Consider the following 140,879-nt stretch of genomic DNA (forward strand, 5'->3'; position numbering starts at 1 on the left):
TTACTGCCTTTTATGTCGAAAGGTTGGGATCGTCCGAGGACCGCTGCTGCTTTGGTTTCCCTTTAGCCGCAGGTGCCCCGACCGAACCTTTCCCCTCAACCTGGGCACAGCCCAGGGGGTTGAGATTTGCCCGAAGGCGGTTTGCCCGGAGGTGGTTTGCCCGAAGGTGGTTTGCCCGGAGGTTGTTTGCTGTCTGTGGACAGATGTTTACCCATGGGCAAAACTTTAGCCTCAACACGGATTGGAGCCTGGGGTCAGGAGTGCTGACAGAAGAGGTCTGCTTCGGCTCGCCCGTTAAAGAGTGGGTCCCAGTTAGATTGTAAGTGGAGTAAGTGGAGAATCTTAGTCTAGACTCAGGTTCTCCATCGATGAGCTCAGGGTTGCCCTCGGGTTTGGATCGTCACGATCGAGGTTTAATTGTATTTTTTTAAAAGGTTTTTGTTTTCTTCTTCTCATAATAGGCTGCCATGGCCTCAGTTTTATCGGGGAAAGTAAGTCGATCTCAACAGGGCCTCTTTTTGCGAGGCAAGGCTAGTTGGGGTACCCTGATACCCGTTCTTCTCATCAACGCAACAGAAGTGTTCGATATCTTGTGCGCGTTCGTTACGGCTCCTGGCAAATCGATCCAAATCTCTCTCGCCATCCCGAATGTCCAGTTTATCGTACAGATTTTTCTAATGTCCGCTAGGGTGACAGCGACCGCTTTCTTTGCTTCCCGGTTGGCCTTCTTAATAATTTGCCAATTGGCCAGTGCTTTATCGTCGAGCAATTTGTGGTAAAGGCGTTTCTTTTCATGGACCTTCATTTCATCATCGTCATTCCAAAGCCAAGTATTTCGGTTGGTGTACCGCTTACCTGGCTTGGTGACCCCGAGAGTTGCAAAGGCCGCTTTATGAATCGTTTCTTTCATTTGGTTCCACGATTCTTCTACATTCGTGATGGATGGTAATCGCGTAAGTGAGGTCATTTCTTGTTTCTCCGCAAGAAATCGCCTCCATTTAAAGCGAAGCGGGTCAGTGCGTTCCTCACGTTGTTTTATCGGTGGCTTAATTCGTAGGAAGGCAATCAACGACTGATGCTGAGGTGCGATGGTCTCATAGGGAATGGCTTTGGACTGTGGTAAAATGTTGGCGTCTTATGAGAATATAGTCGATTTGCGTTTTACTGTTCCCACTATAAAATGTAGAAAGATGAGACAATCGTTTGATGAACCATGTGTTCATAAGTACAAGGTCATGGGTGTCCGCAAAATCGATTATACGCTCGCCACCATCATTGCGCGCTCCAAACCCCTTTCCCCCATGGCACCTGGTACCGTCTGCCTTTTCATGACCATTAAGGTCGCCGGCAATAATAATATAGTCGTCAGCAGGCACGTGACAAGTCTTATCATCGAGAAGTTACCAGAAGGCATCTTTCTCGGCATCAGGTCGACATGTCTGTGGTGCGTATGCGGTGAAGAAGTGAATAGTGCGATCAGCTGATATAATGGTGAGCTTCATCAGCCGATCATCAAATCGTTCGACTTCTTTAATGGCATCACGGAGATGGCAATGCCAACATCATATTGAGTGTGTCGGTTACCAAAATAGAGAAGTTTATAGCCATTTTTACCCCGTTCGCGTTCAATGTCGCATCTTTTGGCACCAGACCATCGGGTTTCTTGCAGAGCGCAGATGTCAATGCACCTTTTCCGAAGAGCTCTTGCGAGTCCCTTAGTCTTTCCAGTTAGGGTGCCTACAATTAGCGTGCAGACACGTATTTGTTTTGTTTTTTTTTTTTGTTCGGACTAACTTGCTCACGTCCTGACGCCGTCCATACATCAAGAACCCTTGCCCATTTCTCGACAGGACCGGGGCCCGTCCAGCCGCGTCGACTGACGTGGACGCCCTAGCATTTGTCCGAGGCTTGTGACTCAATCCGATCATCATGTTTGTAACGACATTCTATGCATTTTCTTGGTCGACCTGTCGTGGAACCTGTCACCAAGAGAGATCAGGTAGGATTTAGCATAGTGGAATAACTCCAACTATACTCTATTTATCTCTTTCCCTGATCTCAGCATTTTATTTTTATTTTACTGAGGATAGTACAGAGTACGTTGCCGCAAACCCTCCTCCTTTACCTGGGCTTGGGACCAGCATACTATGTTAATAGCATGGCGGAATTGAGATTGAGACAGCGAATGAAGTGTTGTTAACCCGCTCCACATGCCTCTAAATGCCTGGGACTTTATTTTTCATTCCTTGTTAAGCTTTGTCCATAAAGATGAGGACCTTATAAGGATAGTCTAGCGACATCACTATAAAGGTCTGCTTATTCAATTTGGTCTGCAAACCAATCTGACGTTGTTAATAGTTTCGGAGTTCGCTACCATATTTACCAAATTACTGTCTGGTAGTCGCAGTGAGCGTAATTGTCAGTCACTTCCTAAGACAGACCATTCCCCAGTGCAATGGTGGTAAAGGCCAGGTCCACAACTAAACCAGACCTTCCTTTCCAGGTGTTCTCATCGCCTGCGTTAGCTACTATCGTCTCCAGCAACACAAACGCTTCTAATAAACTGTGCTCTATGATATTTGTTGCTCTACCTACCAAAACGGGTATGACCTTTAGACTTCACTTCCTTAAGTTTAGAACCAGGGTGTCAAACATTTATTCATTTAATTTAACTTAATAACTCCAATTACTTATTGTCCTCAGGAGGACTTGCTTAAAACTACTTATAGTGGAGAAGTTAAAAGGACCAAGCTTTTGTGCGTTGTAGGAATCGGAGAATGGAAGTAGACTTCAAGCTCTGCAAAGGGCACGTTGAAAATGTCTGCGTTACGTGTGTTATAAGACGCAGGACGGCAGGTGATGTCGTTAGCGGCGGAGCAGTCCACCAGACCCAAGAAAAGTTTAAAAATTGCGCATAGAAGCAGATAGGATCTATGCTGTTGTAGGAATGGAGGGTTCAGAGAACAGAGGCGAGATGGGTAGTCCTTATACTCTTCACAAGGGAAGGGTCTACATAAGGGAAGCTTTTCTGAAAGAAGAAGGAACGGGTGAATTTACGTTGTACATTTTCAAGGGGCAAGACAATCACAGTTACTGGGAGGTGACCAGATCGCAGAGCAGTACTCGAGGGTATTCTTCACGAGGAAATTGAAGAGAGCTATGGAGTCAAAACCAGAGGAGGAGCGAAGCCTGACAATTGATGACTTGAGGCAATAGGAGTCAATGCGGAACTTATTGTCGAAAGTGGCTCCGAGGTCTTGAATGGAATTTAAGCAAGATAAGGAATATCCGTTGAAAGAGTAGGAGAAAGAAGTGGGTGAGGATTTTAGGAAGTAGCACATAGAGTGACACTTTCTGACGTTTAGCTAGATTGAAGGGAAACACAGTCCATAGGCGATATTATAGCGGAAGACAGCTTAAGATCGTCGGCATAGAGCAAACAAGGACAAGTAAGCAGGAGGGGAAGGTCGTTGATAAAAAATAAAAATAACAAAGGGCTCAGAATAGATCCCTGTGGAACACCAGAGTAGGGGAAAAGGAGCGGAAAGTGCAAAAGAGACGCAGCAGGATCGGTTGAAAAGGTAAGATGCAAGCCATAAAACAAGTGGTATGGGAACGGTTAGAGACGAGAGTTTGGATAGAAGTATATTGTGATTTACAGTGTCAAAGGCTTTAGCGAAATCAGTGTAAATGGTATGTACTTCTTGCGGTGAATTTAGACATTTGGCGACAAATTTGGTAAAGTCAATCAGGTTGAGGGCAGTGGGCCTACGCTTAACAAAGTTGTGTTGCTTTTTCCCTATGTTGTGGCCAAAGTGAGCGGACAACCAATCGCTAACATATCTTTCCAGGATTTTGGGACAGAGACTTTGGAAATGGGACGGTAATTCTCGGCAAGCGTACGATGGCCACTTTTGTGTACGGCGATGATGAGAGCTTCTTTCCACAAGTCAGGAAAATTATTCTCTTCGAGGCTTTTGTTGAAAATAAGGGATAGGGAAAGAGAAATGGACTTACCAGTTTTGAGCAAAAAGAAGTTTGGAAGACCATCGTAGCCACGTCCGACATTGGCATCAAGTTTGCCAATGAGCTACTCGATAAAGTGGGGGGTGAGAAAGGGAATGGTAGGCGATGCGGGGCAGGCTACATCCACAATCGGAGGGGATTCAGAGGAAGGAGGGGGAACATAGACTGAGGAAAAGTAGCGGCAGAGTAAATTACAAAATAATTGGGGGGAGTTAGCTGAGAATCCATAGAATTTAATGGACGGAGGGGATAACTGGGCAGTGCAGCGGGAGTTACAAATGTGGGACCAGAAAGGTTTGAGGTTTCCGCGCTTTAGTGAATCTTCAACACTGGTCAAATATTCATTCCTGGACTTACGTATTAGGGATTTGACCGAAGAACGTAGAGACTTGAAAAAATCTAAGGCAGCATAGGTTCTAGAAGACAGAAACTTCTTTCTTACAGTATGTTTTTGACGTAGTTTTTTTGTGAATCAGGGGGGGTAAGAGCGTAAGCACTTAGGAGAGGAGAGGACGTAATAAGGAAGAAGATCGGATATAATTGTATAGAAGGGTTTGAGTGCTTGGTCACACGTAAATGAAGAGAGGAGGGGAACCCAGTTAATTGCCACCAGGGCAGGTTTCAGACCTAGGAAGTTCGGCCTACGAAAGTTCAACTTGGTAGGCTTGCGAGCGACAGGAGAGTCGAGTCGGGATATCTGAGCATTGAATTCGGGAGCAGGAAGGGTGGGTGGAGTTATTAGGGAGGGAGATGAGGTCAGTATTAATGAGCCAGGAGAGCATGGGAAGATTAAAATCACCACAGAGGGTGAAAGGAAGTGAGGGAAACAAAACGATTAGGACCTCTGATAACCTGTCGAAGAAATCCTCGTACAAAGAAGACGGGATGAGGCAGGGAAAATATACACACGATATGATAAAGGGGCATACGTTTGGCGAAATGACTCGTATGGTGACAGAATCGGATGTGGAGGAGGAGGAGGAAAAGATGACTTCGGCACGGAAAGGGGACTTAACAGCTATTAGGACACGACCGCCGCTTGTCTTGCCAAACGCAGCGTAATCTCTGTCACAGAGTAACCTTCGATGAGCTCGGAATCTAAGATGCTCATATTCAGCCAGGTTAGACCCCTTACATTTGGATAAAAGAGTGTAAGGTAGTCGGAATCATTTAAGTTCGGCGAGGTAGGCGAGCGGGCCGGAAATTTTCACGAAGCTTAGTCCTGTGATAAGGCTTGATGGAGACCCCCTGGATTGGACGATAGCATCGAAGTCGTGTAGATATGTCACTTTGAAGGAAGCTGTTACTCGATCAGGAGACCCACCCGTCGTCAGCTTCACACATGAGAGAAGTGACAAAGTTGAGTTTGTTTCTGATGTCGGCCACGATTTCGACGGACATGGTGCAGTACGATATGTAAATATAGGGAAAAGTACGATACGCATACATGTGTAAAGTGCGTTTAATAAGTATAACTTCACTATAAAATTAATCATTTTTAAGATAAAATTTAGATCGTACTAAGTGTGCTCTAAATAAAATATCAAAAACGATATTAAAGATGTTTCATAAGTATAACCTCAGTATTAAAAATTGGGGCCCCATCGGACAACATGAGGTTGGAAGCGCCTGCGGTTCAGCGGTGGCGGGCATTGAGGATGCACAGGAGGAAACGTGTGGTGGTGCTAATGCAGCGACAGTAGGACAAACGTCAGAAGGGCGTAGCGCAGCCAATGCTGAGTAGGGAGCATCTCCCTCGAATGGAGGACGATTTTTGAAATCGCTGGCGGACGTCGTCGGGCTGATACAATCTTTTATAGACGCTGTGACAAATAGAGTCAGAGAATTAGTCGACCAGAGCGACTTAGGTATGGCGACGGTATTGTTGGCCGCAGTCGCCGGCAGGATATAAGCAGAGCCAGTCAGCGTCTCAGGAGCTGAGGCTACGCTGGTGCTCGATGAAGCAGCAGCTTGAGGGAGCAGAGTTGACGGTGATTTTGAAACAGTATGTTGAATCGAGTCTAAAGTCCCGGTGTGTTGATGCAGCATTTGAATTGCATCAGGTAGCGTGGTACCGCAGCAGGCGTTACAACGATAAGCAACGTGTTGGTAAGGTTGTCAAACATTTGTCGAAGTCTGGCAGTTAAGTTTGATGGGAGTAGCAACTCTACCAGTAGCTAGTTCGTTTATTTAGTTAAGTGATGAAAGCCACAGCTCCAAGCACTCAGGCCTATTGTTGAGCCCGCTGTACTATCCCTGGAAAACCTTTCCTCAATAGCCTCCCGCCTGCTGTGTTCACAGGCTTTTGCCAGTGTGAGAACTTTCTCCAGAGGCAGGGAATGCGCGAATTCTTCGTTGAAGAAAACCTTACCAAGGTTTCATCCTTCCCAGGTTTTATGCTCCATCGTAGGTACCAATCCACGCTTTGACCTGGGACCTAAACTACCCTTTGACCACCGGGATGCACACTCATTTTATGACATTTCTCCTCTAATGTAGACCCCAGAAATCATAAATTGTCCTCAAAAATAAAACCCTCAATATTGGTAAATCTTTTATTCAAAACCATCAAACCAAACCTAACCCTTAATCAAATCCTATAAATTCTAACATTATCACTTATCATCATTCAAATGCCTCAAATAGAATCCCTTATAGGTAACAGCGTCACCTTTCTCAATTTTCTCCCTTAACTTACAGCACTTTGGCGAATCTGTTTGAAGATTCTTCGGACACGCTCTCACATATTCACGCCACAAACACTGACTGATTTTCAATGAACTTGGATTACATATCTTCCCACTTGTCAAACCTCGTTCAGCAAGATGATGCTCAACTTCCTTCCTGGTATCCTCAATACACTTTCCCGCAATTTCGTCAGTAACTTGCAGCTTCCATTCAGAGTCCTTTGCCTTCATTTTCAAGTAAGCCAGGAAGATATCAGGCTTGATATTCCCAGAGTCATCGAGGAGTCCGAATTTTTTGCCAACACATTCAGCAATGCAGGTTACATCCTTTTTGAGCTCTTCTAGTTTTTCACAAGTGAATGGGTCGAATTTGAAGTAGATATCGGCTGGAATGGGAAATATTTTTTTAAGACAATTATTTTGATTAGTTCTAAGTCAATGCTCACAATCATTTCCATGGAGCTCAGCTAGACATTCCTTTCTGACACCCCTAATTATCTCCAATTGATTAAGGTCGACTTTATCATTACAACAGTAAAATCCGCGATCTCTTCTCTTTTCTTTGCACTCTGCACTTGGTAGAGGATCTACTCGGATAGCTGCAGTATCCGCGGTTCGAACTTCTCGGTGAAGGACTGAATTATCATCATCATCAGTGAGATCAAGTAGATCCCTAAAAATTACCTCATCTTCGGGAATAAAAGGTATTTATTAGATACTTATCTTGTTGAGAAAGTTAGAAATACTCACTAAATGCCGAATCCTTAAAGTCATAAGCGGTACTTATTGCTGCACAAAGTGATGCTATTCCAACTGCTATTAATATCTTAGCCATTTCCCTATAGTTCGACACTGCAGCCTCAAATCGATAAAATCTACTGAACAATCTTTGCGCGGTGAACGTATCTTTTATACCTCAAAGAAAGATAAAGATTGTTCTTCTTGCTTACTCACCAAGCCAACTACTTTTCTGAGCATTCTATGTAAATGCAAATCAAATAAATAATCTAGGTGCCAATAGGTAACTCTCGACGACGAAAAGATAGAAGATGGATAGAAGTAACGACTGGAGCTATATGTAAATATAGGGAAGAGTGCGATACACATATATAAAGTGCGTTTAATAAGTATAATCTCACCATCAAATTAGTCATTTTTATGATGAAATTTATATCATACTTCCAAGTGTGCCCTAAATAAAATTGAGAAAAAAATGATTAGTATAACCTCAGTATTAAAAATTCAACCTTTTATTAATAAAAGATAACCACTAAACAATAAATCAACAATTGTAATAATAGTTAAGCTCCTATGATTATTATCACCTTCTTTAAGCAAGTCAAAGTCACGGTTAGCTAACTTATTTATATTTTCAGCTACAGACCATAAGGGGGTTATCTCCAAAATTTTTGTTATTCAAAAATCTCCCTTTATCTGTTAGATCCCTAGTTAAAGGTTCATCCATCACTATCCCTAATTAAGGGTTTATTCAACCGCCCACTCCTCGATTTTCTGAGAAGTTTGCACTCTCCATCCACTCTTCTACGCCATGTGGCTCTATACTAACCTACACGTCATCCATCATGAGAAAGTGGGTTCCACTAAATGGCATAATGGTGTTGACAAAAGGAGATAATCTCATTGCAGGCTTTCGTATGTAGGTAGGTAGTCAGTTACATGACTACACCAGATATGTCTATTCAGACGGATTGTTCCCAAGACGTTCGGAGCGACGTGCAGACTCCCCCTTTAAAAAGGTCTTTCCGAGGTATCTTCTTCAGTTAAACCGTGTTCAAGGCAGCAAACTTTATCTTTACGTAAGTTACCCAAATGTGGCCAAGTAGAAAATCTTGCTTAAGATGGCACCTGAAATACGCCAACTCAAAATACCTGTTTCTGTAATTTCACTCGTGCAGCACTGGCTATTCATTGCAAATACGTACCCTCATACCTGGTCATGCAAGCGTAGTATTGAAGATAGATTGATAGAACAGTTCTGCCTAACGCCGTGGAAGACCACCTCAAGGTGGAACAGTATATTTAACGAAAAGGACGCTTGGCGATTAATTTGGGAACTTCAAATACTACCCTTTCCGCGGTATACCCTGATATACCGACTTTGTTAAGGTGGGCGCTCATTTCTAAACTTTCTCGTGAGATCAAAATATTGAATTCATGGAAACGGTTGACCCCAAGCGAGGAGTCAAAAATTATTGAAATAGGCGTACGGAGTATCATCCTTAGCACCGCCCATACCTGAAACATCTAAAGTGAAAGATGCTCCAAACAATCAAATTTCAGCGCCGGCGGATTCCAGACAATGTTTGACACTTTCCAAGTGGAGAAATGCGGCCATTGAGAATGGTGAACCTAGTACCGCCATGCACCTGGAACCTCAGACTGCTGATATGATCTAGCAAGACAGACGAAAATGTCGTTAGCCGCAAAGTAGCTATCAGTCGCCGCTCTGTGGAGCCCAATTAGTGCTGTGGTTTGCCGTTTTGATGCCACAAACTCCTAAGACTATCATTCCTATGGTAAGAGCAGGAGGGCGAAATCTAACCTGCTCTCCCACCCTGCAGCTAGAACGAATAGTTTACCTAGTGTCCATTGCCTAGCTCTAGGTTGATCTAAGCAATCGCAAAGGAAGTGCGGAGGGTTTCTCGATCTTCTCTGCAACTGCGGCAATGCGAATTTTAGGTTATACAGATTCTCGCAGCTTGATGCCCCATAGACCAATGCTGTAATCTTGTATGCATTTGCACGCGTCTGACACAAGAGCTTTTTTTATAGGAGGACCAAATCCTTCTTGGCTTGGCACAAGTGATGAACCTTCGCAATCTGAGGTTCGCGGCTGCTAAGTAATGCGAGTAGATTCCATCCTTAACAATCACCAGCAGGATACCGACCGCACCCACTAAAGGATTGCAAAGAACAAAGCTCCGCCTGGCCAATCTGCCAACTTGCTCATTTCCCTCTATGTTCCTATGATCACGAACCCAAGTGATGGTGACCTTGAGCCTGCCGCCCAGACTGGTCAGCATGCTTTCACACTTTCTCGCCCTGGACTACATCAGCGATAGATACAAGGCCTTAATTGCCGCTTGGCAGAAGGCTAGACTGACCACGTTGGTCGGTAGCCGTAAAGCCCAAGTTCCAAAAACCAAAAATCTCTAGGTTTTGAACGGGGTCCTGCGAATCATTACGAAAATCCCATTCAAATTCTTCGCCAGATTGCGAAGAGCGTAGAGGCATGGATCGCTGCCGAACGAAAGGATTCCGCCGAGGCCAAACGCATACTAAAATCACAATCATCGAATAATTGCAACCAATCGAAATACGGCATCAGAAGAAAGAGATGCGAAACTTGCAGGGAAAATGATGACAAACCAATGACGCCCCGATGCGTCTCAAGGCCTTTTAATGCGCTGGTTGAGAGCCAACTGGAAATAGGTTTGTTGGATGAAAAATACGTCGACGAAATACTAAAATGAGGAGACTGGAGTAACATACCGCTGCGACACTCGGAGTAGTAACCCAATTGCTAGATCGCACGTCCAAAAGACTAATCTCCTGGAAGATCATCTTCAAAATAGTCTGCAAAAACCTATTCGCGTAAAATTTTCTGACGAGTGTGTATTCATGATCAGTGACACCTAGAATGATATGTAGTTGAAACTGATTTACATTTACGGTGACCAACCTCGAGGATTCAGCTAATATTAATGAAACTGTGCCCATTCAATGTCAATGCCAACAGAATATCCCTTCCGGAGATTGGGCATTCAAGGAAAAAGAGTCCCAGTAAAATAATCTAGCTTTGCTCATTCATATTAACGGGAAGTGCCCCTGTCTTTATCGAAACCAGCTCTTCGGAAGACGGTGCAGATTAACCGTTACTACTCGGGATATACTTCAACAAATTTCCTGGTCTTTCTTGGAACTCCAGACAGGTTTTGCGCCGAGGTCTACCAATTCCATATCCCTAAAAGCTGCCTGGCGTCCTGACCTACGCCATCGCTCCATCTCAGGCAGGGTCTGCCTCGTCTTCTTTTTCTACCATAGATATTGCCCTTCTAGGCTTTCCAGGTTGGATCATCCTCATCCATACGGATTTAGTGACCCGCCCACCGCAACCTGTTGAGCCGGATTTGGTACGATCATAGTTTTTTTCGCTATGTAGGCTACGGAATCGTACATTCTCACGCAGGGAACCAACAATTTTTCGGAGGATTCTTCTCTCGAACTCGGCTAAGAGGTAACATCTGGCTCGCGAAATATCGATACATGCAATTAAATACATTAAGGTTATCCGTAACGCGGAGCTTCAGAGCTTGAAGGCAAACTCTAAATATAAATTCAAGGAGTTTCCTATTTTCGGCTCAAACTCTTACTTAATCTGCAAGACTTCAAATAAGGGATCCAGGTCACTCATTTCGGCCGATTTTCACAGGGAAGTATTCCGCGCGACTCATGATCTTGCGCACCCAGGCATCAGGACGACGAACCGGTTAGTCACTGAAAAATATTTCTGGCCATCCATAAACAAGGACGTAAACTCTTGGGTCAGACAGTGCATCGCGTGCAAGAAGTGCAACAAGCACGTGCGAAAGGAAGTAGGTGTATTCCCTCGGACAACCAAACGTTTTCACACCATGCATCTCAACCTCATCGGTCCTTTGCGAGATTCACACGGATTCAACTATTGCCTCGCAATCATCGACAGGTTTACGCGGAGGCTTAAAGCAATACCTCTGTCTCAGATTACGGCACAATCATGTGGCGAAGCTCTCTGTCGAGAGTGCATTCCGCCCTTGGGGTGTACCAGCCGTAATCATCACGAACCAGGAAATACAGTTTGAGTCTACTCTTTTCTTAGAATTAGGCAAGCTCCTTGGCTTCAAACGGCGCAGGACTACTGCATACCATCTACAGTCCAATGGGATGCTGGAACATTGGTACCGGACACTACAGGTCGCCTTAATGGCTCGCGATGATCCGTTGTGGGCGCTGTGCTCCTCAGCGTTCGCACAGTTCAAGGAGAGGAATTCGGAGCCAACTCCACGGAGATGATGTACGGAGAGAATCTGTGCCTCCCCGCCGATCCTGAAGTGGACATCAGAGTAGGGTTAAGCGACTCCGGCCTGCTGCGTTTCCGAACCTGCGGCCGAACCCACTGTTCCGACACACGACAACGTAGGTCGAAACGCCCAGGAACCTCGAAACGCGCTCACAGATCCTCATTTGGGTGGACGCTCCTCGGAGGCCGCCGCAATTACCATACGGGGGCCCTTAGAGTCCTGGAGCGAGGTGAGCGCTCTTTGAAACTGGATGTTCGAGGCGTTCCTTGTCAAGAATCTAAACTTCCGCTTCAAGAAAGTGCCAAGTAACCACATTGGCTGGATCACGTGGTTGGGTTGGTCAACTCAACCCCCGCGTTTTCAGTTAGGGACGGAGTGATGTGGCGGCATATCGTAGGCACAAACCACGAGCACATCGACTTGTGAAATCTATATATAGACTATAGGCTACGGAATCGTCCACCTCTTGTGCGATTCTTCTTTCGAACGCGGCTAAGAGTTTGCAAATTTTTTGGCCAAGAACTAGCAAGATCGTTGTCTTGAAAAGTAAAAGCTTTGAGCCTATAGTGAGACGTTTCGAGCGGAACAGTTTTTGTAACCTGAAATGGACCAAACCAAACCATGCACGTATTTCATCGTCGTAGCTGATTACGGTTATGATTTTCAACCCTAGATAGGTGTCAAAATTGTAGTCTCCTATTTTTATTCTTCTGATGTTATTCGTTGGTTGGTTTATGCCTTCATTAATGTGCAGCCCAAGATCTCGTGCCTATTGCCGCCTGCTCCATATGGATGAAGGCAGTTTGTACTTCACGGGTCATTCTTCCCATGAGTTCGATATCATCAGCAAAGGCCAGTAGTTGGGTGGACTTAAAGAGGTGCATTTACCTCAGTATCACGTATCACTTTTCCCAGGGCCAGGTTAAAAAGGGTGCCCGATAGAGGGTCCTCTTGTCTTAGACCGTTGTTGATGTCGAATTATCTCGAAAGGAATCCCGCTGCTTTTATATGGTCTGGCACATTGATTAGGGTCAATCTCTATCAGTTTCCCCGGGATACCGAATTCTGTCATGGCGGTGTACAGTTTCACCCTGGCTATGCTATCATAGGCGACCCTGAAGCCAACTGATAGTCATTTTCCAACAGTTTTTCCATCGCTTGTCGCACAGAAAAATTTGATATGTTGCTGATTTGCCGTATGGGCCAATTGTGTTCTGGGAGTTTGGGGCTCTCTGATTTAGCAAGATAACGGAGAATGTCTTATACATGGTTAGTTAGTGTTTCCTGTTCCTTAGTGGAGTATAAGGAATTAACACAGTCAGATTTTGCTTCAGTTTCACTATCATCACACTTAACGCTGTGCAAGTGTTAAGTTCACAGCAGCGAAACAAACACAAGACGAACGCAGACATCCATGACGACTGGGCTTCGAACCCAGAGCGACTAGATTGAAAGGCTGACGTTCTACCCATTCAACCATCGCGCCGTCGTACTCTGCAATGTGATCCCCCTGTAATTGCTGCACTAGGTGAGATCTTTGATGGTCATAAGTTGATGAACCGCTTAGTGTAGTTGGCCGCCTCCATATTGAACCAATTCGAATGTAATTCCATCGGCTCCTGGCAACTTATGATTTCTAAGCCGAGGAATTTCACGGCTTCTTTCTTCCATGCCTCAGCTGATGAGACCTCCAACTAGCCGATATCCTTAGTGTTGATCAATTGATCGGAATACTCAACCCATCGCTCCAATATGCCCATACGGTCGGAAATTAGATTTCCCTCTTTGTCCCGACAGGATGAGCGAGATGTATATGACTTCATCCCGCTAACTTGTTATTGGTAAAACTTCCGCGCCTAGTGTGGTTGCTCCCTGTACTTTTCGAGCTGACAGACCTGTTAGTTCTCCCAGGCTTCCTTACAGGTACAGACTAATATATTAGTACTGGTATTACTATGTTAACCATTATTCATATTCATTCATGGTTCTCAACTTAAGTTCTAACTAACTAACTATTAGCACTATTAGTGAAAATGATATGATATCTCCAATCTCCTAGGAGAATATGTATCTTATTTTTCCCCTATTATAAACTCGAATTTCGCTACCCTTTTTACATATTGTCATGTGTTTAACAATCAGAATTTTACCATACAAACGGCACCTAGTACTTCCATTTACACAGTAATCACTTTTGTGATTATACCTTCAGTACCACTGCAAAACCATCTTACCAGTCATCATGTGGGAATACTTGCATTACTACCAATTATCATGTACGTGTCACTCAGGTTCGTCAGTCTATTTCCATTAAGTATGTGAAAAAAACTACCGTTATATGTATGTAAATAAAAGATAGATGTGTATAGGAAGGTTTTTCACCCAAGCAAATGTAAACTATGTCATAATAATTAGGAGAAAATATCTAAGTTCGGATCAGTTATACGTACTCGAATATGAGTAAAAGTACGAAAATTGGACAAAGCGTTGTTTATTTATACTTCATGAATATTAATGAAATTACATCGCTAATGTGTATCTAAATTGCAATTTTACAACATTTATTATATTTTCCTCGATTAATTATTAATTTAAATAGAAAAAATTAGGCTCAAGATATGGAAAATTGCAAGAAAATATCTTCAACTAAACACTGTCAAGTTTCATCCAATGATGGTTCGATATATAGCTGAAAATCATTCTCAATTCTCATATTTTTATCGATGACCAGAAATTTTGTATCTCCATCTTCATACGTAGGCCATTCACCCAAACTTTCACTTTTAGGTACTCCATCTGTAGCAAAATTGGTCCAAAAATCAACCATTTGCTTTGCAACCTGTAAATCATCCTTCGACGTTAATGGTCCTTTCGAAAACAGGAACATATTATCATCCAGAAGTGTTACATCCCTAAGAGGATTCCCTGATTTCCTATCAAGATAATGCTTCGTACTACGATATCTGAAAATGTAAACATATCGTTTGCTGGGGCTACTTAGATCAATGCCGGATTTAAGATTCTTTCGCATCTTTTTGTCTTCGAACTGTTTGGGAGAAATGTTAGTAAGAATTAAGATGGAATAAAGTAAAATTTAATATATTTAGGAAAAATCTATACCGAAATTCGATCCAGCAGGGAGTGCTTGTATTCTTCCCCTTGAAGATCGAAGCCACCGATAGGGTACAAATGATTTCTGGAGAAAATTGATAGCTGACCAGGAAAAAAAGCTAAAAATAAAAATATGTTGTATAATTTAACATTAATTTAAAATTATCAATTTATATTTAATACTAGAATATTTCAGCAACAAATATTTTAAATTAGTATTGAATACAACCCGCTCCGCCCAATCTGGTAAACTTTAGAGCGATTTTCCCACACTTCACGGTTTCAAAATTGCTGATGGCTGTAGTTTAAAATCTATTGCACCGACCCTTTTGAAATTTGGTATACACTTTTCTTATATAATTCACGAGGCAACGCTATTGTGTTTCCTGCAGGGGGAAGCTTTATCCAAACTACAATTTTTAAATTTCAATGTAAATATATATTTTGGGAGCAATTTACCCCCTTCATCAATACAAAGCTACTTCATCATTTGTACTGATGAAGGGGGTAAATTGTTCCCGAAATATATATTTACATTGAAAACTAAAAATTGTAGTTTGGAGGAAGTCACCCCGTGTCTATCAATTTTAGGCTAGCCTACAAATAACAGACAAAAATCTAATCTACTAGGAGGATGCCGTCTACTCCCTTGCTGGGGTATCAGGCAGAATCTTGTCGCTTTCCGCCGTGGGGTAGGACCCCGAGGAATGAGTTCTGCAAAGCAAATGTGCTCTGTCCTCATCATTCCCTGTAAATGTCCCATCTTCCTTCTTCAGACAGAAGATATTGCACTGTCTACACTAGCTTTGTATTGCCTGGTTGCTTCTGTGATTTGATCGAACCCTTCACAGAATTTCCAGAAACTATTCCGTTTTGCTTCCCTGATCGCTATGCGCAGACAGTGCATTTTTATACCTCGACCAGTCCCCAGTTTGTTTTGCCCAGTTGAAGAATTCTCGTATCCTTGTTCTCATTTTGGCCAGGTCCTTTTCCACCAGGGTACATCCCTTTATGGCTTAATTGTCTTAGCCGAACAGCTGGCCGTATATGCATCAATGAAGACTTTCTTGAGGTCTTCCAACACTGTTTCTAGTTCCACTTCGCTCATTCGTTCTCCTGGGATTCCTTATTTCCCTTTTCAATGCAGAGTTGCCGTCAACGTCGAATCTGATCATTTTGTGATCTGACATAGAGGGCTTATACAACACTCTCCAATTTCCTCTCCTCAACTCCTTGTTCGGGAATGTGATAGGGAAAGCATGGTCTTGGCGATCGTAATGATAATGGTGAGAGGTTTGTAGATTTCTGCAACTTCCATCGTCCCATCATTGGTAGCACATTGTTCGAGCACAGAGTCTGTCATAAAGTTCAACTGGGTTTCCATTAGCCGACACCGTACGATCAACTTGACCAAATTTACCACATCGAGATCAGCAGTAGATTCAGGAGTTGTCTCCTAGATTTACGTAACAAGAGAGGCAATTGATGAGCATTTGTCTGTCATCAAAAATACCTTTTTTCGGCTTCTGCGCAGGTTGTTAACCACATGCCGAAGGGCGGTCATAAGATCTGGCTGACTGCATGCTGCGGAATCGTGGAAGCGGAAAAATGAACTTAAGGAATTGAAGGCTCTTTTGACCGCTGCAAGTGACGACGGGAGTGACGTGCTCGAACTCTGATAGTGAAGTTCAGCGTAGTGTGCCAAAGAAGGGAATTTGCTATTGCACTGGTTGGGGAAGCAGAAAATGCCGCATAGGGCAATAATTTCAGGAATAGATTTGGCATCACGAAAGAACTTGTATGTCGCCAACCGTTCGATGATCCTGTGAAAGACGTTAACGGCCGATCATCCACGATGATGAGCAACACTTCACCAATTAACATTAATCGTATCACATCCGGTGAAGTTTCTTCTCTGTTCCTCCAATCAGAAGAGAAATCAGTTCGGCATCAATGTGCTCAAACGTAGTTAAGCGCCGCTGGGGTTGACCTTCTCCCCGTAGAGTTATTTATCGCTTCACCTGCAGTTACTGCTACTTTCACATGTACGGAAACCTGATCGTTAAGATTGCATGGAATATGTTTGAATATGACAATTGGCGGGACATCTGAGTGTTCCCTGCCGTTACAAAGATAATAGTTAAAAAATCATGGAACGCATTAAAGAACATCTTGAAGCTTCATCGATAGAAAGAAAACTGGTTTCCTCTCCGGATCCTCCTGATTTGACCATATCAACACCCTATCCCGTTATTTTGGAATAGTGCGTGAATCTTCGTTTGACTTGCTCTTCATCGATTTTGAAAAAAGCCTTCAATACACTGCAGGGGTAGTATTTCGGGGAACTTTGAAGTCCGATGTGGAATACGCAAGGGTTGCATCTTACCTTCGGTTTTATTACTTCGTTTAATCGATGACGCGCTTCATGCTGCCTTGTTCGGAGAACATGGAGCAATTTAATGGGCGATGACATCCAACCTCAAACACCTTGACTGCGCTGATGACATTTGTTTGCTCTACCATCGGGTCATGGACCTTGACCAAATAACTCTGCATTTGAAGAGAGAGGCAAGTACAGTTGGACTGAAGATAAACACAAACAAAACTAAGGTTCTCCGTCCGACGGATCATCGCACTCTTCTTAACTGCCTTAATAGGCAGAGCATCGAAGGCGTTGATCAATTTGTATATCTTGGAATCGTGGTTTCTGCCGACGGTGACACCGAACTCTATGATGACCGACCCATTGGCAATGCTAGATCCGCTTTCGCTGCCTTGTCTAAAATTTAGAACTGCTGTTATCTCAACCCCAAGATCAAGTTAAGACTGTTGTGTGCTAGTATTTAGCAGCGCAGAAGCTACATGGCAGTAGCAGAAGAAAAAAGTGAACTGTTACTTAAATGCTCAAAGTTTTCGTCAGCACTTGTCTGCGTCGCATCATCGAAGTACGCCTGATACTATTACAAACGAAGAACTTGGTTGGTCCATTGTGATCAGAAGGCAGAAGTAGCAGTAGATTAGTTGCGCATTAAGGACGGGCGACAATTGCATTGCGGTCTATGCCATGCAAAGAAATCCATCCAAGGACCTCAGGAAATCGTAGTAGAGAGCTGAAGCGTATTTCAGATAACGGCGAACAATGGTGAGTAGGCATGGTTGGCGCGCTATATCTAACAAGGGGTAAATTCCAACTATATATATAAGATCAACAGCGAATCAATTCAAACGTATATTGTCATGCAATCGATTCGCTCTTCCTTCTTTCCTTATATCTCTCCCAGATGAGGAAGTGTTTGCTAAAAACCTATAATAAAAGAGACGGATGAAAATAGAATTAGGGACACCCCACAGGATGGGATATACAAAGTCAGGGATAAAACAGGGTTAGGGTTGGAAAATGGAGACTGGGAGCATTTTGAGGTATAGGAGACTACTCTTTCTTAGAGATCGAAGAGGCGGTTTTGAAATTGTAAAGAAGTTGGGGAAACAAATGAATACGAAAAGGGTTGTCTTCGACATGATAAGAGGGTGGGGTATGTATGGCACTGGGTTAAGAAGTTATCGGCATGGCAGGCAAGAACAGCGTCAATATGAGGAGGTTGGCAGGAACCATACATGATATGGTTTTAAATATCTCTGGAATGGTTGTAAATATTAGAGCACTGGCGGAGAGTTTGCCGTTCTCTCGGACGGAACGTTCCAATTTGGTATAATCAACTGCTTCCAACTGAACGGATTAATTTTCTAGTATGTTAAAGGGGTTGACACGTAGGAAAGACGGAAGTTCATTGTCGCCTCTAGGTAGTCAACTTCTATCAGAGTCGAAACGAAACTAAACTGAATTTTCAGGGAAAGGACCATCCTGGTTTTCGCCGTCATCTTCGCGTTGCCGTAGGGCAGAATTGTTTCACATTTATGGAAATTCAGAGGAGCTTGACAAGGGGAATGCTTTTGGGGGGAAAGTAAAGGCTCAAGTCATCCGCATATTGTAGGACTTTAATGAGAGTGGGGTTAGGGGTTGATGATGAACAAGGATAATTGGGTAGCTAAAATGGCTGAACCTTAGGGAATGCCTGTTGGCTGTTAAGGCCGATCGAAGATCTTGGCGGACGAAGATAGACTTGTAATCAGAGTTTTGGATGGAATTTTGTCAGAAACTACCGCTTTCCTGTTTTTAGACATGGCATTTGATGCAGTAGCAATGTTCGGTATAACGAAATGGATGAGCGGAATATTTATACAAGTATTTTGGAGGATAGGTGAAGAAAATTTGTGTGGGTTGGAAGAGATAAGAGATAGAAGGATGGGAGCGAATTGAGGGGAGGGAGAATTATTTCACCAGCCTCGGTTTAAAAGCTTTGGTCGTGAATAAGCAAAGTAAAATAGCGGTTTTCTAGAATGATCGTCTTTTCGGACGAGCAGATGATTTGAGGTAAAATCGTAGTTTGCCAAGATTCGAAAAGATGTTCCAATTCTCCTGAACGTATCTGGGTTCAGCTCGATGTTGGACTAGTCGGTATGCAGACTTAAAACTCGTTGACAGTTTAGTATTTCATGTATGAAATGATAAGGATTAGTATGGCGAAAAACAGCAATGTTACCGCTGGTGATGAAGTAATTTATATAAGAATGCTAATATCCTTTATTGGAGGAGAAGAGAGCTGAGCTAAAGTGGGACAATTTGAAGGCTGCGGGAACGTTTACTAAAAGCTGGTGGAACTTTTCTCCATTCTGATTTGACCGTGTTGGCGTTGAGATCTCCACCCATTATTAGGTAATAGACTTTACCGTGGGTATTGAAGGATTGGTTGGGACAGTAAGTGGCGGTTGCGAATGTCGAAGATAATTGAGCTTCAAATGAAATGAGGGTGACTTCGGGTGATTTGAAACTGTTAGCGAGAGGCAAATATTGTAAGACAGGATTTGCTCGGCGATAAATATGGCTAGATCACCTGTGGAGCGAAAATTGGATACTGGGTGGCCAGTAAGGGAAAAGTTGAAGTTGGGAAAGCTAGATTTGTGCTTATAATACAACCTGGTATCGCACAGAAGCACTATATGAGGCTTGTGTTTGTCAAAAATCAATACGAACTCGGGCCTAAGTGTTTTCGATTTTCTTCAAGCGAACTATTATATGTGTAATGAGATATGAGTTGGGCGATGATCCAAGAGGCTATCATAAGTGACCGGAGAGGTCCAGGAGGGGAGACCTACCCCAAAAACTGCAAAAGGGGGCGAATTTGACCATGAAGATCCCCTGTAAAATATCGATGAACAGAGTATCATTTAATCAAACTCAAGCAAAAATGAATCGTGAGAATTCAATCTTCCTCGTTTTGAATACCAAAACAAAGTGGCTATGAATTATTGAGGATGAAACGGTACAGTATTTAGCCGGCTACTTCTGTGTTGCATCAAAGATTTATCTCACCCGTCACTTCACCCCAACGAAGAGGAAAGAGAGCTTAATTTTATTTCTTATAGAATCAACATATAGCAAAGGCCCGTAGATCCAGAGACTTCTAGAAGGCAATCACCTACGAGATGCTAATTGCCAATGCCAAAAACCAGAAACGACTAGCTCTTGAGGTATACTATTAAGGATAGAATAGGAAACTGTACTCTACAAGGTGGGAAGAGGGATTGAGGCAAACGAAGCTGTGAGCCGGAATAGACTATCTTATATTGATTCAGGTAATCGGAACCTACTAAATATTGGACCCCATGTTGGGCGTCATTTGTAATGACAAAATGAAATAGGCGATGGTCAGGCGACCACCCTAAATATATGGTAAGGTACGACCTTCGAAGTTCCCTCCTTGCCTTGGCATCCTCAAGCCATTCTATCGGAGGGAACTTCGAAGGTATCTGGCATATCTGGCAGCGTCATTTTAGCGATTGTTGTGAACCAATGTTTGGTTGTAGGGATCAAACATTTTAAATTTATAGACTCATATCTCCCGAGTGGCAACAATAAATGTTTGGATTTTGGATTAGAAAAAAATTCCATATTTTGATGAAACGGAAAAATTGCCTTTTCATTAGGTACAACACTATTGTTTTTATTTATAGATATCGATATTTCGGGAGCCAGTTGCTCCCTTCCTCAGTGCTTGCAATGCGGGGAAAGGGAGGAACTACCTCGCGAAAAGTTCAACACTACAAACCTTCCATATTTTGGTTAAATCTACAGTGAATTTTCGATAAATTATTGAAATATAAGACTTACCATCCAATATATAAGTAGCAGGATTCTCAACAATTCCAATAATCATCGGATGTGATCGAATACGACCTCGTCTTTTTGATTCATATGGCATGTAAGGAATAATTCCTCCGATTCCACCTACTGTTAACAATCCAACGTTCCCATTGTGATTTTTCTGGAATCCTTCATTGTTCCTTATTTTGCATTTGTAACTATATTTCTTATTAAACAATTACCAAATACTCCCAAAACAGGAAGTTTAAATCAGCAATGCTGGCTCCTAAAATGCAATCTGAAAGTTTCTTTGCATTAAGGATATTCGGACAACCAAGCATTATACCAATTTGCGTCGAGATTGCTGCCGTTGAAAAACTGAAGATATTCTCAGTGAATACCGATCCTGATTGACATATGATTTTATGGAATAAGCCATCCTGTTTTGAATTGATAAAAAATGATAATGTTTCTTACCTATGCCAATTAAATATTATTTTTAACATTTCTAAAAGGATAAATTCTAATGGAGAGTGGTACATTACCGCTTCTGGAATCATGGTGAGCAATTGGATAATCCCAGCAACTTTATATTGCCCAAATAAGGTTACCGAATTAGGATTCCCACCAAACAACGAAATATACTTTCTAATCCACCTCAGAACTGTCAATATATCGTGTATCGCACCATTTCCTGGAATACTAGGTGTATTAGCGTTAAGGAACCCAAAAACTCCTACACGATATTGAATTGACACAAGCACTATGTCACGTTCCATAAAGAAACCTGGGTCGGCTTCCTCGTTAGATCCATGAAGTAAATCAAATCCCGTAATGTAGACCATTACAGGTAGATTTCCTTGGAGCTGAAATGGAATTTGATAATAATAATCGCATTTAGAACTATTCGGTAAGGATTCTTCGTGGATTATCAAAATTGTTCACTTACTTTTGGAGTATGAACTGCCAAATATAAACAATCTAATATGGTTTCATCTATGGTGTTTTGTGTAGTCCCAAAGGAGGTATTCACACATGATTTTCGATATTCTGTTGCGTCATATGGTTCAGCATCGAATTTGGTAATAATGGGAGTTGGCTGTGTGAATAATTTTGTGTGCAACCATTAAGATTGGATATAATAAAAGGAACGTCTTTAATAAAAAACACAATAAAACAGATTAATTGTAAAACCCAAGTACCTAACGACTATAGTCAAAGAGTATGCGGCCAGAAAGCTGTCAACCCAAGAGGAAGGAAGTAGGTGCCCATTGACCAGAAAAAAGTGTTCTACACGAACCATCATCTGCCAAACCTGGTCAATATTCCCGTTGGTGGAGCTATGCAAATCTGGGAGTATATAAACTTGTGCATCTTCACACTTACCCTAAATCTATAATATCGAGTAGGTGGTTCCGCATATCTTATATCCCTAAAACTATAAAACTCCATTTGTGTCCATGCACTTTCTTCAATTAAACATTTGGCGCTCCCCAAACTGCCAAGAGGGTGAACAAATGTTTTCTTCTCGTGCACAACATGGTTCTTATGGCTGAATACTTTCGCAATAAAAAAGATTGATAACAATAAATTACACTTCATCTGGATTCAAAGAATTTATTTATTTATTTATTTAATTTAATGCAAAGATCAACTAAGCTCTTTAGAAGATGATAAGAAACTGGTGCGATAAGATTCGTACAAGAGCTTCTTGTCTTTGATGAATCCAACTTGTTATTTGCTGCTGAAGAAATGTTTTTTAAAACGAAATAACGAGCATTGAAAAGAATGAGAGGAGAGAATTGTTTACAACATCTGGAAACATTGACTTACAGAGTATTCGACCATATACGCGTACAATAATTATAAAATTTAACTCTTGGGTATCAAGGGTCAGTAGTCAAATAAAGTCAGTTGCCACTACTCGAAGCTCCATTACTCATGATGCAGCAAAGCAAAATAATGCACAACCCAGAGTAGGGATCCTTTGATAGTTCACTCACCCACCTAATTCTCAACACTCGATCGGGCGTTGTAGGACCGGCATAGCCTCGGGATCGGGGAGTGAAAGTAGATGTCCAGCTCCGCGAAGGGTTCTTCAAAAATGTCCGCACTACGCACTGTGACAGGCGGTGGAGAAAATAATACCAGAATTAGTAGAACAGTCCATCAGGCAATTACAGAGTTTAAAAAGGGTACATATATCAAGGAAGATACGGCGTTGCTGCACGAAAAGGAGATTGAGGGTGCAGAGCTGCGACAGATGCGGATGAATTTTCCTTGTACAACTTCAAAAGCACGACAGTCACAGATGCAGAAGCGGGACTAGACCACACAGCAATATTCAAGGATGTTTCTGGCAAGTGACTTGGAGATTTTTAAAGAGGGCTGAATTGAGGTAAAGTCGGAGGAGGAACGTAGGATAAAACCAGACATTTTGGAAGCTCGATTGATGATGACAACCAAGATTTTCATTGAACCCCAGTCACTCATGTCTTGAAAGGAGGTCAGTAGTAAAAGGGGTTGACCATTAAGAGAGTAGAGAAAGGATGTTGGAGGGGAGGAGGGGGAGGGGATTAGGCGAATAGCACATCCAGTAGCATTTTCTGACATTCAGTGTTAGTTTCTTGGCCGAACACCAACGGACCAGAGTATTATGGTTTGACTGCAAGAGAACACAGTCCAGTGGAGGCGAAACAGAGGCAAATAATTTAAGGCCAACTGCGTAAAACAAACACGGACAGGTGAGGATGGAGGCGAGGTCGTTGATAAAAAAAACAGTTGAGAAGAGAGAGTTTGGAGAGGTGAATATTATGGTCAACGGTATCAAAAGCTTTGGATAAATTAGTATAAACGGCATGTGGCTCCTGTCATAAATTGAAGCTCTGAGGAACGAAGTTGGTGAAGACCAGAATGTTTGAAGTAGTAGATCTATGTTTCACGAAACCATGCTGCTCTTAGACAATGAGGTGACCAAAGCACGTGGTCAGCCAGTCGTTAATTATACAATATTATGCGTAAATAACACTCCGGACCTACTTCGCACATTTGACATCGGTTATCAAGCAGTCTAGTTAAATGTTCGCCCAACTATTATACAATTTTGGTGTTCCATATTATTATTATGTTTTCTTGTTATGCACAAAATCAGCAGATCTGGTGTGATAGATTTTTTGAAGTGCCCTTCGCGAAGCTCGCAATCTATTACCCCGATCCCGAGGTTATGCCGGTTCAACAACGCCCTGCAACTTGGGTCCTTTGACTCTGTCTCCTTCCTTAGCTTTAAGCGTAAGATAGGTCATTTACTTGCTCCTCCCTCTGAAGACAATATGTAACAAGGAATTTGCAATTCTGTATATTGTCTTAATTAAATAAATAAATAGATATGTGGGTATGATGATCCTCAAGTTCTTTTCGATTAACTTTGAACAATCCCATAAGCGTAAACATCCTAGATTTTTCCACTTCTAGTAAGCTCGCCAGTATAATTCCCTCAACTCTTATTCCTCCTTCCTCAGCGTGTTAACCGTGGAACCCTTTTCAATTTCACAGAAGGGTACTGATCCATAGGGCGGTGTTCCTGCTCCCTTCTTTGCGAGCCCATTTGTTACTTCATTGGTCCATGCCCCCGTATTACCCACAACTCAAAGTATACAGATCTTATTACGCAAACCCAACATATTCGATTTATCAAGTTTGTTCACCTGGTTGGATCTAACGACCTCAACGTCAATCTGACTTCTGAAATTGCAATACGAGGTAGCGTTATGTTGGTACACATGTCCCCTACTTATGCTGAAAAGTTCGGCCATTTTAAATCTTCAGTTCATTTTTAACAGCCATTTTGTTTGGACATGTTCTTCGATTTTTATCTATGTTGCGCAATTAGCTCTTAGCAATCCATCTGATGTCCGGATGGTTCAAGTGGTTAAAGCGCTGGGCTTGCGTAGCGGAAGGTCGCGGTTCAAATCACACTGGCGACAGAGGGAAATGTTATCGTGACTAAATGTCGGACACCTGTCGACTCAGCTGTGAATGATTACCTGAGTCAACTGAGGACTCTCGGAAGGGCGCAATGCTGATATTGCCTTCTACAGTGTACTGTAGTGTACCGTTACCGTCTTGAATGAAGTGCTCTAACACACTTCAAGGCCCTGATCCAATATGGATTGTTGCGCCAACCATTATTATTATTATTATCTACTGATCGATTTTGAAACGACCCCCCGAATTTTGACAGTGTTTTTTTTGCTCCGATTGGTGATAAGGACCGCCTCCATCTTATCTTCTGCCAAATCCAGTCTCACCATTAGGAGTCATGCTTTGATGGCATGAATGGTTTCACTTTTATACAATTCCACGTCCTGAGAGTGTTTCGCAACTACTACCACTGATAGGTTGTCTGTGAAACTAATCAATGTGACCTCCTCTGGCACGCGAAGACCAGCCACTCCGTCATACATTATGTTCCACAGCAGGGTCCCCGGTACAGAACCTTGGGGGATATCTGCTCTCACAAAGTATTCCTTCGGCTCGTCATCCGCCTCGTACCAAAGAAGTCTCTCCGAGAGGTAACTCTCAGTTATTCGCGCTAAGAGGCACCCACTTTAGTAAGCATACCCTTAATCTAAAACCCCAGTTAGCTGAGTTAAATACATTCCTGACATCCAGCATCACCACCGCATAACACTTACCAGCGGCCTTCCGAGGCCGGTCCAGTACCGTCGCTACTGCATCGAGAGTGGACCGCACTCTGCAAAACGCATACTGCCACTCTGATAGACCACGCGCTAGCTCGACGAAGGGAGCAGCTTGTTATATGTCACCCTCTCCATCATCTTCCCCATAGCGTCTAAAAGACAAATAGGGCGGTATAAATAGGGGGCGCCGGGTGGTTTTGGGGTTTCGGTAACAGAGCTAACCTCTGCTTTTGTCACTAGGCGAAAAATACTCTTTCCGCAATGCATGATTCAAATGTTCTTACGAACCATGCGAGCTTGGTTTTAGCAACCAACTTCAGGGCTTATCCTCAATTTTTCCACAAATCTCTTGTAGTTCCTCCTCGATCATCCTGGAGATAGTGAAGACGTCCTGTTGTACCGTTGGTTGAGGTCCACTTTCTTCCTATTGGGGAAAAAGGATTGCGGTTATGTTGAACAAGAATCGCGGGCACATCACTTGGGGTGATTTTTGTCCACGAATCTTGTTCATTACAACTTTATACACAGTGCCCCACGGGTTCGTATTTGCCTCAACGCCCAACTGCTTATAGCAATTCCGCTTACTTTCCAGTCTAACCTTATTGAGGCTACTTCGAAGATCGCGGTATTCTTTCTCCGAAGATACTCTGAACAGAGCGATTTCTTGGTTCCACCAGTAGTTTGGTTTCCTACTGTGGTGAAACTTCCATCACGACATTGTAGAATCGCATGCTTCAGTTACCCGCTGACATAGCTGGCTCACTTTTCCCAGCGCGCACCGTCCCCTTTGGGTCATGACCTCTTTCTAAAGCCGCCAGGAAAGTTTCTTTCACAAAAGCTTCAGTGAACCATCTAGCTATCCTGATTTTTCCGCTTCTGATGCTCACTCGGCCGTTGCCTCCCCCGCTCCTGATGTTGAGAAAGGTGGCCGGGTGGTCATTGTGGGTGTGGTGTTCACCTGCCAGACCGTCCCTCTCGCCAACGAGACACCGAGGTAAGTCAAATCGACGATTGAGCTTAGCCCTCTGCATCGGAAGATGAGAATGCATCCAGCATTGGCTAGTACGATGTCCAGCTGCGCGAAGATTTCAACCAAGATTTGGCCCCTGGTGTTCGTCACTTGACTTTTCCAGTCTAAGACACACGCGTTGAAATCGCCGGGTGCACAGATAACAGCTGTAGATACGGACGCCGTTGACTTTTGCATGTATAAAACCGACTCTCGAGAATGCCATTGTTTCTTAAATGGCTTGCACTCCGCATGCCCATATCGCCGCGTTTCCAGATGAGTCTTTCACACACGTAGCACTACCGTAATTCCGGTAAAGTTCACATATTACCACCTTCTTCATTCTCTTTATCGCGCTTTCTTCTATTGCACTAAGGTTGAATTGTTCCCTTAGCGTAGCACAGATATACTCTCGTGATGTGACTTCATCTAGGTTTTTACAATCGATTACTATTTGTTGCTTGCTTTCGAGCTTTTACTTCACCTAGTACCTCCTCCTCGTGGTCGCGAAAACTATCCGCTGCCTTCTCGCAGGATTTGTTTAGCTCCAACATTAGATCTCCCTTCTGCGTACGCCTAATACGACTCACACCGCCGCCCAGGTCTGTCAATTCTGGATCGGCTTTGAGTTTCCGAAGAATATTGGCGTAAGACATATCTCCTTTCTTGGAAATAAAGATTATTTCCGGACGATTTTTTTTTTTTCCTCCTGTCGCGTCTTTGCCACCATTTGTGCCATTGTTCGGGCTTACGACTGTTCCCTTTTCGTCAAAGTTGGGGCCGTAGTCGAAGAACTACCCGGAACTGTTTCCGGCGCAATCTTCTCCGGTGACGAGGCCTTCTTCTTCTTCTTCTTGGCCACATGCTGAGCACCAAGGGGTTCACTAATTCCATCTCTATTCTGTTTACCTGCGTTTTGACTTACCTTATGTTGAGGAAGCGTCGCCTGCGTCTCCCGCGTGACTTTGCCACATGACGCTGGGACGTTTTTCTCCTCCACCGCCCTAATATAGGACAATTTAATGCCGCTTATCAGAGTCCTGATATTTTGGTGGATATTTTGCCTCGCCTTGATGAACTCACAGATTTCATTTATGCGTTCCCGCAATGAAACAAACGGTGTTGCAGTTTGTTGCCTTCCACGCTCGTGTATTACAACATCGATAGTTATGTCAGACCAGGAACTATGCATGTTCCTTTCCGAGCCCCACGACGAATCTGTGGTGACCTCTAAAGTTTTGAGCTTTTAGGAAAAGGATCCGATGTAAATCTAATTTTCACTCCACTACGATCTTTTGTAGAATTAAATGCCAAAGTAGCCAAGTCTCTCACTTCTGAGGCACTGCGGTCTTTGGATATCAACAACCGAGGGCAAGCTTGCCCACTCCCAAATACCGCCGATGCTGGATTTCCGAAGCCCTGCACCGTAGAGAAAACTTCCTTTCTCGTTCTCCAAATTTGGTTTGATTTCTGAATGTCCTTTCTGTAGCCAATTTCTATCCACGGATTGGAGTTTGCTTCCCACCTACCCGGCCTACGCATAGGCGTGCACGCACATCTCCTGATGCATGCATGATGTATACCGCGAACGCATCCAACGAGCGTCCTTATCCGCATGAAGGGACCCGCCTAATTGGAGATTTGGCAACTCCACACAGGTCTGAGGGTGAAGAAGACCTTCTAAGCCTGTTAGAGACCTTTGGCAAGAAAATAGGGTCCCCGCCCGAGAAAGGTTCTCTGGATATCGTGTGCACGTGCTACCGGGGTTTTAAGGTCCTGCCCAGGAGATTATCCCAATATACTCCTGCACTTCCTCCTTCTAGACCGCCACATTCAAAACGCCGTAGCATGCAGTGACAGCCCTACGTCCAAAGCAACATCCTAGATGAAGTACCGCGGAAACCCTGGGCATCCTCCACGAACTACCCTATACTAAGAACAACTCTCGAACCCGTTTTTGGAAACACAAAGGGAGTCGCCTAATTTGATCCCATTTCCTTTTAGTTTGTTTAACCATTTCTATAAATAATCCTTCTCCAAACTATTTCCAGATCAATTTCCATTTTAATGGAATAACCTCATAAAGTTTCTATTTTTCCAACATCGCAAATGTTTCCACTCACGTTCTCTATTTCCCATTCGATAATCATTTTTGGATTTTCCGCGCAATTGAGTAGGTTCTAAACAAATTACTCATTTGTATGTACATAAGCCCGAAATTAACTCGCGGCGTTCACTGTGTTTCCGCATGAATATGTACATATATAGGCACATCGGTATTATAAAATTCCAGGCTTCATTCCACTGCATACAAACTTACTGAACCTTGCTAAACGTTTGGGGAAAACTAACATTCCAAATGAAAAACGATATCCACTCCATTTACTTCCGGAGGTGCTCCATCCAACCAAATATAGAATCCGCCTATCATTAATATTAATTAGAATCTATTGAAATAGAATTAGGACACCTCGCAGCTGGAGTTGCTGCCAGGACGATCCTCACAACTGTCGTCTACACGAAAAATGTCCTTTGGTTATTTTACTAACCGGCCGACAGCGGATTGCTTCGTCAACCATCCGCATGTTAGGCATCCCATTCGATCTGTACTTTATATTTCAAATATCCTTTTTGGTTCATTGAATCCTTCCGGTTCGCTGAATGTTAGTTGAGCTCTTTGTTTTTACCATCGATTAGCCAAGTGTGTGTGCTTCTAAAAACCGGCGAATAGAGGAATAACAGTGAGTATTTCGCGCTTTTTCCGAATGGAGAAAGGCAAAAAATTAGAGCCAGGATGACTACGCTACGAGGGCTTCCCAGCTCTCTGCGTTTGCTGGCATGAATTTAGCCCAAAGGGATAAAGAAATAAATGCACGAATGGAGAGTATGCATATTCGTATGATGGAAGCACACATAAAATGGTAATTGGACATTGTCGGTTGGACCAACGAAGAGAGTCGGGATAAGTATGAGGATATGAAAGAGAGGACGCTCGTTGAATTAGGAAGATACACTATAGTAGGTTCCTAAAGGATTATGATGCAAAATTAAAATAAGGACATTATTGTCACTAGGTCATTATCCCGAATCTGTCTGCATCTGAGCGAGGACCAAAACTATTGAGAATAGCTAGGCTCTATCTCCACTGCCCTTAGGGCAACTCTGACAGGAGACAATAAAGGACGCATACGAATTAATCCGATGAATGACAAGTCATGGGCCCCAAAAATCAATTAGATGCTGAGATACACTTCCCTAAATAGAATTTATGCTTTGTCGAACAAATTGGAAGACTACTTCAATCCCTCACTATACGCAGGACCTACAAGCTTCCTCCCAAAAGTCATCTCTGCTCATCCATGGACTAAATTAATTGTTGGTCCATTGCGATTAGAGTTTAATTGCTCAAGTTTTCTACTAGGGGAAATTTACTATCCAAAGTCAACCGCCAACATTGCTATCGGCATTTTCGTCCTCCAGCCAGGACTGCGTGTCTGTATCATTTAGCGAATGCGTTTTTCAATTCCTGAATGTGGAAGCATTGCCATTCTCACTTGGACTGCGGTCTGACCGGCTTTTTCTATATATGCATGTGTGGTTTTTGACAAAGGACATCACATAGCCGGGTCTTTAGCTTAATCTGCTTTTGAATCCTTTTGACTGAACACATTCCAAATAATTAGACGGGATCGGTTGATGTTAAGTGACTGTGGAATGAAGTTCAATTGGGTCTACTTTACTTTTGTGCAATAGAGTTAATGAGAGGGAGTTCAAAGGATTCAGTAATGGCAGTACAGGGATATGGACGTTTGAAGATTTGGAATTAACTTCATACATGGACTGCGTTTCAAGTGAAGGTATGAGTTGAACTAATTTATTCATTTTAGAAGCAAATCAACCATAATTTGAACTCAAAAATAAGCATGTCCTTAGTACGGAACTCACGGCAAGTATTATCCCCTCCTCCTAGCAAAATAAATGGAAAAATTGTAATAGGGGAAAATAAATCTGTTCGATAGTGAGTATCAGTAGTTCGCGGCTAGCAGAATTGGTCTTCCCATTTGCTTGGTCCTTTAGCATTTTAGACAATTTACTTTACCATAATACTGACATTTCACGACGCCTTGTGGTATCATCACTTCTTCTCGAACACCACCTCGTCATGTAGTAGTTTACTGCCACACTAAGGGTGTCTAAATCTCCTACTGCGGCCATTCCGCGACACCGCTGCCTAAACCGAGCTGGAAGTGGGAGAGGAAGGGTGGGCAAAAGAAGCTCCAGCCACTTAAAAGGGATACTACAGTCTGAATCTTCCCTGTTAGAACTCTCTCCTTCATCCTTACCAGGAGAAGCGGAAAAAAGAGAAAATGGTGACGCTACTAGTCTCAAGCCGATGTATGAAAATGGAGCCAAGCGGCCCGGGTACCGCGAACCTAGGAAGGCTGCCAGCTGATAGCAGAGAAAACCACTGCGAAAGAAAGTCAAGCCCCTTGGGAATGAGCACTTGGATTAACTACACCACCAAGCGCGGTAATCGGAAAGAAATCGGACACAAAGAAGTGGCATCTTCGAGACGACGCACGGAAAAGCTGTTTTTAGTAGGCAGCGGGGTGCTCTACCATTCCATCGATTGTGGAAAGAAGACGTAGTAGGCATCTTCGAGAATTCCAGAAGTCTCGATAATTCAGGGGACAGAGCGGACTCCAACTGAGACACCTGGTTTGTGGTGATAGTCAGTAGTGTCCTACATAGACTAATCCCCCTGATTAGAATGCGGTATCGATTCCGGTCATCTAGTGAATCTGTCCTCAATCGTGCGAAAGTGCTGAATCCCTCGGCAGAGAGTATGTTTAATGAACTCGATATGCAAGTGATCGAACCTGGGCCGCCTCCCCGTTCGAACGAGGTATCCCCCATCGCAATCCCACAATTTTCCATTTTTCCCAATTTTGACGACCCGGGGGCCGTTCAAATTTTCAATTTTTCTCGAATTCAGCCAAGTCTCCCGACCGCCGATTGTCTGCAATATTTTGCGATCCCAGCACCGTAGCGTGAAAATTCTTGCATTTCGTGAATCTGGGGCGCCTCCCCGTTCGAACGAGGTATCTCCCCTCGCAATCCCACAATTTTCCATTTTTGCCAATTTTTACGACCCGGGGGCAAGTTTTCAATTTTTACGACCCGGGGGTCGTGCAAGTTTTCAATTTTCATCGATTTCGGCCAGGTCTTCCGACCGCTGATTTTCCGCGATATTTCGCGATCCCGCCATCGTAGCGTGACAATTCTTTCATTTCGTGAATGTGGGCTGCCTCCCCGTTCGAACGAAGTCTCTCCCGTCGCAATCCCACAATTCTGCATTTTGCCCAATTTTTACGACCCGGGGGTCGTGCAAATTTTCAATTTTTGTCGATTTCGCCAAGTCTCCCGACCGCTGATTTTCCGCGGTATTTCGCGATCCCGGCATCGTAGCGTGAAAATTCTTGCATTTCCTGAATCTGGGCCGCGTCCCCGTTCGAACGAGGTATCGCCCACAGAAATCCGCCGATTTTGCATTTTTGCGAATTTTTACGACCCAGGGGTCGTGGAAATTTTCAATTTTCTTCGATTTCGGCCAGGCCTTCTGAGCGTCGATTTTCCTCGATATCTCGCGTTCCCGGCATCGCAGAGTGGAAATTCTTGCATTTCCTGAATCTGGGCCGCGTCCCCGTTCGAACGAGGTATCGCCCATAGAAATCCGCCGATTTTGCATTTTTGCGAATTTTTACGACCTGGGGGTCGTGGAAATTTTCAATTTTCTTCGATTTCGGCCAGGCCTTCTGAGCGTCGATTTTCCTCGATATCTCGCGTTGCCGGCATCGCACAGTGGAAATTCTTGCATATCCTGAATCTGGGCCGCGTCCCCTTTCGAACGAGGTATCGCCCACAGAAATCCGCCGATTTTGCATTTTTGCGAATTTTTACGACCCGGGGGTCGTGGAAATTTTCAATTTTCTTCGATTTCGGCCAGGCCTTCTGAGCGTAGATTTTCCTCGATATCTCGCGTTGCCGGCATCGCAGAGTGGAAATTCTTGCATTTCCTGAATCTGGGCCGCGTCCCCGTTCGAACGAGATATCGCCCACAGAAATCCGCCGATTTTGCATTTTTGCGAATTTTTACGACCCGGGGGTCGTGGAAATTTTCAATTTTCTTCGATTTCGGCCAGGCCTTCTGAGCGTCGATTTTCCTCGATATCTCGCGTTGCCGGCATCCCAGAGTGGAAATTCTTGCATTTCCTGAATCTGGGCCGCGTCCCCGTTCGAACGAGGTATCGCCCATAGAAATCCGCCGATTTTGCATTTTTGCGAATTTTTACGACCCGGGGGTCGTGGAAATTTTCAATTTTCTTCGATTTCGGCCAGGCCTTCTGAGCGTCGATTTTCCTCGATATCTCGCGTTGCCGGCATCCCAGAGTGGAAATTCTTGCATTTCCTGAATCTGGGCCGCGTCCCCGTTCGAACGAGGTATCGCCCACAGAAATCCGCCGATTTTGCATTTTTGCGAATTTTTACGACCCGGGGGTCGTGGAAATTTTCAATTTTCTTCGATTTTGGCCAGGCCTTCTGAGCGTCGATTTTCCTCGATATCTCGCGTTGCCGGCATCCCAGAGTGGAAATTCTTGCATTTCCTGAATCTGGGCCGCGTCCCCCGTTCGAACGAGGTATCGCCCATAGAAATCCGCCGATTTTGCATTTTTGCGAATTTTTACGACCCGGGGGTCGTGCAAATTTTCAATTTTTGTCGATTTCGCCAAGTCTCCCGACCGCTGATTTTCCGCGGTATTTCGCGATCCCGGCATCGTAGCGTGAAAATTCTTGCATTTCCTGAATCTGGGCCGCGTCCCCGTTCGAACGAGGTATCGCCCACAGAAATCCGCCGATTTTGCATTTTTGCGAATTTTTACGACCCGGGGGTCGTGGAAATTTTCAATTTTCTTCGATTTCGGCCAGGCCTTCTGAGCGTCGATTTTCCTCGATATCTCGCGTTGCCGGCATCGCACAGTGGAAATTCTTGCATATCCTGAATCTGGGCCGCGTCCCCTTTCGAACGAGGTATCGCCCACAGAAATCCGCCGATTTTGCATTTTTGCGAATTTTTACGACCTGGGGGTCGTGGAAATTTTCAATTTTCTTCGATTTCGGCCAGGCCTTCTGAGCGTAGATTTTCCTCGATATCTCGCGTTGCCGGCATCCCAGAGTGGAAATTCTTGCATTTCCTGAATCTGGGCCGCGTCCCCGTTCGAACGAGATATCGCCCACAGAAATCCGCCGATTTTGCATTTTTGCGAATTTTTACGACCCGGGGGTCGTGGAAATTTTCAATTTTCTTCGATTTCGGCCAGGCCTTCTGAGCGTCGATTTTCCTCGATATCTCGCGTTGCCGGCATCGCACAGTGGAAATTGTTGCATATCCTGAATCTGGGCCGCGTCCCCTTTCGAACGAGGTATCGCCCACAGAAATCCGCCGATTTTGCATTTTTGCGAATTTTTACGACCCGGGGGTCGTGGAAATTTTCAATTTTCTTCGATTTCGGCCAGGCCTTCTGAGCGTCGATTTTCCTCGATATCTCGCGTTGCCGGCATCGCACAGTGGAAATTCTTGCATATCCTGAATCTGGGCCGCGTCCCCTTTCGAACGAGGTATCGCCCACAGAAATCCGCCGATTTTGCATTTTTGCGAATTTTTACGACCCGGGGGTCGTGGAAATTTTCAATTTTCTTCGATTTCGGCCAGGCCTTCTGAGCGTAGATTTTCCTCGATATCTCGCGTTGCCGGTATCCCAGAGTGGAAATTCTTGCATTTCCTGAATCTGGGCCGCGTCCCCGTTCGAACGAGGTATCGCCCACAGAAATCCGCCGATTTTGCATTTTTGCGAATTTTTACGACCCGGGGGTCGTGGAAATTTTCAATTTTCTTCGATTTTGGCCAGGCCTTCTGAGCGTCGATTTTCCTCGATATCTCGCGTTGCCGGCATCGCACAGTGGAAATTGTTGCATTTCCTGAATCTGGGCCGCGTCCCCGTTCGAACGAGGTATCGCCCATAGAAATCCGCCGATTTTGCATTTTTGCGAATTTTTACGACCCGGGGGTCGTGGAAATTTTCAATTTTCTTCGATTTCGGCCAGGCCTTCTGAGCGTCGATTTTCCTCGATATCTCGCGTTCCCGGCATCCCAGAGTGGAAATTCTTGCATTTCCTGAATCTGGGCCGCGTCCCCGTTCGAACGAGGTATCGCCCATAGAAATGCGCCGATTTTGCATTTTTGCGAATTTTTACGACCCGGGGGTCGTGGAAATTTTCAATTTTCTTCGATTTCGGCCAGGCCTTCTGAGCGTCGATTTTCCTCGATATCTCGCGTTGCCGGCATCGCACAGTGGAAATTCTTGCATATCCTGAATCTGGGCCGCGTCCCCTTTCGAACGAGGTATCGCCCACAGAAATTCGCCGCCGATTTTGCATTTTTGCGAATTTTTACGACCCGGGGGTCATGGAAATTTTCAATTTTCTTCGATTTCGGCCAGGCCTTCTGAGCGTCGATTTTCCTCGATATCTCCCGTTGCCGGCACCGCAGAGTGGAAATTCTTGCATTTCCTGAATCTGGGCCGCCTCCCCATTCGAACGAGGTATCTCCCGTCGCAATCCCGCAATTTTGCATTTTCGTCCATTTTGACGACCCGGGGGTCATGCAAATCTTCAATTTTCTTCTATCTTGGTCAGGTCTTCCTTTCCGAAGCCTAGGAAAGATGACTATCCAAACCAAGAAGAAGAACTTTATTCAGATAAGGTTAAGAACATCCTCGATGAAATATCTGGAGAGATTGATTAAGGACCTCATTCCCAAGAAGCCACTAATGAGTCCAGTCAGTCTGCTCTTCATTCTTGGCTTGCAAAAATTGGGGACGCAATATTGAAAACTGATGACGGGATGAAGTATTCAAGGGCATGAAAGGGTTCTTTGACTGGGCGACTTCCCAAAAACTATGTGATGTCGTCAAAGAACAGGGTGTCTATTCGACGCCCTTTCAATGACGGACGAAGAGCATTTGGGAAATCAAACAGGTACCTTCCTATACTTCAACGCACGGCATGCACTTCTGGCATTTTTAACAAGTTAGTTAGTTAGTTTAGTTAACTGGGGGGAGCCGCAGCTCCGAGCACTCAGGCCATTATTGGGCGCATTGTACTATCCCCGTAAGTTGCCTATTCAATGGCTTCCCGCCTACGGTGTTCACAGGCTTTAGCGAATCTTAGAACATTCTCCAGAGGCAGAGAGTGTGCAGATTCTTCATTGAAGAAAACCTTGCCAAGGTTTCTTCGTCTGAGATTTGAGGATGCCGGGCAGCTGCATAAAAAGTGTAGGGCTGTCTCCTCCTTCTCCTCACATTGGCTGCACACAGCCGAAACCACTACCCCAATTTTTTCCATATGGTAGTTTAAGGGGCAGTGTCCCGTCAAAAGCCCTACTAGGGTTTTCATGTCCCACTTCTTAAGGGACAACAAAAATGCCACTCTAGTGGCCCTAGGCTTCTTCACAAGGATTTTAGCCTGCCGGTAAGAGTCCAAATTTCTCCACTCGGTTGTGTGAATCCTTGCAATTTCACCCTTCAGAGTAGACTTGACAGTAGATGGTCGGATTCCAAGAGCTGGTTCTGGCCCCAGCATTGTGGATCCAGACCCTCGGCGAGCCAGTCTGTTAGCCTCCTCATTAGTGTCCTCATTTAGTGCTGATAATGCCGCCCGACTGTCGGAACAGATTCGAATGGTGCGACCCCTCCATTTTTGTCGCAGACATTCTTCTGCTGCCAATGAAATGGCATATATCTCCGCCTGGAATATGGTCATCATTTTTCCGAGGGGTCGGGCCAGTTCTATAATCCGATTCTCCGAGAACACCCCTGCACACGGTCCATCCTCCGTGAATGACCCGTCGGTGAAGATTATTAGGTCTGTAATCTGAAAAGACTCATGGCCACTTGTCGACCATTCTTCTCTTTCGGCGATTACGACAGTGTATATCTTTTCAAAGACGAATTTGGAAACCATATGATCGGTCGGCATCAGGGCTACCGGATGTTTTTCAAGGAATTTCCAGATAGACGCATGCCCGTTGGATTGGCCGCCTTTCCACGCCCCAATGGTATCGAGCCTATATGCGTCGTTGGCCGCTTTCCGTTTCACCTCCAAGTGAATGGGGGGTAAATTTAGGATAGCCTCAAGTGCCGTAGTCGGCGTAGTACTCATTGCTCCAGTAATAATTAGGCAACCTCTGAATCTGCGTTAGCAGCTTCCTGCTGTTAGCAAAGTTTAGTCTTGACCACCAGATGATGCATGCATACATCAAAATGGGTTTTATTATGGATGTATACATCCAGTATATCCGTTTAGGTGAAAGTCCCCAGGTCTTACCTATCGCATTCCTACAGCACCAGAGCAATCTGCAGGATTTCTGATATTGTTCCTGGATGTGATGCTTCCACGTTAACTTGGAGTCCTACTCCTAAGTACTTGACGGTTTGTGCCAGCTGGATTTCCGCCCCTGCTAAGGTGGGGAGCGTATAGCTGCCCCACCTGACGTTCCTAGTGAACATAACTAGTCCAGTCTTCCTAGCGTTCACCGTGAGTCCATTGCGGAGGCACCAGCTGTGGATTACATGCAGAGTTGCATTCAAGCGGTCACATACTGTTTCCGCAAACTTTCCGGTAATTATTACGGCTAGGTCGTCCGCAAATGCTTGCGCAAAAACTTTTTTTGTCCTCCAGGAGCCACAGCAGGGTATCCATCACCAAGAGCCATAACAGTGGAGAGAGAACCCCTCCCTGTGGGCAACTCCTGAGGCATCCTGCTTCAATAGACTTCTGACCGACCGATATGTGCATTTTTCTTCACTCTAGCATGTGAAGGATCCAACTGATTAGCAGCGGTTCGATTCCATGCTGTCTTGCCGCATCACAAATTGCCGTGAATGAGGCATAATTGAAGGCACCTTCGATGTCCATGAATGCGCCTAAGGCGTATTCTTTTTCCGACATCGCCTTTTCAATTTTTGCCATAAGTTCATGGAGTGCTGTCTCCGTGGATTTGCCTTTCTGGTAGGCGTGTTGCCTATGGTGAAGTGGCCATTTAGGAATGTGTGTATCCCTTATAAACCGATCTACTAGTCATTCTAGTCCTTTTAGCAGAAAGGACGTTAGGCTGATCGGTCGAAAGCTTTTTGCGTCTATGTAGGTGGGTTTTCCTGGTTTGGGAATGAACAACACCTTCACATCCCGCCATTTAATTGGAATATAAGCGTGTGCTAGGCATGCACGATATATATTTCGAATGTGTAGACCCAGGGCATCCATTCCTTCTTTTACTTGTATCTATGGAACGAGTCAAATGCCCATTTCACTCGCTCCAGTGATACTACTTTGCATGCCAGATGCCAGTCTCTCGGTTGAGGGCTGTATGCACCTGTTGGCCCCGAGATTAGATTTTGGATGCTGCCTGGGAAGTGTACTTCAAGCAAATGATTTGCCGTTTCTTCATCGCTTTCTTCCACTCTCCGATCAGAGCCGCGATGTCAGGAGATGCCACCGTGATGTCGATGACCTCTCGCCTGACCACCTTGAAGAAAGTGGGTTCATTACCCACATTTAGGATCTGCAAATCGGTTCCTACTAGATACTCCAGTAGTCTCGATCCTCTTGCATTGATGTTCGAACTTCCCCAGCATATGTGGTGAGCGTTGACATCACATCCTGCTATCACCCCCATGCCTCTACTTTTGGCATATTGGATAGATCTGATGAATGTTCCACTGGGAACGTCTTCTGCGTCGTAGGGGAAATATGCAGAGCACCATAGTATCTCTTTATCTCCCTGTTGACTTTTTATGGTTAACTTAAGCGATATAGTGTCGCCATCACATAAGTCGTTAACCAGGTTAGCCTGGAAGTCTTTGGGGACTACCATGCAGGTGCGGGGTCGATCGCTTCCATTGGCATACAATAGGTCAGCATGTTGGAAGTTCAGGCCCCTGACTGCCCCACCAACAACCCGCTGTTCTTGTATGAGGTATATAAATGTCTTGCAGGTATTGATCCGACGACTGATAAGTGCAGTCGCCGCTTTACAATGCTGCAAATTTACTTGGGAAATGTGGCACCTCATCTACGTTTCAGATGTTGATGCCGAGGGCTGCATGTCCCCTTCAATGATTTTAGGAGCCGACACTTGTAACGTGACGGTCCCCAGCCCATAGTAGAGCCGGCAACCCGATTTTTTCCGAACCTTCTTAACATCAGGTTCGGGAACGCCGATAGTGAGAAAAGTTCCCGGCCTATCGGCTCTCTCTCCTGTGTTGTAAGGTTGTTCTGTACACCAAGTTGTTCCAGAACCCCAACACCATTTCGCTCTTCTTCTGGAAGCCAGAGAAAGCACTTTTTGATCGATGAAAGCTCAGAGACCCTTTTCAAGGTTAGTCGCGCACCCTCCCACACATCGTTAAGGGAGGAGCAGTACTGCCTGAGCCACTCGTTCGTGTCTTCGTCGGCAAAGTACAGCCGTGACATTTTACGGTATACACCTACCGACTCAAAGCAAAGTTTAATGCCTTGCGCGGACGTAGTCCTTACAGCTAGGAGGAGTTTCCTTCTAAGCTGTTCGCACTGCTCAGTATCGTAGCCGGATGGATTAGAGTCGTCATACAGGACCCATCCATCGGCTTCGATAGCCTCGCCTGCAAATGAAGGCCTAGCCGTTGCCGGCCGAGCCCTCTTTGCTGCCTTTTGTGTCGAAGAGTTAGAATCGTCCGAGGACCGCTGCCGCTTCGGTTTCCCCTTAGCCGCAGGTGCCCCGAACGCTCCTTTCCCCTCAACCTTGGCACAGCTCTTTGGTTGTGCGTTGCCTGGAGGCGGTTTGCCCGAAGGGGGTTTGCCTGAAGGCGGTTTGCCCGGAGGTTGTTTACCCGAAGGCGGTTTACCCGAAGGCAGTTTGCTGTCCGTGGACCGGTGCTTACCCATTGGCAAGACTTTAGCCTCAGCAGGTGGCGCCGATTGGAGCCTGATGTCAGGAGTACTGACAGAAGGGGCCTGCTTCGGCTCGTCCGTTAAGGACTGGTTCCTTATTGAATTGGTTCCCACTTGAATAAGTGGGGAATCTGAGTCTAGACTCAGGTTCTCCATCGATGAGCTCAGGGTTGCCCCTTCACTCGGGGTTAGATCGTCACAATCGAAGTTTAACTGTCTCTGCTTAATAGGTTTATGTTTTTGTTTTTTTGTCTTTTCATAGTTGGCTGCCATGGCCTCAATTTTTCCGGGGAAAGTAATTCGATCTCGGCAGAACCCCTTTTTGCCGAGACAAAGCTAGTTGAAACTGGGGGTCGCCTGGTACCCAGAGTTCACCGTTTACGGCCACATTTTAACCCCTGTGACCATTGACTCGGCACGGTAGTCACACCTTGGCTTGGGGTTTTGATTACCGCTTGGCTTCAGGTGTCACCTCCCGTTTCCTGGAGGATCTTCCTTACTGAGCTCCCTCACCATGACAAGGTAGGTAATCGTCGAGGGACAAGTAATTCCAATGGTACTCCCTCAGAGACATCCTGTTTTCAATAGGGTTTTGCCCAGATAAATAGTAGGGCCGACGAGATACACGTAGCTAAGAGGACAACTCATTCCTTATAGGAAATGCATTAAAGATTTACTTCGCTCCAGTTAAGACGTATCCCTGTGAAATCCGAAGAATGTCAATATGAAAAGTGGGTCACCGTATCTCCAGATGAAACTTCCGGTTCATCGCCAGCGCAGCTCAACACTCTTTTTTCGAGGAAACGAATACGAAACAAATATTTAAGATGTCTCATAAAGATTTCACATTTTTTTAACATAAATCAAAATGACGTGCCCCAAGAGCCCCCGACGACTACCTCCCTCCACATTTTTCTCTGCAAGTTGGACGATCTGCTTATTCGTCCGTTTAATTGTCGGTGGAAAAAACAACACGCGAGAGTCCTTGGTACACCTTTTCAAACATCCGAAAAATGCTTAACTTTCTGAATAATTTATTAATGAAAAGGGAATTCAGCCTGGCGGATCTCTCATTGTCAACCGACCGTATTCGTATCTAGTAGAAATGAATCATTTATGGCATTTGCGTTTTTTTTTTCGTCCTTGCCGGCAAAGGCAATGAATATACGAATTGAAGACCAGATACAGGCTCGTTGGATTTTAGCTTCATTCTCTGTATAATGGCGGGTTTCATGGCTCATTTTAAATTCCAGCCTACAATTTTGTTAATATAAGTTGGATTGGAACGGGAAGGGACATGAGATAAACAAAAATCCAATTAAAATCGCACATGATACAATCACAAAAGGATTTTTATTGTTGTCGTCGTTATATTTTGGTGTTTTTAAATATTTTTCATATTTAAATAAAGTGATTGGAATTCTGGTCCAAAGAGAAAATGAGAGCCAGTTTATACGGAGAAAGATTGTGGAAAAAAAGGAAGTTGTAAAAAACAATTTCTGAAATTACCTTTTTAAGTGGGGTTAAATTGGCAGGACCTCATTTTCAGGAGTAGTTCCAATGAAGAATGGCAGTGAAGGCGAATAAAATGAAAGCAGCAAGTTATCCCATATTTAAATCAAAACCAGTTACAACACATATCCATAATCTACTCAGATACAAAACTGTACATACTGTCCCGGAAAATAACATATTGTCCTTTCTGGCTCCAATGGCAGTTTGAACATTAATCTATCCCGAAAACGGTCCTACCCAATATCAGTTTTGAATTATGAACCCACAAGAATAAAATATTGGCGACGGTAAAATATAGATGATAGGTTCGATCATTTAGTTCAATTACAACATAATAAATTGTTCGATAAATTAAAATTCGGCAATATTTTTCCTTTTTCCTCTTCGGAAATAGATTCAGATCGCTTGCAACTGTTTTTATAAAATTGATTAATTGAACTGTTGGTTGGTTGGTTGGGGCTAAAAAAAAATGGAAAAAGTCCTTTCCGAACAAGTTGATTATTAAATTGATTTTAAATAAATTATTTGTTGATTATTTTTATAAGGAAAGATGAGTAATCAGCCTAGGGACCATATCTGTTATCCGAGGACACAGAGGGCACTAGACGATCTTTTTTCTTTCAACTAATCTTAAGATTTTTTTCTCGAAAGTAAACTTTCTAAATCAGTTAATCCTCAGATGAAAAATGATTTATATTTCACTTTAGTTGGTGCTGTTGCTGTCACCATGGACAACATGACGGACATCTAAGGCGACGTGTTGATGGTCGCAGCTTGGAGAAATCAGCTTAGTATAAGCGAAATTACATGCAACTTCACTGTATATAGTGAAACCCACCGATGTTGATTTTTGTGTAGATGATCAGTTAAAAATGCCTAAGGAAAGAAACGGGTCTCTCCAGTACGATTAACTCAGTTAAAAAAATTATAATTTTGAAAACGAGAAAAATGCGTCAATCGGAAAAACTTTTTCAAATTGAATCGTTTGCATTCGAATTCCAGCGGATTCAATACACGCCCACAAAAAAAGTAACAATTGTTCTAAATACAACAGAAAAGTAGGAGCATTTTTTCGATCGCAAAAAGGGAAAATTTGATTCAAAATGTCCGATTTTTTTTTTTTTGGAGTAAGGTAGATGAATTCGTTTACGCACAAAGTGTTCTATTCCCGCATTGGTACGCCGTCATGCTAGCAACTAAATACATTCCCGTCAGCAAAGAACTAGTCTGGAACCATTTGACAGTCCTTCCACTCTGCCAGCTTGGGGTGCCTTCAAGTCAAGGAATTTCTTTCACCAACGGGAAGAGAGACGAGGAAACAAGTTGTTAGTTCAGGGAACCCCTTGCTATCCCCCTCCATCACAAGTCTAGCTCAATCTTCTCCCCAACAACTGACAACGTTGTCTGGAGAGAGTTCCTCTGATCTGCATAAAGTTGCTGACGAAACCCACCCAACAATTCACAATAGAAGAAGGTATATTGGCTCCTACAAGGTGCTGTAATCCTGTAGTGTACCGTTACGATCTTGCATGAAGTGCTACAACACATTCCTCCATTTATGACCGCCTCGAAGGTGCTGGCGAAGTGGTTGGGTCTAGTTTTCAGTGCCAGCTTCAGAGCTCGGTTAATGATACCATTCAAATGTGGGGCCTTATGGTCACCGATCCTATCATATGTTTCCCGTAGTTCCTCCTCGGTAACTGTAGGTATCAGGCACTCGTTGACCTGAGACATCGTTTGTCTTTCGCTGTCTTGTTGGTGAGAAAAGAGAGTGATAACAATTTGTTTCAGGAGTCACGGACAGGTCGCCTGGGATGATCTTCACAGCCTTTTCATTACCCCCCTGTAGGCCCCACCTCAAGGGTTTATATCGGCATGTTTGCACAACCGTTTCAAACAGTTCCTTTTACTTTTGCCAATCGCCTCCTTTAGGCCTGCATCTTTCACCTGGAAGGCTTGTTCTGCACAAGTCTATAGAACTGCTTGGCCCGTTTGATCCTTGACCCAAATGCCAACACCATGATTTCGATGTGGCTCACTAATTATGACCACATCGATATTTTTCCGTCGGACAGATCCTGCGCCGAATTGCAGTGGTTGAGGGTGATTTGTAACAACCACATTTGCGACTTGTGATGCGTGCTCCCCTGTATTCCGGGCACCTGCTGCTGCTTGCAATGTACCACCCCCCCTTGGCATAATAAGTAATTTGGGTCTGCTCCACAGTCCTTGCTGATATGGCCCTCCGCTCCGCATTTCCTGCATTGCTTCGACCATGCCTTCGCGATATGACCGAAACAAGAAAATACACCAACGATTATTATTATTAAGACTGAAACTATGAGCATTCATCCATCCACTTACCCGTTGCACGCATATGCAAAGTCTGCTTTGCGTCATTTCAACATTGCGTCCGGCAAAAAGTGCGGCAACGTCGTCTATAAAACCGACCAGGCGCGACTCTTCTGGTATGTCGAATCTGAGCAGATCATCGTAGGAAGCATTCCAGCCTTAGGATGGATCCCTATGCTACTCCTGACGTAATCTTCATCCTCCTCCGGCCCTCTAGTGTCAGATAGTGTCAGTATCCCCAAGAGGTAGCTCAGCACGTGGAATGAGTTTTCTAAAGTGCCTAGCATCTCTCTCCATTTTACGGAGTTATTGGCGTTTCTTACATCAAGCGTTGTGACGAGCTCGGAGGCTGTGTAACTCGGCTCGATAAACCGCATCAGAACAGCATGCACTGTGGGTCCCTCTGCTCTGAACTCGAACTGGCTTGGGTATAAGCAGCAGGGATCGCTTCAGCAAGTCTACTCCTGATGAGCTTCCCGAGCACTTTCCCGGCCGGTTCAACTCAGGATTTTCTTTTCCTTTACTGATTAGTGTAAACCTCATCACCCTTGAGTGAGTAAACCTCATCACCCTTGTTAGTGTAAACCTCATCACCCTTGACGTACAGTTAAAAATTTAGCATAATCTTTGATTTATCGAACTCATCGAACACAGTTCATATGAGTTCACTTTATGTGATCATGACGTCATACACGCCCTAGATCGCGATACGTTCATGTGAACCAAATTTGGACCTTCTTTAACTTTGTTAATAATAGTTGTATTTTATTTCAAGCTTGCCAAAGTTGTATATTACGCTATTACTTATGATGGTACCAAATTGTGTATTTCTACGAAGAACTTAAGGGGGGTTTTCGGGTAAATTTCTAAAATATGATGCTATTGCTATTGTTAACTTTATTTAAGCAGATATCGCAATGGGATGTATTTTGAGATTTTAGATAGATTTTAGATTTTATATAGGTACACCACTGCGATCGTTCTCCAAATTTTCGGTTGGGTATGTTTTGAGAATGAGACCTTTTATACTTTGAGCCCTCACTCTCTCTCTTGCTTCATCCAATGTCAGTTTCGAAAAGTACTAATCACGCCCTTTCATATGATACTCCAAATGACCCCATATCCATCCATATGTACTGGAAACCTTTCCTTAAACCCAACATAAAATGGCACCTCCTACTTACAAAGGTTTCACACACTACAAATTTTGTGACAGGAATCTTAGTTATTTCCAAATAAATTGAGTGTGACAGACAGACAGACTCTGAGAACCAGTTCGGATTTCGAAAGAAAAGATCTACGGCCAATGCGGTTAGCCTAGTAGCTAACATAGCTAAAGCGGCTTTCGAAAAGGACAAATGATGTGCAGTAATAACACTTGACATGAAGAATACCTTCAATTCCGCAAGATGGAGCAAAATACTAGAGACCCTAATTATATTCTTAGAGCGAAGTGCCTGGTGCCAATTAATGACGACTTTCTAATTGATAGGCTTCTGCGTTGCCATTCAGATAAATGGCCCAAAGCGTACCGAACAACATGTGGAGTTCCACAAGGGTCCGTCCTAGGACCACTCTTACGGATGATTATGTATAACAGAGTGCTGGTGTTAGATCGTCCTATCGGCGCGGTCAACATCGGTTTTGCGGACGATATTGGGCTGGCGGTTGTTGCACGCCACCTAGAATAAGTCAAGATTTACGCCAATGAAACAGTTTACAACAATATGGCTGGAGAATTAAGGGCTATCGGAAACCAAAGGCGGAAATAATATTTATCAATAAGTACAAGAAGAGTTGGGACACAGATAATACATTCCCAGCCTGCGCTCTAGTATTTGGTCGTAATGATTTGCCAGAGGCTAAATTTCAAATTACATATGGAGGGTACAGCAGCTTGTGTATATAAGACAGGAAATATTGCTGGCGAGAATACTGCCAAATATAGGTGGCCCCAAGCCGTCGGCTCCTTGTTTTAAGTGTGGTCAGGTCGATCCTAATATATGAAACCATAGGGAACATTCCAATCTTAGGAAGGGTCCCTGTGCTAGTCCCGACGTGTTCCCTGCTTGTTGTAAGAACCGACTAAAAGGGATAGAAATTTGTGGGCTAGCAACCTGCAAATTTTGAAACTTTATTGCTACCGGCTCGTCAAAAACGTCTCGGATAGGGATTGGCCTCACGGCAACGACCTTTGGCTATTAAAAATTACCAAGATTGGTTGCTGGAATGTGGGCACCCTTCTCGATAACGATAGCGAGGCATGCTACCACTTAGCTTTTGTACTCTGGAAAGAAAAGTGGTAACAGACGCGAATCTAGTGTCTGGTTGCTTCTGACGGCTTCCGCAAAGCGCGCTCTATTGACCTGGGAGCCGGTTTCAAACAGACTTCTGACTGCAAGATTTCGGTCCAGATTAAGGAGCATCGCATTTGTACAATCCTATGCACCAACGACTTGCGATATAGTGGAATGGGATGCCTTCTATGAGCAATTAAACGCAGTTCAGAGGAGGCTTCCTGAAACTGATATTGTTTATGAGTGATCTGAATGCCAAGGTGATATCTGACCACATCTTGCTCGGACGTGTGGTGGAGAAACACGGCCTTGGCGACTGCAACGGTAATGATACGAGGTTCGTGAATTTTTGCAACTTGAACCGCTTTGTCATTGGTAGCACATTGTTCGAGCCCAGAACCTGCCATAATGTCAGTTAGGTTCCAACTGACTGACGCCGTACGAGGAATCAAATGAACCACTTCGCGATCAGCAATAAATTTAGGAGATGCCTATTGGAAAAGGATCACAACCTTACATAGGCTTGCGCGTTCCACCCGCCTCTTCTCGCACGGTTGAAGAGGAGCTACAAACCCCTAAGTTCAACATTGACCGCTTGAATGACCCAGTTTTCACTCGACAGTGGGAGAACTATCTTGCTGATCAAACGACAAATATACTGAGTAACCCGCCTGAGAATATCAATGAGCATTCGGCCGCCATCTAAAATGCTCTTTTCTCGGGTGCTATACAGGTCATCGCCACGTCCCGAAGGAGCGTCATAAGATCCGACTGACTGCGGAATCGTGGAAGCAGATTGATCTTCGGAAGGGTTTAAAGGCTCTATTGATCGCTGCGAGTGATAGCGGGCATGACGCATTCGAACCTCGATGCTGAGTGAAATCCTGAGAAGTTCAGCGTCATCATAGCTCTTAACCTTACCATGTCCTCTTCTGGCTGAAATGGCTAGTCATCCTAATATGCGAATCCGGATCGTCCTCCAAACAGAAGAGAAATAATTTCGGGCATCGATGCAGTTAAAGGAAATAAAGCCGCTGGGCTTGAAGGTCTCCATGCAGAGATATTTATCGCTGCACCTGCAGTTACTGCAGATCTGCTGCTTCCACTCGTACGGAAATCTTGGATATCCAAGACCTTTACCAGAGAGTGGAAAAAGGGGGTGACCGTCAAGACCTGAGAGAAGGGAACCCCAGTTGAGTATGACAATTGGAAGGGTATCTGCGTGCTTCCTGCCGTCGCAAAGATAATAACTAAAATAATCCTGGAACGAATCAAAGAACATATCGAAAGCTTGATCGACAGAGAGCAAGCTGATTTCTGCTCCGGATACTCCTGCATTGACTAGATTAACACCCTGTGAATTATTTTGGAACTGTGCGCGGGATTTAGATCTTCGCTCCGTATGGGGGTTCGCACTGGTGAAGGGACTACAGAGTGAATTTTACCTGCTAGTAACTTCCCGTACACCTTCCAAGGAACAGGCAGAAGAAAGGAAGCCAGGGACGTGAACGGAACTGACTTGATGCCAGTTCGAGTGATCGAATCTATGCAAACCAGTCAAGGTGCTAAGTGGAAAACAGACAGAGAGCTCTACGGGATGGGATGAGATTTTTCATGGATGAGGACATGGGAACTGCGGTACCTCCAAGTGCGGCTTTTCTCAGAGAAATCAAACACGAGGGAATCGAATCTCTGGCGGTACAGGGTGAGGGGGAAACCCCGTCATACGCGAACTGCGGCATATGCTTCTAACTGTTTTCCATAACACAAGACTGACAAAGCTGCAGGATTTCTCCTACATCTTTCTGGTGCAACAGCCGTGGGTTCGATTTAACAGAATCTGTGGCATTGGATCAGTAAAGGGAACTAGGATCTTCTTCGATGAAAGATCCTTAAGACCGATAGCTTGCGTCCTGATGTCAAGGTGGTTAGAGGCAGCCATGCTGAGACAGTTGACTCCGCGTATTTACCCTATGATTCGTAGGGTGCGCCCCTATGTTCGTAGGACCGAGAAGAAGCGAAGTAATTGACCTGTACCTGTACCTCAAAAGTTTTAGAGTTGATTACACACTGGCGAGTGCTAGACGAGGTCTCACTGTCAGATCACCGATACCTAGAATTCAATCTGACTATTGCGGGCGAACAGTCTCCAGTACAAAGGCGGAACCCTAGGAAAACGGATTGGGCAAATTTCAATGAACTTCTTGGTAATAAAGTACAATTCCCTAGGCTACTAAGGACTCCTTTGGGGTTGGAAGATAAATTGAAAACTCTGAACTGCACACTTTTAGAGTGCTATGAAGAGGTCCTATTTTCCGACGCCAAGGCGGTAAAACGGTTCCTTGATGGAACCGGGAACTACAAAAACTCAGGAAATCAACCAAGCGACTTCTGAACCGTGCTTGCAAAAGTAATAAGAACGAAGATTATTTAAATTTCAGGAACTCACAGCGTGAATATAAGAGGCTCGTTAGGTGTTCGAAACGACGCCCCTTTAGAGCGTACTGTGTGGAACTGGAAGGCGAAAGACAGGCTTCAAGGCTGTGCAGAGTCCTTAAAAGGGATGAGTCGGCCAAGTCGGACTCTCTTAGAAAACCCGACGGTACTTTCACGAGCTCCAGACTGGATTCAGTACAGACCCTCCTGCAAGTACACCACCCGGGAGAACGCGGCAGAGAAGCGGTAGGGGGAGAGTTGATGGTTCTTGAAACCCCTTCAACACGCAAGTGCTGCAAGGGCAACTGAAACACTGTAAAAGCGGTTGCTACCCATGAAAAGGTGAGAGCTGCCAAACTGTCCTTTGTACATTCCAAAGCACCTGGCATGGATGGCATCTATCCGGCAATGCTAAAGGGGGGTATGGAGCACTTAGAGCAAGCTCTAAGAAATATTTTTCGAGGATGTTTTGCTCTGGGCTACGTGCCTTCCTCTTGGCAAAAGGTTAAGGTAGTCTTCATACCGAAACCCGGGAAAGATGACTATTCTAAAGAACTTCAGGCAAATCAGCTTGACTTCATTCTTGCTGAAAGGTTTGGAGAGACTGGTGGAGCGTCACATTCGTGGAAATGCACTTAGGTCGCACCCACTTAGTGAAAACCAACATGCTTACCAGCGTGGAAAGTCCTGTGGGTCTGCTCTTCAGTCTTTGGTTACAAAGATAGAGGGTGAATGGTGAGTACGCGATGGGGGTGTTCGTGGACATTGAAGGGGCTTTTGACTGTGCGTCTTTTCAAAAACTTTGTGATGTCACCAGAGCGGATTGTGCTGATGATGCTTTTATTAAGTGGATCCATGCTATGCTAACGCAGATATTGCTCTGCGCGGAGGTGGGTGTCGATCGCCATCTGACTGCAGAAGCAACGAAAGGCTGCCCCCAAGGAGGTGTGCTTTCGCCACTTCATTGGGGTATGCTGATCGACTCACTACTATGCGAACTGCAAAATTTGCCAATACACGCTCAAGCTTATACTGATGACATAGCTGTGCTTGTTGTTGATCGGGATCTTGGAACGGTGTGTAGAAATATACAACGTGCCGTTGATTTGATAGACAGTTGGTGCCTCAGACATGGTCTTTCAGTTAATCCGAATAAAACCACAATGGTATTATTCACAAAAAGGAGGAAACTGGATGAAGTTTGCTTCCCTGAGATGAGGGGTACTATCCTTCAACTCTCCGAAGAAGTGAAATATCTGGGAGTCACTCTAGATAACAAACTTCTTTGGAACAAACATGTAGAGGTAAAGATGAAACGAGCTCTCACAGCTTATTGGCTGTGCAGATGGACTTTTGCCTAGACATGAGGACTCAGGCCTCATGTTGTAATGTGGATATATGTTACTATCATTAGGCCGATTTTCGCTTATGCATCCGTAGTGTGGTGGGTCAAAGTGAAACAGAAGAGTTTTCGCTGTAAACTAGCCACACTGCGAAGAACTATATGTCTGGGTATCACCGGTGGCATGAGCACCACATCCGGCGCAGCGCTGAATGCATTACTCAATTTGCAGCCCTTAGATTTGTTTATTCAGAGCAGCTCATAGCCCAATTTGATTAGATCTATTGGAAAACAATGGACGTGGGGGCACAGAACATTGGAAGAGTCATTGGGAGAACTGGATCTAGTTTTCGCAATGCCTTCCGATTCTCGTGTCCCCATCCATCTGTTTGGTAGAAGATATGAAGTGACCCGGAAGCGTAGAGAGAACTGGGAAGTCCCAGAAGAATGCGTGGCGGGCTATACGGAAGCCTTCTACACGGATGGCTCAAAAACAGAACAGGATTAGGGGGCCGGAGTCTAGCTCTCGAATGAAAACGAGAAGTGGGCTTCTCTTTTGGGACAATATGCAACGGTTTTTCAAGCCGAAGTTTATGCGATCCTAAGGGTGGCAACCTGGGTGACTGACGAGCGGTTGATTGGCAGGCGAGTCGCAATCTGCAGTGATAGCCAAGCTGCATTGAAGGCGTTGAGTAGTCCTTCGATCACCTCGAAAATCGTTCAGAAATGTAGGAACCGTTTGAACTCTATTTCTAGATTCAATACAGTGGAACTACTCTGGATACCTGGTCACTGTGGCGTAGAGGGAAATGAAATCTCGGATGCTTTAGCGAAAGAAGGGTCAATCTACCCTTATGCCGGGACCAGAACCAGCAATTGGAGTATCAATAGCGTTGGCTAAGTCTGTCTTCAAAAACTGGCAACAAGCTTCCGACAATGACAGGTGACAAAGCCTAAATGCTGCTCGACACACCAAACTTTTCCTGCCAGAATCGAACATACGTACCGCAAAGTTTATCCTGTCGAAAAGCAGGTGAACTTGCAGGAGTATTGTGGGCATTCTGACAGGCCATAATTCACTAGCTGGGCATATGTTCAGAATAGGAATTACTCAAGATGATACGTGTCCCTCCTGTAATGAAGAAGCGGAATCCACGGAGCATTTCCTATGTCAATGCCCCGCCTGTCCGAGGCTCCTGTTGTGGCTTCGTAACAAGTTGTTTTCCGTGTAGGGTTGTCAGCACTACCCAACCCCCAACCTGGAGGACCAGCTGGTACAATTTGTCCCGTTTTTAGGCGCGGGAGGCTCGCCTTCATCCTTCTCCGTCTGCAACTTTTCGTCAAGAAAGAGCTCCCAGCAGTCACCACGTGGAGGTGGAGATAGGGTTTGGTAGTAGAGCTGTTGGTGTTGGTTCAGCAGGCATTTCCCAGGTTTTATGTTCCATCGTGGGTACCAATCCACGTTTCGCCCTGGGACCTATACTACCCTTTGACCACTGCCTTCATCCAGATCGAGCAGGCGGCGCGAGATTTTGGGCTGCACATCAATGAAGGCAAGACAAAATATATGGTGGCAACGTCAGTACCGAACACGAATCAACCAACAACATCAAACCGCACTGGTCAAACACAAACACGAAGAAGAATAAGGATTGGAGAATACAACTTTGAGACCGTTGAAAATTTCTCCTATCTTGGGTCGAAAATCACAACCGATAACAACTACGATGAAGAAATCCGCGCACGGTTGTTGTCAGCCAACAGAGCCTATTTCAGCTTACAAAGACTGTTCCGCTCGAAACGTCTCACCATAGTGTCAAACCTCTTACTGTACAAGACTATGATCTTGCCAGTCCTCATGTATTCCTCGGAAACTTCGGTTCTTAGCAAGAAAAATTGCGTACTCTTGGCCGCGTTCGAGAGAAGAATCCTCGGAAAAATTTCTGGCCCCCTACATGAGGATGGACGATTCCGTAGCCTACACAATGATGAAATCTATGAGCGATACCATGACCGTCCGGTTGTGGATAAAATCCGACTCAATAGGTTCCGGTGGGCGGTTCACCTAATCCATATGGATGAAGATGATCCTGCCCGAAAAGTCTATAACGGTAATATTTATGGTAAAAAAAAAAGACAGGGCAGACCCTGCCTGAGATTGAACGATGGCGTAGGCCAGGACGTCAGACAGCTTTTAGGGATATCAAATTAGTGGACCTCGACGCAAAGCCGGGATGTCTGGAGTTCCTTCCGGTTGTTGCGCCGTTGATGATGATGCTTCCCAGCGGATACTAAATTGTCCCTCTGAGATTTAGCCATCCTTGGAAGCTCTTTCTTCCCACCTTCGTGTCCTTCCCCTGCCCCCCCCCCCCCTCCTCCCGGCCCACCGGTCCTAATCCCCGCAGGACGCGCGAATGCAAGCCCCATTGCAGAATACAATAAAGCGATGCCCACCACAGATCTATGGTCTTACGCCTCTTGCACACATAACCACTGAAAGAGGAGCCTGGTGTCTCAAGTGTGAGGAGTCACCGAGGTTTACAGTTTGTCCCCATTTTCCGGCGAAGATTCTGCTTCCCTGCGTCCGATTTCTTTGAACATTACCCCACCTGGTGATGCAGCCACGTTCATGTTCTCATTCCCAAGGAACTTCACCTTCTTGCACAGTACCTTCCTCTACTGCCGGCTATGAGCCTTACCAAGTTTACGGTGTCGGGGCCGCTTGGCTCTATTTTCACCAGTATCCCTTTCTTCCGTTCTTCCCCATAAGGGTGAAAGAGAAGGTTTTAACAGGCAGGATTCAGCCTTCTGAACGGATGAAGTTCCCTTCTCTCGAGCCTTCCTGAATTTGGTGAAACCTTCAAAAAACGGCCCCACTGGATTGCTCAAGATCTCGGGTGGATACGAAGTCAATGACTTCTTACCGCTTGAAGAGTTAAAATCCTTCGCTTCCATGCTCATAGTTTTAAATATCCTTATTGTACAATAATAGTAAACTTTCGCACCACGGCAAGGATGTGTCCGAAGGGGAGTTCCTAAACCGTACTCAGCTTTTCACCCCAAAGAAAGCCTAAATGTCTATCAACCATCTCTGCCGCAGTTATCCTTACTTGTTCCCTTTAACTGGGTTCAGTATCATATCTGCGAGAATATTGTAAATATGACATGAAGCATGAAGCATTATATTTTCCGCAGGATAAACTTCAAATAACATTTATGAAACTGAAATTTTTAAATGCATAGAAAGGTCCAAAGTAAAAAAAGGTAATGCAACATGAATGCTGAAAAGTTCAACCACAGAATTCACTGAATCCAATAATGCTCGGCTCTATGGTGGTAGCTTACAAGCATGATGAAAGCTTGGTCCAAAATGAGAAGAAAATTGTTTTTTTTTTCTTTTTCTCGCGGAAAAAGACCATCTAATGCGAATTTTAATTGGATTTTAAATGAATGAAAAATTGTTCGTATCTACTTTTTTAGGGGTGGAAAACTTTCATTTTTCACTCATTAGATTTGAGTTTTTTCAAATTGTGCAAAAAGGGTGTGACTAGCTTTTTCTATAATTAGTTAAAGTTAGTTTGTTTATTTACGTATCTTGTAGATAATGAATGGAACCCTCATCCCCCCAGCAAGGATAAAAGTTTGACCATGTTCTGGACGCTCTAAAAATTGAAGTCTCACTATCACCCCTTGAATGTTGGAATCTAGTCCTTCGTCCCCATCGTGGACTTCGCAGAATTTTCGAAAAATTAAAACCACATCTCCTCTATGCGAATGGATATTTTTTTCTCTGAAAATTTTCGCGATAATTCAATTAAAACTTTTCACTTTCACCATTTAGGGGGAAATTTCTGTATGGGTAAATGCATGAATGCATATTTTGAAACCTCCTCAAGTTGGAAATTATTATGTTAACTCCAGATCTAACTTTACGTCCATGTCAGTTTGCGGAGTTAACATAAAATTTTCCAATTAAATTTATTAATTTTTGAAACTAAACAATGAAAAACCGTTGTCGTAGCCAAGGCACTACCGAATTGCTTACTTTGGAAAATTTGCGAAAATAACCCATATTGCGATTAGACAATTCACTTGACTGCTGTCCATTTGTATTCAGAGTAGGTAACGAGGACTGGGCATGGAAATTCAAATCCCCAGGGAAATGAATTCTGTCCAATTTCAACACAGAACAACAAAGACAACTAGACAAAGACGTGAAAATTTATCGTTACCACCAACAACAGTATCGCCCGTCCCCGTCCAAGCTCCGACATTTCTATCCTCGCATCCAATACATTAACAGCACTCAACCAACAGCAAAATATCCTACTGTGCCAGTTAGTCCTTAACCAGACTGGCACTGCTCCCCAGCGCCCAGTTTCAATTGAAAATTAAATTTTTCCGGGGGTTTTTCATCCAGCTAAGCTACGAGCACACCAACGCCACCCTGCAATCATTGCTGAGCGGCTCGACTACCCCCACTACAATTTCCATCGAGGACGCTACAACTCCCTGCCGTGTTTCAGTCGAGTCCTTGATTTCGAGGTCTTTTCAAAATGTGATAAATTTCAAGATGTATGATTAAAACTTTTATCAGTTAATTAAAATGTCGATCCGGAGGTAATTTATATCCTGAATTCCGATGGCTGATCGAGTCCAGAATGGCAAACGGAAATAAATTTTCGTATTAGGGAGGGGAAATGGAGCGGGGGGCGGGAAACAAGGACTTGTTGTAGTTTGTATTTCGTTCTGGTGACGGTCGGGTTGGGTGGAATCTATTTATGGCAATATTTGTATGCGTTACAATGCATTACGATCAGGAAAGGAGTCTGATTTGTAATAAGAGCTTATTTATGCCAGGGGATTCGGTTAAGTTGCTCGATGGAGTTCCAATGAGGATTTCAATTACTACTAGCAAGCAGGATGCACTATGTGCTGCACCATAGTAGTTCGAGCTCAATTCGATAAGGACTAAAGTTTACTAAGGAAGATTTAGGTTAAATTCGTAATATGTTATCTTCAGTCTATGCAGTCAATAGATTTATAGATTTGCTACTTTCCCTATCCAATAAATTTGATATAGCGTATTTTCAGGATGTAACGTGCCATGTCGTGTCAACTGACTGACTTTGAAGAAGTTATCCTTTGATTCGGAAGCACATAGAGAGTGAACTAATGACTATACTATGTGTCCATTCATCTCAATAGATTACTGCCCGCGAAGAAGCTAGTCCAAATTCATATTTAGACCAGATCTACCAATACTTCCAGTGAAAGGTGACCCTCAACCCTAAGTTACCAAAAAATAGGGTTTCGGGTAAAAGAGAGAATAACAAGAACGAAAGTGGTAGATACCAAGGACCTGTTGCTTAAAATTGATGTACTGTCCAAAGCTTAGTTAGTTTAGTTTAGTAGAGGGAACCGCTGCTCCAAGCACTCAGACCTTTGCTAGGCCTATTGTACTATCCCCATAGATCGCCTATTCATCGGCCTTTCGCCGACAGCGTTCACAGGTTTTGCCGAATCTGAGGACATTCTCCAGAGACAGGGAATGCTAAGACTTTTCATCGAAAAAACCTTACCAAGGCACTAGGCTGCATGCAAAGTGTAGGGCTCTCTCCTCGCATTGGCTGCATATGGCCCACCACTCAGATTTTTGCATTTGGTAGTTTAAAATGCAGTATCCTGTTAAAAGTCCTACTAGGCTTTTCATGTCCAATTTCTTAAAGGACATAAAAAATCCCACTCTAGCGGCCCCGGGTTCCTTCACAAAGATTTTCGCCTGCGGCAGAAGTCAAATTTCTCTATTCGGCTGCATGAATCCTTGCAATTTGCCCCTTTAGAGTAGGTTTGACAGTGGATGACCGGACGCCAAAAGCTGGTTCTGGGCCCACCATTATGGATTCAGATCCTTGACGACCCAGTCTATCAGCTTCATCATTGCCAGCGATGTTTGAGTGCCCTTCAACCCACATCAGGAATGTTCTAACTTTTAGTGCCACGGTTGGCATACTACTCATTGCTCCAGTAAACTCCACTTAGCTAACTAAGGCTCTGAATCTGCGTCAGCAGCTTCCTGCTGTTAGCAAAGTTTAGTCTCAGCCACCACACCATGCACGCATACATCAAAATGGGTTTTTTTACGGATCTATACATCTAATGAAACCGTTTTGGTGAAAGTTCCCAGATCTTACCTCTCCCAGTCCTACAACACCAAAGCCTGAAGATCCGAGCCAGCTGAATTCTGCCTCCCTGCTTCCATAACAACAGTCACGCTCTTAAGAGTTTGTGGCATCAAAACGGGGCACCAAAGCGTTAATTGGGCTCCTCGGAGCGGCCACTGATACTTACCTACCTACCTGGATATGGTGCCTCTACGTTAACTTCGAGTCGAAATGCACCCCTAAATATTTGACTCTTTGTACCAGCTGGATTACCGTCCCTTCTAAGGTAGGTAGCGTGAAGCTGCCCCCGCTGATGTTCCTTGTAAACGCAACTTATCCATTCTTCCTAGCATTCATCGTAAGTCCATTATGGAGGCACCAACTGCGGATTACATGCAGTGTTGCATTCACTCGGTCACATAATGTCCAATAATTGACGACAATTGTTACGGCTAGATCGTCTGCAAATGCTTATGCGAAGATCTTTTCCTCTTCCGGGAGCCATAGCAGAGTGTCATTACCAAGAGCCATAACAAAGAAGAAAGAACCCTTCCCTGTGGGCACCTCCTATGACACCCTGCCTCAATGAACTTCTGTCCGACCAATGTGTGGATCTTCCTCCACTTTAGCTCGAGAAGGATCCAACTGATTAACAATGGATCGATTCCATGATGTCTTACCGGTCTTCGGTGTCCATGAACGCGCCTAAGGCGGATTCTTTATCCGACATTGCCTTCTCAATTTTTGCCACCTTAAACCTTAGAGCTCCGTTGAGGAGCACCCTTGTCGTTCTCCTCTGTTTTGCCAAATTCGAGTTCCACCATGGAGCTTTACCCTTATTTGGCATCATGGTAGTTGATTTGATGGGCCTCCCAGGAGTCGTTACTCGCGCTCAGTTCTGTTTTGTATGTCGTCCAATCCGTAAAGATGCCCATTACGAAATTAACGCGCCTGTGATCCGAGAGCGTGATATCGTTTGCGGCTCTCCACTATCCGACAAGAGCCGCAATATCCGGGGATGCCACTGTGATGTCGATGACCTCTTGACTGACCACGTTGAAGAAAGTGGATTCATTACCCAAATTGAGGATCTGCAATTCGGTTCCTACCAAATACTTCAGTAATCTCGATCCTGTCGCGTTGAAACTTCCCCAGCATATATGGTGGGCATCATCCTCACATCCTGCTATTATTCCAATGCCTTTACTTTTGGCATATTGGTTAGCTCCAATGAATGTTCCACTAGGAACTTCATATACGTCATAAGAGAAATAATGAGAACACCATAGAATCTCCTAGAATCCATTGCATGGCGTAGCCCCAATGCAATTGCCACCCCTCCTCAATGTGTGACCAATCTGCCACTGCCACTTCTGCCTCCTGATCACAGTGTCTGCAAGTGCCAGGCGGCGACCAACTTCGTCGTTTGTAATAGTGCCCTAGTATTAGAACGCTGTATTCTGATTACATGACGCAGACAGGTGTTGACGACAGTTTGGAGTTTTCGAGTAACAGTGCTACTCCCATAAAGCAACACAGAAAGAACACTAGCACAGCAAGCTCAACTTGATCTTAGTGTTGAGGTAACTGCAATGAAAGATTTTAGACATCATGCATGCATCAGGCATGTTGTTAATGCATCGGGCAACATCCAGTTCAGTGCCACTGTCGACAGAAATCACGCTTCCTAGATATACAGATCGGTGCCTTTGATCCGAGATCAGTAAAGCGTAGGTCGGACCTCAGGGAGCTGGGGTTTGGACTTTGTCCCCGAAGGTATACCCATTTCCGACTATTGCGGCCCGCTCCCTTGCACACGATGCGCTGATAAAAAGCGAATAAAGAAAATATACATGAGGAAATAGTGGAATGGGAAATGAGTTTGCTATGTTTGTACGTGCTGGCAAGGCGCGAGCACAAACCTCATCAGAAGTAGACTCGCTGAAGCGGTACGTGCTGCCGGTGACATATACCCATGGATAACATCTTATGAGACGTGTCCGAGGCCTGTGCACCCGATAAACGGCAATTTCAATGACTGCCCAATGTCAAATCAGTATTCCAAGGCGGGTTACTCAGTATGTTTGCCGCCCGATCAGTAAGATACCTCTCCACTGTGAACACTGTGGATCATACAAGCGGCCGATGTTAAAGTTGGGGGGTAGCAGCAAGAAGTGCTAGAAGTGGATATGACACACAAGCTTACGTTCGACCATCAGTTGGTGATACCCTTCGAGGCCGATGTCAGCACCTTCCGGGGCAACTAGCAAGGAGAGAAATCAGAAAATAAAAAAATTTTAGTCCTAAGGGTGCAAAATTCCACTATCCTTTTAGGTTCCTAAAATTATTCTTGATATGAAAGCGTACTTTTAATACTTTTGCCTAGAGACATGATGTAATTAGTTCTTTATGGATGCAAGGGGTTATATTATGCAGGTTTTTCCTGAAATTATTTCATGTGATGTAACGAGCCTCCATCCTAAATCGGCGTTGTTGGTGTGATGGTAAATGGATTTACCATTGATATTTGCGGTTCAGGGGAAGGTATAAAAGAACTATAGGGGAGAGGTTCTGGGTTCAAACAATAATGACATCGTAATCTAATCGGAGCGCAGCCATTTATTGGGCAGGCAAATCAGGTAGCTTCCGAAGATGGCTGAACTAGAAGAACTAGAACTCGAAACAGAACTCTCTAACAAGAGAGAGGGAGGAACGATCAATTTTAAACTAGCTAGGACCGCAAATTATTTAATTCATCTCTCAAGGGGTTCTGCGGAAGGAAGATCGCTCCATTTGGATTGATGTCGCGCTGGATCTCTACACTGAGCAATTATTCGTTTGTCATCTTTCTATTTACGCCTCTGGGAAGAGAGACTACTTCCTCATTCGAGTGGACACCACAGTAATCGCTCTGAATTTTCCTAAGTGCAATATTGTAGTGCCCTGCGGACGGTCACTCTCCTTAAAAAGTCATGATGTCATAAGGTAAAAGGAAGCTAGAGAGGGAAAAATGCTGGTCCTTTTTCTCTAACACCGTTGAAAACAACGCTGGAAGGAGAGGAGCCAAAAAACCTTCCTTTTAGCATCGCTAAAAACCCAAAGCTACGGCACCCCAAAAGGGACTGTATTCTTTCAAGATACTCATCGCCCTGATTTTCAAAAGGGTTTATAATAATATGAAAATAGTCTCTTTTTAAGAGCGGATGACTGCCGCAATCCCCCCCCCCTCCTCCATCATACCCTTTACCCCCTTACTTCTCCCCTTCGTGGGCGGCAAATCAAACTCCAGTGTGAAGACTGCAATTTTTCAACGGGGTTGGAGAGGGACAATCACCTGCTTCTCTCTTCGTACTGTTTTTACTCCCCCGAGGATATAATTCAAAATTAAATTCTTTCGTTATGATATCAAAATAGTCCTCTCTTTGAGGTCAAATTCCCCAATTTCCCCCTTCCTCCAACATATCCTCTTACCACCGGGAGAATAGTTGAAAATTCAAACTTTACTATGGTGATAGAAAAAAAACGCTGACGTGAGTATGAATCAAAACAAAGGACGACACCATCGATTTACACCTTAACTGGCCTAAATCCAAACAAATATTTTATTTGAGGGGATGAGATATCCCCACAATTTAGTATGCGGGCGTGAGTACTCGCTGGGATTGACTTGAGGACTACTTGACTACTTGAGCTCCGCGGTAACTGATGCAACTATACTGGTTTTACAGAGTGCAGGCTTAGCATTAATACCACTGGATGCGGGACCTACCTTAAACTTTTACCGCAACTAAGGGGTATAAAGTGCACAGGGGGGCAATTAAGAGGCTTCGTGACCGAAGCCAGTTGAAATGAGTCCCATGCGGTTTGAGGTCTGATCGCCCTACTAACCTCAGTGCATTCAGCTACAGCAACACGACCAACAAGTCACTGTAAATATAACGTTTCCCGATATCACCACTTGAAAATTATCCTTTGGACAATTGATGTCGACTCAATCGACAGTTGCTGGTGTCTGCCTCCTCGCCACCTCTGAGCAATTATTTTGGGCAGATGCCCACTTTTTAATATTTTGTGTGAAACAAAACCTTATTAAAATCGGTTCAATGTCTGTCTGTCCGTCTGTCAATCTGTCACATCCGATTTACTCCGTTACTAAACCGATTGTCACGAAATTTGGTGAGAACATGTGGTTTGTGTGCCCCTTGTTGTGTTTAGTTTGAAGGGGGACTTTTTTCACAGAATATGATCGTGTGGGGCATCAAATGAAAGGGCTCAAATGGTACTTTGCGAAACTGGTCTCTTTTCCGACATTGGGTAAAACATAGGGGAGATAGGGCCCAAAATGTGTGCCCCAAAAAGTGAAACCGCTCGCGTTTTCAGAATTTATTCAACCGGAAGACCCCCTTAAATTCATGCTAGAATACAGAATTTGACAGCAGCATAGGCGATAATATAGGACATAATTCTGGAAAGATTGAAGGTAATCCAACTATTATTAACAAAGTTTCGCATTTCAGGTAAATTTATTCCACCCTAAGACGTGCATGACGTGTGTGAACTTATATGAACGGCGGGGTCCATGGGGACATTTTAGTTTCCTTTTGTGGCCTTTTTTAGTTATGATATTTGCATATCAGTGGCAATTACTCGAGAGAGGCACGTGCGGGTAGTAACCAATATATTAGTCATGTGTGAACCTGGTTACCGGCGGTTTTTATTTTACGTACGTGCTTCTAGTTAATGTTTCTTCATTTAGGATGAAAACCGTATTTATGGCGTTGATATAGATGCAGATATCTGTATCTTAAAGTTTAGTAAAATATTGTGGAAAATTTTGTATTCTTAGCTACAAATTTATGTACGAATGGAAAACATGCATAGTGATAAGATAAACACAAAACCTAAGGCGCCGAGCCTCCAGTTTCCCGACTTGTTGAATTTAGAAGAGAGCTGTCGGTTTTGTCGCAATGCAGAGGCAACTCAGATGCTCTTTCTCCTCTGCCCTACCGAGCCGGAATTAAAGGTGTCATCCCGTGTGTCGGATCCGGGGAATCGATTTTTTTAACATCAATTGTATCTAGTTATACTGTAGAATATATAGGTAAAGTAATTTTTTGATATTCGGAGTCGTTCGGAAATTACAATGTTAAACAGGTAAAATGTCACATGCCAGGTTTATGTTGATCGCCGTAATAAAGCGCGTATTTATCGGTCCCAATGACGTTCGAATGGCTTCGCTAAAATCAGAAAAATTGAAGACAAGGATTTACTTGTGTTTCTTCAAGAAGCCTAAGGTTTATGGACTAGGTATAGCAGATTAACGGTCAGTTAAGATTTTATGGTTAAAAATCACATTCTACTTTTTAAACGCGTTTTTCTCGAAACTGCATGTTGAAAATCTGCTGCCACCATAGCCCAAAATCTACCCAACGAAATTCCTTGAAATTTTCAAGACTTATTGAGAACATATTTCTACGGAGCGCAAACTAGAATAATTGCGATTCATTCAGTAGTTTTTTTTTTATTATTTATTAAAGAAGCCTTGAAAAAACACCAAAGTTCACAAAAAAAAGTTTAAAATGGCACAGAAAATGTACGTTTTAATATTTTTTAATAATCCTAATTTGCAGACTGTGGTTATGTCTGCACGTCAAAATGCCGTTTACATTTTTTCTTTAAGATGATCACAGCGGCCTCTAGCGTGGCAGCAGCAAAACACCTTTTTTGGAGATGAGTGTATAAGTTGCTCTGTATTTCAATAATGAACTATGCTATCGGGCTGGAAATTACTACGCATGCTCAAGGTATTATTAAATATATGGCGAAAAATTCGCATTTGTACCTTTATTCAGTTCTTCACAAAAAAAAATTCTTAAAAAAAAACGAAAAAAATGGGTCACACAGGATGACCCCCTAGAAGCCAACACAGATCCTCAAACAAAATATTTATCATGCCTTATGACAGTTAAGGCCCGAATAGATGGCATCGTCACTGTACCAGCTTCCAGTTATGTGTCTAAAAAACCTCCCCAAGGTCCGGAGCATTGTTAGCACAGAAACATTGAAGCCTGTATTGACAGAAAACTTTAGTGCAGCTGTAGAAATGCTGACGATCCTACATCGTCATTTTTCGCCACTTTTCCTATTTTTGTAATATCCCTCATGTTTGACGATAGTCAACCGGAATATTCATGCTGAGAATGGGCTACATCATAAGGAATTCAGACTCAACTCTTTCTATCAGTATACTTTTAAATTGGTAGCGCCTCTGGTCGAGCCGGAGATGACACAGAACGATTTTTTCGAAAGTTCTTAATGGACTCGAAAAAGTGGCCTTCTGAACTTTTTTTGTTCCATCCAGATAGTAAGAGGTATACATCAAACCCAGCTATGACATTCCAAAAAAGTCGCTCGATATATTGGACGACTTCGGTGTCGCTTTTGATTGAGGAGCCTTAATCACAGAACCCACCGTGGGTACCTTAGATGAACAGCGGTCACCTCTTACCGTTGGCATGAATGAATGTACTGATGAAATGTGTTTTCAATATAGAACATCGGCGCTCCCTTCGATTTGCCAAGAAATTTATCTTTTCTCGATAAACTAGTGGAAACAAATTCAAGAACGCAAAACTTTTTTGATGGATCAGTTATGACAATTTTTCAAGTCATCAGGCAAATGAGGACACAAAAAATTACCAAGAGAAAAAGTACCCACCAATTTGTGTTCAAAAAGTTCAAACTAAAGAATAAAAACACAAGCACTGTGAGTAGAAATTATATTTATTAATAATAATTATAATAAGTTCATAAATATAACATAAAATTGACCGCCATGACCGTTCCTAAAGAACAACACCATTGCATCTGTCTTAATACGCTCTCACTTTAATTTGCCTACACATATCTAATGTGATCGAGCAATATCTGAGAAAAAGGTTAATATGTCGTGAATTGTAAACTCTAATGTAATCATCGCTCCTGCGTAACACTTCTGTATCCTCTCCTCTAAAAAGTTATACTGCGCTATGAATTCCTCCTGCATCGCGTGCCAAACAACTTGCAGCAGATTCTCCTCCTCGCAAAGATGTTTTTCGACCTTTTTGTATAAATTCTCTAAACCTTTCTTGACTTCTCGTGCTGGATATTGATTAATAACCTTGCGAAGCTCCTGTTTTGAATATGCCATCTGATAGCTAATCTCAGTCTCCTTAACACCTTGTGAGACTTTTTGTTGAACTCCCTCGAAGAACAACTGAAATAAATGACGATCAAATGAGGGAGGATGACTAGACGGACTGAAATCTACTTACGTTGAGTTTCTCCAGTGGGCGACCGAAATATTTTATGACATACGCCTTGAGAGCATCATTATACCGGACCTTGGCTTCTTTTTTCAAAGGTTCCAACGCTGGAACTTTGATCTGAGCCAACAACGAGTACATATGATGGTAATTTTCCATCTTGATAACCTGACTTGGCGTCTTCTGGTGTTCTCCGGAATGAATTGGAATATATTCGAATATTGTATTCACCAGTTGAATGTACCACTTGTCAATATCTGTCCTTCGGTCAGATTTCTTGAAGATTTCCTCGGCGGTCATGGCGAACTCTTCGAAATTTTCAACGTACGGCAAAATACCACATTTTGAACGCTTAGGCACTTTAGAGTCTCGTATAGATTGCAACTGTTGTTGCATAAAACGATCGAAACTGCGTTTCACGTGCACCAGAGCTGATGCGAAGGTCATACTGAGGAATGAATGGGTATCTTGAGCTGACATAACGTGCTGGGTCAGACGTACTAGGACATAAAGTGAATAACTGAAACGATTTTGAAGTTATTATTAAATGTACTCAGAGAGTTCTACGCCTAAATTACAAACTGTCGAGTTTCTCGAAACTCTGTATGAAGCTATTCAGCTCAGGTTCCAGGCAACCAAAAAGAGCCATCATCATTTTTCGGACTTCTTCGTTGATTTGACGATCAATCCTCTTTTGTGGAAAGGTTACTGCAAACAGACCAACAGTTATTATCCCTATAAATTTAATTGCTTAAAATCTACTCACTGTTATCCGCTTCCGTCCTATCTTGCTCTTTCTCCAGAGCATCTAATGTAGTTTGTGTGTTCTTCGTAGTTGGGCTCAACACATCAAGTTGGAAGAATTGAATACAAAACGTTTGCTCCGCTAGCGCAACCGGTTCAAGCTCGGCCAGAACCTTCTCTAGAATAGCATCAAACTTCTCACGCTCTGATGGTTCAACCCCATGACTCCACAGCTCTTTATTCACTCCTAACATGCCGTAAGGAACGTTAGCACTTTGTTTTGCTTTCGCTCCTGACGTATTCAGATCCTCTCGCGAACCTCGGAATTTCGATGTAATCATAATCCGCGCCTATCAGATTACCAAATGAGATCAATGCAGGTCAATCTTAAAGGACTAAATTTCCAACGTACTTGACTGAAAAAGTTCCTAATATCCCGTTCATAAATTTTATTAAGGGAACTGGTATAGACTTTTGCAAGTCCGTCATATGTTTTTCGATCCATTGCCTTTGTCCAATGCATTAGTTCCGTGTAGCCCGCTAGCTCTTTGTGTACAGCCGAATGCTTTTGGAGGGTCAAGTCCACAGTCGGCGGAACGTTTTCAGCCATATCATTGCCTAGAGGGAAATTTATGAGCCATCATATTGTCATATTACGCTAACAAAGCTCTTATTATCCTATGACGCTATAAGCGTTAGCCTACCTAAATGAATGAATAAGTTATTCATATAACGACTTATCGTCAATGAGAATTTCGCCTTCCACTTCTCGAAACGTTTGCGTTGATCTTGAACCGCCGTGAGACGCAACAAGGGAGGATCTATATCTGCGTTCATGGCATTTTGTAGACTTTTACCTGCAGCAATTGCAGCCTCACGACCAGCTTGAGTTTTTAAATCGGGTTCCGACAGTGCTACTTGATGCGCATAAGGAAGGTCCAATTGGGTCTGAATGAAAGACCAACAGTTAACACTACTAACTTATCTCAAAGGCGATCACTGCAATACTTACTATAACTTTATTCAATTCATTCATTAGTTTGATGTTGTTGTTATTTACAATTTCAATCATCTGATTTTTGCCTCCCATTTTTTCCATTGTTTCTCGAACGTGACCTAAGATTTCGTCGTATGAATCGAGACGAGTTTCGAATTTTTCTGCTTCGTTGATGGCCTTCTCGATTTGGTCCATCAGTGATTTTACTTGTTGTTCAGAGGTAAGAACGCTTTGAATATTGGCCTAAATTGGAATACAAACTTCTGATAATCTTAAATTGTTGGAAATTATTCGACAAAATAGTTAAAAGAGGCTAGAATTTCAGGGACAGCCAAGAAGATCACACAAATAGAATGTGGATGAGTTTTCAGAAAAAAGGAGAATTAACAGGAAAATCCTGAGCGAGAAGATCGTAATGAATCGTGAGAAATCGCGTTATATATCAAAACCTAATAATTAATAAGATAAATGGGGAAGATCACTGATTATATACCATCGGGGTACTATGACCAGTAATAATCTAGAATCAGTGTACGGGCCAGATACCAGTAAACGGATTAATTAGAAGGTGGAAGCGCCAGTGGATAGATCACACACTAAGAAAAAACGCAGTGTTATGCATACTGTCATCCTCTATCGTTCCGAGTTCTGACTGGCTACAAAGATAATGAACGACGCCTCGTGGTAATGGGGAGGAAGATGTTCCGTTGAGTCAGTGGCGTAGCAGGCTATGATCATGTCCGAAATAAGGACATTCGCGATCGATGTGAAGTTACCACCACCATGGAGGTATTTCGAAAGACGCGTATTCGATGGTATGGGATGGACCCGTCTGGTTTCTTATTAACCTTGATGGGGCGGACCATGAAAGTCCAAATGTTTTTCATCGGATTACAATCAGATAAAGGGAAAGTCCACGCGAAAAGCTAAATACGCTGCCCTTGAATTTGTGGCGCAGCAGGGTATATAATAAATTTCGAATGTTGTTAATGCGAACGGATAGATGACGCCGCCGGCGCTCTCCGTGGCATATTCGAACTAGCCACAAGAGGGGAAAACCAGCTTTGAAAATTCCGTTGGTTGGTTGCAAACGGGTCTTTAAAAAAATCGATTGTTGCACTAATAAAAAGGAAATCAAGCATTCCCACCAGTTATTCCGCAACAAGCAGTAGGCGTTTTCGCAGCAACGGCCCCGGACTCGGAATTTCATTTAAAGAAAATCCCCAGCCGTTGCAACGTTAGCGGCGTTTATCGATGAACCAGCACAGGTTCAGCTCGAGACATGAGAAGTTGCATTGCATGCTTGCATTGTTTCGTTACCGACAGTAATAGCGGACTCTCATAGTTTGTTTGAACGGAGAAATACCATAGGAACAGGTGAACTTCCAGGCGCGTATTTGAAGTGATCTCGAACGGCACATTGCCCGCATTGCCTGCAAATTCTCTGAAAACAAGGAAAGGATTGCAGTTTATTCCCAAAATCTCGGTCTCCAGTCCGGTGTGCGTAGCACATTCATCTCGATTCATTGTTGTCGCTTTCTCACCCGAAAACGAGTCTTGCGTTTCGCTGCGTCGGAAATTGTGTGAAAACATTTCGTTCAGTCATCACATCGCGAGCTAATAGGCCCAGTGTGCACAGGTAGAGTGGGCCAGAGCAACCAAGACTTGGGCGACAACCAACATCCTCGCAGAGCCAGTTTTGGGCTATTTTCTTTGTGTGCCGCTTGTTGCGAAGACGGCGTATGGTGGCTAATCCGTGCCACAGAGGGACCCAGAACACAGCGCTAATTTCGTGGACGCGGGTAGTTATATTCCACCGAGGACGTCCCCTATCAGCACCCAGGCAGAACCGTGCTGCCGAATTCGCATTCGAGGTGCAGCCCAGCAGACGGAGCCTGAGTGCGAGAGCTCCACCGTTCTCGACCTGCAGTCACACAGCAGACGTATGAAATAGGTCCTCAGTGCAGCGCAGTCTACATGGCGTGCTGTTAGGAAAACAGCAGCAGTTCGTTTACCAGCCGCTAAGAAGCGAAAGCAGGGAGCCGGAGCCGGCGACAAAGAAAAATTTTTTTTTGTGACAATATTAAATTTTATGAACATAATTATCCAAATTAATAATAATTGTTCAAACGCCGCAGATGACGGCATCGATACTCTTTGTAAGAATTCATCGTTGGATTTCCGCACTTTTGCCGAATTTTTCTGGGTGCGTCGGTGGTGTTTTTTTTTTCCTGTCGTAGGGGGATTTGTGGGTGCGGTCTGCCGTAGTCAAAGTAGGGCCTTTTAGAATTCGGTACAGCCGCGTCTTCGACAAAACTCGGGTCGTAAACTTAGCTTGTGAGGTCGATTGACAATAAAGACGCGTCAGGCCTATCAGACCCTCAGGTGACCGCCCTCGCTGTGCGCGTCCCTCCCTTTTGGCGACCCTATCCGGAGCTGTGGTTTGTCCATCTGGAGGCGCAATTCCAGGTGTCCGGGATCACGGCGGACGCGACAAAATTTCTTTGGAGGCGCTGGCAGCTGCGGCCGATAAAGTGCATGCGTCCAACTATAGCGGCGATCGGGTAGTAGGTCATCAGGACAACCTACGGACCGAAGCATTTGTTGTTACCATCGCAGATTCGGCGAAAAAGCTATCAGATGTACGCTCCCATGAAAATTCGTGCCTACCTCAAAAAACTAGATCCGCGGGGGGTCCTGGCGACGGCCACCCAGAACACAGCGTTACGTCGCCTAACAATTTATGACCCTCTCAGCAGGCGTAGTTATCTCGTAGATACTGGTGCGGAGGTTTCGGTTCTTCCCGTACCCCAGCACCATCGACTATTCCCTCAACCCTTGAAACTAGCGGCGCCAAATTCCTCTCGAATCAACACACATCAACAACAGGCAAGTGGACGTGAGTCTTGGCTTGCGTAGGACATTTCCGTGGCGATTCATCCTGGCGGATGTCAGCTTCCCCATTTTAGGCGCAGACTTCTTGTCACTTGCAGAACAAGCCCCTTATAAATCCCACGACCATTCTTAATTCGTTGGGCCAAATTGCATCTCACCCAAATAACAATCTTTCCGTACTTTTAGAGGACATTACTGACTCTCGCATTAACTCTCACATTAACAACACTGGTTCACCTATCTTCTCGAAGGTGCGTCCTTTACCACCCCAGAAGCTGGCTATTGCGCGGAAAGAATTTGAGCAACTTGTTCAACAGGGTATCTGCAGACCTTCCAACAGCTGTTGGTCTTCCCCAAGACAAATGGCGAATGGCGACCCTGTGGGGATTATAGAAGGCTAAATGCACAGACTGTTCCAGACCGATAACCAATTCCGCTCATCCACGACTTTGCGCATCATCTCGCAAACTGTCGCATTCGCCTTGGAGTTAACCCTATCACCGAAGACTCGGAAAAGGGACCCCGGCCATACATTCCGGCCACCTTTCGCAAGGAAGTGTTCTACGCGGTTCAAGACTTAGCGCATCCAGGCATCAGGACAACAAATCGGCTAGTCACCGAAAAATATTTCTGGCCCTGTAAAGTCGCCAGGTATGTAAGGAAAGAAGTGGGCTCATTCCCCCGTACTACCAAGCGGTTCCACACAACACACCTCGACATAGTAAGGCCTTTGCGAGACTCGCACGGGTATAGGTATTGCCTCTCAATCATCGACAGTAAGGACATTACGGTGCAATCTTGTACCGAAGCCCTCTGTTGAGGGTGGATCCCTTGCTTTGGCGTCCCTGCAGTGCAGTGGCTAACCAGGGAATGCAATTTGAGTCCACCCTTTCCTCAGAGTGAGACAAACTCCTGGGATTCAAACGCCAGCGGGCTACTGCATACCACCCGCAATCCAATGGGATGCTAGAGCGTTGGCACCGGACGCTGAAAGCCGCCATTATGGAACGCGACGATCCGTCCTGGACTCAAGTCTTCCCTCTCGTCTTACTCGGCCTACGAGCAACCCGCTGCAAGGAATTTGCTGCCAGCCTCGCGGAGCTGGTATACGAGAACACAAGACTCCCAAGTGATCCGGTCTTCCACAAGAGATCGGGTGTCACAGAGTCGGGATTGCTGCGTCTGCTTAGGGATAATCTTCGATGCATCGAAGCCACACCTCCCACCCGACACTCGTCCGCACCTGTCTGTGCGCCCAAGGAACTGGACACGTGCACGCACGTCCTGGTCAGGACAGTAGCCGTCCGGAAGCCGCACGCACGTCCTGGTCAGAACAGATGCCGTCCGGAAGCCGCTGCAGCCTCCATATGAAGGCCCGTACCGTGTTCTCGAGCTCGAGATCGGAGGACACAAAAAGGCGATCTCCTTATCCAGGCTGAAACCCGTGTATGCCCCAAAACAACGTCACGTTCGCTTTGCGGTATGATGGAGAACACAGTTCCGGGTTCTCTCGCTAAAACCTCCTAGGTTTCATCTGGGGATGGAGTGATGTGGCGCAGCAGGTTGATACGAGCGGATGGATGCCGCTCTCCGCGGCTTTTCCAGAACTCAAGAGTGGAGAGCCAGCGGTGAGGGAGTTCGCATCTCTCTTCTGCTCCAACCGCCGGGGTGATCACACGCGCTCTTACTTAATGAAATTTAAAAGCGAATTTGCAAAAAACGCAGTCTGCTCTGCGTCATGAATCAAGACAGTTTTTTCTCATTTTTGTGAAATAAAAAAGATATTGTTTTTCCAACGCATTTAGAATTCTTTTGGTGTAGAAATAATCCGAAAAGTGATTTGGATTAACTTGAAGAAACCCATGGCTCTTGAACTAGAAATTTACAAGGACAGTCCAGCAACTTTGGCATGCTGCAAGTTGATTTGACTAACTCTTATGTTTGTAGCCATAAGTGCAGTCAATATGAAAACCGCCGCTAACTGAAAAGTCTGCTGCGTTCAGTGTGGATCTCACCGGGGTTACCAGCTTGTCCTCACCTTCCACCGAAAGTCCCGCTTTCTTGCGTCCGATTTCTTTAGATATCGCCACACTTGGTGGTGTAGCTACGTCCATGTCGTCATTCCCGAGAAACTTCGCCTTCTTTGCCTGCACTGTTTATTTTTCAGTCTGAATCTCACTGTAGAGGTTGCTAACCCTTTCAAAGACCCCAGAAAGATTGACTTGAGGAAGTTTGGTAAACTTACCAGGGCCAAACTCTCATTGGCAACAACTAAAGTCAAATTTTAAAGTTCTGGAAAAGACATTCCAAATCGTCTTTAGCGTCCCGCGCCCGATGAAATGCACAAAAGGACATTGCCATCGTAGCGAAACAAAGGCGTATTCAACCTTAGCAAGCTAAGCAGAGGGGCATTCAACATCTGCCACAATCGTAAACAGTCATACAAGGGCTGCTTGAAGAGGTATGTGTGGGCTATCAGGACTGCCAGAAAGTGGCGCCAGCTTGATTACTATCAGAGCAACGAAAGTATCAGCGATTTTGCAAGACTTAGTAAGATTCGACTCAACAAACGTAACTCATTTTCTCTACAAAAACGAAGGTTTTCTGGACGAAAAACCATGAAGCAATCATGGCACTGTAAGTCAGGACGCACTTCCCCGGTAGCCAGGAGACTGGGATTTATAGTCCCGCTTGGAAATTATGCAACACCGGTCGTTGGAATCGTCGGGAACATAATCAGCTGGACTATAAGAAGCTTCTCCGTATACAAACTTCGGCTTTTGCGAATCTAAGGAAATCTCACAGAGGTTGAGAACAGAATATTCCTGAAAACACTTCCATGACATTTTCGTCTGAAATATTGGTAGTTTTATCTCTTCTTTATGACGACTAGAAACCAGCAGAAATCTTACAGGGATTTGTAGTTACACAGCAGTCCCACAAAGAATCACTAAATTCGTGAACTCGAAGCGGTATAAATCGAAGAATACACCCATGGACAAGTGCAACTATCAAAAATATTAGTCTTTTCACCCTTAAATCGTGCCTTAAGGCGGTGATCCCTCGATCCAATTAGGTGGGGCTTCAATATGATAATAATTTTAGTTTTTATACAATTTTTGAAAGCACGTTCTCAAAAATATTTTCTCTCTAAATACTCACCCCGTCCAACTCGTGCAATTTTTTCCCCAACTTATCGATGAACAACTCCGCATCCTTAATTGCAAAGTCGCACTCAGATACCAACGAAGTCAGGTCCGAGATTTCTTTATCCGTAAGAGCTTGCGTGTCTTCATAGTCGTTGTCATCATCCGAATTCTCGGCAGCCTGTTCCGCTATCTTCCCGACCGTCTTCTCAGGCGATTTATCCTGCAGCCAGGCATTCGGGATGGACCTAAACTCGATTTTCTGCCCCTTCAGATGCTTCTGCACTTGCTTGTGCAGAACCACAAGGAAGTTCTGCCTTTCGTGCAAACTTATCGCGTACCATTTGTAGAGCTTATCGAGCATCACGTCGAACTCATGCGTCTCGGAACTCTCACTTTTCCCATCGACGAACTTCAGCTCATCCAGTGCCCAGTTCCGCTTCCTTTTGTACTCTCCATCGCGTTCGTATTGCTTCAGTTGGGATATTGAAATGACACTGTGCGGCCCAGGGGTGGACGCAATGCATAGATAGCTGGGTTTTTTCTTCTTCAGAGTTTTAGTGACGGTGCAGACGGACAGGACTTTCTCGTCGTTGTTGTTGAAGTGCTCCTTCTGCAGGATGTGCTTGATGTTCGCTAGAGCCCCAATTGTCAGCATTCTGGCGACGGAAAACAACCACCCACCGCAACCTTGACAAGACGAATCAAAACAACAACTTCTACCTGTCTCGGGGGAACGTCACTTTCCGCCCTCAAAAATCTGATTCACAGCAGCGAGGTTTGTATATGCGTTGGACACTACCTGAAATATGGAATAATTAGTATTTCTGTATTTCCCTGAACACAAATTTACAAGGATTATTTACCAGAAAATCACTTCAATATCATCCTTCCCAGAAAATGGACATCCCAGACGAGTTGATATCTGAAGGGAAGCTCATCAGCTGACTCACTGTCACTGGGACGTCATTTCGACGTATTTTGCCGCCAATGTTTACGTTCGATAAGCAATTGCGGCGTGTGGGTAAACCGAATGGTCGGTCACGGAATTTTTTTCCATTTTTAGCATAGATATCCATTGATTGCCAGATAAACAATTTCAGCTCGGAATTTGCGTTACGGGGCGTTAAGATAATAAAACCTTAGTGCGATAGAAATGTTGCAATTTGCCAGTTGTCTGTATGAAAAAATGTCGTCCTGCAAGAACAGAGAAGTGCTCAATGTATAGCTGTAGATTGTTGGCTCCGCTGATGAGTTGCTGAAGGTGATAACAAATTCTGTAAGTGGTTTCCTGTAGGCAACTATATATTAGCCCCTAAGGCACGAACTACGAGTATTAAAAAAAATTCTCTGGGAAAGGAGTGAGTTTCCATTTGGGTCACCTTCGGAAAGGAAGCAGATGCATGTGGTTACCGTGGGTATAAACAACATTGATAGGGTTTCAAGACCTTCCTTGGTCTCAACTTAACTTTATGATGGCCATAGAACCTCCACCAACTCCACAGACTATGGTGGGTATAAAGATTATCTATCTTCTCCGTTGCAATAAAGGATACACCGGATTCACGGTATCTGCGATATTTTCATTGAGTCTACAAGAAATTCTACTCTTGATATAAGCCTTAAAAAGAAAGAAGCGAATCTTGAACACCCAAAGTATAGCAGGTCTATAAAAGCTTATACTTTACCAAGTTATTGATACCTAGGTGTTTTCCGTTGGTCACTTAGAACTTGGTAAATCGTGCCCACCCTGGGTGTCTATTGTTTTTTCCTTGCTATGTTCCTTAATGGGGTTGATTCGTCTGGATCGTGGTCGTAGCTTGGTCCAAGAAAAAACAGTTTTGAGTAAAATCATCGTTATTTTAGCCCGTCATCAATGTTATTGGAAGGGCTTTTCCTGTAATATCTAAACGTTGAGATCGATCATACCAGTCTTAAATGTCAATTTTTTCTGACGTGGTTATAGCGAATTTCCCTACTTATTTAACATAGATTGGTCTCCATAATCAGGAAAGGGCATTCGTTGCCTTTGGGAGGTGCATAGCACTCAGAACCGTAGAATTCAACAATAAGAACGATGCTGCTCTAGACCGTATCGATCCCAACATCATCGGTCATCAGTCACTAGGTTTACAAAAAGAATAAAGGTAAGTGACGAAAGCCTTCTCTGAGCACATAAGGAGTCGTTGGTAGAAGGGAAATCCCTCTAATCAACCCCGAAAACTTACGGTCACCCCTTTTAAATTAGGACCACCTTTTTTGGGGTAAGGTTGGTGAATGCTTTTACGCACAGAATATTGGACTCCCGGCTCGACAAATCGTCGGACTACCAACTAAACTAAAGATGAGACGAGCTCTCACAGCTTATGGGCTGTGCAGACGAACCTTTGCCTCGACATGGGGACTCAGGCCTCATCTGGTAATGTGGATATATGTTGCCATCATTAGGCCGATGTTCGTACCGTTTATCACATTAATTCAGCCTTCAAATCAGGGAATTCCTTTCACCAACGGGAGGGAAGAGGAGGAAGGCAACTGTCAGTTCATGGAACCCCTTGCCGTCCGACTCCTCCACCGGTCGAGCTCTATCTTCTTAGCAACGAGAAGGATCCGAACTTAATGGGCAATACCTGTCAGCACTCCACAGCATCTCCTCGACAATGTTGTCTGGAGAGAGATCCCCTATGTTTGAATAGAGCTGCTGATGAATCCCATCCCACCTTCCACAAGAAAAAAAAGTGTGATGGGCGTCATCCACAACTCCATTGCTTGCTAGACGTATGATATTGATCTACTTCAGAATGTTTTTTGTGCACTTTTCCAGCAGTGCCAAGCATACAAAATGGGCGGTACTAAGACGGCAACTTGGGGTCGTTTATCCCTTTGCTGATCAGCGCAGTTTGTATACCTCTGCTGGAATATCATCGAGTCGTGACGCCTTCTTGCTTTTCATAGAGAGGACTGCCTGTTCCAGCTCTTTTATAGAGAAAAGTGGACAGTCCTCTGCGCTCTCCGCGGCAACGCCATCATCCCATACGGGGTGCGCAGGGAATAGTGTCCGTACAATGCGGTTCATCTGCCCGGCTTTAAGTGAACAGGATTTCCGCAGAGCCCCGATTTTTCGGGTTACCAGTTTGTAACCAAGCCCCGACTTGTCCCCATTCACCTCGTCGACCAGATCCTGCCAGCAACGAGTTTTGCTCTTGTTTATTGCGCTGCGGAGTCTTCTTTTGGCTGTTTTGTACTCCGTCATTATGGTACATGCCTCCTTCGTCGTCGCTTAGACGTTTTGTTAAGCGGCGGAGCCTGTGATACTCTTTCCGGAGCTCTGCGATTTCTACCGACCACCAATCCATAGGTTTCCGCAGGCCATCAGGTTCATAACTGAATTTACGATAGTGTCGGCTGCAACGCCACCGCTCCCAAGGAGTACCCTCCAGCGCTGCGTCACCTGTTCCAAGAGTTTCGACAAACCGCCGGGTGTTCACTTTCGCAACGTTCCATGCACAGAAAGAGCGCCCGGGTGGCGCACACCTAGAGTTTATGTCCACAACTTCGAAGACAATGTATTGATGGTCGCTTGGCGAGAAGTCTTCCAGAAGTCGCCACCCGTTCACCAACGACACCAGTGATTCCGACGCGAAGGTTACGTCTGGAATGCTTCCCTCGCAGCCTGGGCGCCGGAACGTTGGGGTGAATCCGATGTTTAGAACTACTGTTCTCGTTGTTTACCTCTGAAGTCTGTGTGAGGCGTGATCCATGCAAGTGCCCTGGCATTGAAGTCACCCCCGACCAGGATCCGCCCATCTCTGCCTAAGATAGCGTCATCCAAAGCATCAATCCTGCGTCCAAAATCCGGCATCGTCCCATTCGGCGTAAGATAAACACTGAAAAACTTTATCCCTGAACACCGAATCCATACAAAGCCGTCCCGTCCGCCCTGGGTTCCGAAACCATATGGCATTGGCACCTGATATGCCAGGGTACCATGAAACAGTGTCCTTGTTTTGGTACTGCTCACTGATTTGTACTAAATCAGCTTTGGTCTCCGCAGCGGATTGCGCTAGCAACTCGTGAGCGTTGCACTCAGGTACATATTGATTTATACCATGCGAATCATATTGACCGCGCCCTAGCTCTTTCCAATTCTACTCTGAAGACACCGCCCCGAATCTGCAGTGTCCGCAACGTTCTCATCAGACGCGGAACGGTCCCTGCATAGGATGCAGATTTTCTTTCATTGCGGGTGTTCGCTTTATGGCCTGCCAAACCGCTTTTACGGCATGTTGCCCTTCTGTCAGGTCCCCGAAATGTTGTAGACGTGTGCCCATAATCCAAACATCTGTAACGTTTGGTAGGCGCGGCCTGGATTCGTATCCTACACACTATCCAATCAATCCTGATTTTCCCGCTGTTTAGAAGCTTCCTCGCGTATTACTCGGAAACTTCCACCACAGTGAGTTTTTGACCTCGGGATTTCGCAGAGGTGATGCCAGTCCGGGCATTGATTCATCATCATCATCATCGACGTCGCAACAACCCGTATCCGGTTTAGGCCCGCCCCGGGCATTGATTCATCTTCATTGGCGCAACAACACCTATCCGGTGTAGGCCTGCCCGGGAATTGATTACCTCCGGACATTCGCGTTTGGTGGCCTCTTCTAACTCGTTCTTTTCTGTGAGGTAGTCAAGGTCTCGAATTTTCAGAGAACACGTGGCTTCCAGGCTGGAAACCGAAGCTTTCTCTCCCAGAAGCCCCTTGATCGCTTCACAGAACATAATTTTATTTGTTGTCCCCGGGCCTAGTTTGATTAGGACTTCACCACCCTTCGTTTTACGAATGGAAGACACTTCTGCTCCGCTATCTTCGGGTTTGATCTTGTAGCGTTGCTTCGACTTACTAAGTAGACCTAGCGATCTAGTCCTCCTTCGTCTTCCCACCTTTTCTTTTGGTGCTCCGTCTTTCCTGTCCGCCTTAATTTTAGGCAGAGGTTTTTTCTGATTACGCCATGTGTTGTTGCCTCTTGTTCCTCTTCGTCTTCTTCTTTTAAGCCCCAAGTGAAGTGTCCTTCAGATGCCCTTTCCTTCTTTCATTTTTTCCCCAGTTCGCTCTGCAGTGGGCTATCTGCGATCCGTTTGGTAATCATAGTGTTCTAGTCGGGAGGCGCGGTTGTTCCTGCTTCCCGCGGATTTTCTCTTACTCAGGAGCTCTTCCAATTCCATTAGCCCGTTTTTCACCCCTTTGCTGACGTTTTTCTGGAGGAGCGTCGCAGATCGCATGCGCGTCACAACTGCCGCGCATTTCTTAATAAGCCTTTCCTCTTCAGCTTGCCCCAGAGTAGTCGACAGCCCTCCCACTCGGCTTATATTCGAAACCATTTGGTTAGTTTCGGCAGTTTCCACAGTTCTTCGTTCGAATTGTATCAAGTTAGCATACCTCGGTAACATATCGTAGACAAGTGTTAAGGGAGGCTCGGAGCTTTGACTAATAGTGAAGGTAACTTTCCCGTATAGCAATACAGAAGAAACATTAGTACAGAACAGTCTCAGCTTGCTGTTGGTGTCGAAAAAACAGTATTTCCAGATTTTGAACAAGGCAACAAAAGCAGATCTAGAGCTATTAATGCGTCGAGCGGCATTATCGATCATCTCCTTTTTCCGTTCATTGGGGGAGATTACAACAACTCTGCAGAGACCAAGGAGCTGTTCAGAAAACCTTTGCTGAAGTCCGCCATAACCGATGGCTTCATTCTGTTTGAGGGTGTTGATGGAAAAGTTAGTTTGATTTTTCTTTTGAGGATCAGCCTCTGTCCGCATGTTAGGATAGTTTTCTACATCATCCATAAGAAATGGAACTTCACCGGATGTTATGTAATTTGGGGATCATGGTGAAGTGTGCATTCCATCCCTTCAACTGCTCATTATCGCAGATGAGACGCCTCCCCTCAACGTCACTCAACCCTTTCGTGATGTGATGCACAGTGGGGATATCTTTTTTTGCGGAAGCTTCGATCGATTCACCTCCTTGTAACATCCTTTTATGACGTAGCGGAAACTACTAGAGATTAAGTCAAAATTCTCGGGTGGGTTGTTTAAAGTTTGTGACACAGGCGAAGTTAAACAACCATCAGATAATGTTCCTTTCAAAGCTGATGTCTCCGCTTTTTTTACGCACATTTAGAAGACAACTCCTAAATCTGCCGCTGTTCGTGGTATGGACGATCTGATTAGATACTTATTGCTGGTCAGTCGAAATCCACCTGTCCTTGTGGCAGGCCCTGTGCCATCGATGAAGAGGTGGTGAAAAGAGAAGTCCACAAACCTTTCAACATTGTCGTTACGGTCACCAAGATCATGCATCCTCATCACCTGTCTGAACAAGGTGTCGCCAATGCCCATCTTAGCAGTCATATCACCCATCACCATCACAATGTCACTTCGAGGAAGCTTCTTCTATATTGAAAAAATCTCCATTGGACCGACTGTAGTCGACGGCCATTTGGCTTTCCAGAGTACAAAAGCCCAGCGCCGCAAAAGGCAAAATTCAGGAACCCACCATCTCTCTTCGCTTGGGATCAAAATGTCCAGCTTATGTCGTTGGAATTTTCGCTCGAATTGGATAATGCAAGCATTCCGAGGACCCTTAATGCCATTGTTGAGAAGCTTGTCCGCATTCCACAAGCCAATCATAAGACATTTTCGACAGCCAAAGGTCGTAACCGTGTACTCAGCTCCTATCCGAAGTGCTGATGATGTTTCGTTAGCAATAGAATTTCCTAATTTGCAGATTGCTTGCCCTCAAATTTCTATCCCTTTTTTCGCCTTTTACAAGCACGAAATAGTCTCAGGGTATTCTCATACCCCCACTCCAAAGGGACTTACAATTTCATCCAGGGGAAGAGGCAACACCGCCTTACAAATAACATCTAGCCACCACTTCGGTCACACTGGACCCCAGGGCCGAGGTCATCTATTTTTTAAGAGGATCTAAAGCAATACGAGAAGGTTTCTCGCCAATTGGTCCCCCCAGTCGGTCATTGGTACATGGCGAACTTAGGACTCCCTAAATCCCCAAACAAATAAAAAGACATCAAATAACTTATTTATCCCATATACTCACGTGAAACAGCAGTTTACTTTTGGTTTTTTTATTTTTCAGCAGGTACTTTTCAATAGGACGTAATCATGGATGATTTTGAACTACTAGAAAAGTTGAAGACCCATTTTGGGCACCCTAGATTCAAAAGTAGTTTACAGTTGAATGCTATAAAGGCAGCATTAGAAGGTGAGAGTAGCCTTGTTCCCGCAAGTTTAATTAACTAACTTTGCTAACTAACATCATCTACTCGTTCCAGGTAAACGGGATATTTATGTTTCTATGCCAACTGGTTCAGGGAAATCCTTATGCTTCCAATTGCCCGGTGTTTTACAAGAAAATAAAGTTACCATTGTATTCTCTCCCCTCTTGGCTCTGATTAAGGATCAAATCGATCACCTTACCAAGCTGAAAATTTCAGCAGATTCGATCAATTCAAAAATGGGATCAGCAGAACGAAAGCGAGTTCTAAATGATTTAAAAAGCATTAGGCCTTCCATTAAATTCCTTTACATCACACCTGAGCAAGCCAACACAGAAACGTGCAAAGATCTAATTGATTCGCTTGTGAAATATAAGAAATTGGCTTACATCGTGGTGGATGAAGCCCATTGTGTCAGCCAATGGGGTCATGACTTTCGACCAGACTTTCTAAAACTTGGTGCACTTCGAGATAAGTACCCAAATGTGTCCTGGATTGCACTCACCGCCACTGCTTCCAAACAAGTCGTAGAGGACATCTATGAACAATTGAGGTTTAGAAAACCCGTCTCCGAGTTTAAGACTCCCTGTTTTCGTAAGAACCTGTACTATGACGTCGTGTTCAAAAATACTATTCAGAGAGATATGATGCATTTAAAAGACTATATAGACAATTGCTTGATGAGCTACACTGGGGATGAAAAGCCTTGCGGGATTGTATATTGTCGAAAGAGAGAGGATGTTGAAAGTGTGGCGTATGGACTTACTAAGCTCGGTATGCCAACCGTAGCCTATCATGCCGGATTGAAGTCCGGGGACAGAATACAGGTTCAGGAGGATTGGATGTCAGGGAAATATCCTGTGATAAGTGCAACGATAAGTTTCGGAATGGGTGTGGATAAGTCATCAGTGCGTTTTGTGGTTCATTGGAGTCTTCCACAAAATATTGCCAACTATTATCAGGTAAGTTTGGAAGAAACTCCTACGAATATTTCCCGAAGTCTAAACACATCTATAATGCAGGAATCTGGCCGAGCTGGTCGTGATGGCTTGCCAGCCTTTTGTCGAATATACTACTGTCGAGACGATGTGAAATCAATTAGCTTCCTGCTACAGGCTGACGTGAATAAAGCAAAACAGCAAACACGGATGGAACAATCAAAGCTCGCTCAAAAGCAATTCGACAAAGTGATTGACTACTGCGAAGGATTTAAGTGTCGTCATAAATGTTTTTCGGATTTTTTCGGTGACCCTCCTCCACCGTGCAAGGACCGTTGTGATGTATGCAAAACGCCGAAGCAAGTTTCTAAGGCAATAGATATGTTCAAAAAGTTGTCCATGCAAAGCATTTTCGGTCATCACGATATTTCGTCACTCGACGATGGAGATTTATATGAAGGCAAATGGAAATTTGGTATTTTTGTCTTTATCTTTTGTTTTAATTTTTGAATATTCAGGTGGTCGTTCCGGGGTACGAAGGGCTGCCAAGGAATACAAGAATGACGACGATTCGGATTCTAATGAGAATGTTGAAGCACAATGGAAGAAAGCGTCGCAGTTACTTATCGAACAGCAGTTCGCCCTAAGAAGGTCAAAAAACGAAGAAACCGACCCGGATAAAAAAGAGTTGGCTTTAGCTGAGAAGGTGTCAAAGGTAAAGGCAGCTCAATCAACAACGGTGAAAGTGGCAGGATTAACACTAGCACTAAGAGAGAGCTACCTTACAATGTTTCTGGACTCCCTAAGGATAAATCTTGCCAAGTGCACTTCGCCTGAGTTTGGTGAGCTCAGATTGAAGAATAAAGACTATGAAAATATCGCTGTGGAGTTGGAGTATGAGAGTTTCACAAGCAATAAGGTCCTAAGCTTGTATAAAAGGGCAATCGCGAAGAAGGTACTTTGCCACTTGACTCAATCTTATGAGAGTAAATTCTACACGAAATTATGTCCTTTGTATCGTTGCAGGTATCTGATATAAAACAGGCTTCTATGAAGAATGTCCTTTGTGAAGCTATCAAGAGCTATCAGCCCCCGGTCAAAGTCGAGATCAGTGAAACAAGCAGAATGTCGCCAGTCCAGGAAAAAAGTCAAACCGTTCCTAAACAAATCGCCAAAAAGAAAAGCTTCAAGAAAGAGCTGGAAGTACAAACGTCCATAAATTCATATTTTAAATGTTTGGGACAATCAAAGACACCAAAGGAGGAGGAAAAGTCACCTACAGAGAGCATGGAATTTAGTATCAAACAAGAGCCAGCAGATTCAGATAATGGTAGCGATGGTGAGAGTAAAAATGATCCATTGGTGGTTATAAAGACAGAAACTAATTCTATCGATGACAGCAAGGAAACTGAGCCACAAGAAATATCGATAAAGAAAAAAACTTATAAAAGTAAAATCCCGGCTGCATCGGAATCTAATGCGCCCGTGAAGTCAGAGTATTACAGGATTCGGCCACCCATATTCGAGAAAAAGGAAGAATCTCATGAAACTGAAACCAAACCGAATATTAAGGAAGAGCCCCCAAAAGCGGAACACATTGAGAAGTCTCCTTCAAACACTACAGACAAAAGTACAACAAACGAAAACGAAAATAAATCAACTGAAGATGCAGAAACCAAACCAACCTCTCCTCCAAAAGTCCTCCTCCATAAAAGTCTCGAAAACAGAGGTGAATCCAGTAAAACTAATGAAGTCCAACCTCCTCACAAACACGGACTCCATAATGAGAAAGATCCGCAACCTAAACACAGTTCGAAGCGGCCATGGCCTGATAAAAGTAGTGATAGTGAAGGCGCTCCAGTAAAGAAAGTCAAACATGAATCAACATCCTCTTCGAAGCGGCCATTGCCTGATAAAAGTAGTGACAATGAAGGTGCTCCAGTAAAGAAAGTCAAACATGAATCAACATCCTCCGAGGAGACTGTAAAACGAGAAAAGGAAGATAAGTCTGAGCTGGCCGCATTTGTGGTGAAGTGCTTGATGCCTTACTACAAAAGCGGAAGTATAAAATCCAAGGATCGTTTCAAATCGCTGGCAAGGGATATTACGCATAAGTTTCAAGAGAAATGCTTGGGTATGTATTGATTATTGTGTGATTTTTTTAAAAATTTTGGTTGGTCTGGAATTATATCCCAATACTTCCTAACTGTGGAAATTGTTCAACACCTTCAACGTTCAGTTCATAAATGAAAATAAGAAAAGGAGCAAAATGTTTCTAGAGCCCATCTTTAGGAAGTCCATCTTAGACCTCATAAAGTCTCTCACAAAAAAAAACCATTTCTCTCTTGTTAATATAGATTCTGCTATTGTGGTGTTTCTTGGTCTGGACTATAAAGATTTCCAGAATACAATAGTGTAGTCCCTCGTTAGGGAGAGAATTGCCCTGGGACCCTGTCATCTTAGACGGCGAAGAATTCCCTGGCGCCTGCTAAAAGACAAGGTGGAAGATAAACAACCACACTTCCAAAATAGATGGGGAAACTCGACCGAGAAGAGTAGAGAGAAAACTGAAAGGCTGTGGGCCGACATCATACTGTAACACCGTAAAAGGAGAAAAAAACTTGAATGCCGAAGTGTAGGTTGCTTGTCTACGAAATTTTGCCCTGTGTTGGTATCATTCACAATAAAGGGGACACACGATACACTTATCTTAATGCTCACTTCCCGAGGAAGTTACCATCTTAGTGCATCAATGTCTTAAGGTATTTTTCCTCCTTTCTAATCTTCATATTGCCGGGGATGAGTGGTTGATAGGCCAATGATTCGTAGCGGATATAATAACGACACTAATATGAGCGATCCTTACCAAGTAATATTTCTTAAAATTTAGCTTATAAAACTACACGCTCCTAGGGAAAATAAGGACGAGGAAATGAATTAAGAGATCCATTGTAAACCGCATGGAAAGATTTGTTTTTAATGATTATACACAAACACATGTCAGGGCAGAGGCAACTCATCAGACGCTGCCTCACCTCTGCCCTGGGAGTAGGGTGATCGAAAGTGCCAACAGGTGGAAAAACGCTCCCTTTTATCATCGCAAAAACACGACAAGGTTGCGAATTCCACCTGTTGGCACTTTCGGTCACGCTGCTCCCAGGGCAGAGGTGAGGCAGCGTCTGATGAGTTGCCTCTGCCCCGGACGAAACCGTCAGTCATTCTTTGGTTTTTTAATTCCTAAAAAGTAAGAAGACAAACAACGGGTGGGGTATTTCAATTGGGTTGGAACGGACAAGATTGACATAGATCTTTCAAAACACACAATTTTTTATATCAGAAGATCGTCCGCACTGTTTCTTGTGCGGTACACGCATAACACAGGATGCTCCGTTCTTGAAAACCCTTTTGACAACCATACCCCATTTACCGATATTTCCAGTATTTCAGGATTGCAGGCTTTTGAGACTTCTTCTATAGTTATCTCGAGGATAACTCCTTGAAACTAGTTCGATTCCAATTCGGAAGAATGGTGGTGTATGGTAAAAACTGAAACCAATCACCGAGCAGGCGAATTGCCTGCTGACTACCGAAGCTATTTACGCATCCTTGTTATTCCCTCACCTTGGAGATGTGCATCAGCAAGAGAGCTCTCATTAGATCAGGTCATATTTCTCTTTGTACAGTCTCTACTAGCTTCGTCTCGCGAAGTGGTTATTCCAATATAAACAGCATGTTCTGCACGTTCCCTCAATTCTGAAACGATTCACGAACCTGCTGGGATCTGCTTCCGAAGCTCAATCGATCAATCCCGGATTTGTTCCTTGTGAGCGTCCCAAAGGCTCAGCTGGCCAACATTCGCGTTGAACTGGCGGTACAAAATGCTAATCAGCTGCATCGTATGCAGCACCACGGATGACTTTTACCAGGACCAAATTAAAGAGGACGCACGATAGATCATCTTGTCTTAGGTCGTTGTTGAATTGGCGATACTAAGTGCTAATCAGCTGCATCGTATGTGAACAAAGTTTAAGCATGTTCCAACAAGACGGCGAGGTTTCCTTGTGAACTCGAATGAGTCAGGATTTTGGTGCCAAAAAGAACCTTATCTACAGACAGCGAACCTTCAGATCTGTTGTAATTTAGCCCTCACAACGAAATGTAGATAACTCTGTCCGGAAATGGCATAGGTGTACGTGCTGTTAGATTAGCGAGGAAAGACAAGGAAGACAGCACTGGCGATAACAATATATTGGCTGGTGTCCGTTCCATGGAGGAGGGATGCTTGACTGTGGGCGAATATTATTTCTCATGCAGGACTTCTATGAGAAACAAGCTTAGCCGTGACGTAAGCCGAACCTTAAATACTGGGAAAAAGGGGGTTCAGGTATTACGTCTCCCGGCCCCCTCTTGGGTGAATAAATACCAGACAGATCGGGAAGTGTACCCTCGGTCTGAGGGTTCGTGGCTTTGCTCGGGTTCACTTGAGCGGACCCGGCTCCCAGCCAGCCTGTCCGTCTCCGTCTCGACATATGTCCGTCTTCATCGTCCCGTTTAGCCCCATGTTGGGGGGTTGAATAACCATCCAAATTCCCAAAAGAAGAAAGGTCGGCCAACACCCTACGTATACACCTTCACTGATGTTCCGTCTTTGTATGCCGTTGTGCTAGCCAAGCTCGGGGAGGGGGCCCTTTTAGACACTTCAGTTTTCCTCACGTGATGCCCAAAGTGTCATGTGTTTTACGGATGATCTCTTGGAGTTGCAGCAGGATATCAAACTTATAAAAATCGAGGGAAATGCAAAAAATTCCAGAGCAATTCGGGCATGGAGGCAATTCGAAAATGGAGAAAAAATGAAAAAATACGGACTTGACACCGCGCGTGGGGCGAGGAAACTGGAGATTTGTGTACCACGATCGATAGGGCGAGGATCTACCACGAATCGCACCCTTTCTGTTTTCAGAACCTTCCAACCACCTTTCAGGAGCTCGCAACTGCTGAAGTTAGGGGCACCTCCGTAAAACACCAAGGAGGAAAGGTACGCCACAGGTCATACCCCACAGTCCTCAGAGGCATTCGGAGCATTGAAAAGAATATGATCCGTGGTGAATTCTCTCCTTCGATCTTCCCAGGCAATTGAAGTCTCTAAAACGACCCTCCAACATTTCCCAGTCTGACTAGCATAGAACCTTGCCAACCCGCATAGAAATGAAAATATGGCACAAACGGAAGAGATCAATAGCGAATCAAGTGCGACCACGAGCTCTATTTTATTGCCAATTTATTTTAAAAAGGCAACGTGACACTCGTTTGAGATTTTTCACAAGCTTAACTTTTAGAGTAATGAAATTTTGAATTCCCGTTGATTCTCAGATTAGACGACCATCATGAGTGGCCGAAGACGACCTAGAGAGAAGAGCTATCCCAAAAACCTAAAAAAAGTTGGCGAAATTGACCATGAAGATCCGGCGGTAAATTTTCAAGCCGGGTTCGGGATCGATTGCCTGCGCTTCGAGACTCAAACACAAATACGCGCTCGGCCCATCCGGCTCTACAACATCAGCCTGTTTCAACCCGTGTCGCGCACATAAGACATGACGATGGACGGAAAATAGACAGTTTTTGCAGACATGACGATAGACATACTGTGAATTTTTGCGAATCTGACAACAGGTCCGTATCCGAGAACTTTCGCGGGTATGACGACAGATGCGGGCTCGAATACATGTATATTTATGGCGACGATGACGCTTAAGACTCGCCTCACGGATGACAAGCACGACCGCTCAATACGTTCTCAACGGATCGTGCCTATATTAATATGGCATCCTGGGATCTGGTTTTTGATAGCAACCCAACACTTGGCCCATCAACCAGTTCCTCTTCCCCGTGGAGACCTTGACCAACATTTTTACCTCAGTAGACGTGTCAATAAACAAAACATGCGCTATTGGAGTATAAGAAACCCCAGAGAGGTTTTTGCATTCCGACAGGGTGTCCTCTCAAGAAATTTGATCATCAGCCCTTATTTTTAAAGAAGACAACCGAGCCGTTACGGTCAATTCAGCTCGTTGCATGACCATAATCTAGGATTTTTTCGTGCCTGAATTGGATGAGTTTGAACTTAATGACGTCTGGTTTCAACAGGATGAAGCCGCAACCCATACAGCAAGGGATTGTCATGAACTTTTTCAAAGCAAGGTTTCCCCTGCGTCTTATCTCTTTAGAGGAGATTTGAGCTGGCTAGTACGCTTTCCTGATTTGGCCTTTTGCGATTTTTTTTTCTGTGGAGATACCGCAAATCTAAAGTTTTTACAATGGCCACTCTAGGGCTACTTCTCCCCCTTTATAAAGACAATGTCGCAATCATTTGAAGCTTTGAATGAAGAGAAAGACGTTACTTCGGTTAGTTTCGTTAATAAGGTTTCTCTAAAGTCTAATTATTTATTTTTATTATTATTCTACGAAGTATATTCTCACTTGTTACTAAATTCTGCAAATGGTTTATTTCTCATTTTAGATAAAACTGCAGTCAAGGCACATGTTCACAAGCTATTTGGTAATGAAAAGATTAAAGTGGAATTGAGCGTCTAAATTTTATTATTTATAACTTATATAGTCATTAATAAAATACGAATAATGTTATAAGGCTGTGTTTTGATGGGGGAATATCTAAAGCTCCCACGCTCACATCAGATCATTCAGTCGCAGCGGGAGGAACTTACTTTGCCTCAGTCATCTCCAAACAGCTTTTGTATTTGCAGGTAGGAGGAGGAGCTTTACTTTCGAATGCAAAAATGCAAGCAAGCAACCGATGGCGTAGTATGACAGTGTCAGGCCAAGCTTGATTCCACTTTTGGTGGAAACTGCGCCAAATGATTTAGTATTTCACATAGGTCAACTAATACAAAGCCTTCCGCCTGCCTATTTGCCCAATGTCCGTTTTCACATACTCCAATCGAGGTGCAACACATTTATTAAAACTAGTATTCGCCGGTTATCTAATTTAATGCACACTATCAGCAGCAAATGCTAATAGAGCTAGTTATTATCATACCCGATAAAAGCATCAAATGGCGCCTAGATAATATTATCGCCCAGTATTTGCAAAGAAGATAAAGGCTTGAAAATAATTGTAATCCCCGATAAGGAATGAAGTCAGCTGGAATCGGATGATTTACTCATATTTGTCGTTAATTGAGAACAGGTCACAAGAATTATTTTACCTTACGTTTGCGAATAACATTATTATTCTGTTAAGGGAAAGTCTGCAAATCTGCTCATTGCTGCACAGGTAAAATCTCAGAAGATTTTGAAGTCCAAATGGGAGTCACCAGCGTTTGCATCCGGTGACCGACATTATTTATTTTTGTTATCGGTTCTTCCACGCTGCTTTGACGGATGACGATGATATCTTTCTTCAAACGCCTCAATCAATTTGTATATGTAGGAAGCGTGGTTCCTGCTGACGGCGGCATCGAACTGGATGTTCCCCGACGCATTAACAGCGCTAGATCCGCTTTCGCTGCCCTGGCTAATATCTGGAAATGCAATTATCTCAGCACTAAGATCAAATTGAGACTGTTCTGCGCTAGTGTTCTTTCTGTATTGTTATATGGTAGCAGCACATGAAAGGTGAACTCCACTGTTACTCAAAAGCTCCAAGTTTTTGTCATTACCTATCTGCGTCATATCATCGGAGTACCGCTGGCCTGACACTATCTCAAACGAAGAGCTTGGTCGGCGTACAGGCTTGGCACTCATACACGATGTGATCAGATGTCAGAAGTGGCAGTGGATAGGTCATACATTAAGAAGGGGCGACAATTGCACTGCCGGCTATGCCATGCAGTGAAAACCACTCTCCCAAGATGGCCAACGAGTGGGGCACTTGGTACAGAACAATAGAGTTTTAGTTTCAGGCGAGCAGTGGGTGGCACGTCCTTCACGACGAGTTAACGGATGACGATGTCGATTTCGCACTTGACAAGAAATTGCATCTACATTTTTCGCAAGAGATGACCCTGGGTCAAGAGTTTTCAACATTCGAACCATGCATTGGTCAGTCTACACGCCAGTATATGTCGAAAAACTATTTCCTACGGTCGTAATAGTCCCAGTACACTTACTTTCTGGACGCGCATCGTAGAATGCAAAGTAGAAACTAGCAGGAGTCTCTAAACATCCCATTTTTATAGTACTAATTCGCAATCTACGAATTTACGTACATACATTTACGATAAATCAAGCTACGTCAAGCGCTGTGATACCTTTTCTCGTTTTCAGATCAAAAGCTATTTGGCTAAAGTTTGGTGAAAGCAACTGACATAGATAGGAATTGACAGTCAAAGTTTAGTATAGGTCCCAGGGCGAAACATGGATTGGCACCCATGATGGAGCATAAAACCTGGCAAGCGCCTGTTGAACCAACACCAACAGCTCTACTACGAAACCCTATCTCCACCTCCACATGGTGATCGCTGGGAGTTCTTTCTTAATGAAAAACAGCAAACGGAGAAGGATGAATGCGAGTTTTCCGCGTCTAAAAACGGGACAAAAAGGACCAACTTCACCTCCAGGTTGGGGATTGGGAACGGCTGACAACCCTACACGGAAAACCAAAATTACGAAGCCACGGAAGAAACCTCGGATAGGGTGGATTTCAAAACGACGAACCCGGCAACGACAAAGGAATAACGATTTGCGCATTTTCTCATAGAGAAGGAGCTGTCAACCAGCTAGTCGATACCCTCTCCCTGACTCCAATATAAGGCTGATGTAACAATGTTGCAAGGATGCCCTGGACTGGGACCGCTTTCCTGGAGAAGAGCCACTACCCCATATATTATAGCGGCCATCCAGTAGACCACGTGCTCAGAGTAGGTTTCTTAGTCAGCCACAAAATGAAACCTACTGTTATCGGCTTTGAAAATATAACCGAAAGGCTATGCACTCTGTGTTTGCGAGGCAAATTTAGAAATATAAGCGTCATAAAGGTCACACCCCCACAGAGGAGACTCCAGAATCGGAGAAGAATACCTTCTACGAGGCAGTTGAGCGGACTCCCGCAGCCTGTCCCAAATATGATATCAAAATCTTACTTGGGTTCTTAGCAAGAAAAATTATGAACTCTTGACCGCGTTCGAGACAAGAATACTTCGAAGAATTTTTGGCTCCCTACACGAGGATGAACGATTCAGTAGCCTGCATAACGACGAAATCTATGAGAAATACCACGACCGTCTTGTTGTAGATAAAATCCGGCACAACAGGTTGCGGTGGGCGGGTCACTTAATCCGTATGGATGAGGATGATCCAGTCCGGAAAGTGTATAAGGGCATTATCTATGGTAGAAAAAGAAGACGAGGCAGACCCTCCCTGAGATGGAGCGATGGTGTAGGTCAGGACGCTAGACAGCTTTTAGGGATGTCGAATTGCTGGACTTCGACGCGAAACCGGGATGTCTGGAGTTCCTTATTAAGGCAGGCCTAGAGCGGATGCCGGTTGTTGCGCCGTTGATGATGATAATGATAACATAGATAGGGATAAGGTTGTTTCAGGATATTCTTTCGAAGCTTTGGAGGGCTTTAGTTACGTTGGGTGGCATGGTAGCTCTTTCTGGGAAGGATAGGTCGAATTAAGGTTTTGTATAAGAGGGTTTTGGTGACAGGGAACAGGACCCACAATAAGGGGAGCCCTTAGAAGCTTTGGCAATAGATGATGTGATGTGAGGGTTGGAGTTAAGTTTGTTGTTGAGAGAGATTACCAGGTATTTAAAGTTTAGTTTTGATTTGAGAGTGTGTTTGGCAAAGGTTTAGATGAAGGTTTCAACTCTCTGGCATTGTGCGTCAGTGGCACTTCCCACTGGGGTCTCTGAACCAAACAACCTCAGACTTAAGAGAAAATGAAATACCCTATGACCCTATTGGTTCCGAGTTTGAGAGAAAGAGAGGCTAGATGGGCCTGGGCCCACTCGCATATAGGATGGTGTCGTCAGCAAAGAGGATCCCTCTTGACACGGGAGGACTATTGTCGTTGGGGAATAAGGAGGAGCACCTGAGCTGCCGTTGCCTTAGGGGATAAGTTTACGAAGGGAAGGAAAATATCGTAGAGGAAGATGTAATATAATGTTGGGCCTAGCATGAATTCCTGAGGGACTCCTGAGTTTACCGGGAAGTCGATGGAGCAGTACATCGAAGCGCACATGGCAAGTTTTGTCGAAAATGAAGGGGCAATTGGTCTGAATTAGCTTGTAGAGCAAGCCCTCTTTCTAAACTGATTCGAATGCCTTTTCAAGATCTGAGGCGCAGACTACGATGCATTGCCTATTTTGTCTCATTGAGGATGTGGTCTTGGAGGTACGGGATTGCCTGCTCGGTAGACCTGAGGTTTTCGAAGCCGAATTAATTAAGTGGAATGATAGAGGAGTAGTACCTAATGAGGTGAATTAGTAGGATACGTTTGAAGATTTTTTCAATATTGGAAAGAAGAAAGATCGCGAGGGCACTTCTTCCTAGAGATAGGTATGAGGTGAGCTGATTTCCAGGATGCAGGGAAGTGTCCGTTATTCAGGCAGCTGTTGAAGAGGATATGGAGACGTTCGCTGATGGTAGGCGCACACTTACCCGAGACAAATTTAGAGATACCGTCGGGGCCGATGATTTTTTATTGTTTGATCGGAGGATTGCAAGTTCAACTTCTTCTCGGGAGGTAAAGAAGGAGGCAAACGAGTCGACTCTGACTATATCAGCCGGTCGGCTGGTGGGAAAGGGGCAAAGATAAGACCCTTCTAAGCTCTACCTTTTATAGTTGATAGTAGTGCTGACCACCGAGTTCCAGATGGGGTTCGCGGGCGATTTGGTTCTGAATAAGTAGCTGAAGTACTCTACGCAGACCGATATTTTTTCCTCGGGGGAGTGGAACTTGAGGTTACCTATTTTTGTCAGGGAGTTGTTAATTAATTATTGGGAAAACTTGTGGGCCAGGTTTGGGGGATTCGAGAAGTTTTTTATAGGATGCATTCAGTTCGGACCTAATAGCTCCATTGATTCTGCTGGACAGGGTTTTTAATGATCTCGGAGAGGAGACGTAATCAGCGTTACGTCTGTTCCGTAGCCGGTGTAATAATCGTTTCCTGCGATGCTGCAGTTTGTTTGGGTCGCGGACTAAGAGGAGGGTTGAGGGGGAAAGGCACCCGTATTTATAGTGACCAGGTTCTTTGACGGTACTCCCGTCGCAAGCTCTTCATTAGAGTGAATGCGCAATTTATACAGGGGAGGACCCAGCGCACTGGATAAGTCGCGTTGAAAATTCTTCTAGTTTGTCAGATTGAAGCATCTGCATTTATGTGGATGATGGAGGGAGGGCAGAATTTGCTGTAGATGCAGAGAGAGGCTAAGGACATGGTGATCAAAGAGGAGCAGCTAGTGACACATGCTGAGAGATTGGATGAGATTATAAAGCCGTCTAGGAAGGAAGACTCTCGAGGGAGGATGGTACTTCAGCGTTAATAATGTCCGCGCTAAGTAAAGGGCTTGATAACCAGCTAGCCAATCAAAGAGCATTTTCATTTCGCCTCAAGTTAAGTGTCTGACGCTGAGGTCACCGCTGGGGTGGGAAGCGGTGAAACTGCCCGCGATTTCCCAAAGTTCGGACAGCATGGGAGTGTGGTGGCGTCCTGTGCTGCCCAGGAAGTAGAGAGAGTCGATTAGGACTCAAAGGACGCCTCCACCCCTAACAGCTGATTTGACCACTGCTAACAGGCAGTTTGATGCAAGTACAGCCGATGGGATGGTATTTGCTCTGAGTCCCGATCTGACTAGGATGGCTGTGACTCTGCCCGCGTCGTTTCGAAAAGTAATGTAACCGGGAGCATTTAGTTTTACGGTGGGAGCTTCTCCCAATTTGGTTTAATTTAGGAGAGCGTGACTGGGATCGGTTTTCTCGAGGAGCTTGTGGAGAGCGAAACGTTTGTCGTTTGATATGAGCGAATCAGTGTTGAGTGTGAGCACCTTCATTTTGGTTGTTCAGCAGTTTGAAGAGGAATTGTAAGTACGCTTCGGGTTTGTCTTCATGGGGGAACGGAAGTAGTTGTGGTAGTAGTCAGCGATTGTGTTGCAGAGGGAGGAGAATGACTTGCTGAAAAGGGATCTGGCTTCCATGACGAAGCCCATGGAAATGGAAGAGTGAATTGCGATGAAGAACTGAGATTTTAGGGTCTTACTCGGCCCCTGACCACTGCGACGAAAAAATGGTTCAGTGAGGGAGGGGTGGTCCCGTTGGATTGAGGTTGAAACTCGCGAACAGCGGAGAGACTGTTCAGGTGGCAATTAAAGCATTGTATGACATCTTATTTTCTGGGTTTCTTCCAGCTGATCCGCTGATGAAGTAGGGTATTTTGTTTAGTGACTATGGTGGCATCTCTCTCGGAATTGAGGGTCACGCGAAAGAGTTGGTGTCGTTAGCCCATGACCACGGGGTGGAGAGCCTTGATACGTGGATCGGCGCAACCTATGTTAGCTCCATTACTTTCGATGCCACGTCGTTGGAAGTGAATTTGTAATCGGAGATTCCTCTGAGAATGAGGGTTGGCTTCCTCTCCTCCTTTAGGGTGAAGGAATGACCTTTCAGTTTGGTGATCTTGATTAGGTGGAGGAGTTTTTAATAGGTATTGATGCAACCTCGATGCCCAGATCCGTTTCTTTTTGCTTGAACACAGACTTACCTGAGGCAAATTTGAATTCGTCTTGAAGTCCTTGGATGTAATTGACTGAGGAATTTGTTTCACCGTTCCAAGCGTTAGGCTGGTCCCCAGGAAGGACGCTCTAGTCGCCGTCGATGATTATGGGAGGGCGGTCGTCATTAATCATTTCTTTGGCCGTAACGGCAGGTTGAGGGAGTTTTATGGTGATGTGAGAATTGAATATTCCATGGGCGGCGATGGTGTAAGTTGGCTCTGCGTTCGTTACACGCTGTGGTTTAGTCTCCCTTGAGTAAGGGTAGGTTCGGCAATTGCGATGCGAGGCTTGTTCCGGCTTCACTTTGTTCTAGAAGGCACATGGATTAAATCTCTAGCACTGATTTACCGTTAAACCGGCTAAACAACTGAATAATCTTTTTTCTTCAGCCTTTGTCCCGTTCACAAGCGGGGTCGGCTCGTTGTGATCGGCTTCGCCATTTTATTTTATCAAATGCCTGATCTGGAGGCTTTTAAATCCCCATCGTTGTTTCGACTGGTCTTTTAGTCGTTTACCATCGACTTTGATATTCAGACCAATCTTGGCAAGTGAATTCTCGTTAGCGCGAATTTCGTGTCGAAGACGTGTCTTTTGTAATTTTTCCACGGTCGGTGCAACCCCCTATCAATCACGTGATGTGATCAAAACGTGTCACGCCACTCGTTCAATGCAACATCTTCGTCTCCATTACCGCAAGACATAGTTCATTGCCTTTTATAGTTGGCCAACTCTCAGAACCATAGAGAACGCGATAGGACAGACGGCATTGCGGTTTTAGATTTGAGACGTTCGTTGATACGTCGATCACAAAGAACACCAGTTGTGGAATGCCACTTCATTCAGGTTGCGTTTATGCATAAAGCAATTTCATAACGCAGTCCTCCATTGGCTGATAGCGTTGACCCGAGGTATTGAAATCGTTCAGTTCAGGCAGGTCACTGCCGCTAACAGTGATTGTGCCTGTTTCATGGGGATTGGTGGTCAAAAATTCAGTTTTATTCAGATTTAATCTGAGACCGTGTTGGACGTTGGATATCTCGTGTGACGGTGTCCGTAACAAGAACAAAAAGGAGTGGTGAGAGGGCACTTTCTTGATGAACACGAAGCGGTTTTGATATACTTCGAACTTTACTTTTCGGATCGTGGTAGAGCAGTTGAACTCAGCGCACGAGTTCTTCTGGCACTAAGTGTTATCGTAAGGCATACCAGATTAGTTCGTATGGCACACGGTCAAACGCTTTTGCCAGATCCAGAAATGCAATGTAAAGAGGGCGATGCTTCTCACGGTGTTTCTCCATGAGTAACCGCGCAGCGTGTATTGCGTCAGTAGTTCCGCAGTTCTTGACAAATCCAGCTTGATTCACGCTTATTTCAACGATTTCGCGAATACGGTTGTCAAGAATGCGTTCAAAAATCTTCATGGTATGGGAAAGTAACCGGATCGGACGGTAATTTGAACATTCTGCTGTACTACCTTTTTTTCCATATTGGAACCGTGGTACTTTCTTGCCAATCAGATGGTGTCCTATCTTCCTGAAGAACGCGATTAAAGAATTCACTGAGCGACAATGTTGGATCCCAGCTCTTCGCTTTCCAGAACTTAGATGCGATGTCATCAGGTCCTGTGGCTTTCCCCGATTTCATTCGTTTTATTGCCTCCTCGACTTCAGTTGCGCTGACAGGTGGAACTGCTCCAAATGTCGGCAGTGATTGTGGAAGATGAGCAGATTTTTCAGTTGACATCTGTTCGAAATATTTTCGCCATCTATCCGTCGCGATTCGACCAATGGTAAGTAAGATACGGTTCTCATCATTAACGCAACAGAAGTGTTCGATATCCTGTGTGCGTTCGTTTCGGCTTTTGGCAATTCGATACAGATCTCTCTCGCCATTCCGGGTGGTATCCAGTTTATCGTAAACATTTTTGTAACGGGGCGTGACGGCGGCAGTGATGGTGGTAAAATGTCGGCTTCATATGAGGATATAGTCGATTTGCGTTTTACTGTTCCCATTATAAAATGTAGGAAGATAAGACAATCGTTTGATGAACCATGTATTCATAAGTATAAGGTCATGGGTATCCGCAAAATCGATTATAAGCTCGCCACCCTCATTCCGTGCTACAAACCTTTTCCCACAAAGCACCTGTTACCGTCTGCCTTCCACCGACATGACCATTAAGGTCCTCGACAACGCGGTGAAGAAGTCAATAGTGCAATCAGCTGATATAATGGTGAGCTTCATCAGCTGATTATCAAATCGTTCGACTTCTTTAATGACATCACCGAAACCCTCTGAGATGGCAATGCCAGTACCATATTGAGTGTGTGGGTTACTAAAATAGAGAAGTTTATAGCCATTTTTACCGCGTTCAATGTCGCAGCTTTTGGCACTAGACCATCGAGCTTCTTGCAGAGCACAGATAACAATGAGTCTTTTTTTGATGATTGAGGGTGCCAATATTTAGCGTGCAGACACGTATTCGTTTCCTTTTGACTAACTTACGTCCTGACGCCGCCCATGCTTTAAAAACCTTTGCCCATTTCTCGGCAGGACTGGGGCCCGTCTTGTAGTGTCGACTAAAGTGAACGCCCTAGCATTTCCTCGAGGCTTAGGATCCCTCAACACGATCATTTTGTTTTTAACGACATTGGAAGCATTTGACATTTGGTTGGCCTAACACGCGACCTGCCACCAAGAGAGATTTAGCGATTTAGCGTTGTGAAGTAGCTCCAACTATACTTTATTTAACCCTTTCAAGGATCCCAACATTTTATTTTTGTTTTACTGAGGATAGCACCAAGTACGTTGTCTCAACCCTCCTTGTTATGTGTGCTTGGGACCAGGATGTTATATAAAAAGTTCAATAATCCTCTAATTCTCTAGAACTGAAGAGTGCAGATTCGCCGATGACTTCAATGTCGTTTAAAGGTTTCCACAGCAAATCCCGCCCTATAAAGTCAAAACGCGATTTTCTGAACATCACACGAAACATTTATTAACAACTTTCTATGTTATATGCACGGACTGATTGCAATCCCTCTAGAAATTCGCATTTACAATATTTTATAGCATACATTTCTCCTCATTATGTATATGACGTAACTTTAGTTTGTTTGCTTAATGGGAAATTAGCCAAATGATAAATACAGGACGCAGTCGCCCCCGGTGCCTAGAAGGGCCTTGATTGCGAGCCGAACCCGAGGCCCACGCCGCGCATCGTGTGCGTCGCCTGTCGCGCCACCTCGTACTGCTGCTCCATGCTCGTGAACATCTCCTCCTGCTTGTTTATGCTCTCGCTGCAGTTCGTGCCCGTGGCGGCCGGTTCCTCGGCCGGCGGTTTGGGTTTGTCCTTGATGCCCATGAGCCGCATGAACTTGGAGGCCACCTTGCCGTCCGCGTCCTGGGCGAACTTGGCGTTGCCCCACTTGCTGGCCGTGTCGTCTGACTTCTTGTTGCCCCACAGCAGTTTCCGCTTTTGTACTTGCTCCGCGTATTTGTTCGGGTTGATCACGCTCGGGTTATAGTAGCTGGGCAGGGCGCTCGGTGACTCTGATGGCGCTTTCTGGTGCTGCTCGGCCTCGGCGGCTGATGTGTTGGCGGAGGACTGATATGAAAAGTCTTTGGACGTGGTCGGGCTGAAGGGTTGATCCTTGCTGTCCGAGAGCCTATCCATGTCCCGAGAGGCTTTGCCGGGGTTATAGTTAGTGTCCTGCGAATGAGATAGTGACGAGGATGAGTTTCTATTCGACGAGCAAGCGCTTTTGTCTTGTGAAGGATTCATTTGCGAACTGTATCTCCGGCGGTCCTTGTCGCGTTTGTCGCCCGGCGAGTCGGGGTTTCCATATCGGTCTCGTGAGGATGACCTGCTGCGCCAGTGCCGCCTGTCCCGCTCACCACGGCCTCTGTGGTCGCGCGGGCGGTAGTGTCTGTCCTGGTAGCGCTCCCGCCGCCTGTCGTCTTTGTCGCGATTGTCGTGTCTTCTGTCGTATGGCCTGTCGCGGTCCTCCCGAGATCTGTCCCAGTCGTTGCGGGGCCGCTCCCAGTCGTCTCGCGAGCGTTCCCAGTCGTCCCGGCGCTCGGTTTTGAACCTCGCCGCGTTCCCGCGATCCGAGTTTGAGGAATCAGCCTGGAAGCAATTGAAATGGTTAAAGTGCACGCGTTTCAAGGACGGGAGTGGCTACAAACCTTAGATTCTTTGCGTCGCCTGTCGGGCGAGTATCTGTCTTTGTCATGGGAGTCCCTCATGGTCGTCCTCTTGCTGTTCGACCCGGAAATGTGGCTGGCACTCGAATGTGGCGGGTTTGCCTCCTAAAACACAAACTTCGGTTGACAAGTTTTATTTACTTCACCTAATTTTACTCGTTCGATGAATTGTTAGGAAAAATACTCTAATTGGCTTTGCAAGTGTGAAAATTCCGCACTTGTGGCGGGGCGGCCGGAAACGTCAGCTCGGCAGGTGCCGTTCCGATTGGAGGCCACGCTCCGGTGGATATGCCGGTTCCAATCGGAGCGCACAACCCAGGCTAATCAGAAAAACACAAAACACAAGAGAAACAACTGCACGACAAGAAAGTGGCGGGCGAAACTGTCGCCCACGAATTCACGGTATTAATAGCAGTGACCCGGCGGGTACCAATCTCTCCCGTCCACGGACTGGGAAGGAGTTCAAATTCGCGAATTTTCGCAATCCCGTACGATTACTACCGCTCGCCTGACGTCCGAGTACACAATCGCTACGGACGTCCACCGCCATTGCAAGCCATTTTGACAGAGGTTAAGTCAGAAAGGAAGTCGTTTGCAGCTGGAAAATCACTTGCCAGGCTCCTATTTACCCGGTGCTTCTGCTCTGTGTCGCTGTCCGCTTCGTCGTCACTCTTGTAGCCAACAATCGAATCCATTTCCGTTGTTTTTCCTCAACAAAACTCTGATCAAATCTCCATCTATCAATCAAATAAATACCAATACAGTGACAACAAATATCAACTTATAGATTGGGGGTATCAGCGTCAAGTAAATAGACGTGTCGGGCGTTGCCAGAGACTGAGCGGGTTTGGAGATTTGGATTCGGTTTTATCTTGACACGGACAGATGACAAGTGGAGACTTTGGAGATGTTATTTGTTTGGAAGTTGGTGGATTTTGTGAATTGTGCTCTGTGAGATTTTGAGGATGGTAAGAATAAGGAGATATTCTTCATGTTAGCACATAAATTATAAGGAAGAGTTTATTTACTAACAATTGAGAAAATTGTGTGTCACCATTTGATCGGCTTACAACACTCCTTGGGGTCGATTTCAAATGCGAATGTGTCCTGATTGCTGGTGTGCACCAGAACAGAGTTTATTCCCTATGCATCCCGTATGGATTGATGACAACAGCACGGTAAGCCTCGAGGGCTGACCGCTTTTCACCTTGAAAAAGCTTGAAGAGGCAGTTCTCACTATGAAAAATATTTAGGCGCTAGGTCCTTATGGGATCCCGGCAGCAGTACTTGCTGCCCCGTTCCGTACACTTCCTTTGCAATGTTGTTGCTGATTAATTAAGGAAAAGAAGACCCTGAATTGTCGTCGTACCGGCGCTGCTTAAGCTTGACACGGCCGAGAAAGTGACTCGAAAGGCGCATCAGGAATACACTTGCTGCAGCTACAAGTGCTGCCGGGGAATTATACCCAAGGCAGTTTGGCAGGGAGATCCAAGTTGGATGCTATTATGGAGGTCAACGGGTATAGCTCCTTGTAACGCTTGATTCCACAAATACCTTCAATTCCAGAAGATGGACAGATATAGCTATCTTTTGCGGATAGTGAGGGATTACCTGAGAGACCGCTCCTTACTCTATGAGATGCTCGAGGGCCAGAGAAGGATGCGCATCACGTCCGGAGTAGTGCAGGGAATCAGCTTAGAGCTGAGCGTCGGGAATACTTGTTGCAATATCTGCTAGGACTCGATATACCAGAAGTGTCATGCCTGGTTGGTTATGCAATCATATTGTGACACTTATTGACGCTTGATTCAGAGCTGAGCTGCGGCTAGAGTTTCGGCCTTAGTCGGCAAATGACAACATTTGAAGGGGCACCACCTAGCAGGTGACGTCTTCCAATGAATGCAACGCAGTCTGTCCTGTCCTATGGCCTGGAGATATGGGCTGATGCTCTTGACAAGGAAGTGTATCATAAGCCGGGAGCTTTATTGGGGCGTCCTTATATCGCACTATCTCAGAACCGGCAGTATTTTTTTTGAGGGGGAGTAGAATAAGGGAATGCGTTTACGCACAGAGTATTGGACTCTCGCAACAGAACATCGTCGGACTACCAACCAAACACCTCGTTGTCATCAGAGAATTAGCCTCAAGTCAGGGAATTCCTTTCATCAGCTGGAGGAGAAGAGAAGGAGTTGTTAGTTCAGGGAACCCCTTGCCATCCGGTCTCTCTGTCGGTCGAGCTCAATTTTCTTCGCAACAAGAAGTTTCCGAACATAATTTTCAACACGACTCCGTCTGCCGGCGCTCCTCAGAATCTCTCTGACAATGTTGTATGTAGATATCTCCCCCTGTGTCGGCATAAAGCTTCAGACGAAAGCCGTACTACCTTTTACCAGAGAAAAAGGTGTGTTTGACGTCGTCCACCATTTCATTGTAGAACACACAATTAAGAGATCGCGCTTTCCCAATCTTTTTCAGCTAAGATTGAAAACTTCCATGGCCACTTAAAAGTTGGGTAATCAATCTCAACGTGCATGGTTTAGCCACGGATGTAAATTGTCGACAAGCCGCGCAGTCCATCTGCCTCTTGGCTCATTTTGTCATGAAAGTTGCCATTTGGTAAGGATAGGTGACGTTCTTCACGGGTAACCAACTCTCTTAAATTTTCGGCCTTGCAGCGGCAGATAGCTCTACGCTTCTTAGTTAGGAGGACAACGGAGATCACTACCACGACCGGTTCTGAGGCAGCGCGATAAACAAAGGCCACTCAGAAAGCTCCCCGGCTTTGCACTTGAGCAAGGCGCTTACGATGCACCTTCTAGTCGAGGACATCAGCCCATAGCTCGGCGCAATAGAGCAGAACCAACTGCGTTGCTAGCATAAGGAGACGTCTCCTACTAGATATAGGTCCCCCAACATTGGCCATTAGCCGACTCAAGGCCGAGACTCCAGCTGCAGCCCTGTTCGCTGCTGTTTTGATTTGCTCGAAGAAGCTCATCTTCGAGTCGAGCATTAAACGAAGGTAACCGTTGGTTTTGACTCTATAGTTAACTCGCTGACCGATATGGGACGCAGGGTCGGGATTCTCTTTCTCGTCAATATACTTCGGTCTTTTCCAGCGCAAAGTCGAAACCATGGACAGTCATCCATCCGCTTACCCGTCGCATCAATATGCCAAGTCTGCTTTGCGCCTGTTCAACAGTGCGTCCGGCAACAAGAGCCGCATTGTCGTCTGCATAAACGACCAGGTGCGACTCTTCTGGCATGTTGAGTCTTAGCAGACTATCATAGGGAGCGTTCCAGAGGTCCGATCCTAGGATGGATCCCTGTGTACTCTCGGCGTGATCTCCATTCTTCCCTGGCCCTCTAGCGACTCCTAGGGCAGGGAGCGGTCTTTCAGATAATCCCTCAATATCCGCAAGAGATAGCTTGCCACGTGGAATCTTCTTTTTCTTCAGCCTTTGTCCCGTTCACAAGCGGGGTCGGTTCGTCGTGATCGGTTTCGTCATTTGCCTCTATCAAATGCCTCATCTGGGTGCAATCTCGAGGCTTTTAAATCCCCATTCAGCGTACCAAGCCACCGTTGTTTCGGCCTGCATTTTGGTCGTTTGCCATCGACTTCGTCGTTCCGACCAATCTTGGCAAGTGAATTCTCGTTAGCACGAATTTCGTGACCATACCATCGAAGACACCTCTCGCAATTTTTCCACGATCGGTGCTTGGCACGTGAAATTAATTCATCAAATTTGCTTAGCATATCTCTCCATCTTGCGGAGTTGAAGGCATTTCTGACATCGAGCGTTATGAGGGCGAACTTGGCGGCTGTGGGCCTCGGTTCGATGAATCGCATCCATGACCATGGATCATCGGCCGTATCAAGCATACACAGCAATCGGTATACACACGGCAGCTCCGGGTCTCCTTGTCCCTAGCTAATCAGAGCTAGTCTCGCTACCTTCCATCGACAAAGAAGGAAAATGCGCAGAACATCATTTTCTTAACTTACGCCGGGGTACCATCAGGACCTGGCGCCTTCTTGTTTTTCGTGGTGAGAACCGCTTCTTAGAATTCTCTTATTGTGAAAAGGGTACAATTTTCGACGCTTTCTACGCTATTGACATCAACCCGCATGGGATGTTTGTGGAATAAGGCCCGTACAAGGCGGTCCATCGGCACTTAGTATACAGGGCTTCCACAGACGCCCGATTTTCGGGGTGACAAGTTTATAGCCAAGTTCCCACGGGTTCTCATTCACCTCGTTGACCACGTTCTGCCAGCCGCGAGCTTTGCTCTCCTTTTTGCTGCTCTATATTCTGCCTCCATGTCGCATCCCCCCTTGCTGGCATTCGCCACGTTCTGCCAGACGGTGGAGCTTATAACACTCCCTTCGTAGATCGGCAATTTGTGCCGTCTACCAGTACATAGAAGGTTTGCCCCAACTGGGACCCGTCCGCGCCATGGAAACTTCACACGCTGTCGTTATCGGGTTCATCACTGAAGTTACGACAGCTGCTTCAACGAACTTCCCCATGTTAACCATCGCGACATTTGACACGCAGGGGGAGCGCCAGGTTGGTGCACGCCGAGAAGTAATCACTTTGAACGCGATGTACTACTGATCACTTCTAGAGCTCGCTCCCCGTCTACCGATGGTGCCAGAGATTTCAACGCAAAAGTGATGCCAGGAATGCTTCCTCCGCAGCCTGGGCGCTGAAACGTCGGTGTGGATCCGGTGTTTAAAACTATGAGCTCAGCACTTGCCATTATTTCCAGGATCTGTTTCCCTGTGGAGTCTGGCTGAGGCATGCCCCATTCAAGGGTTCTAGCATTAAAATCACCGCTTACCAGGATTCGCCCCTCCGTGCCCGAAACGGCGTCCTCCAGAGCATCAAGCCGGTGCCGAAAGTCTGGCATCGTTTCATTTGGCGTCAGGTAAAGGCTAAAAACGTTATCCCTAAACACTCCATCGCAACAAAGTCATTCTCTCGGCTTTAAGCAAGCACACGAAGTCAAACGCTGCCAAGAACCCAGGTGGCAGCGGTATCCGATAAGTGGAAATGCCATGAAGCCGGCTCGCTGTTCCGGTATTGCTCACTGATTAGCACTAGATCAGTTTTTACCTCTGCAGCGAACTGCGCTAGTAGCTAGTAAGCCGTTGTACTCCGGTGCGTTTTAAATTTGTAGAATGCGGATCATGCTAGTCGCGCTCTAGTCCTTCCTAGTTCCACCCTAAAGATCGGTTTCTAGAGAGCACAACTAGAAACGAGAGGTTTCTGCCCCAGTAATCCCTTGACGACTTCGGGCCTAGTTCGATGAGGACTGCGCCATCTTTCGTTTTCCGTATGGAACACACTTCTGTTTCTTTGCCTTCGGGCTTCATCTTATAGCAGATTTCACTAAGGACTTCCGCAAATGTCTTGCTTTCCATCGACTTAATGAGGAGAGCCAAAGGTCCAGTCCTTCTTTGTTTCCTCATCTTCTCTGTTATTGGCTTTTGGTTTGTAGCCTTCTTGTCCCAGACAAGGCAGACAGACAGGTCTCTGGGGGCATGGCCAGTTGTTTCTTTTTATCCTACTTTTTTTTTGGGCCCTGGAAACTACTTGGAAAAAGTCTCCTTTAGGCACGTCTTCCTCTTTTCGCTTTTTCCACAGTCGACTTGTAGTGGGTTGTCTACGATCCGTTTGGCGATGGCAATGTTCTCAGCGGGAAGTGCGGCTGTTTCTGCTTTCCACGCGTCTTCCGCTCCGAATTCGTCTGCTCAGGACTAGTGATTCTAATTGGGCTTTTTTCCGGAACATGGACACTATATTTGCTTGTCGCTGCGCTGAGCGACGCATTTTCGTGCTGCGCCCAAACGCAGTCAGCTCTTCCTCTTTCCCTGATGTTTCGTCGTTTTTCTCTCCATGGAACTTTCACCAGCGCATCTTGTGCAAGGAAACGGGCCGGAATAGTTAAGAACAGGTGTATCCTCGGGGACAAAGTCGCTACCCCAGTTCCCTGAGGCCTGACCTTCGCTTATCTGATCACGGAACTCCCGGACGGATCAGCACTTGCTGGGGGCAACGCGGTATACTAACACCGTTTCAATGCACACTACCCGACCAGGGTCTCCAAGGGGCTGGTTCCTGATACATGTCACAGCCACCACCTTGGCAGAGCTAGACTCACATCACCTCATTTATGTCAGCAGAATGCCGACGGCTCCGGGACTCCCAGTGTGTTCCGACGTGTACCGGTCATTCAGGTTTCGCTCTTCACTGAGAGGCTTTCTCAAGGATACTACCTAGGACGCTGGTATACTGCCAGCTGACCCCCTGGTCAGAATTACTTTCTCGGGTATCTCGGGGATATCACTCTATTTTTCGTAAGCGACCCGCTAAAGGTGTAAGAGTCAACCTCATCGTGCTTCCGATTGAACCGCGGCCGCATGTCTTTGATAGTGGCACAGTTTTTCTTTTCTTTTTCAAGTTTGCTGCCATGCGCTGTAATTACGGGCTCTCTCACAAGCGACGGCTTTCTTATTTCCCTATCCTTTTCTGAGGTATATAGGCCTCCGCTCTGCAGCGTGAAGAGTGATCGGAATAACTCCTGGTGTCACCATTACTACTTGCTCCGAGGCGTTACGATAGGCGGACGCAACTCGCAAGGCTTCTCGCCAAGTTGTTTCACCGCCTACTTCGACAAGACCATGATTTCACTAACCTGAATAGGAAGGACGGTGGCAACCCTCTCCCTGGTCAGAAGTACAGATTCTGCTTTTTTCCAGAGCTAGAGAGAATTCATGCTTAGTCATCTGCTGACTCGGTGCATGACCATTTCATTTCGTCAACCAATTTTGGCCTAATGACCTTCTAAAGCAATTTCCCCGCAATGTCCAACATGCGGGGACTCGAGGTCGTCTTTGTTTATCCAGCAGAAGAGAAAAACAACCACTGCGCCAAACGGGCTGAGTGATAAGTCTGGCTTATACCAAGATAAAAGTTTTAGCACTTCGTTGAAAAAACCTGCTAAAATGCTTTTTAACGTTCATAGATAGGACTGCTCCTTTTAAGCCCTTTACAGTGAAGAGTGGGCACTCCTCAGTATTGTTGTGTGATAAGGTCCAGGAGTTCCTCTGTCTCCACTTTTTCGACATCCATAGCGATGTTTCGCTAGACGCCCCGCATTTTTTGAGAAGCCTTTCTTTCTCTGCATCTTCCTCATCATTAGTGTTTCTGCTTAATCGGTGAGTTCTTCAATATTTTTTCGAGAGAATTGAGTGTCTAACAGCCCGGATCTTATCATCTTTTCTCGTGCCTTTCTGACCTCGTGCTCGATGGGGTCTCTCTATTTTGGTCGTCACAGTGCTACTCCCTCTCTCACTAGTAGTTGTCTTCTCCACTTGGATAGTGGACCTTCCTACTGTTTCAACGTCGAGCTTGAACGGGTGCTCGCCTCGTTCTAGCACTCTAAAGGGGCCCTCGTATGGTGATTGCAGCGGCCACCGCAGGGCATTTACCCTCATGAGGACCTGGTCACACGTCTCAAGATCCCCGGGGGTGTTGGTCACCGATGTCGCTTAACCCTGCTCTGATGTCCAGTATAGGGTCGGCGGGGAGGCGTAGGTTCCGGGGCTGGCCGCGGACTCCTTTCGCTGGGCTGTACGGAGGCCGAGAAGGACGAAAGACAAGGACCAAGTCCACGACGGATAGTCGCACACACATTGAGGCGGCCTTTAGCGTCCGGTGCCAACGCTTCAGCCTACCATTGGGCTGCGGATGGTATGCAATATCCTATGCCGTTCGAAGCCAAGAGCTTTGCTAATTTCGCGAACAGAGTAGATTCGAATTGCATCTCCTGGTCCGTGATAATAACGGCTGGAACACCAAAGCGCGGAATCCACTCTCGACAGAGGGCCTCGGTCTATTATTGTGTCGTAATGACCGACAGAGGCTTCAGCCCACCGCATAAACCTGTCGATGATTGTGAGGCAATATTTGTAACCGTGCGAGTCTCACAAACGGCCGATGATGTCGAGATGGATGGTTTGGAAGCGCTTGGTTGATCGAGGGAATACACCTACTTTCTTTCGAACGTGCTTGTTGACGTTGCACTTCTGGCACGCGATGCACTGTCTGGCCCAAGAGTTTACGTCGTTCATGGACGGTCAGAAATAGTTATCAATGACTAACCGGTTCGTCGTCCTGATGTTTGGGTGCACAAGATCGTGAATCACGTGGAATACTTCCCTGTGAAAATCGACCGGAATGAAAGGCCTGGGTCCCTTATCTGAGGTCTCGCAGAGTAAATTTTGCTAGAATAGGGTGTTCGGACGGGGTACAGAGAGAACCGACACCTCAGCGTCCGTGGAACCAGAAAGCAATGTCTGCTTAGTGGGTTGAAGATTGTAAAGTCATCGCCGAGGCACCCAGCGAGCCTAGTTTTTTTTTTTGCGGTAAACGTGCATCCGGTGGTACATTCAGTCGCTTGAACTCCGTATTTCCAATGGTACCAACAAACCATCGAGGCCGTGGCGGACAACACCTCCAGCGATCCCGATTTCGCGCAGGCTAAAACGGCATGGGTGCTCTCCGGGAGTCGTTGCAGCCAGAGAGACTTTAGCAGCTCAGAGCTGACCTTATCCCCACCCAGCTGCTTCATTTCTCGTAGCAACTGGTTTCACCGGTTCCAATAAATATTTGATATTTTACGATTGCAAATTACCATCAAATCGACAATCCGAGAAAATTGCACGCCCGACTTCTCGAACCTTGAGACACTGGCGGCCGTAATTTAATTAAAACTGTTGCTTATTGCACGATACTTTCTTTTTCCCGTATGCAACTGACCCTTTTGAAAAAAAAAACTTTTCAGACCGAAGGTACGTGGTCACCATTTTGGGAAAATTTCCTTCCTTGGACTCTATCCAGATTCGCGCCTCCGATGCCCCGCCACAGTTTCAACGAACGTCTCTAATCAAAAATTTTGTCCCGTCGCCTTCTATGTGCCTGAATGCTGATCGACTGTAAAAACAATAAACGCCGCCTCGCGGTAATGAACATGAAAATGTTGCGTTGGGTCAGTGGCGTAACATGGTATGATCGCATCCGAAGTGAGGACATCCGTGATTGATATGGGGTTGCAATGATCGTGGAAAAAAAAGAGAGACGTCTTCACTGGTATGGAAATGTAATTCACGCTAGCGGTAACTCATGACAGTAACGACTTCAACCATCCGTATGGCAGCTTTGCACGTACTGGCAGCTTTGCCACGGTTAATATCGGAACGGAGACAGCTGTAACATTAACCTGAGATGTTACTCTGGTGTAGTAAGGCAACAGATTGCCACATCTGTCAGCTCTAATGCAACCCATTCTGAATCGACTGTAAAATCATAAATCCGATAGGTCGATACACGATAGGTCACTACCAGGTTGGCTGATTGGTAGTCATCTGCGGCTGCCTACCGTGGGTCCGAAAATAAAAAAGGATCGTTACCATCCAGCAACTTTACCCTGTTTTGACTATTACCCACAAGTACATTATAACGGAGACGACCTCGTAATCATTAAGCCGGATGTCGACAATAAAGTTTTTCCTACGATTAGTGATCAGAACCCACTTCGTCTTTTGACCCGCTCCAGCATCCTCCATAGAGTCCCTTAAAGATAAATAGGGAGGGCTGTTGGGAGAAAAAATTAAAAATTATGCGGAAAAACGGGGCACGGATTGAAATTTATACGGATCTGGGGTAGAAATTATGCAGGGCCCCTTTTATCCCTTTTTTTACCGAAATTTCTACTCCGGGCCCCAGAAAACTCCTGGTTCTGGGGGAATCCCCTTCTTTCGTCAGGGATATGCTGCAGAGCTGCAGATAAGATGATGTGGAAAGTGCATGAAATCACTCCTGTTTCTTCGTCTGCTGTTAAGAGATAAATTAATTAAACTCCTATCATATGATGGACGCAGGGAAGCGGAATCTGGGAGAGGAAGGTGGGAATAAACTGGAAATTCCGGTGAAATCCGGTAATGCGCGCAAGAAGCGTAAGACCAACACATTTGCTGTGGCAACGCTTTATTATGCTCCGCACCAGGGTTTACATCCACGCGTCCCGCGCAAGCTGCAGCCTCTGTTCTGACTGCTGCCGTGGGAGTTTCCTCCAACGATGGCAAAATGGTCAGAGGGACAATTTACCATCCTCCGGGAGTGCCTGTGGAAAAAAATGTTGGAGCCTGGAATGGAGCCACGATTTAACAATGAAGGTTATCGCGATGGACTTCTCCATTGGGAGTGCACTGACGAGGCTGCCTTAAAGTGGCTCCAGCACGCAATCCCGGCTTTGAGTTCCGGCGGTCGGCCCAAGTTCACTATTGTAAACACTAAGCTGCGCAGAACATGCCGGATGTTGGTTACCGGGCCCTCAAAGGAAGGCAGAGGACATCATCCGCATGCTGGGTGAACAGAACCCGGGCACGGACTTTGGACACTGGAGGGTAAAGTTCATTAATGCCAGGAAGGACAAACCTACAAACGTGGAGGGTTTCAACTTGGTGTTCGAACTGGACCAAAAGAGTCTGAATGTGCTCAGTGGCAGGGCTGAAATTCAGTCATATCAGGAAACTGTAGAGCATCATCTCCATTTTGAGAGCGAAGAATAATGATGGTCTTCGACTCACACAATGTAGAGCAAACTGCAGCATTTTCGGTGCGCTCTCCCACAATGGAGCTACGCTCGGAGGATAGTGCATGCAAGGGCGGAACCCCCGTATAGGGGTTCGCACTGGTGAAAGGACTACAGAGTGAATCCTCCCTGCTAGTAACTTCTCCTACACCTTCCAAGGAACAGGCGGAAGAAAGGGAAGCCAGAGACGTGAACGGAATTGACTTGATGCCAGTTCGAGGGATCTTATCTATGCAAACCGGACACCGCAAACCAGTCAAGATGCTAATTGGAAAATAGACGAATGCTCTGTTTATGTCGAAAAACATAAAGATTGGTCAAATCAAACTGCAGCATGTCTAAGCCTCCTCCTATTTGTTGGCAGCGAGACTGATAAAGTTGCAGGACTTTCCCTACATCTTTCTGGTGCAAAAGCCGTGGGTTCAATTTAACAGAATCTGTGGCATTGGATCAGTAGAGAGCTTGTGTCTGATGTCAAGACGGAGACGGAGCGTCACATTCGTGGAAACACACATAGGTCGGACTCACTTACTGATAACCAACATGCTTGCCAGCGTGGAAAGTCTGTTCTTCATTCTTTGGTTTATGCGTGGCTGTGCTTGTTGTTGATCGAGATCTTTCAGTTAATCCAAATAAAACCACAATGGTGTTATTCACAAAAAGGAGAAAACTGGATAGACTTTGTCTCCCTGGGATGAAGGGTACTGCCCTTCAACTCTCCGAAGAAGTGAAATATCTGGCAGTCATTCTAGATGAAAAACTTTGGAATAAACATGTAGAGGCAAAGATCAAACGAGCTCTCACAGCTTACGGGCTGTGCAGACGGACCTTCTCCTCGACATGTGTGTCTGAGTACCACTGGTGCCATGCTGCCATCCGGTGAGGCTCTAAATGCACTACTCAATTTGCAGCCCCTGGATATATTTATTCAAAGTACTGCAATGAGAGTAGCTCATAGACTAATTCGATTAGATCTATGGGGAAACAACGGATGTGGGGGGCACAAAGCATTGGAAGAGTTACTGGGAGGACTGAATGCAGTTCTTACAATGCCTTCCGATTCTTGTGTCCCCATACATCTGTTTGGTAAAAGATATGAAGTTATCCTGAAGCATAGAGAGAACTTTTCCTTTGGGACAATATGCAAGGGTTTTTTCAAGCCGAAGTTTATGCGATCCTAAGGGCGGCAAACTGGGTGTTTGACGAGCGGATGAAGGGCAGGCGCATCGCAATCTGTAGTGATGGCCGAGCTGCATTGAAGACGTTGAGTAGTGCTTTGATCATCTCGAAAATCGTTCAGGAATGCAGAAACCGTTTGAACTTTATCTCAAGATTCGATTCGGTGGAACTACTCTGGGTACCTGGTCACTGTGGCGTAGAGGGAAATGAAATCTCGAATGCTTTAACGAAAGAGGGGTCAATCTCCCGTATGCCGGGACCGGAGCCAGCAATTGGAGTATCAGTAGCATTGGCTAAGTCTGTTTTCAAAAACTGGGAACAAGCTTCCCACAATGGCAGGTGGCAGAGCCTAAATGCTGCTCGACACAACAAAATTCTCCTGCCAGAACCGAACATGCGTACCGCAAAGTTTATCCTGTCGAAAAGCAGGAAAAGATGCAGGAGTATTGTGGGCATTCTGACAGGCCATAATTCACTAGCTGGGCATATGTTCAGAATAGGAATTACCGAAGATGATACGTGTCCCTCCTGTAATGAGGAAGCGGAATCCACGGAGCATTTCCTATGTGAAATGCCCCCCCTAGGGACGCATCAGGCATCAGATCTTTGGTGCCGATGTTCTCCAGTTGCGATGGGTAGGATCACATCCACTAAGCGAAATCCTGCGATACGTTAGCGAATCCGAAATATTCCGTTAGATGGGGACGGCGAGTACAATGGGCCAACATGGCCTGAGTGCTCAGAAGCTGTAGTTTCTCCCCCACCACACACACACCATATGATTGTTCAAACCCAGAGTATCTAATGTAAAAGTTTGCTTTATTTATTATAAAATAAGCAATCATTTTGAGGACGTATCCACATCCCAAGGTGCCTAGAGGTTTCTTGACTAACTTATAACGACCCTTTTTTTCAAAAGGGTTATTCCTCGTTCGGTCTGAATCAGTAATCGTTACCATTAAAAGGTCAGTAATTTGAGTGCATGCATAATAAAAAGTATTTTATTAATAATTGTGTTCAATTATCTGTGGCAAGAGCAAATTTTATTCAACTGGTTGAGCTTTTTACACTATTTGGATACATAATTCCTCATACAACGCTTTTTTCAACTTTATTGGTTGACAATAATCATTTCAGTTTACCAATTCGAATCAATACACAAATGAGGTATCCGATAAGGTGGGAAAATGTCCGTTACTAACCACATCCGATAGTGAAATCTTCGAGGGGGTCGAAGACCTCTTTCCACCCCATGGGTTGAAGCGTTGCTTCTTTCCAATGATGACACTGTTCCGCTTCTCATTGCTGCTGTCTGCATTCTTGTCGGTACCACTCTTCTTCTGGGCAACGCGATCCTTCAGCATTGAAGATGCCAAAGCATCTGACTGGCATCTCTCCATGACTGCATTCTGAAGCATAATGTACAGGTCCAAGTCGTTGTAAGCGAATCTGAAGATTTGTGAAAATATGTCGTCGTGGATTTTATTTTTGAAAGTGTGTCGATGGTAGTCCGGGGAGTGTGTATCAACATTGTTGCCGGATTCCAAATATCTGAGATGGTCACAAACGTCGTCTAGACTCAGGAGTAAGTTGATCATGAAGCGTTTGTAGTTATTCAATTGAAGGTCGCAAATGTAGATGTCTTCGGTGCTATAGGCGCTGGCCGCGGTCAGGCTCGAAATCAAGAAGAACGAAAGGGCGCGCCAAGCCATTGCTGTGATGAGTGTGTGCGCACGAGACAGAACTGAAAAGATAATGATAGGTTTTGAGAAGCTTTGAACTTCACAAATCGGGGGAGCACTAGGTCAAACATCCAGGACACGTCCTTAACTTGCTTAGGAGCCACAACATAAGGGCTAGAAACATAAGTGCACCATATGCGAGGCTTGACACCGTTTATAAGTCTAGAAATCTTGGTTTAAACACAACTGACATGCACTAATGAAAGATTCAGATACACAAAAGGATATCCCTTAAGTGACTTACACTATTGCGAACACTACGAGAACTTTCGATTCCTGCAGCTGCTCCTGAATGGCTGGAATGCTGTCTGTCAACTGTGGCCGAATCTAGCGAGTCTACCTCTTTATATACATTATAAAATTCAGTAACTGGAAAAATTAACGTTGTTCGTTGACAATTCTTCCAACCTGTTGGTTTTATGTTTGTTGTTAAAGGATTTAATTGCGAGTTATTTGTGATCCTGTGGAGTAGAGGGAACACTTGAACTTCAAACGCTCCTTCAGCCCAGAATATGCCAACGCTAAGTAAATGAATCGAAGCCCAAACACGAGAAGAGACACATAATTTAATTATATAAACACAAGGAGGAAGGCGACATTCCCTTATCCTGCGAACGAGAACATCACACTGCATATCCCTTTTTGAGTTGGTGTGATTGGAATCATTAATACTATTTGTTGAGCTATATCCGAAATGTGTACTTTTTATGTTGTAATGTTTGTAATTATTATGCTCCGGTGACTCCAAAAACACTACAATTTGCACGATGGGGTGGGGGTGCTGGAAATATCAAAGCAGTGACGAGAGTGAGTCCTGGCTTTTTGATACACAGAAAATAATGAGTAACTAGATATGTTGCTTATTGTTGTCGATTATCCGATTGTATCTCAACAACGTCAGATAGTTTTTGAGTAGGTGCATTTCTGCTTTAATCTGCTTGAAGGACTGGAGGCTGGGATGAGCTACTCTGTGTGATATGTAATTCAAATGGCCATCATACGTATGATTTGGGATAATATTCGGGGCTTGATGATTGTGTGGGAAGCAGATGTTCCTTGTTTATTATTCATAAACCCCAATAAATCATCAGTTTCGGAACAAGGGGGGGGGGGGGGGTACGGATTTTAATCTAGTACGCGTTGAATAATCAAAATAAATGCGAAGGCCACATACATTTTTCTCATTGAAAGTCCATTTTTAGACGACGAAACTGTGCCCGATCGAAGGATTCTCCTTGGGTGGCAATACACTTTTCCCACCTTCGTTTCTATTGCATCGTCAAATCTTCCTTCGTTCGTAAGCCTTTTCGTTTTTGGAGAGTAGAAAGAAATCTGCTGGGCCCGGCAGGAAGATTATCCAGAAAAACTGAATCCAGGGTAGAAATTATGTGGGCACATCTATTTTCCCTTTTTTTACCGACATTTGTATTACAACCCCCCTTCCCCTTTCCATCCCCGTCTTGTTAGGGCTGATTAAATGATATGTTGCTTTCATCTGTTATTTCGAGCTGTTAAATGACAATTTGAACGAACGAGGTTATTTACTCGGGGAACTCAAGGAACTCAAACTTTCAAGAGCTATTTCCAGCATGTAAAAGGTTTCGGTACCTGCTTGTTGCAAGAAGCGACTAAAAGGGATGGAAATTTTAAAATTTTCTTCGATGGCGTTACAGCCCAAATCGAGCCTTGGCCTCTCGGATGCATCGTCTCCAATTATTTCGATCCAAAGACCATGTCCTCCAGTAAGAAAATCTTAAAATTGATCTGCAATCTGCGTCCATTGGGTCTTCCCAACATTTCCTTGGCTTCCCTTTTGGTCGGCTATCATCGGTTATGCCTTTCAGCACTCCTTTCAGAAACATTCCCTCGTGCATTCGTTCGATGTGACCAGCCCATTGCAATTTCCGAATTTGAACTAGTATCGATGCTGATGGTGCTCAGAGGTAGCGGTGTTAGCCAAACAAAAACCAAGTGGTCGAGGAAAACCTCCATAGTGGTGACACTGAGAGACGCTGTATTACATTGAACCGAATCTGCACGGAGACTCATCTGAAACGGCAATAGGTGACGAAACCTTACCAGGGGTATATTGGTACCATGGAAACCAGGATAGCCCCTAAATTCACATACTTTGGGAGAATTCCTATTGTATGTGCGTTCAGCGCGGTTGTAGCGGTTGATCCCCCAGTGGGAGCTTTATAGGGGTTGTGGTTACGTTCAAGCAAACAGAGACCTTCAGGCTTCGACGTGGTGTTACGTTTCAACACGGGATCCGTACTTCTGAGCCATGCACTCGGTATAGACTAGTACCGTTATAGCTTAATACAGCAGGGCTTTGATTGTGGTCACAAAATTACCGTGGGATGAAATCCCCAAGACAGGTAGCCACGTAAAACCAGAGAGACGAGTGTCGATACTGGTGGAGTGTCAAGTAATTCATACAATTCATGATTGCATCTGATTTGCGGCTCCGGAGGACTTTTCTCTTGAAGAAATCGAACTGCTTTTCCGACATTTGCGTCAAGGTCCACGTCTCGCATCCATACAGCAGCACGGAACGAATTAATATCTTGAAGATGCGTAGTTTATTGCATCTGTGTGCTTTTCTCGCTCTCATTATGGGTAGGAGCCCATAAAATGTTTTATGAGCAGTTGTAGGGATCCTAGGTAGACGACTTGGTCCATCTGTTCGAAATTACCCTCACTCATTGCGCCTTTCGAATTTGGGTCATGTATTTCGTTTTGGACCCATTGACCTTGAGCCTCACTTCACTTGCTGCGGACTCTGCTCACTTCCTTCGCACGAAGCATCGATTGGGCAAGAATATACATGTCGTCTGCGTACACCATCAGTTGCGCAGATTTTACCAGTAACGTACGTCTGGTACCAACTGAGGCCACCTTTCTAACAACGTATTCTAGTACCAGCCTCATCTCTTAAAGGAGGTGAGCCGAGACTATCCCCTGGCTTAAGTCCTGACACTATAGCAAAGCCTTTTTATCAGTGTGGCTTTCACTAGCCGGACTAGCTTCGATGGCAGTTTTAGGTTGATCATTAATCTGTGCAGATTATTTACACTATGACAGAAGTCAACAATTGGTGCACTTGATGTCATATTCCCAGCATTTTTCAAGCACCTGCTGAACTGCGAACATCAGGTCCATTGTCGATGGTCCGGAACTGAAACCATCCTGGTATTCCCTAATAATGTTGTCTGTATACTCTCTCAGTCGTTGGTCGATTATATTCGTCAGCACCTTGAAGCACGTGGGGGGGGGGGGGGGGATCTCAATGCTGTGATCCCCTGTAGTTTTCGCAACGCAGACGATCACGCTTTTTGTGCACTGGACAAATTACACTTTTCCTCCAGTCATCAGGTTCGATTGGCCAAATTCTGCTGATTAGTTTGTAGATTCGTCTGGTGAGCTCTGTTCCCTCTCCTTTTAACAGCTCGGTTGAGATAGCATCGATTCCGGGAGCTTTATATGATTTTAATTTAAACAAAGCTGCCTCTACTTCATGCAAAGTGGAGGGTGTGGGCACCTGTTCTCCGTTTGGGTCATCCGGAATGACAAAAGGGTAGAAAGGTGACGTCGTTGATTTGAAGAAGTCTTGAAAATACTGAGCCCATCTTTCTTTTATTTGAGTCGTGTCGCTGATGATATTGCTATTCTGATCTCTACAGAGGGTTGTTCGCAGTTTAAAAGCTATCCTCATGTGTTTTACTGTGCTAAATGCTACTCGTAAGTCGTCTTTCTTCAAACTGTCGTTAAATATTAAAATCTTTAGCATATCGCCTTAGTTCGTGATACTTGTCTTCTAGGGTTCGTTTTTCGATTAGTAGTCGGTAAGCTTCGTTTCTCTTGGTAATCGCTCCCAGGTAGACCACACTGAACATGCCCAAGGATGTTTCTAGCTGTACTCTGTATACCATCCCTAATATTTCGCCGCATTTCGTCACTTTTTTCCTCACGGCCAGCATGAGGTAATGCATCGAAATGTACCTTGATTGTCGCCATATAAGCCACTTTGACCGTGGCGTCTTTGAACTTTGCCACATTGATTTTAGGAGTTCAGCTCCTGTGGCTATGGCTGTTTTTAGCTATTCGACAGGGAATGGTCCGAGTCACTGTAAGCACTTCGTAGCGTCCTCCCGTCCAGTATATTTGAAGCAGCTCTTTTTTCGAGAAGGACGTGGTCGATTTGATTGAATGTCTGTCCGTCTGGTGATGCTCACGTCATTTTATGAGTCCTAATGGGGGAAACAAGTGGAGTTTACGACTAAATTTTTGCTGCTGGCGAAGTCGATGAGTCTTTGGCCATTATCAATTGTTTCATTATTGAGGCTCTGCGCTCCTGTTATGCCTCTATGGAATAGGCCGTTACCAATTTTAGCGTTGAAGTCTCCTAATAATACTTTGATATCATTGGAAAACAACCCGTCAAAAATTCTGTCCAGTCGGGTATGGAATTCATCTTTAATGGTATCATTTTTGTCCTCCGTTAGTGCATGGCAGTTGATATACCGATACGACCGCTTGTATGATCCAGCTGTCGCTCCACAGTGGAAGAGCCACCTTGTATATTGAACGGCAGATACATAGAGCAACGCACCTGAGAATATCAACGAGCATTGGGCCACCATAAAAAACGCTCTTTTCTCAGGTGTCGGTCACGACCCGAAGGAACCCCATAAGATTTGCCTGACTGCGGAATCGTGGAATGGAAGAGCTTGCATGTGGTCGTAAATCATTCGATGCTTCTGTGAAGGACGTTAACGGTCGACTCCTTATCCACAATGACGAGCAACTGAAGAGGTGGAAAGAACACTTCATCACGGTTCTCAACCGTATCACACCCGGTGAAGTTCTTCCTCTTGTGAAAGTCATTGCTAGTCACCATTTCTTCAAGCAGAAGGGAAATAATTTCGGCCATTAATGCACTCAAACTGACTAAAGCCGCTGGGCTTGGCGCTCTACCCGCAGAGTTGTTTACCGCAGCGCCTGAGGGATATTGTGAAGATTCCAAAGAAGGCAATCAGTTTTTAGTGTGACAATTGAAAGGATATCTGCGTGTCGTGTCAAAGCAGTAGTATTAGTAGGAGTATGCCTCAAAGCTGCAGCCAGCCCACCGAAACCAACAAATGATAATTTGGTATAGAGAGTAGATTCCGTTAAAGAGTGTGGCTAGACCAGCTTAGCAAAGCAGATAGAGCTCTCCATGCCACACACTGCATCGCTAAAGCAGGCGACGCATCAATGTCTTGGAGATGCTCATTCCCCACTAGAAGATCCAGTTACTGGTGGTATAGTGAACTAGTCAGGCTTCCATCGACTTGCCACCGAGCCAGACGACTGGCTCAGCGGACGGGAAGTAGGATCAATCAGGGTCAACAGGAGCATGCCAATAAAGAAGATCGACACAACCTCAAGCTCGCCATCCAGCGTAGGAATGTTTTAAACACCTAAACCCGAGGGGTAGCGCCTATAAAGTCGTGACGGGATGATTCACAGACTGTTGACCTCAGCAAATCACGTTTCCTATCCTTACGTTAAAAATCATCCAGCGGTTAGTTTCCGAAAGAGCGAGGTACTGATATCCAGCGACGTTTGCATGTAACACTGATTCCGGCAGTCATTAGAAATGCCTAAGACTGGTAAACCTCCATGGGAACCAACTTCCTATAGACCCATATGTTTTTCAGATACTTCAGAAAAAAAGTTGGAGCGGGTAATTAAGATTAGATTATTTCCGGTTTTAGAGAACCAAGAAAGCCTTTCAGATCGGAAGATGGGATGCCATCAAGATGGTTACTAGCTTAGCCGAAAATGCAATTAACGGAAGAGGTTGTGCAAACAAATACTGCGTGATGGTGACCTAGAACGTGAGGAATGTATTCAATTCGGTCAATTGGAACCTTATACGAAAGTCTCTGGTGATACATGGTTCTCCCACCTATCTTGTTGCTATGATCAATACCTACTTACGAAAACGGACGCTTTAGTATGACACCGATGATGGACCCAAGGAGTATCCGCGAATTCCCTATAGGACTTTACACTGGATCCACTTCTGTAGAACATTATGTACAAGGATGTACTTAACGTTTCGGTTCCGGAGGAAGGCACGGTGGTGGCATAGCACTGACTGCGGTCGCAAAGCTTGTCGAAAACGCTGAATTTTATTCAAGCGAAGCAATCAGTAATGTTAAGGTTTGATTAGCGAGTACTGGACTGGCCCTAGCGGATGAGAAGACCAAGCGCCGCAAGAGAAATTACACCCGCATTAGAATTGGGAATCATATCATCACTTCCGAGGCAGCCATCAAATATTTGGGATGGATAATAGGTGCAACGCTCAATTTCAAGCAGGGCATAGAGTATAGTTGCGAAAAAGCATCCAGCTCTAGCAAGTATGATGCCCAATGTAGAAGGCCTGCGGCATACTTGCAGGTTGCTCATAGCTAGGGTGGTGAGTTCCATCTTGCTGTATGCTGAGCGCAGTCGACAGAAGAATCGCGCCAAGGGTGTGATTTCCCTTTGAGGCCGTCTCAGATGAAAATTATGCCGATTGATATTTTGGCAGACGAGACGAGGACGATATATAATGCCAGGCCCATCTCTCCTTTGCCACAGCTAACATAAAAAAGCCGAAAGGGAGAGTTCCATAAGCAGATGGCAATAGCGATGGAACCAGTCAGAAAAGGGCCGTCGGACTTACAGGTTGATCCCTTCTATCAGGGACTGGCTGGAGAGAAAGCGTGGGAAGACCAATTGTGATCTCACCCAGTCTCTCATTGGCCATAGACCATTAATACCTGTAAAGGTTTAAATTGGACACCTCGCCTGGGTGCCCAAATTCGATGGGGTCCTGGATGACCCAGCGCACATATTCTGATTTTAGTAGTTAAAAATCCTATACTCCGGTGTGTCCAGGCCAGAGTCTTTTGAAGATTCCCGGTGTATCCCGAATGCCGCTTATTTTCCTCCTTTATTGATTTCTGTGTTTGCTGTTGTTGTTATTGGACGTGCTTCCTGCTTAGCGTATACCTCCTTGTGTTGACGGGGAGAGGATTGATAGGGCTATGCTGCCTAGCCGTCATTTCTGAATAAGCAATACGCTGCGTCGATGGTCTCACGCGACTCGTTGACGTAGTTTGAGTAGATAGTCCCGAGGTGGAGTAAGGTAGATTTTCGAGGACTGCTTGGAAAATATTCTCCGATGACGGCTGCAGATCGGCTTCCGCTTTCACGATCGCTGGATTGAGTCTCTCAGTAGAGCCGTTAATTCGGCATCCGTTCACGTCCTTCGTAAAGTATGTCTGATAGACGCTGAAGGACTTTATGGTCCAGAGTATAACGACGCAGTATGGCATCCACGGTCAGATAGACGTGAGTGCATCTGCTAAGATTTATTCACGGAGGTTCTCCGTCGATTTCGGTGGGTCGTCGGTACTGGGCGGACTCCGCGCATAACGTTCCGCAAATTGGGAAGGAACCCGTGAGGGCCCATTGATTCATTGCTGGGAACGAGGAATTCTCCTGGGAGCGACATGGTAGCTCCCTAGATCATCTCCACGCACGAAGCACCCAGGTCCTCCTTGTAGCTAGTACGAAGTCCCAATAGGACGGTCGGCAGTATGGCTGGCCAGGCAGGGTTTTTCCCATGGCATATAACTGCGGCCTTAAGTGTGCGAAGCAAACGTTCGAAAATTCCTTTTGACGCGGGATGATAAGGCGACGCCCTGGCCCTAGAGCATTCGATGAAGTTGGTTAGTGACTTGAACAAAGCCGGCTAGAATTGAGTACCCTGGTCTGTTGTTATCCTACGAGGCTTTCCGTAGCGTGCAACCCACTTGTTGTAGAAGGCCACGGAGTCTGCAGTCTGGTCAGAAATGAAATAGCCTCAGACCACCTGGGGAGCCGGTCGATTACAGTCAAGCGATACCTGAAACAGTCAACGGACCTACGAGGTCTAAATGGACGTGTTGAAAAGGCTCATTGAGTACCGGAAACGTCTGGAGCGGGTTTGTTTGGTGGCGAGAAATCTTCGACTAACATGACATACAAGCGCAGGCCCAAATACGGACGTCCCTTTTCATTCTAGTCCACACGAACTTCTTTGAGATGTTTCTGCACGTGGAACGGCCGTCCGATGGGCCGGTAGATAGAAAACGTCGAATATTTTCCTACGTAACGATGCGGGGCGAATGGGCGCAAACATCCAAGAGACACATCGCAGACCATCTCCTTGTCTGAACCGCAGCGTTTGCGTATCTGCTTCAGGGATGTGGTGTTGTCACGAAGCAGATTCCGTAGCTCCGTGGTCAGAGATTGCTCATAGGACAGTTTATCTTCGCTGATGAAGGTAGTCATTTCGATGGTTTCGATACGGGAGAGTGCGTCTGTTACTTCGTTGCTTGAGATAGGAATGAAACGAAAGTCCGTTGTAAACTGAGATATGTAGCTGCGGTTCTCGCGGCGAAACTTTGTGGGCTGACTGATCAAATGCGTGTGCCGGCTTATGGTCTGTTAACACAAAGAACTCGTAATTCTCTAGATAATGAGGGAAGTGACGGACCCTGCTGTTAAACGCCAGCAGCTCATGGTCGTACGCGCTATATTTCGCTTCCGGGCCGAAGAGTTTCTTTTGATGAAAAGCTAACGGGAGCCACTGTTTATTTTGTTGTTGCTACAGGCCTCCGCCGATTGCTAGGCTTTTTGTGCATCCTTCGAAGGCATCTTCGGCATCTGGCTTCCACGCGATGACGGTCTTGTCTCTCTTCTTGATCCTAGGGCAGTATTTGTTGAGGAGGCTTGCAGCGTAGCGGCGTTGCAGATGAAAAGTCGATACTAGTTAATGGTCCCGAGGAATCGTTGGAGGTCCCTGACGATGGCCGGTTTCTTGAATTTGCGGATTGCATCTACCCGAGACGTAGGTGGCGAGGAACCAGCTCGTTCGCATCGAAAACGCATTTGGAAACGTTGATGACGATGCCAAACTTCGTGAGACGTTCGAAAATCAAGCCCAAGTGCTCCATGTGCTCTTGGTTCGACTCTAATGCAACCAATATGTCGTTCATAGAGTAAAAGCAAGAGTCCAGTCCTTGCAAGACCTCGTTCATAAAACGCGGTTTGCTCGGCGTTACGGAGATCAAAGGTCAGTACCGTAAACTCAAACAGACCGAACGGTGCAGTGACCACCGTTTTGGGGACATCCCTTTCGGCGACGGGTATTTGATGAAAGGCCTTCAACAAGTCGATTTTGGAAAACACACCTTTGCCAGCAAGGTTCATGGTGACATCCTTGATGTGTCGCATCGGGTATTTGTTCGGGGTGGTCACAGCGTTGAGTCGGTGGTAGTCTCTGCACGGCGCCAGGAACCATCTTTCTTTGGCACGAGGTGTAGAGGGCTAACCTAACCTTTGCCTATCATGAATTGGAACTTCTCTTTTGCAACTTTCAACTTTTCAGGGTTAAACCTGCGAGGGCGATCTGGTACCGGTGTGCCGACGGTCGTGACGCAGTGTCGTATACCGTGTGTAGGGGCAGTTGTGCTTAATGCAGGGTTTGCAAGCACTGGAAAATTCTTCAATAACGTCGATGACGGGGAGTTCCTGCTGACAATCGATACAGTCTGGTGGACATCTTGACTGACCGAATGCGGAGGCGTGTGTGGCAGGGTCCAAGAGTTTCCGGTTTTTTATGTCGACGAGTAGTCCAAAATACTTGAGAAAATCGTTTTCCGACTGCCGCTTCAGAAATGAACACAGTGAGAGGCACCGTCTCGCCGCGATGCCAAACCATCTGTGAAAATAGCACACTTGGTTGCTAACCTCAATTTCACGCTGTGCTACAATTTGATGAGCTGTCCGGGGGGATCGCGCGCTGATGCCGCTTAGTTCCAACCGCAGGTCTTCAACCTGCTTCGCCAAGGAGTGGATCTCGGGAATGAGCTGCGTGCTAATGTCATTCTGAATGCTTGATATGGTGTTCGGCACGGAGACGCTGGCGACGCGATCTGCGGTGATAGCTAACCTCTGGCACGGATCTCCTGGCGGTGGACTGCAGACGCTGCAGGAATTGCGACGGATGCTGGTCGTCTACCTCCAGATCACGCGTGTCCTTTTGTCTTCGGTGACGTCAAACACGATGAGAAGCCTTTGCTCAAACGCCTAGTATCTATCAGTGTCGGGCAAGGTCTCTAAAATGTCCGCCACTTTGGCCAGAATTGACATCATCTAACTCGACTACAACTCTGTCGAATCGCGCTGTGTTACTCGTAATACGGTTGTTTCTGAATGGCGCCTCGACGCATACGAACCACAGATCTGGCTTGCTTTACCAAAAGCGGGGTAGCTTGTGCGTAATTGCATTTACCTCAGCAAGAGCGTTTATGACGCTTGAGGCAATGGAGGCCTGGCCTCCGTTGGCGTCATAGAAATTGCTATTCGGGATCCTTAAATGCAAGTTGTTACGTTAGCAGTATCACCAATGTGTTCTCGAGTGCTTAGGTATGGCATACGCCAATGATGAAAGAATCCAGCACTTGAAAAAGTAACAACAACGGTTTTATTTAAGCGAAAAGGAATTTTAGAAGTTTAACGAATTGTAGGTTAGGTGTTCACCGGATGGCTGCTTCAGTTCTGCCGGTCGATTGGTGCGACGTTGTCAAACATCTTGGGTCCCTGGTGGTACTCAGCACAGATTTAGCACTATTAGCGCCATGTGTGTGTTAGCCTACGAACTTTTTAGCCCACCTGGTAATACGATTCGAACTTATCAATATCTGCGTACTTTGTTTGCTGATTCTGGGTTGTCTTTTCTAAAGTTGAATATTTCGAAAATGCTTGTTAAAAAATGATTTTATCTTTCTTTACAGAAATTCCGCTTTTGTGGTGATGGCGATTGCCCTGATTGGGTCCTTGCCCAAATTCACTCTACTCTTTCGAATATCAGTTCAATGAAGCTTGGCGTATTGGCTCAAATCGTAGCGGAGAACATAGCAAATGAGGACATTCCAGTAAGCTCTTTGCATAGAACTAACTTTCAAGTAAATGCATATTCTGAAAAAAAACTCACAATTTCAGGAAGATAAAACCAAGGACCTCACAGATTCCAAAGCCGATGGCATATTCGCGAAATCGGCAATTTCCTGTGTGAGATTCCTTCTTGCAAGTGCAACCAGGAATAATGCTCCAGAGACCGCATTCTGTGAGGAGTTGCAGCAACTGGGATTGCCGAAAGAACATTCCCATGTTTTGTGTCGAGTTTTGGCAGAGAAAAGGCAACATATTCAGAAGATTCTCTCTGAGGGGAGCCTTTTTGGTATGTACTTAAATAACAGCATCTTTACTCATATTTGCAATTTTAAATTTTATTCTTTTCTATTTCTAGTGAATCTCACGAAGGATTTCAAATGTGATGTGATCAAATCTCGGGCGGATTGCGCTCAGATGACCATAAGTATTAAAAATGAGATAGTTGATGGGGCTGAGAAAAATACTTCGCACCAAATTAAAGTCCGCGATTCAGATCTTTCTGTGCTGTTAAGTGAACTTAAAGTTGTGAATGATATTATGAAGAATTACAATTACGAACAGAAATATGCTGACTTGTAAGGAATAAAGAAGAAAGAAAAGAAATCAACGATTTTCAAGATTCATTTGCTAAGGCGGAGAGTGATGGAAGATATCAAGATATTTACTATAAGGTAAGTTAGAATAATTCGTCGTATGTAAAATTTGGAAAAACTTATGCTAGAGAATTTGGTATACATTTTCAAATCGGACTTGCGCTTTTCGTCGAACCGTTTGAGTACGCAAGAGAAATCTGGCGGATACTAGTGGAATTACCACGACTTATCGTGGGCACGAGAGGGTTTCACATTAGCTCGCCCGTAGATTCTCTCCTTCTCGTATATTTCAACCTTCAACTCACTGAACAGTTTTCATTTCCGGATATCCTGTCAACCTATAATTTCAGTTCTCAAAATTAATTTCGAGAAGAATTTTGCATCAATGTTGACTATAATGGGTGCATGAAGTTTCTATCAGAAAGGAACATCGTTTTTGGCGAATTTACAGATATTGTTGTTGTCGCACGAAGTTTGTGACGGTTTTTATTTGTGTTGACGTACCCTCACTGTAAAAAAACAAATGTATTTTTCCAGTCCTTTTTCTGCATTAATATACTCAAAAAATGCATTCCATAACGTGAAATTACCCAAATGTTCGCAACAGATTGCACATTATTGAATGCATTCCGGCGAATTGATCTTGACAGAGGGGACTGATTCGTGGGCGCACCCGCATGTTGCTACAACATGAACTCTTGGAGTTCGACTGAGTTCAAGGCGAGCATAGCGGCATAGGGACCGGTTCGTGGGTGGACAGGGGGATCTGGACTGGCGAATGAGGTAGAGGAAGTGATCAGCTGGATTCGGCGGAGAAGGAGGAATCGAATTTTGCCGGTGGAACATTGCTGCATGAGGAGGAGTGGATTGATGGCTTGCAGCGTGATTGAGCAATCGAGGCGGAATCGTCTTTTCTTTTTGTGATTAATGGAAGATTTCGTTCCCGTCTTTGGAGGATGAGGACCTGATATAAAGTCGCTGAAAGAGTCGACGTCAAGATCTGACAAAGAATCTTTAGACAAGAAGGATTGTTGGTGCGGGAGCCGGAAAGAGCTAGAGGTAAGTTGGGAGCTTCCGAATTTCGGCTTTGGACAGGGGGATTTTAAAAAAGATTCGCACCTCGAAAATCCAGGAATGCGACACTGTGGGGAACAATCTCCGAATTTTCCTTGAGCGAGAAAAGTGCTGAAGCGATTTTCATCTGAGAATTTAATTCTTTTGGAAGAATTTGAGTCTTGTAGTGCGAGAAGTGTTGACGGAAGAATAACGGAAGATTTCTCGAAAAAAAAACTGTAACCAATTAACGATACCCCTGTATGAGGTACAGTAGAACGCAAAACCTTATTAAGGACATCCTCTAAATAATGGCCTAAGGATGTCAAGAAAGGGAGGGAACCTCGGGGGCCGCATCTCAATAGCTATCTGAGGCAGAATAAACAATGATCAGGACTATGATCCGTCGTGGATCTTCCTTCTCCATCATGGCACTCGGGTCCGGAAATTTACGGCTCCAGGCGCGCGGTCGAGCCGTTTTTTTTTATTTTCCAGTTTTAGCTAGCGTTCTGGTTTTTTTTCGTTAGGCCGTCGCGATTCCTTGGTTTGTTGTCTATTTTTAAATCCGGTGCGGACACACGCATCGGTATAGACACGTTAATTTTGTATTAATGACATGTGAGGGATCAAAGCGCTCAAAACAGACAGGGCAGCGGAAACGAATTAAGCGCTGTTAATGCATTGCGCAACATCCAGTTGAGTGCCATCGCCGACAGAAACCACATTTTCTAGATATACAAATTGAGAGACACCTTTAATGCTCTGCCGAAATGTAGATAAGGAGAGTGCGATGTTTACCTTCAGTTCAACTCTACCAAGTTTTATGACCCGGTGAGAGAGCGAACGGATTTCATCAGTGTAAGTCGAGGCAAGATAAAGAACGTAACCGATAAGAAGAAAAAATAACATCGGTGGCAAAATATAACACTGGCGAATTCCGCTTTGGATTTCAAAATTCACTCAGATTTCACCTCGGTGCAGCACGTGACATTTTGCGCCATCATTTGTCGCTCTGACAATAGTTATTGGTTTCTCCGGAATGCCTCTCCTGTGTAGAGCACAACAGATGTACTTTCTGTTCAAACTATCGTAGGCTTTCTCGAAATCGACGAAAAGCTGGTGAAACGAAGATCTAAATTCCCGCATTGTTCCAAAATGGTTCGTAGGGTGTTCATGTGGTCATCGTAGGAGGATTAACAGTGGGAACCAGCCTGTTCTATGAGGATTGTACAGGCCTTCTTAACTCTCAGTTATATGTTCAATCTCCAATTTAGCTTTGGATCCAGCATTACTCCTCGATACTTTACATTAGACGCAAGAACCAATGTTTGTTCACTCAGCGGTGGTAGGTGGAATTTGGGCATCTTTGTGAGAGGTGAATGGCATCGGTTCCGTTTTGGTTGGATTTATGCCGAGCCCGCATCTTGCGGGACACAGGCAAACCTTCGCAACGCTCCTTCCATGATGTCGCTCATAATGGACAGAAAATCCCTGACACTAAAATCACCAAGTCGTCGGCATACGCCACTACCTTCACCCCGCTGCTGTTCAATGTTCGTAAAATTTCGTCCATTAATATTAACCAGATCACCGGAGAGATGGCGCCACCCTGGGGCGTGCCTCTGTTCATAACTCTGGTCAAGAGGCTGACTCCCAAATCCAACTGGATTATCCTATTTCTTAGCATGGATATTATCCAATGCGTAAGGGACGTTGGTACTCACTTTGTTGAATGTTACCGCTATATCCAAGAAATCAGCTAAGGTATACTGCTTGTCCCGCAGTGACCGCTCAACGACGCTAATTACCTCGTGAAGAACGGTTTCTGTGGGTTTGTCTTTGAGGTAGGTATGCTGGGACTTAGAGAAAGGCGTTCTCTCGATAATTGCCCTTAAATGTCCAGGACGCGCTCTAGAGTCTTCAACACGAAAGAGGTGAGGCTGATTGGTCGAAAGTCCTTCGCAGACTCATGGCCGCGCCTCCCTGCTTTCGGTATAATAATATTATAATAAACACTCGTGCGCGTCTCCAGGACTGTGGTGCGTATCCTCAAGATATACAGCTCCGGTAGCAAGACTGGCATTATGGAGGATCTTCTCCCAACAGTCACAGTTCTCTGAGCTGGGGAAATGGAAGGTTGGTGTACTGCCCCTGTTACACAACAATTGGTATGTGGTAATAATAAAATCAAAGAATGATTCACCTTTCTTGTTGATTTCCGAGCTACACCAAAGCATATACCTTGCATTAGCGTCGCAGCCTATCAACAAGTTGGTGTTCTTTCTTGCCATAGTGCTCGTCAAATGTTGTAGTTATTCTGGTGGAGCTGATCAACTGTGAGCAATGTAAGCCGAGGAAATATACACGTTCTCTGCTCCCGCCTGCTCCAGGTTGACTACGACTAGGTCGCTGGAACTCAGGATGGGACACAGAAAAGCGTGCAGACTCTTCTTCGCGAGGATACATGCTCTTGGTCGGTCCTGATCAGCGTCTCCTGGGCTGTGGAATAAATTATAATATTTGCTTTGCAGTCCTTTGATGGTTCAGTCACCTCCGATCCAAGGCTAATGTACTAGTGCGATATCGATGTCTTCCTCTAGGAGGAAGACAAGCAGATTAGCCGAGTCGCAATTCGAATGCTGCAAATTTATTTGCATTACCCTCAACATGATCTGGTTGCGTCGGGGGTTCGTCAGTCCCCGTCGGACCGTCAATCCCCATCTCCTCAAACAGCTCATTGGTGGCGTCAATTGGATCAAGGTCGTCGTCCGGTTTTGCAGAGCGGATCACTTTCACCTTGCCGTTCCTGACTACGAATCGCACTTTACAGTTTACCTTTTCCAGTGCCTCCAGGCACTCTTTGTTTATATGGAGTAGAAAAGGTTGGCTGTTTGTTTGGGGTTCCTCATCTTTGATAATTACCCAGTCGTCGATGGCAATCTTGGGGTTTTGAAGGCGCAAGGACAGGACGAGCTTGTCCTTATCGATGCGGATTTTCGGCAGCCAGAGGCGAGAGACCGGGGAATCTCGTGGTAGGGGATGATTTTGAGCTTTACGCCGCTGATCTGAGCGACGCACGAACCGAGAAAGTCCCTGAAGAATTGATCTTAGCAAGCTATAACGTGCAATCCACGGACACCTGACAGGAATCAAAACTGGGGATGGATCCCGTGCGTTCGCCTTTGGCCATCTCCGACAGCCTGGCCTCAACAGTGGTCCACACCTCTGGCGCTAGTTTTCCGCTAGCGAAATTGTCATCCGCCAGCATCCCACGTAAATGGCTCCTGACCGTGTCGCTGAAGGGTTTCTCAGTTGAGGCCTGTCGAGCGTCACATAGCTCTCCATCTCTGGATACCCTACCGTGCTACTTGAAGTCAGATTGCTATTGCATCGCTGCTTTGTAATAATTACGCGTAAACCACCGTTTCGTAAGGGACCTGGCGAAATACATCACTTAGCCTCTTTTCAAAATAATAACTTCTATTTCCTTTTTTTCCCAAGCAAAATGACAATTGCGCCGTTCGTAAACACTTTCTAAAATACAATTTCATAGATTTGAATACATTAAAATCTAGGCATCTCCCCCTCGTATTCTTCATATAAATAATGAGGCTATCATCTGGTTTTTATTTCTCATTTATTAAACTCATATTACCATTGTTGCCGGAGAGAAAAAATAGAGCCAGAAGTAAAATCTGAACCAGATACACGCAAATTAGGCATTTGGATTTACTTTTCTACAATTCGCATGTATTTATCTGCTCATTTAGGATTTTTCCCTGACGAAAGAAATATGATTGCTGTCATGAGGAAGTAATTCCATACGTGCAAGTATAATACAATACGTAGAACATGCGTTTCTGAAATTATGAAAATTTCAACAGATGTGGCCCAAAGTAGACTTCTCAGATTTTGTTGAAGAAACAAACGATAAATGATAAAAGTTTCATGAGAAAATTAATGACACATGCTAATAGGTTGTAGATCATTGAAACATTTGGGGGTGGTATCTAAAAGAATTTATAATTCAGGTTAAAATGGATAATGATATTTGTTATTACGCTCCCCTACAATGATACACATTGAAAAAAATAAAATATCAAATTGAGGAAAAAATACAGGACATTTTGAAGATTTTGAAGTATCATAACTTTAAAACGATTAATTGCATGTGGCAATTCCCTTGTTGTTTGGCAGTAGACGGATCAGCTGATGATTGGGGATCAGTTTTACTGGGATAATTTCAGTACATGAACATTGAGATGAAAGCAAAAATGAATTGAATTTCTAAGAAAATTGGGTATATTTTACAATTTTACAGTAAAATCAGGGTAATAATCTCGGGCGAGCGCAATGCTGACCACATTGCCTCCTACAGTGTACTGTAGTGTACCGTTAAGGTCTTGAATGAAGTGCTTTAATATACTTCAAGGCCCTGATCCAATTGGATTGTTGTGCCAACGATTATTATTATTATTATTAAATTGCAGGCATGTGAACAAATTTGACTTTGGACTTACAAACTTAAAATTTCAGACTACAATTCATCATAATTATAACCAATAAATTACGTAGAAAGCAATTTATTACAAAAGCGTGCAATAATAAAAATGATTGCTTGAAAAATTGACCGATCATCCAATCTAAGGACCAAAAACAACGACTCCCACTGCTTGGCCCTCTTATGACGCGGGTAACCACATCATCTCATGCATATTGAATTTCTCGTTTGCGATTACCATCTGAACATGGCACAAAGTGGTAAATCTGCAAATCTACAACAATGTTCCGCTTATCCCTGGTTATCATCTAAACAATCTTGGAAATTATTTAGCTCGCGACACGTGACCGAACGCATGCCGTCCTATTATATTGTGTTGTGTTGGGGGTGATAACACAACACTTACACGAATCATTAATTCTAGATAAACTTTCGTCCTTATGTTGTTTACACATTGCAGGCATGAAATTCAGGAAGTGTGCTCGGGTTTATAGTGTCTCATGCTGTTTAAAATATTCTAATTTTATTTTAAAGTAAATGGGAGATGAGGTATGTATCGCTGGATCTCCATATTTGATGCAGAGATCCAACGATAAGATACTTGGTAGTATCAAGGAAAGATAGGGTATTTTAATATTCTACACTATTAGGGGTTATAATCTTTATTTTGTGTTTTTGAGCCCCTGCTTAAAATGCCAGGAAAAAGGGGTATTGTTATTCCAGATTGGGGTGAATAATGATAGCCCGTTTGCCATTTTGTTCTCCTTTTGAGTTTTGAGTCCAAGTTCACGGCCTTCTTCCATGTGGATAGTTGTTGGGAAGTTCTAAGGGAAGTACGTCGCCCCAAATGAGGAGCAACTTACTCCCTCTTTTTTTGGTTCATGGACCCCTCGTAGAGTTTAGCACCCAAACTTCAAAAATTTTAGGCGAAGACGGCTTTACGGTTTCTTGCCAGGGCAGAGGCAAATCGTCAGCCCCTGCCTCACCATGATCGAGCGGCTCACAGGTGTTAAGTGCTCCTTTATATAATTCGCAGAATACAACATGACTGCAAATTATATTGAGCGTAAATCCGCCCATACTTTAAGCCAACGCTTAGCCAGAGCTGACATATTTTTTTAAGGATTGCGGGGTCCTAAGTCCGCATCCACTTGATGTCAAACCGGACCAAATGACAGCGTCTGACGATTTGCCTCTGCCCTGGTAAGGAACCGGAAAGCCATCTTCGGCTAATATTTCCAAAATTGTGTCCTACATTATTACTTGTGACGGTACCAAATTTTGCACCTCCAGGATGAGGGGGGTTAAATTTTTGAATTATGGTAATATGCTGTTATCAACTTTATTTGAACGTTATCGGGATGGGATGTATTTTGAGGCCTGAATTTTATCCTGATGACCCATTGTGATTTTTTTCAGATTTTACGGTTGGATAGGTTCCGAAAACGAGACCTGTTACACTTTTCGCGGCATATATTTTGAGCCCTCGCTCCGCTGTATTTTGCCTAATATCACAAATAAGATCAGTTTCGGAAAGTACTAATCGATCTCTTTCATTTGATACTCCACATGACCATATTTTGTGAAAAATCCCCCTTAAACTGAATACAAAATTGCGCCTCTTTCTATAAGTGAAGGGAATAAATCGGATGTGACAGATAGACGGACGGACAGACATTGGTCACAGATTCAACTGGTGGTGCGGCGATATGGGCTTGCGGCCGACAGGCCATACAATGTATTCCAAGTCAGTCAGCCAGTGACTTTGTGTGGGCGAAAATAAGTGGCGTATATGTATACAACTACTACGCCCCACCAAGTTTGACACTGTCTGAATTCGAGGAAACGCTTGGTAATCTTGTTTTGAATGCAAGGGGGCGAAGTCCAAGGTGATTGCTACTGATTTCAATGCTTGGGGCCTAGAGTGGAGTAGCACAGAATCAAATGTTAGGGGACGCAATTTATTAGAAACTTTTGCACAGATGGACATTGTTTTGGCTAACGAAGGTGCTGTAAACACCTTTCAGAAAGGGGGGTCAGGCTCGATTTTAGATCTAACGTTTGTCAGCCCTGCGTTGGCGCGTGGTATGTCCTGGTCACTACACCCACCGCGATCATCAGGTAATCTTCTTTGAGACATGTGTCGAGCCACAGGACAAAGAGCTATCATGGTCGAAACCGAAAAAAATTTCAGGCTGGTCTGCAAAATCTTTGGAGAGAGGTGTGGTTAGATCAACCGGATAAAGCAGACGCCTCTACGGAAACAGCCGTCCATCTGGCTCAATGCATCGCCAAAGCATTTGACGCGTCCATGCCTAGGAGGTGCTCATTCCCCAGTAGGAGACCAAAGTATTGCTGGAATGATGAACTGACCGGATCAGCCTGCCACCGAGCCAGAAGAGCGGCTCAGAGGGCGGTAGGTAGAGTCGATCAGGGGCAGAAAGAGTGCGCCTATATGGCAGCCCGCAAAACCCATACGCTCACCATCCAGCGAAGCAAAAGGAAATGCTTTAGGGAGCTCTGTTCAGAAGTGGACGTAAATCCATGGGGGAGTACTTATAGAATCGTAATGAGACGATTCAGACGCCGTTCATCCCCGCAGATCACATGTCCCATCCTTTTCTTGAAAATCATCCAAGGGTTATTCCCCCAGCAAGAGGAGAGCACCGACACAACATTCTAAACACCTCTGAATGTGACGGCAGTTCCGTCAGTCATCAGAACCGAGCTGCAGGAAATCTGCGATAGAATAGGAGACAATAAAGCGCCGGGCATGCACCGAGTACCGAATAAGGCCCTTAAACGTGCCGTGAAATCCAGGCCGGACATGTTCGCTGAGTTGTTCGAAGCGTGCATGACCGAGGGAATATTTCGAGCGGCATGGAAGCAGTAGAAGTTGGTACTTCTGCCTAAGCCTCCAAGTGAACCATCCTCATAACGACCCATATGTCTTTTAGACACTGTGGGCAAAATATTAGATCGGGTAATCGATAATAGATTACTCCTGGTTGTTGAGAGCCAAGGCGGCCTTTCAGATCGGCAGTATGCCGTAAAGCCAGATCAATCATTGATGCCATCAAATTGGTTACTGGTTTGGCCGAAGATGCAATCCACGGAAAGGGTAGTACCAGCAAATATTGCGTAGTAGTAACCCTAGATGTGAAAAATGCATTCGATTCGGCCAATTGGAATCTAATACGCAAATCCCTAGCGAGGGTTGGTAGTCCCGCCTATCTCGCTGCTATCGTCGATGGTTATTTAACTGAAAGGAGGCTCTGTTATGACACTGATGACGGATCCCAAGAGTACGTTGTATGAGCGGGCTCCGTATTAGGCTCACTACTGTGGAACATCATGTACAACGATGTACTGATTCTTCCCCTTCCGAGGGAGGCCACAGTGGTGGGTTACGCTGACGACATAACGCTGGTTGTTGTCGCAAAGCGTCTCGAAGATGCTAAGTTATACTCAAGCAAGGCAATCAGTGCTATTAAAAGTTGGCTAGAGAGCTCTGGTCTGACACTTCCGGAGGAAAAAACAGAAGCGGTCCTCATCACTAAGTGGCGACTTGGTGATTTGATGGTCGGCTTCCAAGCCGACCATCAAATACTTGGGGGCGGTGATAGACAGGAAGCTCAGCTATAGGGAACACGTACAGTATGTTTGAGATAAATCATCCATTGCTAGTATGGTTCTGGCGAGGATGATGCCGAATGTGGGAGGGCCAAGACTGAGAAGGAGAGATCCATAAATAGATGGCAAGAGCGGTGGGAACGCTCGCGAAACTGTCGGTGCACTCACAGGCTCATTCCTGCCATCAAGAAGTGGTTGGAGAGACGGCACAGTGCGATTAGTTGTAATCTCACCCAGTTTCCCACGGGGCACGGAGGATATCGCCCGTCTTACCTAATCCTATCTTAAGAAGGTTTTCAAGAATGTGCTGGCAATGGTGGCTGACGAATAGGCCTGCTGAGAGGGAGGTGGGAAAAGGCAATCCCTCGCCCCGCAGCTTTTCCGAGGTACCCGGGAATAGAGTCTTAAACGAAATTAGGATGATTGGGTGAAGAATTTCTACCGGGGCTCACCTGATGTTCACCCCTGAGCGCAGATTTTACTCCCAATGATCCTGCTGATGATTAGTCAGCAACTGCTAGCTAAGGATATGCTCTTTCTCCCTGTACATCTGGAGGGGATTATCCTCTGATAAACTGTTAAGTTTCTAGCGCTGAGTTGAAATTCACCAAGTTCACGAGTCTTTCTTCAGTAGTAATCCACAGTTGTAGTTATACTTTCGCATAATTTTTTATTTTCGGAGAGTCTTACTTTAGGGAAATGTACCGTATCAAGAGGTGCTTTGGTAATTGAGATTCTGAAATTTCTTTGCCCTCTTTACCAGTTGTTAGGCATAATAAACTGAACAACTTGGGCTTTGAAAGACTGTACCAGTAAGTGACTGATGGCATCTTCCAGAGGCAAACGCAACTCAGCAGACGCTGTCTCTGCCCTGGCAGCAGCGTGACCGAAAGTGGCGTTGATTATATTCCGAGCGGGAGCACTGTCGACTGCTCTAACGAAGGCTGAAAAGGAAAGGCTTATTACAAAATGCGCGGCAGCTGTGAAGGCATGCCGTCTGCGACGTTCTTCCAGAGATGGGGCTGGAGGAGCTCTTGGACAGAATTTTTTACTACGGGCGGATATGGAGAGTAATAGTAAGTGCGCGGAAAGCAGAAACAATCGCGTCTCCAGCTGAGAACACCGCGAGTACTGAACGGATCGCTGACAGCCCGTTGCATAGCGAACTGAGAAAAAAACGAGAGGAGGAAGGCGCATCGGATAGAGACTTCACACAAGTACTCTTGATAATAATAATAATCGTTCGCGCAACAATCCATATTGAATCTAGTCCTTGAAGTGTGTTAGAGTACTTCATTGAAGACCGTAACGGTACGCTACAGTACACTGTAGGAGGCAATGTGGTCAGCATTGCGCTCGTCCGAGATTATTACCCTGATTTGACTCAGGTACTCATTCACAGCTGAATCGACTGGTATCCGACGTCAAATCACGATACAAACTGCACTGCCACCAGTGAGATTTGAGCCGCGACCTTCCGTACGGCAGCCTTGTGCTCTAACCACTCAACTGTTCGGTTACACTCAGGTACTCTTCAGGGCTCAAAAGAAAAAGCAAAGAGGGACAAGAGGCAACAGCACGCCACGTCATCATAAAAACCTCTACTTAAAAGAGTAAGGTGGACACGAAGGACGGAGCACTAAAAGAAAAGATGGTGAGACGCAGCAGGACTAGACAGCCAGCTCTGCTTATTAAGCCGACGGAGAACCAGACCTTTGCGGAACTCCTCGGCGAAATGCGTTACAAGATCAAGTCAGAAGATAGCGGAGGGGAAGTGTCTTTCAGTTGAAAGACGAAGGGTGGCGGGGTCTTAGTTGAAGGCCCGAGGACAACAAATAAAGGTACGTTCCATGAAGCAGTCAAGGAGCTTCTGGTAGAGCAAGCTTTGGTTTCTAGCCTGGAAACCACATACTCTCCGGACTTCCGAGACCTTGATTGCGTCACAGGAAAAAACGAAGTAGAAGAGGGCATGAAACGCGAATGTTCGGAGGTTACCAATGTCCGGATAGGCCTCTCCTCTACGAACTCCCGAGGCCAAAAACCTGCCGTGGTGGACGAGAACGTTCAACACACTGCGGGCTCGGGGTGGTGTCCAGTCTTCAGAGCAGAACCGAAAAGCGCCATGACGCATCCTACAAATCGATATGCACCAGTCTGGAAATCGAGTAAAGAGAGACTTCAAATGAACTGTTCAGTTTGTCCATGATGTCAAATAACTTACCAGCTGTCGCTGTCACAGCTTGGCTCTTGGTCAAAATTGCTATATTTGGCCTTTGCCTCGACACATCTTACGTATCGCCAGTTATCTATCCGAAAAACGTTGGCCTACTCTGGAAGATTGTACAATTTAGATGCGCTAAATGTATCTGAGAAAACTCCCATAACAGTGCGGTCTGATCTGATTATAATAATAATCGTTGGCGCAACAATCCATGTTGGATCAGGGCCTTGAAGTGTGTTAGAGCACTTCATTCAAGACCGTAACGGTACACTACAGTAGACTGTAGGAGGCAATGTGGTCAGTACTGCGCTCGCCCGAGATTATTATCCTGATTTGACTCAGGTACTCATTCACAGCTGAGTCAACTGGTATCCGACATCAACTCATGATACAAACTCCACCAGTGACATTTGAACCGCGACCTTCCGTATGACAGCCTCGTGCTCTAACCACTCATCTATCCGGACATGATCTGATTATGCTCCAGGTTAAAGTTGCATAATTCGGCAAGTTCTCACATGACCTCTTCACGGTGGCCGCTGGAAACGGAGGCCGGTACTGTCAACGAGCGGGATGAAAAAGATCTCGCTATATACCAGGCGATTGTTGAGGAATATAACAGCAAACGCCTAGCAGAAGGCGAAGCCCACCGTTCTCAAACGCAATCGATCTCGAGACGAGTCCACAGTCCTGGAGACCCGCACGAGCGGTTTTCATACCGAACGCGAGCAGGCGCGGCCATGAGTCTGCGAAGGACTTTCGACCAACCAGCCGCACCTCTTTCGTGTTGACGGCCATAGAGTGCGTCCTGGGCGATATCCTCTTAATGGTGATTATGGAGAAAATGCCTTTCTCTAAGTCCTAGCATGCCTACCTCAAAGGCAAATCCACAGAGACCGCTCTCCATCAGGTAATTGGCACGGTTGAGCGGCCATTGCAGTACAAGTAGTATACCCTAGCTGCCTTCTTGGATATAGAGGGAGCATTTAACAGCGTTAGTGCCAACGCCATCAAGAAAGCCTTGACCAGTAAGTACCTGGATAATCCAGTCAGATAGGGGGAGGCAACCACTTGACCAGAGCCCCAGGCTGGCGCCATCTCTTCGGTGGTCTGGTTAATAATAATGGACGAAATTTTGCGAACATTGGACAGCAGCGGGGTAACGGTAGTGGCGTATGCCGACGACTTGGTGATATTAGTGTCAGGGATGTTTCCGTCCATTATGAACGACATCATGGAAGGAGTGTTGCGCAAGGTGTGCCTGTGGACCGCAAGATTCGGACTCGGTATAAACCCAACCAAAACGGAACTAATGCTATTCACCACCAAGCCAAGGATACCTGAATTCCTCCTACTACGGCTGAATGAACAAAGATTGGTTCTTTCCTCTAATGTAAAGTATCTGGGTGTTATCCTGGATCCAAAACTAAATTGGAGATTGAACATAGAACTGGAGGTTTGCTCTATTGTGTGGTTGCCAGCTTTGAGCAACAAATACAATAGGATGAAGCTTAATAGGATTCAAAGAACCGCGTGTGCAGGTGTTACTGGGGCTCTGCAGTCCTGCCTGGCAGATGCTCTCAATGTACTCCTGCATCTCCTTCCCCTAGGCCCATTAAATACGTTGCAGCGTGCAGTGCCGTCAGGCTACGTGAGTTCGGATGCTGAGTAGCGAAATCCTACGGCTGGAGCAACATCCTAAAGGAAGTACTTCGGGAAATCTCGGTGTTGCAAGGTTATAACTCAGTATTTTTTACTGATGGATCAAAGATGGTTTGCGAAATCGTCGCGGGGGTTTTCTCGAATACACAGTGTATCCGGGTCGTATGGTCTCCCAAGTTTCGCTAGTGTATTCCAAGCGGAAGTACTCGCGATATTGGAAGTCTGTCGATGGCTTGAGCGAGATTGGAGCCCCAAGCGTAAATAGCCATTCTGACCAACAGCCAAGGGACCATCAAGGCCTTGTACTCAGCGACGACATCTTCCAGGGGGTGGTGGGGTGGGTGGGGCAGTGCAGAGATGTACTGAACTGTCTGGGCGGCACGCTTAAGGTCACCCTCCTCTGGGTTCCCGGGCATAGGAACATAGAGGGTAATGAGCGGGCGGATGGGTTGGCCAAGCGAGGCTCCGCTCTTGGCAGCCCTTCGGTGAATACAGTCGGTGTTTCGCTGGCGGCTTTCGGGGGCGGAGTCTACTCGAACTACCTAGCAGCCGCGGGCCTTAGATGACGAAGGCTTACGAGCTGTGCCAAGTCAAGGAGAATTTGGCCCGATTATAATATAGCTCGATCACGAAAGCTCCTGTGCCAGAAACGTGTAAATGCACTCAGCGACGACATTTTCCAGGGTGGTTAAGCAGTGCATAGACGCACTGAACCGTCTTGACGGCACGCTCAAAGTCATCCTCCTCTGGATTCCCGGGCATAGGAACATAGAGGGGAATGAGGGGGCTGACGGATTGGCCAGGCGAGGCTCTGCTCTTGGCAGTCCTTCGGTGAATACAGTCGGTGTTTCGCTGGCGGCTGTCATGGGCGGAGTTTACTCGCACTACCTAGCAGCCGTGCGCCTTAGATGGCGAAGGCGGAGAATTTGGCCCGCTTATAACATAGCCCGATCACGAGATTTCTAGCTAGCAGGGTGGGAGAGCTGCTTTCCTTCATGGATGCTACGAGCTGGCTCTGAAGATCCAAGCCGGCTAGAATCTGCCTCCCTGCTCTCATAACAGCAGCCACGGTCTTAGGTGTTTGTGGGATCAAAACGCCGCACCACAGCACTAATTGGGCTCCTCGGAGCGGCCACTGATACCTACCTACCTACCCTCTTTTGATTTTAAGTTTTCGAAGGAAGTTTCTCTTCCTTTGTATCAAAAATAGATAAGATAAATGAAATTCATCATAATTACATTTCGCACTGATTTCTGCGACTGCATGTCGGTATTAAATGATGAATTATGCTAACAACTCATTCTCCAACATCGTTAAGCAAGAAGTCAAGAAGACACGCATATACCCTCCTTTCACCCCTATCGCTTGCAATTCTCTGTTTCATTGGGGGAGGATGATGAAATTATATATCGGATACGACATCGGAAGTTATCCGCTTAAATAGAATTGTACAAACCCCGGGACTACGCCAGGACCAGGGAAATGATGTAAGCGATGCACCAGGGAAACATCAACTCTGCGAGTGTGGTGATTCCCCCCTAAGGGTTGCGCTTAAACCGCTACTCTTGAAATCGTTCCGGCATTTAACACCCATACCATTGTGGACGTTTGAAAGAAGCCTGCCAGGCTGGTTAGCCTGACAACAAAGGCAACGCTCAATTTAACAATGAACCAAACATTTTGACTCCTCCACTTAATTTAGGCGATACTTTGTGGATGAAAGATGTTCAGAAATTAATTCAATTGCCGGCACGGAGTGAGGCACGACAAATATCATGGATTTATCTTGAGTAGAAAGCGTAAGGGGACAGCGTGCTGGAGTGGAGAGTGCAAGGATATCAGGGTGGAATTTCACCAGAACGGGGGGAGTAAGTAATAATGAAAGGATTTTGTTTTGACACATGTATTTCGCTTTGTTGTTAGATCACTTATATGCGGATAAACTGGAACATGTGTACAACTGAAATCCCACCTAGTTAAAATGGGGTTTATCGAATGGGGTGCCTTAATCCAATTTGCGAATATATTAGATGTGAATGGTATTCTAGTGAAGGACATTGGACGGATCGCTTTTCGCCCCCAAACGCTGCCACATCAAACGCAGTTTATTTTGAAAGTATTATTTTTGACACCCGGAAAATTGAATTAAGGGGTTACTAAATCGTTTCAAGATATTAGATACATCATGAAAAGGATGGGATTCGACAAAGTCGGACAGTGAAATGCTTATCCCCGGCACTCTAATTATTATTCCGTTCCAATAAATATCCTGTCCATATTGCATAAAATCTTTTAAACATGTGCAGAGCACATTTCTCCGGTGTTTTGTAGGATTTTATAGAACCATCTGGTTTGCGTCTTGATTCCTGTTTTTATTGTTCCTTTTAATATTTTTATCGTACTCCGAATGTGTAACTTCTTCGATTTTGAAATTGACATAAAAACAATTTCAACTTGTTTTTGGCGTGTTCGTGGTCTTCTTGCTTCCTTTTTCCTCGCATCTGATTTTTATTTTTATTATTTGATATCCTTCTTTCTATATGTATACTTTTTTACGATTACAACATTTAATGACATATTTAACTTGGTCGGTCACATGTGGACTTTGTTGTATAAAGACTAAAGGTTGTAGACGGAACACTGAAAGGAGAGAGGCTGCCAGCAAGGTTATCCTGAAGATCTGTTTCAATATGATGCACCTTTATCCATCCGTGGCGGATGAGATAGAATAAAACCGTCTCCCCGCCCAGAACAGAACCTTTGCCACTCAACAGCAAGTCAGCAAAGAAGATAAAAACCGGGAATTTCAGGTTGTTGTGTGCCTCTTATGCGGTTTATAGCTGGGAAATAAAATTGAAATATTTTTTCGGAATTTCTATATTTCTCTATGTTGCGGACGAAGGATTATATGCTTTGGCGTTTTATAGCCACGAAAGGTATAAGCGAAATCAATGAAAGTCAATTCAGATATTTTTCTATAAAATGGGCACGTACGGTTTTAGTGCATTTCAACTGGGCTCAGAGCTAAAATCAAATTTTAAATGAAGGACATGTGACTCTCTGCGTTTAGCATAAAAAGGGGATGTTTGATTTTGGATTTTCCAGTTGTTTAGTTATTTGCCGCATATCCTTAGACATTTTATAGGAACAACCCCATTGTCAAATATTATGATGATATCTTGTCGTCGTTCGTAAGGTTCGAGGGTAACATTTAGATGAATATTATGCAGGTCAGATTGTTGCCCTGAAAAAAAAAAACTTTACCATTTACTTAATTTGCTGCTCTCAGTGGACACAAAATTTTTCTTTATTTTCTATTGCATGCCCTTTGTTTAAAAAAACCCCTACAAAATTGCACCGCTTGCCGGGCTTAACAGTCTATGAAACCTAGAGAATGCCTCTGGACAAATTAGCGCCGCTATCACCCTTCTTTAGGAGAATTGCTTAAAAAGATTTCCAGTTTCTCCAAGTACCTTAATTTGATTTTAATAGCCAGTGTGGTACGAGGGTTCTCTGAAGGATGTTCAAGATTTCTGTTTTCTGGTGAACAACACATTCCACCCACTCTTAATCAACAGCCGGGTCGTGAAAGCAGTTCAGTCTTTGTAATAAGTGACCACCTCTACTACTTCATTTTTAAACTTATATCAAAACTAAGACTTGCATCGGAAAGTATTAATCGAGACTTTTTATTTGATACCCCACGCGCCTATATTTGGAGGAAAAAATATACTCCCCTTTTTGCCCCTTTTGACCTCCCTTAAATTTTATCTAGAATAATGTTATTCATTGCATGTCTGTGGATCCATACTTCTAACCTTTCCATCAAATTTCATGTCAGTAGGTGCAGCCATTTCTAAGAAAAGCGCAGCCAGCTCTTCCACCAGGCGCGCCCCTTCATTCAGATAATGAACATGCACTTGTATGCATTTGGAAGTGCGTGGGCATACTGATGCTCTAATCGGGTAAATAGGTAGAATAAAAAACCAATATGGAGCAAGAAAGAAGATTGAAATTACCATGAGGGGCTTGAACCTCCAGTGGGAGCGGGAATAGGCAAGCAACCCTCGAACAACACCTTCTCATAGTGGGGGAGCCTGGAGCAGTTTACTACTTCACTAAGGGTATCCAAATATGAATATGGAAATAAGGGATGTAAACTCTGCAAGTGGAAAGAAGTCACAAACTTCGAATCCCCTCACGACCATGAACAATCGGATTTTGGAGGCCTGACCACATTCATGCCCCCTATTGATAAATCTGTCAAATGGATGTTTTCCGACTCAGTGGAAAGCTTGCATTTAGTGCCTAAGTATGGAAGCTTTCAACTTGGGAGACACTGAAAATCCGACCACGGTTGGCCCGTCCGCGGTACTACAGCTCAAATCTACCCGCAAAAGGAAGAGGAATTCTCGGCAGAAGGAAACTTCGGCCACTAAGGAAGGGGGACTACAGGCTGAATCCTGCCTGTTAGAGCTTTCTCCTTCACCCTTACCAGGAGGAGCGGAAGAAACGGAAGCTGGTTACGTGGACGCTACTGGTTTAACGCCGATATGTGGAAATGGACCCAAGCGGCCCGAATACCGTGAACTAGGAAAGGCCTCAAGCCGGCGGCAGAAGAAGGCACTGAGAAAGAAGATGAATCACCTTGGAAATGAGGACATAGACATTGCTGCGTCACAAGGTGGGTAATGTACAGGATCTTCGGCGGAAAGTGGAGATAAACTGGTAAACCCGGTAAGATCCACACTGGACGCATCAGACTCTTCTGTCCGCGGTAATGCATGCAAGATGTAAAAGACAAACACATTTGTGGTGGTCAATGCTTTATTCTGCTCCGCAACGGGATCACGGGTCCTGCGGGGATTAGGACCGGTGTGCTGGGAGGTCATCAAATCAGCAAGAGAAATCTCAATGAAGTTGGTCCCACTTATAGGAATACGGACACGGAGGCGGGAAGGAAGAGGACGTACGCGCAAGCCTCAGGCTACAGCCTCAGTTCTGATTGCTGACGTGGAAGTTTCCTCCAAGGATGGCAAAATGTTGGAGGGTCAATTTACCATCCTCCGAAAATGTCTGAAAAAAAAAAATGTTGGAGTATGAAACGAAGCCAAGATTTAACAATCAAGGTTTTAGTGATGGACTTCTCCATTTGGAGTGCACTGATCAGGTTGCCTTAGAACAGCTCCAGCAGGTAATTCCGGCTTTGAATTCTGGCGGTTGACCCAAGTTCACAATTGTGAACACTGAACTGCGCAGGACAGTACATGTCCGATGTTGGTTACCGAGCCCTCGAAGGAAGGCGGAGCACATCATCATCATCATGTTGGGTGAACAGAACCCGGGCATGGACTTCGGACATTGAAAGGTAAAGTTCATGAATGTCAGCAAGGACTAATCTACAAACGTGGAGGGTTTCAGCTCAGTATACGAACTGGACCAAAAGAGTCTGAATGTGCTCAGGGGAAGTCACCTCCACTTTTGCCTAGGTAGATTGAAATTCAATCATATTAGGAAACTGTAGAGCATCATCTCCATTTTGAGAGCGAAGAAGAATGATGGTCTTCGACTCACACAATATAGAGCAAATTGCAGCATCTTCGTTGCACTCTTCCTCAATGGAGCTGCACGCGCGGAAAATAGTACATACAGAGCCGGAACGTCCGTATGAGGGTTCGCATTGATGAAGGGACTACAGCCTGAATCTTACTTGCTAGTAACTACATCATTTACGGAACGAGCGGAAGAAAGGGAAGCCAGAGACGTGAACGGAACTGACTTGATGCCAATTCGAGTGATCGAATACATGCAAACGGGACACCGCAAACCAATGAAGGTGTTAATTGGAAAACAGACGAATGGTCTGCAGGATGAGATAAGATTTTTCATAGATGAGGACATGGGAACTACTGTACCTCCAAGTACCGCTCCCCTCAGAGAAATCAAACACAAGGAGATCGACTCTCTGGGGGTTTTCCATTATGTATTAGACTAAATTTATGTCGAAAAACATGAAGATTAGTCAAATTAACCTGCAGCATGCCAAAGCCTCCTTCTATCTGCTGGTAGTGAGGCTGCAATTTTTCTGGTACAAGAGCCCTGGGTTCGATTTAATAGAACCTATGGCTAGGGGGCTAGGATCTTCTACAATGAAAGATCCATAAGACCGAGAACTTGTGTCCTGATGTCAACCTGAGGCAACCATGCTGGGACAGTTCTGTTCCCAGGACTTAGTTAGCGTCATCGTACAATACCAGATTAATGATGAGTGGAAAAACATCATAGCTGCCTTCATTTATTCACCCTATGATTCTTTGTATCCTCCACCGACGCAAGAACTAAGAGTTCTGGTAGCGTGTGC

At 45.0% G+C, this 140,879-nt stretch overlaps 7 protein-coding genes across 15 annotated transcripts; 2 read left to right on the forward strand and 5 right to left on the reverse strand.

Annotated features, from left to right (window-relative positions):
• Nucleotides 1-6,569: 6,569 nt before the first annotated feature.
• Nucleotides 6,570-7,601, reverse strand: LOC119648681. Its single transcript, XM_038050478.1, has 3 exons — nucleotides 7,464-7,601; nucleotides 7,160-7,402; nucleotides 6,570-7,099 (listed from the first exon to the last, which is right to left on the reverse strand). The coding sequence occupies exons 1-3, from the start codon at nucleotides 7,546-7,548 to the stop codon at nucleotides 6,642-6,644; spliced, it is 786 nt and encodes a 261-aa protein (XP_037906406.1). The 5' UTR covers nucleotides 7,549-7,601; the 3' UTR covers nucleotides 6,570-6,641.
• A 7,307-nt stretch (nucleotides 7,602-14,908) lies between these two features.
• Nucleotides 14,909-22,725, reverse strand: LOC119649234 (putative inactive carboxylesterase 4). Its single transcript, XM_038051296.1, has 6 exons — nucleotides 22,494-22,725; nucleotides 22,057-22,206; nucleotides 21,653-21,973; nucleotides 21,350-21,547; nucleotides 21,135-21,288; nucleotides 14,909-15,024 (listed from the first exon to the last, which is right to left on the reverse strand). The coding sequence occupies exons 1-6, from the start codon at nucleotides 22,707-22,709 to the stop codon at nucleotides 14,909-14,911; spliced, it is 1,155 nt and encodes a 384-aa protein (XP_037907224.1). The 5' UTR covers nucleotides 22,710-22,725.
• Nucleotides 22,726-62,740: 40,015 nt separating this feature from the next.
• On the reverse strand, nucleotides 62,741-72,048 carry LOC119648485 (exocyst complex component 1). 3 transcript variants are annotated; one of them, XM_038050250.1, is made up of 9 exons: nucleotides 71,922-72,048; nucleotides 71,072-71,857; nucleotides 65,030-65,257; nucleotides 64,722-64,965; nucleotides 64,430-64,635; nucleotides 64,040-64,367; nucleotides 63,852-63,981; nucleotides 63,283-63,793; nucleotides 62,877-63,224 (listed from the first exon to the last, which is right to left on the reverse strand). In XM_038050250.1, exons 2-9 carry the CDS (start codon nucleotides 71,711-71,713, stop codon nucleotides 62,877-62,879), a joined length of 2,637 nt encoding a protein of 878 aa, XP_037906178.1. In that variant the 5' UTR covers nucleotides 71,714-71,857; nucleotides 71,922-72,048. The 3 variants fall into 3 exon arrangements, with proteins under 3 accessions (XP_037906180.1, XP_037906178.1, XP_037906179.1); XM_038050251.1 differs by having other exon boundaries at nucleotides 71,072-71,853; nucleotides 71,922-72,024; XM_038050252.1 differs by lacking the exon at nucleotides 71,922-72,048 and having other exon boundaries at nucleotides 62,741-63,224; nucleotides 71,072-71,713.
• On the forward strand, nucleotides 72,010-85,925 carry LOC119648484 (ATP-dependent DNA helicase Q5). 3 transcript variants are annotated; one of them, XM_038050248.1, is made up of 8 exons: nucleotides 72,010-72,091; nucleotides 72,159-72,334; nucleotides 78,215-78,340; nucleotides 78,411-79,315; nucleotides 79,376-79,751; nucleotides 79,810-80,246; nucleotides 80,318-81,425; nucleotides 85,809-85,925. In XM_038050248.1, the coding sequence occupies exons 3-8, from the start codon at nucleotides 78,241-78,243 to the stop codon at nucleotides 85,880-85,882; spliced, it is 3,000 nt and encodes a 999-aa protein (XP_037906176.1). In that variant the 5' UTR covers nucleotides 72,010-72,091; nucleotides 72,159-72,334; nucleotides 78,215-78,240; the 3' UTR covers nucleotides 85,883-85,925. The 3 variants fall into 3 exon arrangements, with proteins under 3 accessions (XP_037906176.1, XP_037906175.1, XP_037906177.1); XM_038050247.1 differs by having other exon boundaries at nucleotides 72,039-72,334; XM_038050249.1 differs by having other exon boundaries at nucleotides 72,039-72,334; nucleotides 78,218-78,340.
• Nucleotides 85,926-94,996: 9,071 nt separating this feature from the next.
• Nucleotides 94,997-97,045, reverse strand: LOC119648155 (arginine/serine-rich coiled-coil protein 2). Of its 5 annotated transcripts, none has more exons than XM_038049727.1 (3): nucleotides 96,861-97,045; nucleotides 96,214-96,336; nucleotides 94,997-96,154 (listed from the first exon to the last, which is right to left on the reverse strand). In XM_038049727.1, exons 1-3 carry the CDS (start codon nucleotides 96,924-96,926, stop codon nucleotides 95,198-95,200), a joined length of 1,146 nt encoding a protein of 381 aa, XP_037905655.1. In that variant the 5' UTR covers nucleotides 96,927-97,045; the 3' UTR covers nucleotides 94,997-95,197. The 5 variants fall into 5 exon arrangements, with proteins under 5 accessions (XP_037905655.1, XP_037905658.1, XP_037905654.1 ...); XM_038049730.1 differs by having other exon boundaries at nucleotides 96,214-96,348; nucleotides 96,861-96,991; XM_038049726.1 differs by lacking the exon at nucleotides 96,861-97,045 and adding an exon at nucleotides 96,662-96,802.
• Nucleotides 97,046-97,059: 14 nt separating this feature from the next.
• Nucleotides 97,060-121,453, forward strand: LOC119648156 (COMM domain-containing protein 4). The gene is made up of 4 exons (XM_038049731.1): nucleotides 97,060-97,199; nucleotides 120,695-120,835; nucleotides 120,903-121,140; nucleotides 121,210-121,453. The coding sequence occupies exons 1-4, from the start codon at nucleotides 97,197-97,199 to the stop codon at nucleotides 121,431-121,433; spliced, it is 606 nt and encodes a 201-aa protein (XP_037905659.1). The 5' UTR covers nucleotides 97,060-97,196; the 3' UTR covers nucleotides 121,434-121,453.
• On the reverse strand, nucleotides 109,067-110,122 carry LOC119648157 (leucokinin). Its single transcript, XM_038049732.1, has 2 exons — nucleotides 110,056-110,122; nucleotides 109,067-109,813 (listed from the first exon to the last, which is right to left on the reverse strand). The coding sequence occupies exon 2, from the start codon at nucleotides 109,779-109,781 to the stop codon at nucleotides 109,221-109,223; it is 561 nt and encodes a 186-aa protein (XP_037905660.1). The 5' UTR covers nucleotides 109,782-109,813; nucleotides 110,056-110,122; the 3' UTR covers nucleotides 109,067-109,220.
• Nucleotides 121,454-140,879: the final 19,426 nt, after the last annotated feature.

This window comes from Hermetia illucens, chromosome 2 (genome assembly GCF_905115235.1).
Source record: "Hermetia illucens chromosome 2, iHerIll2.2.curated.20191125, whole genome shotgun sequence".
Taxonomy (NCBI): Eukaryota; Metazoa; Arthropoda; class Insecta; order Diptera; family Stratiomyidae; genus Hermetia; species Hermetia illucens.

What these genes read in the sequence shown, in the direction of transcription:
- LOC119648157 (XM_038049732.1), bottom strand. Translation starts at nt 109,781, where the DNA reads ATGGCTTGGCGCGCCCTTTCGTTCTTCTTGATTTCGAGCCTGACCGCG.
- LOC119648156 (XM_038049731.1), top strand. An exon ending in TAGCAAATGAGGACATTCCA is followed by an intron (nt 120,836 to 120,902) that starts GTAAGCTCTTTG and finishes TCACAATTTCAG; the next exon opens with GAAGATAAAACCAAGGACCT. An exon ending in CTCTGAGGGGAGCCTTTTTG is followed by an intron (nt 121,141 to 121,209) that starts GTATGTACTTAA and finishes TTCTATTTCTAG; the next exon opens with TGAATCTCACGAAGGATTTC.
- LOC119648681 (XM_038050478.1), bottom strand. Translation starts at nt 7,548, where the DNA reads ATGGCTAAGATATTAATAGCAGTTGGAATAGCATCACTTTGTGCAGCA. An exon ending in CTTTAAGGATTCGGCATTTA is followed by an intron (nt 7,403 to 7,463) that starts GTGAGTATTTCT and finishes TTATTCCCGAAG; the next exon opens with ATGAGGTAATTTTTAGGGAT. An exon ending in TGAGCTCCATGGAAATGATT is followed by an intron (nt 7,100 to 7,159) that starts GTGAGCATTGAC and finishes TTCCCATTCCAG; the next exon opens with CCGATATCTACTTCAAATTC.
- LOC119649234 (XM_038051296.1), bottom strand. Translation starts at nt 22,709, where the DNA reads ATGAAGTGTAATTTATTGTTATCAATCTTTTTTATTGCGAAAGTATTC. An exon ending in CTCGATATTATAGATTTAGG is followed by an intron (nt 22,207 to 22,493) that starts GTAAGTGTGAAG and finishes TTATTCACACAG; the next exon opens with CCAACTCCCATTATTACCAA. An exon ending in TGGCAGTTCATACTCCAAAA is followed by an intron (nt 21,974 to 22,056) that starts GTAAGTGAACAA and finishes ATTCCATTTCAG; the next exon opens with CTCCAAGGAAATCTACCTGT.
- LOC119648485 (XM_038050252.1), bottom strand. Translation starts at nt 71,713, where the DNA reads ATGCTGACAATTGGGGCTCTAGCGAACATCAAGCACATCCTGCAGAAG. An exon ending in AATTGCACGAGTTGGACGGG is followed by an intron (nt 65,258 to 71,071) that starts GTGAGTATTTAG and finishes ATTCCAATTTAG; the next exon opens with GCCAATATTCAAAGCGTTCT. An exon ending in TAACTTATTCATTCATTTAG is followed by an intron (nt 64,636 to 64,721) that starts GTAGGCTAACGC and finishes ATTTCCCTCTAG; the next exon opens with GCAATGATATGGCTGAAAAC.
- LOC119648484 (XM_038050248.1), top strand. Translation starts at nt 78,241, where the DNA reads ATGGATGATTTTGAACTACTAGAAAAGTTGAAGACCCATTTTGGGCAC. An exon ending in CGATGGAGATTTATATGAAG is followed by an intron (nt 79,752 to 79,809) that starts GCAAATGGAAAT and finishes TTGAATATTCAG; the next exon opens with GTGGTCGTTCCGGGGTACGA. An exon ending in GTTTCAAGAGAAATGCTTGG is followed by an intron (nt 81,426 to 85,808) that starts GTATGTATTGAT and finishes TTCTCATTTTAG; the next exon opens with ATAAAACTGCAGTCAAGGCA.
- LOC119648155 (XM_038049726.1), bottom strand. Translation starts at nt 96,781, where the DNA reads ATGGCGGTGGACGTCCGTAGCGATTGTGTACTCGGACGTCAGGCGAGC. An exon ending in TCCGTGGACGGGAGAGATTG is followed by an intron (nt 96,337 to 96,661) that starts GTACCCGCCGGG and finishes TTTGTGTTTTAG; the next exon opens with GAGGCAAACCCGCCACATTC. An exon ending in GGCGACGCAAAGAATCTAAG is followed by an intron (nt 96,155 to 96,213) that starts GTTTGTAGCCAC and finishes AATTGCTTCCAG; the next exon opens with GCTGATTCCTCAAACTCGGA.